The sequence below is a fragment of the Gorilla gorilla genome, chromosome 17 (genome assembly GCF_029281585.2).
Source record: "Gorilla gorilla gorilla isolate KB3781 chromosome 17, NHGRI_mGorGor1-v2.1_pri, whole genome shotgun sequence".
Taxonomy (NCBI): Eukaryota; Metazoa; Chordata; class Mammalia; order Primates; family Hominidae; genus Gorilla; species Gorilla gorilla.
Window position 1 is genome coordinate 4,776,134 of NC_073241.2, and position 144,179 is coordinate 4,920,312.

The window sequence follows — 144,179 nt, forward strand, 5'->3', positions numbered from 1 at the left end:
ATTCCATTCCATTCCATTCCATTCCATTCCATTCCATTCCATTCCATTCTATTCCATTCCATTCTACTCCATTCAATTCCATTCGATTCCATTCGATTCCATTCCATTCCATTCCATTCCAATCCATTCCATTCTACTCGGGTTGATTCCATTCCATTCCATTGCATTCCATTCCATTCCATTGCATTCCATTCCATTCCATTCCATTCCATTCCATTCCATTCCTTTGCATTCTATTCCATTGAATTCCATTCCATTCCATTACATTCCATTCCATTACTTTCCATTCCATTCCATTCCAATCCATTCCATTCTACTCGGGTTGACTCCATTCCATTCCATTCCACTCCATTCCATTCCGTTATATTCCATTCTATTCCATTCGATCCCGTTCGATTCCATTCCATTCCATTCCATTCTATTCCATTCCATTCGATTCCATTCCATTCCATTCCATTCCATTCCATTCCATTCCATTCCATTCCATTCCAATCCATTCCATTCTACTCGGGTTGATTCCATTCCATTCCATTCCATTCCAATCCATTCCATTCCATTCCATTCCATTCCATTCCATTCCATTCCATTCCATTCCTTTCTATTCCATTCCATTCCATTCCATTCCATTCCATTCCATTCCGTTCTACTCGGGTTGATTCCACTCCATTCCATTCCCTTCCATTCCATTCCATTCCATTCCATTCCATTGCATTCCATTCCAACCCATTCTTTTCTACTCGGGTTGACTCCATTCCATTCCATTCCATTCCATTCCATTCCATTCCATTCCATTCGATTCCATTCCATTCCATTTCATTCCAAACCGTTCCATTCTACTCGGGTTCATCATTCCATTCCATTCCATTCCATTCCATTCCACTCGGGTTCATTCCATTCCATTCCATTCCATTCCATTCCATTCCATTCCATTCCGTTCTACTCAGGTTGATTTCCATTCCATTCCATTCCATTCCATTCCATTCCATTCCATTCCATTCCATTCCACTCGGGTTGAGCATTCCATTCGATTCCATTCCATTCCATTCCATTCCATTCCATTCCATTCCATTCCAATCCACTCGGGCTCATTCCATTCCATTCCATTCCATTCCATTCCATTCCATTCCATTCAATTCCATTCCATTCCGTTCTACTCGGGTTGATTTCCATTCCATTCCATTCCATTCCATTCCACTCCATTCCATTCCATTCCATTCCATTCCATTCCATTCCATTCCTTTCCATTTATTCCATTCCGTTCTACTCGGGTTGATTCCATTGAGTTTGGTTCCGTTCCGTTCCGTCCCGTCCCGTCCCGTCCCGTCCCGTTCCGTTTTACTCGGGTTGATTCCTTTGCATTCCGTTCCGCTCGTTTCCATTCCGTTCCATTCCGTTCAACGCGGGTTGGTTCAATTCCATTCTATTCTATTCTATTCCTTTCCATTCCATTCCATTCTACTCGGGTTGATTCTATGCCGTTCCATTCCGTTCCATTCCGTCCCATTCCGACCCGTCCCATCCCGTCCCGTCCCGTCCCATCCCGTTCCGTTCCACATGGGTTGATTCAATTCCTTTCGGTTACATTGAATTCCATTCCATTCCATTCTACTCGGATTGATTCCATTCCATTCCATTCCATTCCATTCCATTCCATTCCATTCCATTCCAATCCATTCCATTCTACTCGGGTTGATTCCATTCCATTCCATTCCATTCCATTCCATTCCATTCCATTCCATTCCATTCCATTCCATTCCATTCAGTTTCATTCCATTCCATTCCATTCCATTCCATTCCATTCCATTCCATTCGATTCCATTCCATTCCATTCCATTCCGTTCTACTCGGGTTGATTCCATTCTATTCCATTCCATTCCGTTCGATTCCATTCGATTCCATTCGATTCCGTTCCATTCCATTCCATTCCCTTCCATTCCATTCTATTCCATTGAATTCCATTCCATTGCATTCCATTCCATTCCATTCCATTCCATTCCATTCCATTCCGTTCTACTCTGATTGACTCCATTCCACTCCATTCGATTCCATTCCATTCCATTCCATTCCATTCCAATACATTCCATTCTACACTGGTTGATTCCATTCCACTCTGGTTGATTCCATTCCATTCCATTCCATTCCATTCCATTCCATTCCATTCCATTCCATTCGTCTCCATTCGATTCCATTCGATTCCATTCCATTCTATTCCATTGAATTCCATTCCATTCCATTCCATTCCATTCCATTCTATTACATTCCATTCCATTCCATTCCGTTCTACTCGGGTTGATTCCATTCCATTCCATTCCATTCCATTCCATTCCACTCCATTCCATTCGATTCCATTCGATTCCATTCCATTCCATTCCATACCATTCCATTCCATTCCATTCCATTGAATTCCATTCGATTCCATTCGATTCCATTCCATTCGATTCCATTCGATATCATTCGATTCCATTCCTTCCCATTCCATTCCATTCCATTCCATTCCGTTCTACTCGGGTTGATTCCATTCCATTCCATTTCATTCCATTCCATTCCATTCCATTCCATTCCATTCCATTCCATTCGATTCCATTCCATTCCATTCCATTCCAATCCATTCCATTCTACTCGGGTTGATTCCATTCCATTCCATTCCATTCCATTCCATTCCATTCCATTCCATTCCATTCCATTCGATTCAACTCGATTCCATTCCATTCTTTCCATTCCATTCCAATCCATTCCATTCTACTTGGGAGGATTCCATTCCATTCCATTCCATTCCATTCCATTCCATTCCATTCCATTCCATTTGATTCCATTCCATTCCATTCCATTCCATTCCAATTCATTCCATTCCTTTCCATTCCATTCCGTTCTAGTCGGGTTGATTCCATTCTATTCCATTCCATTCCATTCCATTCCATTCCATTCCATTCCATTCTATTCCATTCCATTCTACTCCATTGAATTCCATTCCATTCCATTCTATTCCATTCCATTCCATTCCTTTCCATTCCATTTAGTTCTACTCTGGTTGATTCCATTCCATTCCATTCAATTCCATTCCATTCCATTCCATTCCATTCCATTCCATTCTATTCCTTTCGATTCCATTCCATTCCATTAAATTCCATTCCATTCCATTCCATTCCATTCCATTCCATTCCATTCCATTCCTTTCCATTCCATTCCATTCCGTTCTACTCGGGTTGATTCCACTCCATTCCATTCCATTCCATTCCATACCATTCCATTCGATTCCATTCCATTCCATTCCATTCCATTCCATTCCATTCCATTCCATTCTGTTCTACTCGGGTTGATTACACTCCATTCCATTCCATTCCATTCCATTCTATTCCATTTCATTCCATTCGATTCCATTCTATTCCATTCGATTCCATTCCATTCCATTTCATTTTATTCCATTCCATTCCATTCCATTCTATTCCATTGAATTCCATTCCATTCAATTCCATTCCATTTCATTTTATTGCATTCCATTCCATACCATTCTATTCCATTGAATTTCATTCCATTCCTTTCCATTCCAATCCATTCCATTCTACTCGGGTTGATTCCATTCCATTCCATTCCATTCCATTCCATTCGATTCCATTCCATTCCATTGCATTCCATTCCATTCCGTTCTACTCGGGTTGATTCCACTCCATTCCATTCCATTCCATTCCATTCCATTCCATTCCATTCCAATTCTTTCGTTTCCATTCCAACCAATTCCGTTCTACTCGGATTGATTCCATTCCATTCCATTCCATTCCATTCAATTCCATTCCATTCCATTCGATTCCATTCGATTCCATTCCATTCCATTCCATTCCATCCCATTTCATTCCAAACCATTCCATTCTACTCGGGTTCATCATTCCATTCCATTCCATTCCATTCCATTCCACTCGGGTTCTTTCCATTCCATTCCATTCCATTCCATTCCATTCCATTCCATTCCATTCCATTCCATTCCGTTCTACTCAGGTTGATTTCCATTCCATTCCATTCCATTCCATTCCATTCCATTCCATTCCATTCCATTCCGTTCCATTCCACTCCATTCCATTCTACTCGTGTTGATTCCATGCCGTTCCGTTCCGTTCCATTCCGTCCCATCCCGACGCATCCCGTCCCGTTCCGTCCCGCCAAATTCCGTTCCTTTCTGATCGGGTTGATTCCGTTCCATTCCGTTCCGTTCCTTTCCGTTCCATTCCATTCCGTTACACGCGGGTTGATTCAATTCCATTCTATTACATTGAATTCCATTCCATACCATTCCATTCCATTCTACTCGGATTGATTGAATTCCATTCCATTCCATTCCAGTCCATTCCAATCCATTCCATTCTACTCGGGTTGATTCCATTCCATTCCATTCCATTCCATTCCATTCCATTCCATTCCATTCCATTCAATTGCGTTCCATTCGATTCGATTCCATTCCATTCCATTCCATTCCATTCCAATCCATTCCATTCTACTTGGGTTGATTCCATTCCATTCCATTCCATTCCATTCCATTCCATTCGATTCCATTCGATTCCATTCCATTCCATTCCATTCCATTCCATTCCATTCCATTCCATTCCATTCCATTCTGTTCTACTCGGGTTGATTCCACTCCATTCCATTCCATTCCATTCCATTCTATTCCATTCCATTCCATTCGATTCCATTCCATTCCATTTCATTTTATTCCATTCCATTCCATTCCATTCTATTCCATGGAATTCCATTCCATTCTATTCCATTCCATTCCATTCAGTTTCATTCCATTCCATTCCATTCCATTCCATTCCATTCCATTCGATTCCATTCCATTCCATTCCATTCCATTCCATTCCATTCCATTCCGTTCTACTCGGGTTAATTCCATTCTATTCCATTCCATTCCATTCCATTCCATTCCATTCCATTCCATTCCATTCCATTCCATTCCATTCTATTCCATTGAATTCCATTCCATTCCATTCCATTCCATTCCATTCCATTCCATTCCATTCCGTTCTACTCTGATTGACTCCATTCCATTCCATTCCATTCCATTCCATTCCATTCCATTCCATTCCATTTCATTCCATTCCATTCCATTCCAATACATTCCATTCTACTCTGGTTGATTCCATTCCATTCCATTCCATTCCATTCCATTCCATTCCATTCGTCTCCATTCGATTCCATTCGATTCCATTCCATTCTATTCCATTGTATTCCATTCCATTCCATTCCATTCCATTCCATTCCATTCCATTCCATTCCATTCCATTCCTTTCCATTCCATTCCATTCCATTCCATTCGGTTCTACTCGGGTTGATTCCATTCCATTCCATTCCATTCCATTCCATTCCATTCCACTCCATTCCATTCGATTCCATTCGCTTCCATTCCATTCCATTCCATTCCATTCCAATCCATTCCATTCTACTCGGGTTGATGCCATTCCATTCCATTCCATTCCATTCCATTCCATTGCATTCCATTCGATTCCATTCGATTCCATTCCATTCGATTCCATTCGAGATCATTCGATTCCATTCCATCCCATTCCAATCCATTCCATTCCATTCCGTTCTACTCGGGTTGATTCCATTCCATTCCACTTCATTCCATTCCATTCCATTCCATTCCATTCGATTCCATTCGATTCCATTCCATTCCATTCCATTCCAATCCATTCCATTCTACTCGGGTTGATTCCATTCCATTCCATTCCATTCCATTCCATTCCATTCCATTCCATTCCATTCCATTCGATTCCACTCGATTCCATTCCATTCTTTCCATTCCATTCCAATCCATTCCATTCTACTCGGGTGGATTCCATTCCATTCCATTCCATTCCATTCCATTCCATTCCATTCCACTCCATTCGATTCCATTCCATTCCATTCCATTCCATTCCATTCCATTCCATTCCATTCCATTCCATTCCGTTCTAGTCGGGTTGATTCCATTCTATTCCATTCCATTCCATTCCATTCCACTCCATTCCATTCCATTCCATTCCATTCTATTCCATTCCGTTCTACTCCATTGAATTCCATTCCATTCCATTCCATTCCATTCCATTCCATTCCTTTCCATTCCATTTAGTTCTACTCGGGTTGATTCCATTCCATTCCATTCCATTCCATTCCATTCCATTCCATTCCATTACTTTCCATTCCATTCCATTCCAATCCATTCCATTCTACTCGGGTTGACTCCATTCCATTCCATTCCTTTCCATTCCATTCCGTTCCATTATAATCCATTCCATTCCATTCGATTCCGTTCGATTCCATTCCATTCCATTCCATTCCATTCCATTCAATTCCATTCGATTCCATTCGATTCGATTCCATTCCATTCCATTCCAATCCATTTCATTCTACTCGGGTTGATTCCATTCCATTCCATTCCATTCCATTCCATTCCATTCCATTCCATTCCATTCCATTCCATTCTATTCCTTTCGATTCCATTCCATTCCATTAAATTCCATTCCATTCCATTCCATTCCATTCCATTCCATTCCATTCCATTCCGTTCCATTGCATTCCGTTCTACTCGGGTTGATTCCACTCCATTCCATTCCATTCCATTCCATTATATACCATCCCATTCGATTCCATTCCATTCCATTCCATTCCATTCCATTCCATTCCATTCCATTCCATTCCATTCCATTCCATTCCGTTCTAGTCGGGTTGATTCCATTCTATTCCATTCCATTCCATTCCATTCCATTCCATTCCATTCGATTCCATTCCATTCCATTCCATTCTATTCCATTCCATTCTACTCCATTGAATTCCATTCCATTCCATTCAATTCCATTCCATTCCATCCCTTTCCATTCCATTTACTTCTACTCGGGTTGATTCCATTCCATTCCATTCCATTCCATTCCATTCCATTCCATTCAATTCCATTCCATTCCGTTACTTTCCATTCCATTCCGTTCCAATCCATTCCATTCTACTCGGGTTGACTCCATTCCATTCCATTCCTTTCCATTCCATTATATTCCATTCTAATCCATTCGATTCCGTTCGATTCCATTCCATTCCATTCCATTCCATTCCATTCCATTCCATTCCATTCCATTCCATTCGATTCCATTCCATTCCATTCCATGGCATTCCATTCCATTCCATTCCATTCCATTCCATTCCGTTCTAGTCTGGTTGATTCCATTCCATTCCATTGCATTCCATTCCATTCCATTGCATTCCATTCCATTCCATTCCATTCCATTCCATTCCATTCCATTCCATTCCATTCTATTCCATTCCATTCTACTCCATTCAATTCCATTCGATTCCATTCGATTCCATTCCATTCCATTCCATTCCAATCCATTCCATTCTACTCGGGTTGATTCCATTCCATTCCATTGCATTCCATTCCATTCCATTGCATTCCATTCCATTCCATTCCATTCCATTCCATTCCATTCCATTGCATTCTATTCCATTGAATTCCATTCCATTCCATTCCATTCCATTCCATTCCATTCCATTCCATTCCATTCCATTCCATTACTTTCCATTCCATTCCATTCCAATCCATTCCATTCTACTCGGGTTGACTCCATTCCATTCCATTCCACTCCATTCCATTCCGTTATATTCCATTCTATTCCATTCGATCCCGTTCGATTCCATTCCATTCCATTCCATTCTATTCCATTCCATTCGATTCCATTCCATTCCATTCCATTCCATTCCATTCCATTCCATTCCATTCCAATCCATTCCATTCTACTCGGGTTGATTCCATTCCATTCCATTCCATTCCAATCCATTCCATTCCATTCCATTCCATTCCATTCCATTCCATTCCATTCCATTCCATTCCTTTCTATTCCATTCCATTCCATTCCATTCCATTCCATTCCATTCCATTCCATTCCATTCCGTTCTACTCGGGTTGATTCCACTCCATTCCATTCCCTTCCATTCCATTCCATTCCATTCCATTGCATTCCATTCCAACCCATTCTTTTCTACTCGGGTTGATTCCATTCCATTCCATTCCATTCCATTCCATTCCATTCCATTCCATTCCATTCCATTCCATTCCATTCCATTCCATTCCATTTCATTCCAAACCGTTCCATTCTACTCGGGTTCATCATTCCATTCCATTCCATTCCATTCCGTTCCACTCGGGTTCATTCCATTCCATTCCATTCCATTCCATTCCATTCCATTCCATTCCATTCCGTTCTACTCAGGTTGATTTCCATTCCATTCCATTCCATTCCATTCCATTCCATTCCATTCCATTCCATTCCATTCCACTCGGGTTGAGCATTCCATTCGATTCCATTCCATTCCATTCCATTCCATTCCATTCCATTCCATTCCAATCCACTCGGGCTCATTCCATTCCATTCCATTCCATTCCATTCCATTCCATTCCATTCCATTCAATTCCATTCCATTCCGTTCTACTCGGGTTGATTTCCATTCCATTCCATTCCATTCCATTCCACTCCATTCCATTCCATTCCATTCCATTCCACTCCATTCCATTCCATTCCATTCCATTCCATTCCATTCCTTTCCATTTATTCCATTCCGTTCTACTCGGGTTGATTCCATTGAGTTTGGTTCCGTTCCGTTCCGTCCCGTCCCGTCCCGTCCCGTCCCGTTCCGTTTTACTCGGGTTGATTCCTTTGCATTCCGTTCCGCTCGTTTCCATTCTGTTCCATTCCGTTCAACGCGGGTTGGTTCAATTCCATTCTATTCTATTCTATTCCTTTCCATTCCATTCCATTCTACTCGGGTTGATTCTATGCCGTTCCATTCCATTCCATTCCGTCCCATTCCGACCCGTCCCATCCCGTCCCGTCCCGTCACATCCCGTTCCGTTCCACATGGGTTGATTCAATTCCTTTCGGTTACATTGAATTCCATTCCATTCCATTCTACTCGGATTGATTCCATTCCATTCCATTCCATTCCATTCCATTCCATTCCATTCCATTCCAATCCATTCCATTCTACTCGGGTTGATTCCATTCCATTCCATTCCATTCCATTCCATTCCATTCCATTCCATTCCATTCCATTCCATTCAGTTTCATTCCATTCCATTCCATTCCATTCCATTCCATTCCATTCCATTCCATTCCATTCGATTCCATTCCATTCCATTCCATTCCGTTCTACTCGGGTTGATTCCATTCTATTCCATTCCATTCCGTTCGATTCCATTCGATTCCATTCGATTCCGATCCATTCCATTCCATTCCCTTCCATTCCATTCTATTCCATTGAATTCCATTCCATTGCATTCCATTCCATTCCATTCCCTTCCATTCCATTCCATTCCATTCCGTTCTACTCTGATTGACTCCATTCCACTCCATTCGATTCCATTCCATTCCATTCCATTCCATTCCAATACATTCCATTCTACACTGGTTGATTCCATTCCACTCTGGTTGATTCCATTCCATTCCATTCCATTCCATTCCATTCCATTCCATTCCATTCCATTCGTCTCCATTCGATTCCATTCGATTCCATTCCATTCTATTCCATTGAATTCCATTCCATTCCATTCCATTCCATTCCATTCCATTCTATTACATTCCATTCCATTCCATTCCGTTCTACTCGGGTTGATTCCATTCCATTCCATTCCATTCCATTCCATTCCATTCCATTCCATTCCATTCCATTCCATTCCACTCCATTCCATTCGATTCCATTCGATTCCATTCCATTCCATTCCATTCCATTCCATTCCATTCCATTCCATTGAATTCCATTCGATTCCATTCGATTCCATTCCATTCGATTCCATTCGATATCATTCGATTCCATTCCTTCCCATTCCATTCCATTCCATTCCATTCCGTTCTACTCGGGTTGATTCCATTCCATTCCATTTCATTCCATTCCATTCCATTCCATTCCATTCCATTCCATTCCATTCCATTCGATTCCATTCCATTCCATTCCATTCCAATCCATTCCATTCTACTCGGGTTGATTCCATTCCATTCCATTCCATTCCATTCCATTCCATTCCATTCCATTCCATTCCATTCGATTCCACTCGATTCCATTCCATTCTTTCCATTCCATTCCAATCCATTCCATTCTACTTGGGAGGATTCCATTCCATTCCATTCCATTCCATTCCATTCCATTCCATTCCATTCCATTCCATTTGATTCCATTCCATTCCATTCCATTCCATTCAATTCCATTCCATTCCGTTACTTTCCATTCCATTCCGTTCCAATCCATTCCATTCTACTCGGGTTGACTCCATTCCATTCCATTCCTTTCCATTCCATTATATTCCATTCTAATCCATTCGATTCCGTTCGATTCCATTCCATTCCATTCCATTCCATTCCATTCCATTCCATTCCATTCCATTCGATTCCATTCCATTCCATTCCATGGCATTCCATTCCATTCCATTCCATTCCATTCCATTCCGTTCTAGTCTGGTTGATTCCATTCCATTCCATTGCATTCCATTCCATTCCATTGCATTCCATTCCATTCCATTCCATTCCATTCCATTCCATTCCATTCCATTCCATTCCATTCTATTCCATTCCATTCTACTCCATTCAATTCCATTCGATTCCATTCGATTCCATTCCATTCCATTCCATTCCAATCCATTCCATTCTACTCGGGTTGATTCCATTCCATTCCATTGCATTCCATTCCATTCCATTGCATTCCATTCCATTCCATTCCATTCCATTCCATTCCATTCCATTGCATTCTATTCCATTGAATTCCATTCCATTCCATTCCATTCCATTCCATTCCATTCCATTCCATTCCATTCCATTCCATTCCATTACTTTCCATTCCATTCCATTCCAATCCATTCCATTCTACTCGGGTTGACTCCATTCCATTCCATTCCACTCCATTCCATTCCGTTATATTCCATTCTATTCCATTCGATCCCGTTCGATTCCATTCCATTCCATTCCATTCTATTCCATTCCATTCGATTCCATTCCATTCCATTCCATTCCATTCCATTCCATTCCATTCCATTCCAATCCATTCCATTCTACTCGGGTTGATTCCATTCCATTCCATTCCATTCCAATCCATTCCATTCCATTCCATTCCATTCCATTCCATTCCATTCCATTCCATTCCATTCCTTTCTATTCCATTCCATTCCATTCCATTCCATTCCATTCCATTCCATTCCATTCCGTTCTACTCGGGTTGATTCCACTCCATTCCATTCCCTTCCATTCCATTCCATTCCATTCCATTGCATTCCATTCCAACCCATTCTTTTCTACTCGGGTTGATTCCATTCCATTCCATTCCATTCCATTCCATTCCATTCCATTCCATTCCATTCCATTCCATTCCATTCCATTCCATTTCATTCCAAACCGTTCCATTCTACTCGGGTTCATCATTCCATTCCATTCCATTCCATTCCGTTCCACTCGGGTTCATTCCATTCCATTCCATTCCATTCCATTCCATTCCATTCCATTCCATTCCGTTCTACTCAGGTTGATTTCCATTCCATTCCATTCCATTCCATTCCATTCCATTCCATTCCATTCCATTCCACTCGGGTTGAGCATTCCATTCGATTCCATTCCATTCCATTCCATTCCATTCCATTCCATTCCATTCCAATCCACTCGGGCTCATTCCATTCCATTCCATTCCATTCCATTCCATTCCATTCCATTCCATTCAATTCCATTCCATTCCGTTCTACTCGGGTTGATTTCCATTCCATTCCATTCCATTCCATTCCACTCCATTCCATTCCATTCCATTCCATTCCACTCCATTCCATTCCATTCCATTCCATTCCATTCCATTCCTTTCCATTTATTCCATTCCGTTCTACTCGGGTTGATTCCATTGAGTTTGGTTCCGTTCCGTTCCGTCCCGTCCCGTCCCGTCCCGTCCCGTTCCGTTTTACTCGGGTTGATTCCTTTGCATTCCGTTCCGCTCGTTTCCATTCTGTTCCATTCCGTTCAACGCGGGTTGGTTCAATTCCATTCTATTCTATTCTATTCCTTTCCATTCCATTCCATTCTACTCGGGTTGATTCTATGCCGTTCCATTCCGTTCCATTCCGTCCCATTCCGACCCGTCCCATCCCGTCCCGTCCCGTCACATCCCGTTCCGTTCCACATGGGTTGATTCAATTCCTTTCGGTTACATTGAAATCCATTCCATTCCATTCTACTCGGATTGATTCCATTCCATTCCATTCCATTCCATTCCATTCCATTCCATTCCATTCCAATCCATTCCATTCTACTCGGGTTGATTCCATTCCATTCCATTCCATTCCATTCCATTCCATTCCATTCCATTCCATTCCATTCCATTCAGTTTCATTCCATTCCATTCCATTCCATTCCATTCCATTCCATTCCATTCCATTCCATTCGATTCCATTCCATTCCATTCCATTCCGTTCTACTCGGGTTGATTCCATTCTATTCCATTCCATTCCGTTCGATTCCATTCGATTCCATTCGATTCCGTTCCATTCCATTCCATTCCCTTCCATTCCATTCTATTCCATTGAATTCCATTCCATTGCATTCCATTCCATTCCATTCCCTTCCATTCCATTCCATTCCATTCCGTTCTACTCTGATTGACTCCATTCCACTCCATTCGATTCCATTCCATTCCATTCCATTCCATTCCAATACATTCCATTCTACACTGGTTGATTCCATTCCACTCTGGTTGATTCCATTCCATTCCATTCCATTCCATTCCATTCCATTCCATTCCATTCCATTCGTCTCCATTCGATTCCATTCGATTCCATTCCATTCTATTCCATTGAATTCCATTCCATTCCATTCCATTCCATTCCATTCCATTCTATTACATTCCATTCCATTCCATTCCGTTCTACTCGGGTTGATTCCATTCCATTCCATTCCATTCCATTCCATTCCATTCCATTCCATTCCATTCCATTCCATTCCACTCCATTCCATTCGATTCCATTCGATTCCATTCCATTCCATTCCATTCCATTCCATTCCATTCCATTCCATTGAATTCCATTCGATTCCATTCGATTCCATTCCATTCGATTCCATTCGATATCATTCGATTCCATTCCTTCCCATTCCATTCCATTCCATTCCATTCCGTTCTACTCGGGTTGATTCCATTCCATTCCATTTCATTCCATTCCATTCCATTCCATTCCATTCCATTCCATTCCATTCCATTCGATTCCATTCCATTCCATTCCATTCCAATCCATTCCATTCTACTCGGGTTGATTCCATTCCATTCCATTCCATTCCATTCCATTCCATTCCATTCCATTCCATTCCATTCGATTCCACTCGATTCCATTCCATTCTTTCCATTCCATTCCAATCCATTCCATTCTACTTGGGAGGATTCCATTCCATTCCATTCCATTCCATTCCATTCCATTCCATTCCATTCCATTCCATTCCATTCCATTTGATTCCATTCCATTCCATTCCATTCCATTCCAATTCATTCCATTCCCTTCCATTCCATTCCGTTCTAGTCGGGTTGATTCCATTCTATTCCATTCCATTCCATTCCATTCCATTCCATTCCATTCCATTCTATTCCATTCCATTCTACTCCATTGAATTCCATTCCATTCCATTCTATTCCATTCCATTCCATTCCTTTCCATTCCATTTAGTTCTACTCTGGTTGATTCCATTCCATTCCATTCAATTCCATTCCATTCCATTCCATTACATTCCATTCCATTCTATTCCTTTCGATTCCATTCCATTCCATTAAATTCCATTCCATTCCATTCCATTCCATTCCATTCCATTCCATTCCTTTCCATTCCATTCCATTCCGTTCTACTCGGGTTGATTCCACTCCATTCCATTCCATTCCATTCCATACCATTCCATTCGATTCCATTCCATTCCATTCCATTCCATTCCATTCCATTCCATTCCATTCCATTCTGTTCTACTCGGGTTGATTACACTCCATTCCATTCCATTCCATTCCATTCTATTCCATTTCATTCCATTCGATTCCATTCTATTCCATTCGATTCCATTCCATTCCATTTCATTTTATTCCATTCCATTCCATTCCATTCTATTCCATTGAATTCCATTCCATTCAATTCCATTCCATTTCATTTTATTGCATTCCATTCCATACCATTCTATTCCATTGAATTTCATTCCATTCCTTTCCATTCCAATCCATTCCATTCTACTCGGGTTGATTCCATTCCATTCCATTCCATTCCATTCCATTCGATTCCATTCCATTCCATTGCATTCCATTCCATTCCGTTCTACTCGGGTTGATTCCACTCCATTCCATTCCATTCCATTCCATTCCATTCCATTCCATTCCAATTATTTCGTTTCCATTCCAACCAATTCCGTTCTACTCGGATTGATTCCATTCCATTCCATTCCATTCCATTCAATTCCATTCCATTCCATTCGATTCCATTCGATTCCATTCCATTCCATTCCATTCCATCCCATTTCATTCCAAACCATTCCATTCTACTCGGGTTCATCATTCCATTCCATTCCATTCCATTCCATTCCACTCGGGTTCTTTCCATTCCATTCCATTCCATTCCATTCCATTCCATTCCATTCCATTCCGTTCTACTCAGGTTGATTTCCATTCCATTCCATTCCATTCCATTCCATTCCATTCCATTCCATTCCATTCCATTCCGTTCCATTCCACTCCATTCCATTCTACTCGTGTTGATTCCATGCCGTTCCGTTCCGTTCCATTCCGTCCCATCCCGACGCATCCCGTCCCGTTCCGTCCCGCCAAATTCCGTTCCTTTCTGATCGGGTTGATTCCGTTCCATTCCGTTCCGTTCCTTTCCGTTCCATTCCATTCCGTTACACGCGGGTTGATTCAATTCCATTCTATTACATTGAATTCCATTCCATACCATTCCATTCCATTCTACTCGGATTGATTGAATTCCATTCCATTCCATTCCAGTCCATTCCAATCCATTCCATTCTACTCGGGTTGATTCCATTCCATTCCATTCCATTCCATTCCATTCCATTCCATTCCATTCAATTGCGTTCCATTCGATTCGATTCCATTCCATTCCATTCCATTCCATTCCAATCCATTCCATTCTACTTGGGTTGATTCCATTCCATTCCATTCCATTCCATTCCATTCCATTCGATTCCATTCGATTCCATTCCATTCCATTCCATTCCATTCCATTCCATTCCATTCCATTCCATTCTGTTCTACTCGGGTTGATTCCACTCCATTCCATTCCATTCCATTCCATTCTATTCCATTCCATTCCATTCGATTCCATTCCATTCCACTTCATTTTATTCCATTCCATTCCATTCCATTCTATTCCATTGAATTCCATTCCATTCTATTCCATTCCATTCCATTCAGTTTCATTCCATTCCATTCCATTCCATTCCATTCCATTCCATTCGATTCCATTCCATTCCATTCCATTCCATTCCATTCCATTCCATTCCGTTCTACTCGGGTTAATTCCATTCTATTCCATTCCATTCCATTCCATTCCATTCCATTCCATTCCATTCCATTCCATTCCATTCCATTCCATTCCTTTCCATTCCATTCCATTCCCTTCCATTCCATTCTATTCCATTGAATTCCATTCCATTCCATTCCATTCCATTCCATTCCATTCCATTCCATTCCATTCCATTCCGTTCTACTCTGATTGACTCCATTCCATTCCATTCCATTCCATTCCATTCCATTCCATTCCATTCCATTCCATTTCATTCCATTCCATTCCATTCCAATACATTCCATTCTACTCTGGTTGATTCCATTCCATTCCATTCCATTCCATTCCATTCCATTCCATTCCATTCGTCTCCATTCGATTCCATTCGATTCCATTCCATTCTATTCCATTGAATTCCATTCCATTCCATTCCATTCCATTCCATTCCATTCCATTCCATTCCATTCCATTCCTTTCCATTCCATTCCATTCCATTCCATTCCGTTCTACTCGGGTTGATTCCATTCCATTCCATTCCATTCCATTCCATTCCATTCCACTCCATTCCATTCGATTCCATTCGATTCCATTCCATTCCATTCCATTCCATTCCAATCCATTCCATTCTACTCGGGTTGATGCCATTCCATTCCATTCCATTCCATTCCATTCCATTGCATTCCATTCGATTCCATTCGATTCCATTCCATTCGATTCCATTCGAGATCATTCGATTCCATTCCATCCCATTCCAATCCATTCCATTCCATTCCGTTCTACTCGGGTTGATTCCATTCCATTCCATTTCATTCCATTCCATTCCATTCCATTCCATTCGATTCCATTCGATTCCATTCCATTCCATTCCATTCCAATCCATTCCATTCTACTCGGGTTGATTCCATTCCATTCCATTCCATTCCATTCCATTCCATTCCATTCCATTCCATTCCATTCCACTCGATTCCATTCCATTCTTTCCATTCCATTCCAATCCATTCCATTCTACTCGGGTGGATTCCATTCCATTCCATTCCATTCCATTCCATTCCATTCCATTCCACTCCATTCGATTCCATTCCATTCCATTCCATTCCATTCCATTCCATTCCATTCCATTCCATTCCGTTCTAGTCGGGTTGATTCCATTCTATTCCATTCCATTCCATTCCATTCCACTCCATTCCATTCCATTCCATTCCATTCTATTCCATTCCATTCTACTCCATTGAATTCCATTCCATTCCATTCTATTCCATTCCATTCCATTCCTTTCCATTCCATTTAGTTCTACTCGGGTTGATTCCATTCCATTCCATTCCATTCCATTCCATTCCATTCCATTCCATTCCATTCCATTCCATTACTTTCCATTCCATTCCATTCCAATCCATTCCATTCTACTCGGGTTGACTCCATTCCATTCCATTCCATTCCATTCCATTCCATTCCATTATAATCCATACCATTGCATTCGATTCCGTTCGATTCCATTCCATTCCATTCCATTCCATTCAATTCAATTCCATTCGATTCCATTCGATTCCATTCCATTCCATTCCATTCCAATCCATTCCATTCTACTCGGGTTGATTCCATTCCATTCCATTCCATTCCATTCCATTCCATTCCATTCCATTCTATTCCATTCTAGTCCTTTCGATTCCATTCCATTCCATTAAATTCCATTCCATTCCATTCCATTCCATTCCATTCCATTCCATTGCATTCCGTTCTACTCGGGTTGATTCCACTCCATTCCATTCCATTCCATTCCATTATATACCATCCCATTCGATTCCATTCGATTCCATTCCATTCCATTCCATTCCATTCCATTCCATTCCATTCCATTCCATTCCATTCCGTTCTAGTCGGGTTGATTCCATTCTATTCCATTCCATTCCATTCCATTCCATTCCATTCCATTCGATTCCATTCCATTCCATTCCATTCTATTCCATTCCATTCTACTCCATTGAATTCCATTCCATTCCATTCAATTCCATTCCATTCCATCCCTTTCCATTCCATTTACTTCTACTCGGGTTGATTCCATTCCATTCCATTCCATTCCATTCCATTCCATTCCATTCCGTTACTTTCCATTCCATTCCATTCCAATCCATTCCATTCTACTCGGGTTGACTCCATTCCATTCCATTCCTTTCCATTCCATTATATTCCATTCTAATCCATTCGATTCCGTTCGATTCCATTCCATTCCATTCCATTCCATTCCATTGCATTCCATTCCATTCCATTCCATTCCATTCCATTCCGTTCTACTCGGGTTGATTCCATTCCATTCCTTTCCATTCCATTCCATTCCATTCCATTCCATTCCATTCCATTCCATTCCATTCCATTCCCTTCCATTCCATTCCATTCCAATCCGTTCCATTCTACTCGGGTTGATTCCACTCCATTCCATTGCATTCGACTCCATTCGATTCCATTCGATTCCATTCCATTCCATTCCGTTCCATTCCATTCCATTCCATTCCATTCTATTCCATTGAATTCCATTCCATTCCATTCCATTCCATTCCATTCCATTCCATTCCATTCTATTCCATTCCATTCCGTTCTACTCGGGTTGATTCCATTCCATTCCATTCCATTCCATTCCATTCCATTCCATTCCATTCCAATCTATTCCATTCTATTCAATTCGATTCCATTCGATTCCATTCAATTCCATTCAATTCCATTCCATTCCATTCCAATCCATTCCATTCTACTCGGGTTGATTCCATTCCATTCCATTCCATTCCATTCCATTCCATTCCATTCCATTCCATTCCATTCGATTCCATTCGATTCCATTCCATTCCATTCCATTCCATTCCATTCCATTCCATTCCATTCCATTCCAATCTATTCCATTCGATTCCATTCCATTCCATTCCATTCCATTCCATTCCATTCCATTCCATTCCAATCCATTCCATTCTACTCGTGTTGATTCCCTTCCATTCCATTCCACTCCATTCCATTCCATTCCATTCCATTCCATTCCATTCCATTCCATTCCATTCCATTCCATTCCATTCCATTCCATTCCGTTCTACTCGGGTTGATTCCATTCTATTCCATTACATTCCATTCGATTCCATTCGATTCCATTCGATTCCTTTCCATTCCATTCCATTCCATTCCATTCCATTCCATTCTATTCCATTCCATTCCATTCCATTCCGTTAAATTCCATTCCATTCCAATCCATTCCCTTCCGTTCTATTCGGGTTGATTCCATTCCATTCCATTCCATTCCATTCCATTCCATTCCATTCCATTCCATTCCATTCCATTCCATTCCATTCCATTCCATTCTATTGCATTCCATTCGATTCCATTTGATTCCATTCCATTCCATTCCATTCCATTCCATTCCATTCCATTCCATTCCATTCTATTCCATTCCATTCCATTCTGTTCCATTCTATTCCATTCCATTCCATTCCGTTCCACTCGGGTTGATTCCATTCTATTCCATTCCATTCCATTCGATTCCATTCGATATCATTCGATTCCATTCCATTCCATTCCATTCCATTCCATTCCATTCCATTCTATTCCATTCCATTCCATTCCATTCCATTCCATTCTATTCCATTCCATTCCATTCCGTTCTACTCGGGTTGATTCCATTCCATTCCATTTCATTCCATTCCATTCCATTCCATTCCATTCGATTCCATTCGATTCCATTCCATTCCATTCCATTCCAATCCATTCCATTCTACTCGTTTTGATTCCATTCCATTCCATTCCATTCCATTCCATTCCATTCCATTCCATTCCACTCGATTCCATTCCATTCCATTCCATTCCATTCCAATCCATTCCATTCTACTCGGGTGGATTCCATTCCATTCCATTCTTTTCCATTCCATTCCATTCCATTCCATTACATTACATTCCATTCGGTTCCATTCCATTCCATTCCATTCCATTCCATTCCATTCCATTCCATTCCATTCCATTCCGTTCTAATCGGGTTGATTCCATTCTATTCCATTCCATTCCATTCCATTCCATTCAATTCCATTCCATTCCATTCCATTCCATTCCATTCTATTCCATTCCATTCTACTCCATTGAATTCCATTCCATTCCATTCTATTCCATTCCATTCCATTCCTTTCCATTCCATTTAGTTCTACTCGGGTTGATTCCGTTCCATTCCATTCCATTCCTTTCCATTCCATTCCAATCCATTCCATTCCATTACTTTCCATTCCATTCCATTCCAATCCATTCCATTCTACTCGGGTTGACTCCATTCCATTCCATTCCATTACATTACATTCCATTATATTCCATTCCATTCCATTCGATTCCGTTCGATTCCATTCCATTCCATTCCATTCCATTCCATTCCATTCCATTCCATTCCATTCCATTCGATTCCATTCCATTCCATTCCATTCCATTCCATTCCATTCCATTCCAATCCATTCCATTCTACTCGGGTTGATTCAATTCCATTCCATTCCATTCCATTCCATTACATTCCATTCCATTCCTTTCGATTCCATTCCTTTCCATTCCATTCCATTCCATTCCATTCCATTCCATTCCATTCCATTCCATTCCGTTCTACTCTGGTTGATTCCACTCCATTCCATTCCATTCCATTCGATTCCATTCCATTCCATTCCATTCCAATCCATTCCATTCTACTCGGGTTGATTCCATTCCATTCCATTCCATTCCATTCCATTCCATTCCATTCCATTCCATTCCATTCCATTCTATTCCTTTCGATTCCATTCCATTCCATTAAATTCCATTCCATTCCATTCCATTCCATTCCATTCCATTCCATTCCATTCCATTCCATTCCGTTCTACTCGGGTTGATTCCACTCCATTCCATTCCATTCCATTCCATTATATAACATCCCATTCGATTCCATTCCATTCCATTCCATTCCATTCCATTCCATTCCATTCCATTCCATTCCATTCCATTACTTTCCATTCCATTCCATTCCAATCCATTCCATTCTACTCGGGTTGACTCCATTCCATTCCATTCCACTCCATTCCATTCCGTTATATTCCATTCTATTCCATTCGATCCCGTTCGATTCCATTCCATTCCATTCCATTCTATTCCATTCCATTCGATTCCATTCCATTCCATTCCATTCCATTCCATTCCATTCCATTCCATTCCAATCCATTCCATTCTACTCGGGTTGATTCCATTCCATTCCATTCCATTCCAATCCATTCCATTCCATTCCATTCCATTCCATTCCATTCCATTCCTTTCTATTCCATTCCATTCCATTCCATTCCATTCCATTCCATTCCATTCCATTCCATTCCTTTCTATTCCATTCCATTCCATTCCATTCCATTCCATTCCATTCCATTCCATTCCATTCCGTTCTACTCGGGTTGATTCCACTCCATTCCATTCCCTTCCATTCCATTCCATTCCATTCCATTCCATTCCATTGCATTCCATTCCAACCCATTCTTTTCTACTCGGGTTGATTCCATTCCATTCCATTCCATTCCATTCCATTCCATTCCATTCCATTCCATTCCATTCCATTCCATTTCATTCCAAACCGTTCCATTCTACTCGGGTTCATCATTCCATTCCATTCCATTCCATTCCATTCCACTCGGGTTCATTCCATTCCATTCCATTCCATTCCATTCCATTCCATTCCATTCCATTCCATTCCATTCCGTTCTACTCAGGTTGATTTCCATTCCATTCCATTCCATTCCATTCCATTCCATTCCATTCCATTCCATTCCACTCGGGTTGAGCATTCCATTCGATTCCATTCCATTCCATTCCATTCCATTCCATTCCATTCCAATCCACTCGGGCTCATTCCATTCCATTCCATTCCATTCCATTCCCTTCCATTCCATTCCATTCAATTCCATTCCATTCCGTTCTACTCGGGTTGATTTCCATTCCATTCCATTCCATTCCATTCCACTCCATTCCATTCCATTCCATTCCATTCCACTCCATTCCATTCCATTCCATTCCATTCCATTCCATTCCTTTCCATTTATTCCATTCCGTTCTACTCGGGTTGATTCCATTGAGTTTGGTTCCGTTCCGTTCCGTCCCGTCCCGTCCCGTCCCGTTCCGTTTTACTCGGGTTGATTCCTTTGCATTCCGTTCCGCTCGTTTCCATTCCGTTCCATTCCGTTCAACGCGGGTTGGTTCAATTCCATTCTATTCTATTCTATTCCTTTCCATTCCATTCCATTCTACTCGGGTTGATTCTATGCCGTTCCATTCCGTTCCATTCCGTCCCATTCCGACCCGTCCCATCCCGTCCCGTCCCGTCCCATCCCGTTCCGTTCCACATGGGTTGATTCAATTCCTTTCGGTTACATTGAATTCCATTCCATTCCATTCTACTCGGTTTGATTCCATTCCATTCCATTCCATTCCATTCCATTCCATTCCATTCCAATCCATTCCATTCTACTCGGGTTGATTCCATTCCATTCCATTCCATTCCATTCCATTCCATTCCATTCCATTCCATTCCATTCCATTCAGTTTCATTCCACTCCATTCCATTCCATTCCATTCCATTCCATTCCATTCCATTCCATTCGATTCCATTCCATTCCATTCCATTCCGTTCTACTCGGGTTGATTCCATTCTATTCCATTCCATTCCGTTCGATTCCATTCGATTCCATTCGATTCCGTTCCATTCCATTCCATTCCCTTCCATTCCATTCTATTCCATTGAATTCCATTCCATTGCATTCCATTCCATTCCATTCCATTCCATTCCATTCCATTCCATTCCGTTCTACTCTGATTGACTCCATTCCACTCCATTCGATTCCATTCCATTCCATTCCATTCCATTCCAATACATTCCATTCTACACTGGTTGATTCCATTCCACTCTGGTTGATTCCATTCCATTCCATTCCATTCCATTCCATTCCATTCCATTCCATTCGTCTCCATTCGATTCCATTCGATTCCATTCCATTCTATTCCATTGAATTCCATTCCATTCCATTCCATTCCATTCCATTCTATTACATTCCATTCCATTCCATTCCGTTCTACTCGGGTTGATTCCATTCCATTCCATTCCATTCCATTCCATTCCACTCCATTCCATTCGATTCCATTCGATTCCATTCCATTCCATTCCATTCCATTCCATTCCATTCCATTCCATTGAATTCCATTCGATTCCATTCGATTCCATTCCATTCGATTCCATTCGATATCATTCGATTCCATTCCTTCCCATTCCATTCCATTCCATTCCATTCCGTTCTACTCGGGTTGATTCCATTCCATTCCATTTCATTCCATTCCATTCCATTCCATTCCATTCCATTCCATTCCATTCCATTCCATTCCATTCCATTCCATTCCAATCCATTCCATTCTACTCGGGTTGATTCAATTCCATTCCATTCCATTCCATTCCATTACATTCCATTCCATTCCTTTCGATTCCATTCCTTTCCATTCCATTCCATTCCATTCCATTCCATTCCATTCCATTCCATTCCATTCCATTCCGTTCTACTCTGGTTGATTCCACTCCATTCCATTCCATTCCATTCGATTCCATTCCATTCCATTCCATTCCAATCCATTCCATTCTACTCGGGTTGATTCCATTCCATTCCATTCCATTCCATTCCATTCCATTCCATTCCATTCCATTCCATTCTATTCCTTTCGATTCCATTCCATTCCATTAAATTCCATTCCATTCCATTCCATTCCATTCCATTCCATTCCATTCCATTCCATTCCATTCCGTTCTACTCGGGTTGATTCCACTCCATTCCATTCCATTCCATTCCATTATATAACATCCCATTCGATTCCATTCCATTCCATTCCATTCCATTCCATTCCATTCCATTCCATTCCATTCCATTCCATTCCATTACTTTCCATTCCATTCCATTCCAATCCATTCCATTCTACTCGGGTTGACTCCATTCCATTCCATTCCACTCCATTCCATTCCGTTATATTCCATTCTATTCCATTCGATCCCGTTCGATTCCATTCCATTCCATTCCATTCTATTCCATTCCATTCGATTCCATTCCATTCCATTCCATTCCATTCCATTCCATTCCATTCCATTCCAATCCATTCCATTCTACTCGGGTTGATTCCATTCCATTCCATTCCATTCCAATCCATTCCATTCCATTCCATTCCATTCCATTCCATTCCATTCCTTTCTATTCCATTCCATTCCATTCCATTCCATTCCATTCCATTCCATTCCATTCCATTCCTTTCTATTCCATTCCATTCCATTCCATTCCATTCCATTCCATTCCATTCCATTCCATTCCGTTCTACTCGGGTTGATTCCACTCCATTCCATTCCCTTCCATTCCATTCCATTCCATTCCATTCCATTCCATTGCATTCCATTCCAACCCATTCTTTTCTACTCGGGTTGATTCCATTCCATTCCATTCCATTCCATTCCATTCCATTCCATTCCATTCCATTCCATTCCATTCCATTCCATTTCATTCCAAACCGTTCCATTCTACTCGGGTTCATCATTCCATTCCATTCCATTCCATTCCATTCCACTCGGGTTCATTCCATTCCATTCCATTCCATTCCATTCCATTCCATTCCATTCCATTCCATTCCATTCCGTTCTACTCAGGTTGATTTCCATTCCATTCCATTCCATTCCATTCCATTCCATTCCATTCCATTCCATTCCACTCGGGTTGAGCATTCCATTCGATTCCATTCCATTCCATTCCATTCCATTCCATTCCATTCCAATCCACTCGGGCTCATTCCATTCCATTCCATTCCATTCCATTCCCTTCCATTCCATTCCATTCAATTCCATTCCATTCCGTTCTACTCGGGTTGATTTCCATTCCATTCCATTCCATTCCATTCCACTCCATTCCATTCCATTCCATTCCATTCCACTCCATTCCATTCCATTCCATTCCATTCCATTCCATTCCTTTCCATTTATTCCATTCCGTTCTACTCGGGTTGATTCCATTGAGTTTGGTTCCGTTCCGTTCCGTCCCGTCCCGTCCCGTCCCGTCCCGTTCCGTTTTACTCGGGTTGATTCCTTTGCATTCCGTTCCGCTCGTTTCCATTCCGTTCCATTCCGTTCAACGCGGGTTGGTTCAATTCCATTCTATTCTATTCTATTCCTTTCCATTCCATTCCATTCTACTCGGGTTGATTCTATGCCGTTCCATTCCGTTCCATTCCGTCCCATTCCGACCCGTCCCATCCCGTCCCGTCCCGTCCCATCCCGTTCCGTTCCACATGGGTTGATTCAATTCCTTTCGGTTACATTGAATTCCATTCCATTCCATTCTACTCGGTTTGATTCCATTCCATTCCATTCCATTCCATTCCATTCCATTCCATTCCAATCCATTCCATTCTACTCGGGTTGATTCCATTCCATTCCATTCCATTCCATTCCATTCCATTCCATTCCATTCCATTCCATTCCATTCAGTTTCATTCCACTCCATTCCATTCCATTCCATTCCATTCCATTCCATTCCATTCCATTCGATTCCATTCCATTCCATTCCATTCCGTTCTACTCGGGTTGATTCCATTCTATTCCATTCCATTCCGTTCGATTCCATTCGATTCCATTCGATTCCGTTCCATTCCATTCCATTCCCTTCCATTCCATTCTATTCCATTGAATTCCATTCCATTGCATTCCATTCCATTCCATTCCATTCCATTCCATTCCATTCCATTCCGTTCTACTCTGATTGACTCCATTCCACTCCATTCGATTCCATTCCATTCCATTCCATTCCATTCCAATACATTCCATTCTACACTGGTTGATTCCATTCCACTCTGGTTGATTCCATTCCATTCCATTCCATTCCATTCCATTCCATTCCATTCCATTCGTCTCCATTCGATTCCATTCGATTCCATTCCATTCTATTCCATTGAATTCCATTCCATTCCATTCCATTCCATTCCATTCCATTCTATTACATTCCATTCCATTCCATTCCGTTCTACTCGGGTTGATTCCATTCCATTCCATTCCATTCCATTCCATTCCACTCCATTCCATTCGATTCCATTCGATTCCATTCCATTCCATTCCATTCCATTCCATTCCATTCCATTCCATTGAATTCCATTCGATTCCATTCGATTCCATTCCATTCGATTCCATTCGATATCATTCGATTCCATTCCTTCCCATTCCATTCCATTCCATTCCATTCCGTTCTACTCGGGTTGATTCCATTCCATTCCATTTCATTCCATTCCATTCCATTCCATTCCATTCCATTCCATTCCATTCCATTCCATTCCATTCCAATCCATTCCATTCTACTCGGGTTGATTCCATTCCATTCCATTCCATTCCATTCCATTCCATTCCATTCCATTCCATTCGATTCCACTCGATTCCATTCCATTCTTTCCATTCCATTCCAATCCATTCCATTCTACTTGGGAGGATTCCATTCCATTCCATTCCATTCCATTCCATTCCATTCCATTCCATTCCATTCCATTCCATTTGATTCCATTCCATTCTACTCCATTGAATTCCATTCCATTCCATTCTATTCCATTCCATTCCATTCCTTTCCATTCCATTTAGTTCTACTCTGGTTGATTCCATTCCATTCCATTCAATTCCATTCCATTCCATTCCATTCCATTCCATTCCATTCCATTCTATTCCTTTCGATTCCATTCCATTCCATTAAATTCCATTCCATTCCATTCCATTCCATTCCATTCCATTCCATTCCTTTCCATTCCATTCCATTCCGTTCTACTCGGGTTGATTCCACTCCATTCCATTCCATTCCATTCCATACCATTCCATTCGATTCCATTCCATTCCATTCCATTCCATTCCATTCCATTCCATTCCATTCCATTCCATTCCATTCCATTCCATTCCATTCTATTCCATTTCATTCCATTCGATTCCATTCTATTCCATTCGATTCCATTCCATTCCATTTCATTTTATTCCATTCCATTCCATTCCATTCTATTCCATTGAATTCCATTCCATTCAATTCCATTCCATTTCATTTTATTGCATTCCATTCCATACCATTCTATTCCATTGAATTTCATTCCATTCCTTTCCATTCCAATCCATTCCATTCTACTCGGGTTGATTCCATTCCATTCCATTCCATTCCATTCCATTCGATTCCATTCCATTCCATTGCATTCCATTCCATTCCGTTCTACTCGGGTTGATTCCACTCCATTCCATTCCATTCCATTCCATTCCATTCCATTCCATTCCAATTCTTTCGTTTCCATTCCAACCAATTCCGTTCTACTCGGTTTGATTCCATTCCATTCCATTCCATTCCATTCAATTCCATTCCATTCCATTCGATTCCATTCGATTCCATTCCATTCCATTCCATTCCATCCCATTTCATTCCAAACCATTCCATTCTACTCGGGTTCATCATTCCATTCCATTCCATTCCATTCCATTCCACTCGGGTTCTTTCCATTCCATTCCATTCCATTCCATTCCATTCCATTCCATTCCGTTCTACTCAGGTTGATTTCCATTCCATTCCATTCCATTCCATTCCATTCCATTCCATTCCATTCCATTCCATTCCATTCCGTTCCATTCCACTCCATTCCATTCTACTCGTGTTGATTCCATGCCGTTCCGTTCCGTTCCATTCCGTCCCATCCCGACGCGTCCCGTCCCGTTCCGTCCCGCCAAATTCCGTTCCTTTCTGATCGGGTTGATTCCGTTCCATTCCGTTCCGTTCCTTTCCGTTCCATTCCATTCCGTTACACGCGGGTTGTTTCAATTCCATTCTATTACATTGAATTCCATTCCATACCATTCCATTCCATTCTACTCGGATTGATTGAATTCCATTCCATTCCATTCCAGTCCATTCCAATCCATTCCATTCTACTCGGGTTGATTCCATTCCATTCCATTCCATTCCATTCCATTCCATTCCATTCCATTCAATTGCGTTCCATTCGATTCGATTCCATTCCATTCCATTCCATTCCATTCCAATCCATTCCATTCTACTTGGGTTGATTCCATTCCATTCCATTCCATTCCATTCCATTCCATTCGATTCCATTCGATTCCATTCCATTCCATTCCATTCCATTCCATTCCATTCCATTCCATTCCATTCTGTTCTACTCGGGTTGATTCCACTCCATTCCATTCCATTCCATTCCATTCTATTCCATTCCATTCCATTCGATTCCATTCCATTCCACTTCATTTTATTCCATTCCATTCCATTCCATTCTATTCCATTGAATTCCATTCCATTCTATTCCATTCCATTCCATTCAGTTTCATTCCATTCCATTCCATTCCATTCCATTCCATTCCATTCCATTCGATTCCATTCCATTCCATTCCATTCCATTCCATTCCATTCCATTCCGTTCTACTCGGGTTAATTCCATTCTATTCCATTCCATTCCATTCCATTCCATTCCATTCCATTCCATTCCATTCCATTCCTTTCCATTCCATTCCATTCCCTTCCATTCCATTCTATTCCATTGAATTCCATTCCATTCCATTCCATTCCATTCCATTCCATTCCATTCCATTCCGTTCTACTCTGATTGACTCCATTCCATTCCATTCCATTCCATTCCATTCCATTCCATTCCATTCCATTCCATTTCATTCCATTCCATTCCATTCCAATACATTCCATTCTACTCTGGTTGATTCCATTCCATTCCATTCCATTCCATTCCATTCCATTCCATTCCATTCCATTCCATTCGTCTCCATTCGATTCCATTCGATTCCATTCCATTCTATTCCATTGAATTCCATTCCATTCCATTCCATTCCATTCCATTCCATTCCATTCCATTCCATTCCTTTCCATTCCATTCCATTCCATTCCATTCCGTTCTACTCGGGTTGATTCCATTCCATTCCATTCCATTCCATTCCATTCCATTCCACTCCATTCCATTCGATTCCATTCGATTCCATTCCATTCCATTCCATTCCATTCCAATCCATTCCATTCTACTCGGGTTGATGCCATTCCATTCCATTCCATTCCATTCCATTCCATTGCATTCCATTCGATTCCATTCGATTCCATTCCATTCGATTCCATTCGAGATCATTCGATTCCATTCCATCCCATTCCAATCCATTCCATTCCATTCCGTTCTACTCGGGTTGATTCCATTCCATTCCATTTCATTCCATTCCATTCCATTCCATTCCATTCGATTCCATTCGATTCCATTCCATTCCATTCCATTCCAATCCATTCCATTCTACTCGGGTTGATTCCATTCCATTCCATTCCATTCCATTCCATTCGATTCCATTCCACTCCATTGCATTCCATTCCATTCCGTTCTACTCGGGTTGATTCCACTCCATTCCATTCCATTCCATTCCATTCCATTCCATTCCATTCCAATTCTTTCGTTTCCATTCCAACCAATTCTGTTCTACTCGGATTGATTCCATTCCATTCCATTCCATTCCATTCAATTCCATTCCATTCCATTCGATTCCATTCGATTCCATTCCATTCCATTCCATTCCATCCCATTTCATTCCAAACCATTCCATTCTACTCGGGTTCATCATTCCATTCCATTCCATTCCATTCCATTCCACTCGGGTTCTTTCCATTCCATTCCATTCCATTCCATTCCATTCCATTCCATTCCATTCCATTCCATTCCATTCCGTTCTACTCAGGTTGATTTCCATTCCATTCCATTCCATTCCATTCCATTCCATTCCATTCCATTCCATTCCGTTGCATTCCACTCCATTCCATTCTACTCGTGTTGATTCCATGCCGTTCCGTTCCGTTCCATTCCGTCCCATCCCGACGCGTCCCGTCCCGTTCCGTCCCGCCAAATTCCGTTCCTTTCTGATCGGGTTGATTCCGTTCCATTCCGTTCCGTTCCTTTCCGTTCCATTCCATTCCGTTACACGCGGGTTGTTTCAATTCCATTCTATTACATTGAATTCCATTCCATACCATTCCATTCCATTCTACTCGGATTGATTGAATTCCATTCCATTCCATTCCAGTCCATTCCAATCCATTCCATTCTACTCGGGTTGATTCCATTCCATTCCATTCCATTCCATTCCATTCCATTCCATTCCATTCAATTGCGTTCCATTCGATTCGATTCCATTCCATTCCATTCCATTCCATTCCAATCCATTCCATTCTACTTGGGTTGATTCCATTCCATTCGATTCCATTCCATTCCATTCCATTCGATTCCATTCGATTCCATTCCATTCCATTCCATTCCATTCCATTCCATTCCATTCCATTCCATTCTGTTCTACTCGGGTTGATTCCACTCCATTCCATTCCATTCCATTCCATTCTATTCCATTCCATTCCATTCGATTCCATTCCATTCCACTTCATTTTATTCCATTCCATTCCATTCCATTCTATTCCATTGAATTCCATTCCATTCTATTCCATTCCATTCCATTCAGTTTCATTCCATTCCATTCCATTCCATTCCATTCCATTCCATTCCATTCGATTCCATTCCATTCCATTCCATTCCATTCCATTCCATTCCATTCCGTTCTACTCGGGTTAATTCCATTCTATTCCATTCCATTCCATTCCATTCCATTCCATTCCATTCCATTCCATTCCATTCCTTTCCATTCCATTCCATTCCCTTCCATTCCATTCTATTCCATTGAATTCCATTCCATTCCATTCCATTCCATTCCATTCCATTCCATTCCATTCCATTCCATTCCGTTCTACTCTGATTGACTCCATTCCATTCCATTCCATTCCATTCCATTCCATTCCATTCCATTCCATTCCATTCCATTTCATTCCATTCCATTCCATTCCAATACATTCCATTCTACTCTGGTTGATTCCATTCCATTCCATTCCATTCCATTCCATTCCATTCCATTCCATTCCATTCGTCTCCATTCGATTCCATTCGATTCCATTCCATTCTATTCCATTGAATTCCATTCCATTCCATTCCATTCCATTCCATTCCATTCCATTCCATTCCATTCCATTCCTTACCATTCCATTCCATTCCATTCCATTCCGTTCTACTCGGGTTGATTCCATTCCATTCCATTCCATTCCATTCCATTCCATTCCACTCCATTCCATTCGATTCCATTCGATTCCATTCCATTCCATTCCATTCCATTCCAATCCATTCCATTCTACTCGGGTTGATGCCATTCCATTCCATTCCATTCCATTCCATTCCATTGCATTCCATTCGATTCCATTCGATTCCATTCCATTCGATTCCATTCGAGATCATTCGATTCCATTCCATCCCATTCCAATCCATTCCATTCCATTCCGTTCTACTCGGGTTGATTCCATTCCATTCCATTTCATTCCATTCCATTCCATTCCATTCCATTCGATTCCATTCGATTCCATTCCATTCCATTCCATTCCAATCCATTCCATTCTACTCGGGTTGATTCCATTCCATTCCATTCCATTCCATTCCATTCCATTCCATTCCATTCCATTCCATTCCACTCGATTCCATTCCATTCTTTCCATTCCATTCCAATCCATTCCATTCTACTCGGGTGGATTCCATTCCATTCCATTCCATTCCATTCCATTCCATTCCATTCCACTCCATTCGATTCCATTCCATTCCATTCCATTCCATTCCATTCCATTCCATTCCATTCCATTCCGTTCTAGTCGGGTTGATTCCATTCTATTCCATTCCATTCCATTCCATTCCACTCCATTCCATTCTATTCCATTCCATTCTACTCCATTGAATTCCATTCCATTCCATTCTATTCCATTCCATTCCATTCCTTTCCATTCCATTTAGTTCTACTCGGGTTGATTCCATTCCATTCCATTCCATTCCATTCCATTCCATTCCATTCCATTCCATTCCATTCCATTCCATTACTTTCCATTCCATTCCATTCCAATCCATTCCATTCTACTCGGGTTGACTCCATTCCATTCCATTCCATTCCATTCCATTCCATTCCATTCCATTCCATTATAATCCATTCCATTCCATTCGATTCCGTTCGATTCCATTCCATTCCATTCCATTCCATTCCATTCAATTCCATTCGATTCCATTCGATTCCATTCCATTCCATTCCATTCCAATCCATTCCATTCTACTCGGGTTGATTCCATTCCATTCCATTCCATTCCATTCCATTCCATTCCATTCTATTCCTTTCGATTCCATTCCATTCCATTAAATTCCATTCCATTCCATTCCATTCCATTCCATTCCATTCCATTCCATTCCATTCCATTGCATTCCGTTCTACTCGGGTTGATTCCACTCCATTCCATTCCATTCCATTCCATTATATACCATCCCATTCGATTCCATTCCATTCCATTCCATTCCATTCCATTCCATTCCATTCCATTCCATTCCATTCCATTCCGTTCTAGTCGGGTTGATTCCATTCTATTCCATTCCATTCCATTCCATTCCATTCCATTCCATTCGATTCCATTCCATTCCATTCCATTCTATTCCATTCCATTCTACTCCATTGAATTCCATTCCATTCCATTCAATTCCATTCCATTCCATCCCTTTCCATTCCATTTACTTCTACTCGGGTTGATTCCATTCCATTCCATTCCATTCCATTCCATTCCATTCCATTCAATTCCATTCCATTCCGTTACTTTCCATTCCATTCCATTCCAATCCATTCCATTCTACTCGGGTTGACTCCATTCCATTCCATTCCTTTCCATTCCATTATATTCCATTCTAATCCATTCGATTCCGTTCGATTCCATTCCATTCCATTCCATTCCATTCCATTGCATTCCATTCCATTCCATTCCATTCCATTCCGTTCTACTCGGGTTGATTCCATTCCATTCCTTTCCATTCCATTCCATTCCATTCCATTCCATTCCATTCCATTCCATTCCATTCCATTCCATTCCAATCCGTTCCATTCTACTCGGGTTGATTCCACTCCATTCCATTGCATTCGACTCCATTCGATTCCATTCGATTCCATTCCATTCCATTCCGTTCCATTCCATTCCATTCCATTCCATTCTATTCCATTGAATTCCATTCCATTCCATTCCATTCCATTCCATTCCATTCCATTCCATTCCATTCCATTCCATTCCGTTCTACTCGGGTTGATTCCATTCCATTCCATTCCATTCCATTCCATTCCATTCCATTCCATTCCATTCCAATCTATTCCATTCTATTCAATTCGATTCCATTCGATTCCATTCAATTCCATTCAATTCCATTCCATTCCATTCCAATCCATTCCATTCTACTCGGGTTGATTCCATTCCATTCCATTCCATTCCATTCCATTCCATTCCATTCCATTCCATTCGATTCCATTCGATTCCATTCCATTCCATTCCATTCCATTCCATTCCATTCCATTCCAATCTATTCCATTCGATTCCATTCCATTCCATTCCATTCCATTCCATTCCATTCCATTCCAATCCATTCCATTCTACTCGTGTTGATTCCCTTCCATTCCATTCCACTCCATTCCATTCCATTCCATTCCATTCCATTCCATTCCATTCCATTCCATTCCATTCCATTCCATTCCGTTCTACTCGGGTTGATTCCATTCTATTCCATTACATTCCATTCGATTCCATTCGATTCCATTCGATTCCTTTCCATTCCATTCCATTCCATTCCATTCCATTCCATTCTATTCCATTCCATTCCATTCCATTCCATTCCATTCCATTCCAATCCATTCCCTTCCGTTCTATTCGGGTTGATTCCATTCCATTCCATTCCATTCCATTCCATTCCATTCCATTCCATTCCATTCCATTCCATTCCATTCTATTGCATTCCATTCGATTCCATTTGATTCCATTCCATTCCATTCCATTCCATTCCATTCCATTCCATTCCATTCCATTCCATTCTATTCCATTCCATTCCATTCTGTTCCATTCTATTCCATTCCATTCCATTCCGTTCCACTCGGGTTGATTCCATTCTATTCCATTCCATTCCATTCGATTCCATTCGATATCATTCGATTCCATTCCATTCCATTCCATTCCATTCCATTCCATTCCATTCTATTCCATTCCATTCCATTCCATTCCATTCCATTCCATTCTATTCCATTCCATTCCATTCCGTTCTACTCGGGTTGATTCCATTCCATTCCATTTCATTCCATTCCATTCCATTCCATTCCATTCGATTCCATTCGATTCCATTCCATTCCATTCCATTCCAATCCATTCCATTCTACTCGTTTTGATTCCATTCCATTCCATTCCATTCCATTCCATTCCATTCCATTCCATTCCATTCCATTCCACTCGATTCCATTCCATTCCATTCCATTCCATTCCAATCCATTCCATTCTACTCGGGTGGATTCCATTCCATTCCATTCTTTTCCATTCCATTCCATTCCATTCCATTCCATTACATTCCATTCGGTTCCATTCCATTCCATTCCATTCCATTCCATTCCATTCCATTCCATTCCATTCCATTCCATTCCGTTCTAATCGGGTTGATTCCATTCTATTCCATTCCATTCCATTCCATTCCATTCAATTCCATTCCATTCCATTCCATTCCATTCCATTCTATTCCATTCCATTCTACTCCATTGAATTCCATTCCATTCCATTCTATTCCATTCCATTCCATTCCTTTCCATTCCATTTAGTTCTACTCGGGTTGATTCCGTTCCATTCCATTCCATTCCTTTCCATTCCATTCCAATCCATTCCATTCCATTACTTTCCATTCCATTCCATTCCAATCCATTCCATTCTACTCGGGTTGACTCCATTCCATTCCATTCCATTACATTACATTCCATTATATTCCATTCCATTCCATTCGATTCCGTTCGATTCCATTCCATTCCATTCCATTCCATTCCATTCCATTCCATTCCATTCCATTCGATTCCATTCCATTCCATTCGATTCCATTCCATTCCATTCGATTCCATTCCATTCCATTCCATTCCATTCCATTCCATTCCAATCCATTCCATTCTACTCGGGTTGATTCAATTCCATTCCATTCCATTCCATTCCATTCCATTCCATTCCATTCCTTTCGATTCCATTCCTTTCCATTCCATTCCATTCCATTCCATTCCATTCCATTCCATTCCATTCCGTTCTACTCTGGTTGATTCCACTCCATTCCATTCCATTCCATTCGATTCCATTCCATTCCATTCCATTCCAATCCATTCCATTCTACTCGGGTTGATTCCATTCCATTCCATTCCATTCCATTCCATTCCATTCCATTCCATTCCATTCCATTCCATTCCATTCTATTCCTTTCGATTCCATTCCATTCCATTAAATTCCATTCCATTCCATTCCATTCCATTCCATTCCATTCCATTCCATTCCATTCCATTCCATTCCGTTCTACTCGGGTTGATTCCACTCCATTCCATTCCATTCCATTCCATTATATAACATCCCATTCGATTCCATTCCATTCGATTCCATTCCATTCCATTCCATTCCATTCCATTCCATTCCATTCCATTCCATTCCGTTCTAGTCGGGTTGATTCCATTCTATTCCATTCCATTCCATTCCATTCCATTCCATTCCATTCGATTCCATTCCATTCCATTCCATTCTATTCCATTCCATTCTACTCCATTGAATTCCATTCCATTCCATTCAATTCCATTCCATTCCATCCCTTTCCATTCCATTTAGTTCTACTCGGGTTGATTCCATTCCATTCCGTTCCATTCCATTCCATTCCATTCCGTTCAATTCCATTCCATTCCGTTACTTTCCATTCCATTCCATTCAAATCCATTCCATTCTACTCGGGTTGACTCCATTCCATTCCATTCCTTTCCATTCCATTATATTCCATTCTAATCCATTCGATTCCGTTCGATTCCATTCCATTCCATTCCATTCCATTCCATTGCATTCCATTCCATTCCATTCCATTCCATTCCGTTCTACTCGGGTTGATTCCATTCCATTCCTTTCCATTCCATTCCATTCCATTCCATTCCATTCCATTCCATTCCATTCCATTCCATTCCCTTCCATTCCATTCCATTCCAATCCATTCCATTCTACTCGGGTTGATTCCATTCCATTCCATTGCATTCGACTCCATTCGATTCCATTCGATTCCATTCCATTCCATTCCGTTCCATTCCATTCCATTCCATTCCATTCTATTCCATTGAATTCCATTCCATTCCATTCCATTCCATTCCATTCCATTCCATTCCATTCCATTCCATTCCATTCCATTCCGTTCCATACCGTTCTACTCGGGTTGATTCCATTCCATTCCATTCCATTCCATTCCATTCCATTCCATTCCATTCCATTCCATTCCATTCCATTCCAATCTATTCCATTCTATTCAATTCGATTCCATTCGATTCCATTCAATTCCATTCAATTCCATTCAATTCCATTCCAATCCATTCCATTCTACTCGGGTTGATTCCATTCCATTCCATTCCATTCCATTCCATTCCATTCCATTCCATTCCGTTCCATTCCGTTCTACTCGGGTTGATTCCATTCCATTCCATTCCATTCCATTCCATTCCATTCCATTCCATTCCATTCCATTCCAATCTATTCCATTCGATTCCATTCCATTCCATTCCATTCCATTCCATTCCAATCCATTCCATTCTACTCGTGTTGATTCCCTTCCATTCCATTCCACTCCATTCCATTCCATTCCATTCCATTCCATTCCATTCCATTCCATTCCATTCCATTCCATTCCATTCCATTCCATTCCGTTCTACTCGGGTTGATTCCATTCCATTCCATTCCATTCCATTCCATTCCATTCCATTCCATTCCATTCCATTCCATTCCATTCCATTCCATTCCATTCCATTCCATTCCGTTCTACTCGGGTTGATTCCATTCCATTCCATTCCATTCCATTCCATTCCATTCCATTCCATTCCATTCCATTCCAATCTATTCCATTGTATTCAATTCGATTCCATTCGATTCCATTCAATTCCATTCCATTCCATTCCATTCCATTCCAATCCATTCCATTCTACTCGGGTTGATTCCATTCCATTCCATTCCATTCCATTCCATTCCATTCCATTCATTCCATTCCATTCCATTACATTCGATTCCATTCGATTCCATTCCATTCCATTCCATTCCATTCCATTCCATTCCATTCCATTCCATTCCGTTCTACTCGGGTTGATTCCATTCTATTCCATTACATTCCATTCGATTCCATTCGATTCCATTCGATTCCTTTCCATTCCATTCCATTCCATTCCATTCCTTTCCATTCTATTCCATTCCATTCCATTCCATTCCATTCCATTCCAATCCATTCCCTTCCGTTCTATTCGGGTTGATTCCATTCCATTCCATTCCATTCCATTCCATTCCATTCCATTCCATTCCATTCCATTCCATTCCATTCTATTGCATTCCATTCGATTCCATTCGATTCCATTCCATTCCATTCCATTCCATTCCATTCCATTCCATTCCATTCCATTCCATTCCATTCTATTCCATTCCATTCCATTCTGTTCCATTCTATTCCATTCCATTCCATTCCGTTCCACTCGGGTTGATTCCATTCTATTCCATTCCATTCCATTCGATTCCATTCGATATCATTCGATTCCTTTCCATTCCATTCCATTCCATTCCATTCCATTCCATTCCATTCTATTCCATTCCATTCCATTCCATTCCATTCCATTCTATTCCATTCCATTCCATTCCGTTCTACTCGGGTTGATTCCATTCCATTCCATTTCATTCCATTCCATTCCATTCCATTCCATTCCATTCCATTCCATTCGATTCCATTAAATTCCATTCCATTCCAATCCATTCCATTCTACTCGGGTTGATTCCATTCCATTCCATTCCATTCCATTCCATTCCATTCCATTCCATTCGATTCCATTCCATTCCACTCGATTCCATTCCATTCCATTCCATTCCATTCCAATCCATTCCATTCTACTCGGGTGGATTCCATTCCATTCCATTCTTTTCCATTCCATTCCATTCCATTCCATTCCATTCCATTACATTCCATTCGGTTCCATTCCATTCCATTCCATTCCATTCCATTCCATTCCATTCCATTCCATTCCGTTCTAATCGGGTTGATTCCATTCTATTCCATTCCATTCCATTCCATTCCATTCAATTCCATTCCATTCCATTCCATTCCATTCCATTCCATTCCATTCTATTCCATTCCATTCTACTCCATTGAATTCCATTCCATTCCATTCTATTCCATTCCATTCCATTCCTTTCCATTCCATTGAGTTATACTCGGGTTGATTCCATTCCATTCCATTCCATTCCTTTCCATTCCATTCCAATCCATTCCATTCCATTACTTTCCATTCCATTCCATTCCAATCCATTCCATTCTACTCGGGTTGACTCCATTCCATTCCATTCCATTACATTACATTCCATTATATTCCATTCCATTCCATTCGATTCCGTTCGATTCCATTCCATTCCATTCCATTCCATTCCATTCCATTCCATTCCATTCCATTCCATTCGATTCCATTCCATTCCATTCCATTCCATTCCATTCCATTCCATTCCAATCCATTCCATTCTACTCAGGTTGATTCAATTCCATTCCATTCTATTCCATTCCATTCCATTCCATTCCATTCCTTTCGATTCCATTCCTTTCCATTCCATTCCATTCCATTCCATTCCATTCCATTCCATTCCATTCCATTCCGTTCTACTCGGGTTGATTCCACTCCATTCCATTCCATTCCATTCCATTCCATTCCATTGCATTCCATTCCATTCCATGCCTTTCCATTCCAACGCATTCCGTTCTACTCGGGTTGATTCCATTCCATTCCATTGAATTCCATTCCTTTCCATTCCATTCCATTCCATTCCATTCCATTCCATTCCATTCCATTCGATTCCATTCCATTCCATTCCATTCCAAACCATTCCATTCTACTCGGGTTCATCATTCCATTCCATTCCATTCCATTCCATTCCACTCGGGTTCATTCCATTCCATTCCATTCCAATCCATTCCATTCCATTCCATTCCACTCGGGTGCATTCCATTCCATTCCATTCCATTCCATTCCATTCCGTTCTGCTCAGGTTGATTTCCATTCCATTCCATTCCATTCCATTCCATTCCATTCCATTCCATTCCATTCCATTCCATTCCATTCCATTCCATTCCGTTCTACTCGGCTTGAATCCATTGAGTTCCGTTCCGTTCCTTTCCGTCCCGACACGTCCCGTCCCGTCCCGTCCCGTCCCGTCCCGTCCCGTGCCGTTTTACTCGGGTTGATTCCTTTCCATTCCGTTCCGCTCGTTTCCGTTACGTTCCATTCCGTTCCACGCGGGTTGGTTCAATTCCATTCTATTCTATTCTATTCCTTTCCCTTCCATTCCATTCCATTCCATTCCATTCTACTCGGGTTGATTCCATGCCATTCCGTTCCGCTCCATTCCGTTCCACGCGGGTTGGTTCAATTCCATTCTATTCTATTCTATTCCTTTCCCTTCCATTCCATTCCATTCCATTCCATTCTACTCGGGTTGATTCCATGCCATTCCGTTCCGTTCCATTCCGTCCCATCCCGACCCGTCCCATCCCGTCCCATCCCGTCCCATCCCGTTCCGTTCCACATGGGTTGATTCAATTCCTTTCGGTTACATTGAATTCCATTCCATTCCATTCTACTCGGATTGATTCCATTCCATTCCATTCCATTCCATTCCATTCCATTCCATTCCATTCCATTCCATTCCATTGCGTTCCATTCGATTCGATTCCATTCCATTCCTTTCCATTCCATTCCAATCCATTCCATTCTACTTGGGTTGATTCCATTCCATTCCATTCCATTCCATTCGATTCCATTCAATTCCATTCCATTCCATTCCATTCCATTCCATTCCATTCCATTCCATTCCATTCCATTCCATTCCATTCCATTCCATTCCACTCGATTCCATTCCATTCCATTCCATTCCATTCCAATCTATTCCATTCGATTCCATTCCATTCCATTCCATTCCATTCCATTCCATTCCATTCCACTCGATTCCATTCCATTCCATTCCATTCCATTCCAATCTATTCCATTCGATTCCATTCCATTCCATTCCATTCCATTCCATCCCATTCCATTCCATTCCAATCTATTCCATTCGATTCCATTCCATTCCATTCCATTCCATTCCATTCCATTCCATTCCAATCCATTCCATTCTACTCGTGTTGATTCCCTTCCATTCCATTCCACTCCATTCCATTCCATTCCATTCCATTCCATTCCATTCCATTCCATTCCATTCCATTCCATTCCATTCCATTCCATTCCATTCCGTTCTACTCGGGTTGATTCCATTCTATTCCATTACATTCCATTCGATTCCATTCGATTCCATTCGATTCCTTTCCATTCCATTCCATTCCATTCCATTCCATTCCATTCTATTCCATTCCATTCCATTCCATTCCATTCCATTCCATTCCAATCCATTCCCTTCCGTTCTATTCGGGTTGATTCCATTCCATTCCATTCCATTCCATTCCATTCCATTCCATTCCATTCCATTCCATTCCATTCCATTCTATTGCATTCCATTCGATTCCATTCGATTCCATTCCATTCCATTCCATTCCATTCCATTCCATTCCATTCCATTCCATTCCATTCTATTCCATTCCATTCCATTCTGTTCCATTCTATTCCATTCCATTCCATTCCGTTCCACTCGGGTTGATTCCATTCTATTCCATTCCATTCCATTCGATTCCATTCGATATCATTCGATTCCATTCCATTCCATTCCATTCCATTCCATTCCATTCCATTCCATTCTATTCCATTCCATTCCATTCCATTCCATTCCATTCTATTCCATTCCATTCCATTCCGTTCTACTCGGGTTGATTCCATTCCATTCCATTTCATTCCATTCCATTCCATTCCATTCCATTCGATTCCATTCGATTCCATTCCATTCCATTCCATTCCAATCCATTCCATTCTACTCGGGTTGATTCCATTCCATTCCATTCCATTCCATTCCATTCCATTCCATTCCATTCCATTCCATTCCACTCGATTCCATTCCATTCCATTCCATTCCATTGCAATCCATTCCATTCTACTCGTGTGGATTCCATTCCATTCCATTCTTTTCCATTCCATTCCATTCCATTCCATTCCATTACATTCCATTCGGTTCCATTCCATTCCATTCCATTCCATTCCATTCCATTACATTCCATTCCATTCCATTCCATTCCATTCCGTTCTAATCGGGTTGATTCCATTCTATTCCATTCCATTCCATTCCATTCCATTCAATTCCATTCCATTCCATTCCATTCCATTCCATTCTATTCCATTCCATTCTACTCCATTGAATTCCATTCCATTCCATTCTATTCCATTCCATTCCATTCCTTTCCATTCCATTTAGTTCTACTCGGGTTGATTCCATTCCATTCCATTCCATTCCTTTCCATTCCATTCCAATCCATTCCATTCCATTACTTTCCATTCCATTCCATTCCAATCCATTCCATTCTAGTCGGGTTGACTCCATTCCATTCCATTCCATTACATTACATTCCATTATATTCCATTCCATTCCATTCGATTCCGTTCGATTCCATTCCATTCCATTCCATTCCATTCCATTCCATTCCATTCCATTCGATTCCATTCCATTCCATTCGATTCCATTCCATTCCATTCCATTCCATTCCATTCCATTCCAATCCATTCCATTCTACTCGGGTTGATTCAATTCCATTCCATTCCATTCCATTCCATTCCATTCCATTCCATTCCATTCCATTCCTTTCGATTCCATTCCTTTCCATTCCATTCCATTCCATTCCATTCCATTCCATTCCATTCCATTCCGTTCTACTCGGGTTGATTCCATTCCATTCCATTCCATTCCATTCCATTCCATTCCACTCCATTCCATTCGATTCCATTCGATTCCATTCCATTCCATTCCATTCCATTCCAATCCATTCCATTCTACTCGGGTTGATGCCATTCCATTCCATTCCATTCCATTCCATTCCATTGCATTCCATTCGATTCCATTCGATTCCATTCCATTCGATTCCATTCGAGATCATTCGATTCCATTCCATCCCATTCCAATCCATTCCATTCCATTCCGTTCTACTCGGGTTGATTCCATTCCATTCCATTTCATTCCATTCCATTCCATTCCATTCCATTCGATTCCATTCGATTCCATTCCATTCCATTCCATTCCAATCCATTCCATTCTACTCGGGTTGATTCCATTCCATTCCATTCCATTCCATTCCATTCCATTCCATTCCATTCCATTCGATTCCACTCGATTCCGTTCCATTCTTTCCATTCCATTCCAATCCATTCCATTCTACTCGGGTGGATTCCATTCCATTCCATTCCATTCCATTCCATTCCATTCCATTCCATTCCACTCCATTCGATTCCATTCCATTCCATTCCATTCCATTCCATTCCATTCCATTCCATTCCATTCCATTCCATTCCGTTCTAGTCGGGTTGATTCCATTCTATTCCATTCCATTCCATTCCATTCCACTCCATTCCATTCCATTCCATTCCATTCTATTCCATTCCATTCTACTCCATTGAATTCCATTCCATTCCATTCTATTCCATTCCATTCCATTCCTTTCCATTCCATTTAGTTCTACTCGGGTTGATTCCATTCCATTCCATTCCATTCCATTCCATTCCATTCCATTCCATTCCATTCCATTCCATTCCATTACTTTCCATTCCATTCCATTCCAATCCATTCCATTCTACTCGGGTTGACTCCATTCCATTCCATTCCATTCCATTCCATTCCATTCCATTCCATTATAATCCATTCCATTCCATTCGATTCCGTTCGATTCCATTCCATTCCATTCCATTCCATTCCATTCAATTCCATTCGATTCCATTCGATTCCATTCCATTCCATTCCATTCCAATCCATTCCATTCTACTCGGGTTGATTCCATTCCATTCCATTCCATTCCATTCCATTCCATTCCATTCCATTCCATTCCATTCCATTCCATTCTATTCCTTTCGATTCCATTCCATTCCATTAAATTCCATTCCATTCCATTCCATTCCATTCCATTCCATTCCATTCCATTCCATTGCATTCCGTTCTACTCGGGTTGATTCCACTCCATTCCATTCCATTCCATTCCATTATATACCATCCCATTCGATTCCATTCCATTCCATTCCATTCCATTCCATTCCATTCCATTCCATTATATACCATCCCATTCGATTCCATTCCATTCCATTCCATTCCATTCCATTCCAATCCATTCCATTCTACTCGGGTTGACTCCATTCCATTCCATTCCTTTCCATTCCATTATATTCCATTCTAATCCATTCGATTCCGTTCGATTCCATTCCATTCCATTCCATTCCATTCCATTGCATTCCATTCCATTCCATTCCATTCCATTCCGTTCTACTCGGGTTGATTCCATTCCATTCCTTTCCATTCCATTCCATTCCATTCCATTCCATTCCATTCCATTCTACTCGGGTTGATTCCATTCCATTCCATTGCATTCGACTCCATTCGATTCCATTCGATTCCATTCCATTCCATTCCGTTCCATTCCATTCCATTCCATTCCATTCTATTCCATTGAATTCCATTCCATTCCATTCCATTCCATTCCATTCCATTCCATTCCATTCCATTCCATTCCATTCCATTCCATTCCTTTCCATTCCATTCCGTTCTACTCGGGTTGATTCCATTCCATTCCATTCCATTCCATTCCATTCCATTCCATTCCAATCTATTCCATTCTATTCAATTCGATTCCATTCGATTCCATTCAATTCCATTCAATTCCATTCCATTCCATTCCAATCCATTCCATTCTACTCGGGTTGATTCCATTCCATTCCATTCCATTCCATTCCATTCCATTCCATTCCATTCCATTCCATTCCATTCCATTCGATTCCATTCGATTCCATTCCATTCCATTCCATTCCATTCCATTCCATTCCATTCCATTCCATTCCAATCTATTCCATTCGATTCCATTCCATTCCATTCCATTCCATTCCATTCCATTCCATTCCAATCCATTCCATTCTACTCGTGTTGATTCCCTTCCATTCCATTCCACTCCATTCCATTCCATGCCATTCCATTCCATTCCATTCCATTCCATTCCATTCCATTCCATTCCATTCCATTCCATTCCGTTCTACTCGGGTTGATTCCATTCTATTCCATTACATTCCATTCGATTCCATTCGATTTCATTCGATTCCTTTCCATTCCATTCCATTCCATTCCATTCCATTCCGTTCTATTCCATTCCATTCCATTCCATTCCATTCCATTCCATTCCATTCCAATCCATTCCCTTCCGTTCTATTCGGGTTGATTCCATTCCATTCCATTCCATTCCATTCCATTCCATTCCATTCCATTCCATTCCATTCCATTCCATTCCATTCCATTCTATTGCATTCCATTCGATTCCATTTGATTCCATTCCATTCCATTCCATTCCATTCCATTCCATTCCATTCCATTCCATTCTATTCCATTCCATTCCATTCTGTTCCATTCTATTCCATTCCATTCCATTCCGTTCCACTCGGGTTGATTCCATTCTATTCCATTCCATTCCATTCGATTCCATTCGATATCATTCAATTCCATTTCATTCCATTCCATTCCATTCCATTCCATTCCATTCCATTCTATTCCATTCCATTCCATTCCATTCCATTCCATTCTATTCCATTCCATTCCATTCCGTTCTACTCGGGTTGATTCCATTCCATTCCATTTCATTCCATTCCATTCCATTCCATTCGATTCCATTCCATTCCATTCCATTCTATTCCATTCCATTCTACTCCATTGAATTCCATTCCATTCCATTCAATTCCATTCCATTCCATCCCTTTCCATTCCATTTACTTCTACTCGGGTTGATTCCATTCCATTCCATTCCATTCCATTCCATTCCATTCCATTCCATTCCATTCAATTCCATTCCATTCCGTTACTTTCCATTCCATTCCATTCCAATCCATTCCATTCTACTCGGGTTGACTCCATTCCATTCCATTCCTTTCCATTCCATTATATTCCATTCTAATCCATTCGATTCCGTTCGATTCCATTCCATTCCATTCCATTCCATTCCATTGCATTCCATTCCATTCCATTCCATTCCATTCCGTTCTACTCGGGTTGATTCCATTCCATTCCTTTCCATTCCATTCCATTCCATTCCATTCCATTCCATTCCATTCTACTCGGGTTGATTCCATTCCATTCCATTGCATTCGACTCCATTCGATTCCATTCGATTCCATTCCATTCCATTCCGTTCCATTCCATTCCATTCCATTCCATTCTATTCCATTGAATTCCATTCCATTCCATTCCATTCCATTCCATTCCATTCCATTCCATTCCATTCCATTCCATTCCATTCCATTCCGTTCTACTCGGGTTGATTCCATTCCATTCCATTCCATTCCATTCCATTCCATTCCATTCCATTCCATTCCAATCTATTCCATTCTATTCAATTCGATTCCATTCGATTCCATTCAATTCCATTCAATTCCATTCCATTCCATTCCAATCCATTCCATTCTACTCGGGTTGATTCCATTCCATTCCATTCCATTCCATTCCATTCCATTCCATTCCATTCCATTCCATTCCATTCCATTCCATTCCATTCGATTCCATTCGATTCCATTCCATTCCATTCCATTCCATTCCATTCCATTCCATTCCATTCCATTCCATTCCATTCCAATCTATTCCATTCGATTCCATTCCATTCCATTCCATTCCATTCCATTCCATTCCATTCCAATCCATTCCATTCTACTCGTGTTGATTCCCTTCCATTCCATTACACTCCATTCCATTCCATTCCATTCCATTCCATTCCATTCCATTCCATTCCATTCCATTCCATTCCATTCCATTCCGTTCTACTCGGGTTGATTCCATTCTATTCCATTACATTCCATTCGATTCCATTCGATTTCATTCGATTCCTTTCCATTCCATTCCATTCCATTCCATTCCATTCCGTTCTATTCCATTCCATTCCATTCCATTCCATTCCATTCCATTCCAATCCATTCCCTTCCGTTCTATTCGGGTTGATTCCATTCCATTCCATTCCATTCCATTCCATTCCATTCCATTCCATTCCATTCCATTCTATTGCATTCCATTCGATTCCATTCGATTCCATTCCATTCCATTCCATTCCATTCCATTCCATTCCATTCCATTCCATTCCATTCCATTCTATTCCATTCCATTCCATTCTGTTCCATTCTATTCCATTCCATTCCATTCCGTTCCACTCGGGTTGATTCCATTCTATTCCATTCCATTCCATTCGATTCCATTCGATATCATTCGATTCCATTCCATTCCATTCCATTCCATTCCATTCCATTCCATTCCATTCTATTCCATTCCATTCCATTCCATTCCATTCCATTCTATTCCATTCCATTCCATTCCGTTCTACTCGGGTTGATTCCATTCCATTCCATTTCATTCCATTCCATTCCATTCCATTCCATTCGATTCCATTCGATTCCATTCCATTCCATTCCATTCCAATCCATTCCATTCTACTCGGGTTGATTCCATTCCATTCCATTCCATTCCATTCCATTCCATTCCATTCCATTCCATTCCATTCCATTCCACTCGATTCCATTCCATTCCATTCCATTCCATTCCAATCCATTCCATTCTACTCGGGTGGATTCCATTCCATTCCATTCTTTTCCATTCCATTCCATTCCATTCCATTCCATTACATTCCATTCGGTTCCATTCCATTCCATTCCATTCCATTCCATTCCATTCCATTCCATTCCATTCCATTCCATTCCATTCCGTTCTAATCGGGTTGATTCCATTCTATTCCATTCCATTCCATTCCATTCCATTCAATTCCATTCCATTCCATTCCATTCCATTCCATTCTATTCCATTCCATTCTACTCCATTGAATTCCATTCCATTCCATTCTATTCCATTCCATTCCATTCCTTTCCATTCCATTTAGTTCTACTCGGGTTGATTCCATTCCATTCCATTCCATTCCTTTCCATTCCATTCCAATCCATTCCATTCCATTACTTTCCATTCCATTCCATTCCAATCCATTCCATTCTACTCGGGTTGACTCCATTCCATTCCATTCCATTACATTACATTCCATTATATTCCATTCCATTCCATTCGATTCCGTTCGATTCCATTCCATTCCATTCCATTCCATTCCATTCCATTCCATTCCATTCGATTCCATTCCATTCCATTCGATTCCATTCCATTCCATTCCATTCCATTCCATTCCATTCCAATCCATTCCATTCTACTCGGGTTGATTCAATTCCATTCCATTCCATTCCATTCCATTCCATTCCATTCCATTCCTTTCGATTCCATTCCTTTCCATTCCATTCCATTCCATTCCATTCCATTCCATTCCATTCCATTCCATTCCGTTCTACTCGGGTTGATTCCATTCCATTCCATTCCATTCCATTCCATTCCATTCCATTCCATTCCATTCCATTCTATTGCATTCCATTCGATTCCATTCGATTCCATTCCATTCCATTCCATTCCATTCCATTCCATTCCATTCCATTCCATTCCATTCCATTCTATTCCATTCCATTCCATTCTGTTCCATTCTATTCCATTCCATTCCATTCCGTTCCACTCGGGTTGATTCCATTCTATTCCATTCCATTCCATTCGATTCCATTCGATATCATTCGATTCCATTCCATTCCATTCCATTCCATTCCATTCCATTCCATTCCATTCTATTCCATTCCATTCCATTCCATTCCATTCCATTCTATTCCATTCCATTCCATTCCGTTCTACTCGGGTTGATTCCATTCCATTCCATTTCATTCCATTCCATTCCATTCCATTCCATTCGATTCCATTCGATTCCATTCCATTCCATTCCATTCCAATCCATTCCATTCTACTCGGGTTGATTCCATTCCATTCCATTCCATTCCATTCCATTCCATTCCATTCCATTCCATTCCATTCCATTCCACTCGATTCCATTCCATTCCATTCCATTCCATTCCAATCCATTCCATTCTACTCGGGTGGATTCCATTCCATTCCATTCTTTTCCATTCCATTCCATTCCATTCCATTCCATTACATTCCATTCGGTTCCATTCCATTCCATTCCATTCCATTCCATTCCATTCCATTCCATTCCATTCCATTCCATTCCATTCCGTTCTAATCGGGTTGATTCCATTCTATTCCATTCCATTCCATTCCATTCCATTCAATTCCATTCCATTCCATTCCATTCCATTCCATTCTATTCCATTCCATTCTACTCCATTGAATTCCATTCCATTCCATTCTATTCCATTCCATTCCATTCCTTTCCATTCCATTTAGTTCTACTCGGGTTGATTCCATTCCATTCCATTCCATTCCTTTCCATTCCATTCCAATCCATTCCATTCCATTACTTTCCATTCCATTCCATTCCAATCCATTCCATTCTACTCGGGTTGACTCCATTCCATTCCATTCCATTACATTACATTCCATTATATTCCATTCCATTCCATTCGATTCCGTTCGATTCCATTCCATTCCATTCCATTCCATTCCATTCCATTCCATTCCATTCGATTCCATTCCATTCCATTCGATTCCATTCCATTCCATTCCATTCCATTCCATTCCATTCCAATCCATTCCATTCTACTCGGGTTGATTCAATTCCATTCCATTCCATTCCATTCCATTCCATTCCATTCCATTCCTTTCGATTCCATTCCTTTCCATTCCATTCCATTCCATTCCATTCCATTCCATTCCATTCCATTCCATTCCGTTCTACTCGGGTTGATTCCATTCCATTCCATTCCATTCCATTCCATTCCATTCCATTCCATTCCACTCCATTCCATTCGATTCCATTCGATTCCATTCCATTCCATTCCATTCCATTCCAATCCATTCCATTCTACTCGGGTTGATGCCATTCCATTCCATTCCATTCCATTCCATTCCATTGCATTCCATTCGATTCCATTCGATTCCATTCCATTCGATTCCATTCGAGATCATTCGATTCCATTCCATCCCATTCCAATCCATTCCATTCCATTCCGTTCTACTCGGGTTGATTCCATTCCATTCCATTTCATTCCATTCCATTCCATTCCATTCCATTCGATTCCATTCGATTCCATTCCATTCCATTCCATTCCAATCCATTCCATTCTACTCGGGTTGATTCCATTCCATTCCATTCCATTCCATTCCATTCCATTCCATTCCATTCCATTCGATTCCACTCGATTCCATTCCATTCTTTCCATTCCATTCCAATCCATTCCATTCTACTCGGGTGGATTCCATTCCATTCCATTCCATTCCATTCCATTCCATTCCATTCCATTCCATTCCACTCCATTCGATTCCATTCCATTCCATTCCATTCCATTCCATTCCATTCCATTCCATTCCATTCCATTCCGTTCTAGTCGGGTTGATTCCATTCTATTCCATTCCATTCCATTCCATTCCACTCCATTCCATTCCATTCCATTCCATTCTATTCCATTCCATTCTACTCCATTGAATTCCATTCCATTCCATTCTATTCCATTCCATTCCATTCCTTTCCATTCCATTTAGTTCTACTCGGGTTGATTCCATTCCATTCCATTCCATTCCATTCCATTCCATTCCATTCCATTCCATTCCATTCCATTCCATTACTTTCCATTCCATTCCATTCCAATCCATTCCATTCTACTCGGGTTGACTCCATTCCATTCCATTCCATTCCATTCCATTCCATTCCATTCCATTATAATCCATTCCATTCCATTCGATTCCGTTCGATTCCATTCCATTCCATTCCATTCCATTCCATTCAATTCCATTCGATTCCATTCGATTCCATTCCATTCCATTCCATTCCAATCCATTCCATTCTACTCGGGTTGATTCCATTCCATTCCATTCCATTCCATTCCATTCCATTCCATTCCATTACATTCCATTCCATTCCATTCTATTCCTTTCGATTCCATTCCATTCCATTAAATTCCATTCCATTCCATTCCATTCCATTCCATTCCATTCCATTCCATTCCATTCCATTCCATTGCATTCCGTTCTACTCGGGTTGATTCCACTCCATTCCATTCCATTCCATTCCATTATATACCATCCCATTCGATTCCATTCCATTCCATTCCATTCCATTCCATTCCATTCCATTCCATTATATACCATCCCATTCGATTCCATTCCATTCCATTCCATTCCATTCCATTCCAATCCATTCCATTCTACTCGGGTTGACTCCATTCCATTCCATTCCTTTCCATTCCATTATATTCCATTCTAATCCATTCGATTCCGTTCAATTCCATTCCATTCCATTCCATTCCATTCCATTGCATTCCATTCCATTCCATTCCATTCCATTCCGTTCTACTCGGGTTGATTCCATTCCATTCCTTTCCATTCCATTCCATTCCATTCCATTCCATTCCATTCCATTCTACTCGGGTTGATTCCATTCCATTCCATTGCATTCGACTCCATTCGATTCCATTCGATTCCATTCCATTCCATTCCGTTCCATTCCATTCCATTCCATTCCATTCTATTCCATTGAATTCCATTCCATTCCATTCCATTCCATTCCATTCCATTCCATTCCATTCCATTCCATTCCATTCCATTCCATTCCATTCCTTTCCATTCCATTCCGTTCTACTCGGGTTGATTCCATTCCATTCCATTCCATTCCATTCCATTCCATTCCATTCCATTCCAATCTATTCCATTCTATTCAATTCGATTCCATTCGATTCCATTCAATTCCATTCAATTCCATTCCATTCCATTCCAATCCATTCCATTCTACTCGGGTTGATTCCATTCCATTCCATTCCATTCCATTCCATTCCATTCCATTCCATTCCATTCCATTCCATTCCATTCGATTCCATTCGATTCCATTCCATTCCATTCCATTCCATTCCATTCCATTCCATTCCATTCCATTCCATTCCATTCCAATCTATTCCATTCCATTCCATTCCATTCCATTCCATTCCATTCCATTCCAATCCATTCCATTCTACTCGTGTTGATTCCCTTCCATTCCATTCCACTCCATTCCATTCCATTCCATTCCATTCCATTCCATTCCATTCCATTCCATTCCATTCCATTCCATTCCATTCCATTCCGTTCTACTCGTGTTGATTCCCTTCCATTCCATTCCACTCCATTCCATTCCATTCCATTCCATTCCATTCCACTCCATTCCATTCCATTCCATTCCATTCCATTCCATTCCATTCCTTTCCATTCCATTCCATTCCATTCCATTCCATTCCGTTCTATTCCATTCCATTCCATTCCATTCCATTCCATTCCATTCCAATCCATTCCCTTCCGTTCTATTCGGGTTGATTCCATTCCATTCCATTCCATTCCATTCCATTCCATTCCATTCCATTCCATTCCATTCCATTCTATTGCATTCCATTCGATTCCATTTGATTCCATTCCATTCCATTCCATTCCATTCCATTCCATTCCATTCCATTCCATTCCATTCTATTCCATTCCATTCCATTCTGTTCCATTCTATTCCATTCCATTCCATTCCGTTCCACTCGGGTTGATTCCATTCTATTCCATTCCATTCCATTCGATTCCATTCGACATCATTCAATTCCATTCCATTCCATTCCATTCCATTCCATTCCATTCCATTCTATTCCATTCCATTCCATTCCATTCCATTCCATTCTATTCCATTCCATTCCATTCCGTTCTACTCGGGTTGATTCCATTCCATTCCATTTCATTCCATTCCATTCCATTCCATTCGATTCCATTCCATTCCATTCCATTCTATTCCATTCCATTCTACTCCATTGAATTCCATTCCATTCCATTCAATTCCATTCCATTCCATCCCTTTCCATTCCATTTACTTCTACTCGGGTTGATTCCATTCCATTCCATTCCATTCCATTCCATTCCATTCCATTCCATTCAATTCCATTCCATTCCGTTACTTTCCATTCCATTCCATTCCAATCCATTCCATTCTACTCGGGTTGACTCCATTCCATTCCATTCCTTTCCATTCCATTATATTCCATTCTAATCCATTCGATTCCGTTCGATTCCATTCCATTCCATTCCATTCCATTCCATTGCATTCCATTCCATTCCATTCCATTCCATTCCGTTCTACTCGGGTTGATTCCATTCCATTCCTTTCCATTCCATTCCATTCCATTCCATTCCATTCCATTCCATTCCATTCTACTCGGGTTGATTCCATTCCATTCCATTGCATTCGACTCCATTCGATTCCATTCGATTCCATTCCATTCCATTCCGTTCCATTCCATTCCATTCCATTCCATTCTATTCCATTGAATTCCATTCCATTCCATTCCATTCCATTCCATTCCATTCCATTCCATTCCATTCCATTCCATTCCATTCCATTCCATTCCATTCCATTCCATTCCATTCCATTCCATTCCATTCCAATCTATTCCATTCTATTCAATTCGATTCCATTCGATTCCATTCAATTCCATTCAATTCCATTCCATTCCATTCCAATCCATTCCATTCTACTCGGGTTGATTCCATTCCATTCCATTCCATTCCATTCCATTCCATTCCATTCCATTCCATTCCATTCCATTCGATTCCATTCTATTCCATTCCATTCCATTCCATTCCATTCCATTCCATTCCATTCCATTCCATTCCAATCTATTCCATTCGATTCCATTCCATTCCATTCCATTCCATTCCATTCCATTCCAATCCATTCCATTCTACTCGTGTTGATTCCCTTCCATTCCATTACACTCCATTCCATTCCATTCCATTCCATTCCATTCCATTCCATTCCATTCCATTCCATTCCATTCCATTCCATTCCGTTCTACTCGGGTTGATTCCATTCTATTCCATTACATTCCATTCGATTCCATTCGATTTCATTCGATTCCTTTCCATTCCATTCCATTCCATTCCATTCCATTCCGTTCTATTCCATTCCATTCCATTCCATTCCATTCCATTCCATTCCATTCCAATCCATTCCCTTCCGTTCTATTCGGGTTGATTCCATTCCATTCCATTCCATTCCATTCCATTCCATTCCATTCCATTCCATTCCATTCTATTGCATTCCATTCGATTCCATTTGATTCCATTCCATTCCATTCCATTCCATTCCATTCCATTCCATTCCATTCTATTCCATTCCATTCCATTCTGTTCCATTCTATTCCATTCCATTCCATTCCGTTCCACTCGGGTTGATTCCATTCTATTCCATTCCATTCCATTCGATTCCATTCGATATCATTCAATTCCATTCCATTCCATTCCATTCCATTCCATTCCATTCCATTCTATTCCATTCCATTCCATTCCATTCCATTCCATTCTATTCCATTCCATTCCATTCCGTTCTACTCGGGTTGATTCCATTCCATTGCATTTCATTCCATTCCATTCCATTCCATTCCATTCGATTCCATTCGATTCGATTCCATTCCATTCTATTCCAATCCATTCCATTCTACTCGGGTTGATTCCATTCCATTCCATTCCATTCCATTCCATTCCATTCCATTCCATTCCACTCGATTCCATTCCATTCCATTCCATTCCATTCCCATCCATTCCATTCTACTCGGGTGGATTCCATTCCATTCCATTCTTTTCCATTCCATTCCATTCCATTCCATTCCATTCCATTCCATTCCATTCCGTTCTAATCGGGTTGATTCCATTCCATTCCATTCCATTCCATTCCATTCCATTCAATTCCATTCCATTCCATTCCATTCCATTCCATTCTATTCCATTCCATTCTACTCCATTGAATTCCATTCCATTCCATTCTATTCCATTCCATTCCATTCCTTTCCATTCCATTTAGTTCTACTCGGGTTGATTCCGTTCCATTCCATTCCATTCCTTTCCATTCCATTCCAATCCATTCCATTCCATTACTTTCCATTCCATTCCATTCCAATCCATTCCATTCTACTCGGGTTGACTCCATTCCATTCCATTCCATTCCATTACATTCCATTATATTCCATTCCATTCCATTCGATTCCGTTCGATTCCATTCCATTCCATTCCATTCCATTCCATTCCATTCGATTCCATTCCATTCCATTCGATTCCATTCCATTCCATTCCATTCCATTCCATTCCATTCCAATCCATTCCATTCTACTCGGGTTGATTCCATTCCATTCCATTCCATTCCATTCCATTCCATTCCATTCCATTCCTTTCGATTCCATTCCTTTCCATTCCATTCCATTCCATTCCATTCCATTCCATTCCATTCCATTCCGTTCTACTCGGGTTGATTCCACTCCATTCCATTCCATTCCATTCGATTCCATTCCATTCCATTCCATTCCAATCCATTCCATTCTACTCGGGTTGATTCCATTCCATTCCATTCCATTCCATTCCATTCCATTCCATTCCATTCCATTCCATTCCATTCTATTCCTTTCGATTCCATTCCATTCCATTAAATTCCATTCCATTCCATTCCATTCCATTCCATTCCATTCCATTCCATTCCATTCCATTCCATTCCGTTCTACTCGGGTTGATTCCACTCCATTCCATTCCATTCCATTCCATTATATACCATCCCATTCGATTCCATTCCATTCCATTCCATTCCATTCCATTCCATTCCATTCCATTCCATTCCATTCCATTCCATTCCGTTCTAGTCGGGTTGATTACATTCTATTCCATTCCATTCCATTCCATTCCATTCCATTCCATTCGATTCCATTCCATTCCATTCCATTCTATTCCATTCCATTCTACTCCATTGAATTCCATTCCATTCCATTCAATTCCATTCCATTCCATCCCTTTCCATTCCATTTAGTTCTACTCGGGTTGATTCCATTCCATTCCGTTCCATTCCATTCCATTCCATTCCATTCCATTCCATTCCATTCCGTTACTTTCCATTCCATTCCATTCAAATCCATTCCATTCTACTCGGGTTGACTCCATTCCATTCCATTCCTTTCCATTCCATTATATTCCATTCTAATCCATTCGATTCCGTTCGATTCCATTCCATTCCATTCCATTCCATTCCATTGCATTCCATTCCATTCCATTCCATTCCATTCCGTTCTACTCGGGTTGATTCCATTCCATTCCTTTCCATTCCATTCCATTCCATTCCATTCCATTCCATTCCATTCCATTCCATTCCCTTCCATTCCCTTCCATTCCATTCCATTCCAATCCATTCCATTCTACTCGGGTTGATTCCATTCCATTCCATTGCATTCGACTCCATTCGATTCCATTCGATTCCATTCCATTCCATTCCGTTCCATTCCATTCCATTCCATTCCATTCTATTCCATTGAATTCCATTCCATTCCATTCCATTCCATTCCATTCCATTCCATTCCATTCCATTCCATTCCATTCCATTCCATTCCGTTCTACTCGGGTTGATTCCATTCCATTCCATTCCATTCCATTCCATTCCATTCCATTCCATTCCATTCCAATCTATTCCATTCTATTCAATTCGATTCCATTCCATTCCATTCCATTCCATTCCATTCCATTCCATTCCATTCCATTCCATTCCATTCTATTCCATTCCATTCCATTCTGTTCTATTCTATTCCATTCCATTCCATTCCGTTCTACTCGGGTTGATTCCATTCCATTCCATTGCATTCGACTCCATTCGATTCCATTCGATTCCATTCTATTCCATTCCGTTCCATTCCATTCCATTCCATTCCATTCTATTCCATTGAATTCCATTCCATTCCATTCCATTCCATTCCATTCCATTCCATTCCATTCCATTCCATTCCATTCCATTCCATTCCGTTCTACTCGGGTTGATTCCATTCCATTCCATTCCATTCCATTCCATTCCATTCCATTCCATTCCATTCTATTGCATTCCATTCGATTCCATTCGATTCCATTCCATTCCATTCCATTCCATTCCATTCCATTCCATTCCATTCCATTCCATTCCATTCCATTCCATTCCATTCCATTCTATTCCATTCCATTCCATTCTGTTCCATTCTATTCCATTCCATTCCATTCCGTTCCACTCGGGTTGATTCCATTCTATTCCATTCCATTCCATTCGATTCCATTCGATATCATTCGATTCCTTTCCATTCCATTCCATTCCATTCCATTCCATTCCATTCCATTCCATTCCATTCTATTCCATTCCATTCCATTCCATTCCATTCCATTCTATTCCATTCCATTCCATTCCGTTCTACTCGGGTTGATTCCATTCCATTCCATTTCATTCCATTCCATTCCATTCCATTCCATTCGATTCCATTCGATTCCATTAAATTCCATTCCATTCCAATCCATTCCATTCTACTCGGGTTGATTCCATTCCATTCCATTCCATTCCATTCCATTCCATTCCATTCCATTCCATTCCATTCCATTCCACTCGATTCCATTCCATTCCATTCCATTCCATTCCATTCCAATCCATTCCATTCTACTCGGGTGGATTCCATTCCATTCCATTCTTTTCCATTCCATTCCATTCCATTCCATTCCATTACATTCCATTCGGTTCCATTCCATTCCATTCCATTCCATTCCATTCCATTCCATTCCATTCCATTCCATTCCATTCCATTCCGTTCTAATCGGGTTGATTCCATTCTATTCCATTCCATTCCATTCCATTCCATTCAATTCCATTCCATTCCATTCCATTCCATTCCATTCTATTCCATTCCATTCTACTCCATTGAATTCCATTCCATTCCATTCTATTCCATTCCATTCCATTCCTTTCCATTCCATTTAGTTCTACTCGGGTTGATTCCATTCCATTCCATTCCATTCCTTTCCATTCCATTCCAATCCATTCCATTCCATTACTTTCCATTCCATTCCATTCCAATCCATTCCATTCTACTCGGGTTGACTCCATTCGATTCCATTCGATTCCATTAAATTCCATTCCATTCCAATCCATTCCATTCTACTCGGGTTGATTCCATTCCATTCCATTCCATTCCATTCCATTCCATTCCATTCCATTCGATTCCATTCCATTCCATTCGATTCCATTCCATTCCATTCCATTCCATTCCATTCCATTCCAATCCATTCCATTCTACTCGGGTTGATTCAATTCCATTCCATTCCATTCCATTCCATTCCATTCCATTCCATTCCTTTCGATTCCATTCCTTTCCATTCCATTCCATTCCATTCCATTCCATTCCATTCCATTCCGTTCTACTCGGGTTGATTCCACTCCATTCCATTCCATTCCATTCCATTCCATTCCATTCCATTCCATTCCATTCCTTTCCATTCCAACCCATTCCGTTCTACTCGGGTTGATTCCATTCCATTCCATTGAATTCCATTCCATTCCATTCCATTCCATTCCATTCCATTCCATTCCATTCCATTCCATTCGATTCGATTCCATTCCATTCCATTCCAAACCATTCCATTCTACTCGGGTTCATCATTCCATTCCATTCCATTCCATTCCATTCCACTCGGGTTCATTCCATTCCATTCCATTCCATTCCATTCCATTCCATTCCATTCCACTCGGGTGCATTCCATTCCATTCCATTCCATTCCATTCCATTCCATTCCATTCCATTCCGTTCTGCTCAGGTTGATTTCCATTCCATTCCATTCCATTCCATTCCATTCCATTCCATTCCATTCCATTCCATTCCATTCCATTCCATTCCATTCCATTCCGTTCTACTCGGCTTGAATCCATTGAGTTCCGTTCCGTTCCTTTCCGTCCCGACACGTCCCGTCCCGTCCCGTCCCGTCCCGTCCCGTCCCGTGCCGTTTTACTCGGGTTGATTCCTTTCCATTCCGTTCCGCTCGTTTCCGTTACGTTCCATTCCGTTCCACGCGGGTTGGTTCAATTCCATTCTATTCTATTCTATTCCTTTCCCTTCCATTCCATTCCATTCCATTCCATTCTACTCGGGTTGATTCCATGCCATTCCGTTCCGCTCCATTCCGTTCCACGCGGGTTGGTTCAATTCCATTCTATTCTATTCTATTCCTTTCCCTTCCATTCCATTCCATTCCATTCCATTCTACTCGGGTTGATTCCATGCCATTCCGTTCCGTTCCATTCCGTCCCATCCCGACCCGTCCCATCCCGTCCCGTCCCGTCCCATCCCGTTCCGTTCCACATGGGTTGATTCAATTCCTTTCGGTTACATTGAATTCCATTCCATTCCATTCTACTCGGATTGATTCCATTCCATTCCATTCCATTCCATTCCATACAATTCCATTCCATTCCATTTCATTGCATTCCATTCCATTCCATTTCTTTCGATTCCATTCGTTTCCATTCCATTCCATTCCATTCCAATCCATTCCATTCTACTCGGGTTGATTCCATTCCATTCCATTCCATTCCATTCCATTCCATTCCATTCCATTCCATTCCATTCCATTCCACTCGATTCCATTCCATTCCTTTCCATTCCATTCCAATCCATTCCATTCTACTCGGGTGGATTCCATTCCATTCCATTCCATTCCATTCCATTCCATTCCATTCCATTCCATTCCATTCGATTCCATTCCATTCCATTCCATTCCATTCCGTTCTAGTCGGGTTGATTCCATTCTATTCCATTCCATTCCATTCCATTCCATTCCATTCCATTCCATTCCATTCCATGCCATTCCATTCTATTCCATTCCATTCTACTCCATTGAATTCCATTCCATTCCATTCAATTCCATTCCATTCCATTCCTTTCCATTCCATTTAGTTCTACTCGGGTTGATTCCATTCCATTCCATTCCATTCCATTCCATTCCATTCCATTCCATTCCATTCCATTACTTTCCATTCCATTCCATTCCAATCCATTCCATTCTACTCGGGTTGGCTCCATTCCATTCCATTCCATTCCATTCCATTCCATTCCATTCGATTCCATTCCATTCCATTCGATTCCATTCCATTCCATTCCATTCCATTCCATTCCATTCCAATCCATTCCATTCTACTCGGGTTGATTCAATTCCATTCCATTCCATTCCATTCCATTCCATTCCATTCCATTCCTTTCGATTCCATTCCTTTCCATTCCATTCCATTCCATTCCATTCCATTCCATTCCATTCCATTCCGTTCTACTCGGGTTGATTCCACTCCATTCCATTCCATTCCATTCGATTCCATTCCATTCCATTCCATTCCAATCCATTCCATTCTACTCGGGTTGATTCTATTCCATTCCAATCCATTCCATTCCATTCCATTCCATTCCATTCCATTCCATTCCATTCCATTCTATTCCTTTCGATTCCATTCCATTCCATTAAATTCCATTCCATTCCATTCCATTCCATTCCATTCCATTCCATTCCATTCCATTCCGTTCTACTCGGGTTGATTCCACTCCATTCCATTCCATTCCATTCCATTATATACCATCCCATTCGATTCCATTCCATTCCATTCCATTCCATTCCATTCCATTCCATTCCATTCCATTCCATTCCATTCCATTCCATTCCATTCCGTTCTAGTCGGGTTGATTCCATTCTATTCCATTCCATTCCATTCCATTCCATTCCATTCCATTCGATTCCATTCCATTCCATTCCATTCTATTCCATTCCATTCTACTCCATTGAATTCCATTCCATTCCATTCAATTCCATTCCATTCCATCCCTTTCCATTCCATTTAGTTCTACTCGGGTTGATTCCATTCCATTCCGTTCCATTCCATTCCATTCCATTCCATTCCATTCTATTCCATTCCATTCCATTCCCTTCCATTCCATTCCATTCCAATCCATTCCATTCTACTCGGGTTGATTCCATTCCATTCCATTGCATTCGACTCCATTCGATTCCATTCGATTCCATTCCATTCCATTCCGTTCCATTCCATTCCATTCCATTCCATTCTATTCCATTGAATTCCATTCCATTCCATTCCATTCCATTCCATTCCATTCCATTCCATTCCATTCCATTCCATTCCATTCCATTCCGTTCTACTCGGGTTGATTCCATTCCTTTCCATTCCATTCCATTCCATTCCATTCCATTCCATTCCATTCCAATCTATTCCATTCTATTCAATTCGATTCCATTCGATTCCATTCAATTCCATTCAATTCCATTCCATTCCATTCCAATCCATTCCATTCTACTCGGGTTGATTCCATTCCATTCCATTCCATTCCATTCCATTCCATTCCATTCCATTCCATTCCATTCCATTCCATTCCATTCGATTCCATTCGATTCCATTCCATTCCATTCCATTCCATTCCATTCCATTCCATTCCATTCCATTCCATTCCATTCCATTCCATTCCCTTCCATTCCATTCCATTCCAATCCATTCCATTCTACTCGGGTTGATTCCATTCCATTCCATTGCATTCGACTCCATTCGATTCCATTCGATTCCATTCCATTCCATTCCGTTCCATTCCATTCCATTCCATTCCATTCTATTCCATTGAATTCCATTCCATTCCATTCCATTCCATTCCATTCCATTCCATTCCATTCCATTCCATTCCATTCCATTCCATTCCATTCCATTCCGTTCTACTCGGGTTGATTCCATTCCTTTCCATTCCATTCCATTCCATTCCATTCCATTCCATTCCATTCCAATCTATTCCATTCTATTCAATTCGATTCCATTCGATTCCATTCAATTCCATTCAATTCCATTCCATTCCATTCCAATCCATTCCATTCTACTCGGGTTGATTCCATTCCATTCCATTCCATTCCATTCCATTCCATTCCATTCCATTCCATTCCATTCCATTCCATTCGATTCCATTCGATTCCATTCCATTCCATTCCATTCCATTCCATTCCATTCCATTCCATTCCATTCCATTCCAATCTATTCCATTCCATTCCATTCCATTCCATTCCATTCCATTCCATTCCATTCCATTCCATTCCATTCCAATCCATTCCATTCTACTCGTGTTGATTCCCTTCCATTCCATTCCACTCCATTCCATTCCATTCCATTCCATTCCATTCCATTCCATTCCATTCCATTCCATTCCATTCCATTCCATTCCGTTCTACTCGGGTTGATTCCATTCTATTCCATTACATTCCATTCGATTCCATTCGATTCCATTCGATTCCTTTCCATTCCATTCCATTCCATTCCATTCCATTCCATTCCAATCCATTCCATTCTACTCGTCTTGATTCCCTTCCATTCCATTCCACTCCATTCCATTCCATTCCATTCCATTCCATTCCATTCCATTCCATTCCATTCCATTCCATTCCGTTCTACTCGGGTTGATTCCATTCTATTCCATTACATTCCATTCGATTCCATTCGATTCCATTCGATTCCTTTCCATTCCATTCCATTCCATTCCATTCCATTCCATTCTATTCCATTCCATTCCATTCCATTCCATTCCATTCCATTCCAATCCATTCCCTTCCGTTCTATTCGGGTTGATTCCATTCCATTCCATTCCATTCCATTCCATTCCATTCCATTCCATTCCATTCCATTCCATTCCATTCTATTGCATTCCATTCCATTCCATTCGATTCCATTCCATTCCATTCCATTCCATTCCATTCCATTCCATTCCATTCCATTCCATTCCATTCTATTCCATTCCATTCCATTCTGTTCCATTCTATTACATTCCATTCCATTCTGTTCCACTCGGGTTGATTCCATTCTATTCCATTCCATTCCATTCGATTCCATTCGATATCATTCGATTCCATTCCATTCCATTCCATTCCATTCCATTCCATTCCATTCCATTCTATTCCATTCCATTCCATTCCATTCCATTCCATTCTATTCCATTCCATTCCATTCCGTTCTACTCGGGTTGATTCCATTCCATTCCATTTCATTCCATTCCATTCCATTCGATTCCATTCGATTCCATTCCATTCCATTCCATTCCAATCCATTCCATTCTACTCGGGTTGATTCCATTCCATTCCATTCCATTCCATTCCATTCCATTCCATTCCATTCCACTCGATTCCATTCCATTCCATTCCATTCCATTCCAATCCATTCCATTCTACTCGGGTGGATTCCATTCCATTCCATTCTTTTCCATTCCATTCCATTCCATTCCATTCCATTACATTCCATTCGGTTCCATTCCATTCCATTCCATTCCATTCCATTCCATTCCATTCCATTCCATTCCGTTCTAATCGGGTTGATTCCATTCTATTCCATTCCATTCCATTCCATTCCATTCAATTCCATTCCATTCCATTCCATTCCATTCCATTCTATTCCATTCCATTCTACTCCATTGAATTCCATTCCATTCCATTCTATTCCATTCCATTCCATTCCTTTCCATTCCATTTAGTTCTACTCGGGTTGATTCCATTCCATTCCATTCCATTCCTTTCCATTCCATTCCAATCCATTCCATTCCATTACTTTCCATTCCATTCCATTCCAATCCATTCCATTCTACTCGAGTTGACTCCATTCCATTCCATTCCATTACATTACATTCCATTATATTCCATTCCATTCCATTCGATTCCGTTCGATTCCATTCCATTCCATTCCATTCCATTCCATTCCATTCCATTCGATTCCATTCCATTCCATTCGATTCCATTCCATTCCATTCCATTCCATTCCATTCCATTCCAATCCATTCCATTCTACTCGGGTTGATTCAATTCCATTCCATTCCATTCCATTCCATTCCATTCCATTCCATTCCTTTCGATTCCATTCCTTTCCATTCCATTCCATTCCATTCCATTCCATTCCATTCCATTCCATTCCGTTCTACTCGGGTTGATTCCACTCCATTCCATTCCATTCCATTCGATTCCATTCCATTCCATTCCATTCCAATCCATTCCATTCTACTCGGGTTGATTCTATTCCATTCCAATCCATTCCATTCCATTCCATTCCATTCCATTCCATTCCATTCCATTCCATTCTATTCCTTTCGATTCCATTCCATTCCATTAAATTCCATTCCATTCCATTCCATTCCATTCCATTCCATTCCATTCCATTCCATTCCATTCCGTTCTACTCGGGTTGATTCCACTCCATTCCATTCCATTCCATTCCATTATATACCATCCCATTCGATTCCATTCCATTCCATTCCATTCCATTCCATTCCATTCCATTCCATTCCATTCCATTCCATTCCGTTCTAGTCGGGTTGATTCCATTCTATTCCATTCCATTCCATTCCATTCCATTCCATTCCATTCGATTCCATTCCATTCCATTCCATTCTATTCCATTCCATTCTACTCCATTGAATTCCATTCCATTCCATTCAATTCCATTCCATTCCATCCCTTTCCATTCCATTTAGTTCTACTCGGGTTGATTCCATTCCATTCCGTTCCATTCCATTCCATTCCATTCCATTCAATTCCATTCCATTCCGTTACTTTCCATTCCATTCCATTCAAATCCATTCCATTCTACTCGGGTTGACTCCATTCCATTCCATTCCTTTCCATTCCATTATATTCCATTCTAATCCATTCGATTCCGTTCGATTCCATTCCATTCCATTCCATTCCATTCCATTGCATTCCATTCCATTCCATTCCATTCCATTCCGTTCTACTCGGGTTGATTCCATTCCATTCCTTTCCATTCCATTCCATTCCATTCCATTCCATTCCATTCCATTCCATTCCATTCCATTCCATTCCAATCCATTCCATTCTACTCGGGTTGATTCCATTCCATTCCATTGCATTCGACTCCATTCGATTCCATTCGATTCCATTCCATTCCATTCCGTTCCATTCCATTCCATTCCATTCCATTCTATTCCATTGAATTCCATTCCATTCCATTCCATTCCATTCCTTTCCATTCCATTCCATTCCATTCCATTCCATTCCATTCCATTCCAATCTATTCCATTCTATTCAATTCGATTCCATTCGATTCCATTCAATTCCATTCCATTCCATTCCATTCCATTCCATTCCATTCCATTCCATTCCATTCTATTCCATTCCATTCCATTCTGTTCCATTCTATTCCATTCCATTCCATTCCGTTCTACTCGGGTTGATTCCATTCCATTCCATTGCATTCGACTCCATTCGATTCCATTCGATTCCATTCTATTCCATTCCGTTCCATTCCATTCCATTCCATTCCATTCTATTCCATTGAATTCCATTCCATTCCATTCCATTCCATTCCATTCCATTCCATTCCATTCCATTCCATTCCATTCCATTCCATTCCGTTCTACTCGGGTTGATTCCATTCCATTCCATTCCATTCCATTCCATTCCATTCCATTCCATTCCATTCCATTCTATTGCATTCCATTCGATTCCATTCGATTCCATTCCATTCCATTCCATTCCATTCCATTCCATTCCATTCCATTCCATTCCATTCCATTCTATTCCATTCCATTCCATTCCGTTCTACTCGGGTTGATTCCATTCCATTCCATTTCATTCCATTCCATTCCATTCCATTCCATTCGATTCCATTCGATTCCATTAAATTCCATTCCATTCCAATCCATTCCATTCTACTCGGGTTGATTCCATTCCATTCCATTCCATTCCATTCCATTCCATTCCATTCCATTCCATTCCATTCCATTCCACTCGATTCCATTCCATTCCATTCCATTCCATTCCATTCCAATCCATTCCATTCTACTCGGGTGGATTCCATTCCATTCCATTCTTTTCCATTCCATTCCATTCCATTCCATTCCATTACATTCCATTCGGTTCCTTTCCATTCCATTCCATTCCATTCCATTCCATTCCATTCCATTCCATTCCATTCCGTTCTAATCGGGTTGATTCCATTCTATTCCATTCCATTCCATTCCATTCCATTCAATTCCATTCCATTCCATTCCATTCCATTCCATTCTATTCCATTCCATTCTACTCCATTGAATTCCATTCCATTCCATTCTATTCCATTCCATTCCATTCCTTTCCATTCCATTTAGTTCTACTCGGGTTGATTCCATTCCATTCCATTCCATTCCTTTCCATTCCATTCCAATCCATTCCATTCCATTACTTTCCATTCCATTCCATTCCAATCCATTCCATTCTACTCGGGTTGACTCCATTCCATTCCATTCCATTACATTACATTCTATTATACTCCATTCCATTCCATTCGATTCCGTTCGATTCCATTCCATTCCATTCCATTCCATTCCATTCCATTCCATTCGATTCCATTCCATTCCATTCGATTCCATTCCATTCCATTCCATTCCATTCCATTCCATTCCAATCCATTCCATTCTACTCGGGTTGATTCAATTCCATTCCATTCCATTCCATTCCATTCCATTCCATTCCATTCCATTCCATTCCTTTCGATTCCATTCCTTTCCATTCCATTCCATTCCATTCCATTCCATTCCATTCCATTCCGTTCTACTCGGGTTGATTCCACTCCATTCCATTCCATTCCATTCCATTCCATTCCATTCCATTCCATTCCATTCCTTTCCATTCCAACCCATTCCGTTCTACTCGGGTTGATTCCACTCCATTCCATTCCATTCCATTCCATTCCATTCCATTCCATTCCATTCCATTCCATTCCATTCCATTCCATTCCGTTCTACTCGGGTTGATTCCACTCCATTCCATTCCATTCCATTCCATTCCATTCCATTCCATTCCATTCCATTCCATTCCATTCCATTCCATTCCGTTCTACTCGGCTTGAATCCATTGAGTTCCGTTCCGTTCCGTTCCGTCCCGACACGTCCCGTCCCGTCCCGTCCCGTCCCGTCCCGTCCCGTGCCGTTTTACTCGGGTTGATTCCTTTCCATTCCGTTCCGCTCGTTTCCGTTACGTTCCATTCCGTTCCACGCGGGTTGGTTCAATTCCATTCTATTCTATTCTATTCCTTTCCCTTCCATTCCATTCCGTTCCATTCCATTCTACTCGGGTTGATTCCATGCCATTCCGTTCCGCTCCATTCCGTTCCACGCGGGTTGGTTCAATTCCATTCTATTCTATTCTATTCCTTTCCCTTCCATTCCATTCCATTCCATTCCATTCTACTCGGGTTGATTCCATGCCATTCCGTTCCGTTCCATTCCGTCCCATCCCGACCCGTCCCATCCCGTCCCGTCCCGTCCCAACCCGTTCCGTTCCACATGGGTTGATTCAATTCCTTTCGGTTACATTGAATTCCATTCCATTCCATTCTACTCGGATTGATTCCATTCCATTCCATTCCATTCCATTCCATTCCATTCCATTCCATTCAATTCCATTCCATTGCGTTCCATTCGATTCGATTCCATTCCATTACTTTCCATTCCATTCCAATCCATTCCATTCTACTTGGGTTGATTCCATTCCATTCCATTCCATTCCATTCCATTCCATTCAATTCCATTCCATTCCATTCCATTCCATTCCATTCCATTCCATTCCATTCCATTCCATTCCACTCGATTCCATTCCATTCCATTCCATTCCATTCCAATCCATTCCATTCTACTCGGGTGGATTCCATTCCATTCCATTCCTTTCCATTCCATTCCATTCCATTCCATTCCATTCCATTCCATTCCATTCTATTCCATTCCATTCCATTCCATTCCATTCCATTCCATTCCAATCCATTCCCTTCCGTTCTATTCGGGTTGATTCCATTCCATTCCATTCCATTCCATTCCATTCCATTCCATTCCATTCCATTCCATTCTATTGCATTCCATTCGATTCCATTCGATTCCATTCCATTCCATTCCATTCCATTCCATTCCATTCCATTCCATTCCATTCTATTCCATTCCATTCCATTCTGTTCCATTCTATTCCATTCCATTCCATTCCGTTCCACTCGGGTTGATTCCATTCTATTCCATTCCATTCCATTCGATTCCATTCGATATCATTCGATTCCTTTCCATTCCATTCCATTCCATTCCATTCCATTCCATTCCATTCTATTCCATTCCATTCCATTCCATTCCATTCCATTCTATTCCATTCCATTCCATTCCGTTCTACTCGGGTTGATTCCATTCCATTCCATTTCATTCCATTCCATTCCATTCCATTCCATTCGATTACATTCGATTCCATTCCATTCCATTCGATTCCAATCCATTCCATTCTACTCGGGTTGATTCCATTCCATTCCATTCCATTCCATTCCATTCCATTCCATTCCATTCCACTCGATTCCATTCCATTCCATTCCATTCCATTCCAATCCATTCCATTCTACTCGGGTGGATTCCATTCCATTCCATTCTTTTCCATTCCATTCCATTCCATTCCATTCCATTACATTCCATTCGGTTCCATTCCATTCCATTCCATTCCATTCCATTCCATTCCATTCCATTCCATTCCATTCCATTCCATTCCATTCCGTTCTAATCGGGTTGATTCCATTCTATTCCATTCCATTCCATTCCATTCCATTCAATTCCATTCCATTCCATTCCATTCCATTCCATTCTATTCCATTCCATTCTACTCCATTGAATTCCATTCCATTCCATTCTATTCCATTCCATTCCATTCCTTTCCATTCCATTTAGTTCTACTCGGGTTGATTCCATTCCATTCCATTCCATTCCTTTCCATTCCATTCCAATCCATTCCATTCCATTACTTTCCATTCCATTCCATTCCAATCCATTCCATTCTACTCGGGTTGACTCCATTCCATTCCATTCCATTACATTACATTCCATTATATTCCATTCCATTCCATTCGATTCCGTTCGATTCCATTCCATTCCATTCCATTCCATTCCATTCCATTCCATTCCATTCCATTCCATTCGATTCCATTCCATTCCATTCGATTCCATTCCATTCCATTCCATTCCATTCCATTCCATTCCAATCCATTCCATTCTACTCGGGTTGATTCAATTCCATTCTATTCCATTCCATTCCATTCCATTCCATTCCTTTCGATTCCATTCCTTTCCATTCCATTCCATTCCATTCCATTCCATTCCATTCCATTCCATTCCATTCCATTCCATTCCATTCCATTCCGTTCTACTCGGGTTGATTCCACTCCATTCCATTCCATTCCATTCCATTCCATTCCATTCCATTCCATTCCAACCCATTCCGTTCTACTCGGGTTGATTCCATTCCATTCCATTGAATTCCATTCCATTCCATTCCATTCCATTCCATTCCATTCCATTCCATTCCATTCCATTCGATTCCATTCCATTCCATTCCTTTCCAAACCATTCCATTCTACTCGGGTTCATCATTCCATTCCATTCCATTCCATTCCATTCCACTCGGGTTCATTCCATTCCATTCCATTCCATTCCATTCCATTCCACTCGGGTGCATTCCATTCCATTCCATTCCATTCCATTCCATTCCATTCCATTCCGTTCTGCTCAGGTTGATTTCCATTCCATTCCATTCCATTCCATTCCATTCCATTCCATTCCATTCCATTCCATTCCATTCCATTCCATTCCATTCCATTCCATTCCGTTCTACTCGGCTTGAATCCATTGAGTTCCGTTCCGTTCCTTTCCGTCCCGACACGTCCCGTCCCGTCCCGTCCCGTCCCGTCCCGTCCCGTGCCGTTTTACTCGGGTTGATTCCTTTCCATTCCGTTCCGCTCGTTTCCGTTACGTTCCATTCCGTTCCACGCGGGTTGGTTCAATTCCATTCTATTCTATTCTATTCCTTTCCCTTCCATTCCATTCCATTCCATTCCATTCTACTCGGGTTGATTCCATGCCATTCCGTTCCGCTCCATTCCGTTCCACGCGGGTTGGTTCAATTCCATTCTATTCTATTCTATTCCTTTCCCTTCCATTCCATTCCATTCCATTCCATTCTACTCGGGTTGATTCCATGCCATTCCGTTCCGTTCCATTCCGTCCCATCCCGACCCGTCCCATCCCGTCCCGTCCCGTCCCATCCCGTTCCGTTCCACATGGGTTGATTCAATTCCTTTCGGTTACATTGAATTCCATTCCATTCCATTCTACTCGGATTGATTCCATTCCATTCCATTCCATTCCATTCCATTCCATTCCATTCCATTCCATTCCATTCCATTGCGTTCCATTCGATTCGATTCCATTCCATTACTTTCCATTCCATTCCAATCCATTCCATTCTACTTGGGTTGATTCCATTCCATTCCATTCCATTCCATTCCATTCCATTCAATTCCATTCCATTCCATTCCATTCCATTCCATTCCATTCCATTCCATTCCATTCCATTCCATTCCACTCGATTCCATTCCATTCCATTCCATTCCATTCCAATCCATTCCATTCTACTCGGGTGGATTCCATTCCATTCCATTCCTTTCCATTCCATTCCATTCCATTCCATTACATTCCATTCGGTTCCATTCCATTCCATTCCATTCCATTCCATTCCATTCCATTCCGTTCTAATCGGGTTGATTCCATTCTATTCCATTCCATTCCATTCCATTCCATTCAATTCCATTCCATTCCATTCCATTCCATTCCATTCTATTCCATTCCATTCTACTCCATTGAATTCCATTCCATTCCATTCTATTCCATTCCATTCCATTCCTTTCCATTCCATTTAGGTCTACTCGGGTTGATTCCATTCCATTCCATTCCATTCCTTTCCATTCCATTCCAATCCATTCCATTCCATTACTTTCCATTCCATTCCATTCCAATCCATTCCATTCTACTCGGGTTGACTCCATTCCATTCCATTCCATTACATTACATTCCATTATATTCCATTCCATTCCATTCGATTCCGTTCGATTCCACTCCATTCCATTCCATTCCATTCCATTCCATTCCATTCCATTCCATTCCATTCGATTCCATTCCATTCCATTCGATTCCATTCCATTCCATTCCATTCCATTCCATTCCATTCCAATCCATTCCATTCTACTCGGGTTGATTCAATTCCATTCCATTCCATTCCATTCCATTCCATTCCATTCCATTCCTTTCGATTCCATTCCACTCCATTCCATTCCATTCCATTCCATTCCACTCCATTCCATTCCATTCCATTCCATTCCATTCCGTTCTACTCGGGTTGATTCCATTCCATTCCATTCCATTCCATTCCATTCCATTCCATTCCAACCCATTCCGTTCTACTCGGGTTGATTCCATTCCATTCCATTGAATTCCATTCCATTCCATTCCATTCCATTCCATTCCATTCGATTCCATTCCATTCCATTCCATTCCAAACCATTCCATTCTACTCGGGTTCATCATTCCATTCCATTCCATCCCATTCCATTCCACTCGGGTTCATTCCATTCCATTCCATTCCATTCCATTCCATTCCATTCCATTCCATTCCACTCGGGTGCGTTCCATTCCATTCCATTCCATTCCATTCCATTCCATTCCATTCCATTCCATTCCATTCCATTCCGTTCTGCTCAGGTTGATTTCCATTCCATTCTATTCCATTCCATTCCATTCCATTCCATTCCATTCCATTCCATTCCATTCCATTCCATTCCATTCCATTCCGTTCTACTCGGCTTGAATCCATTGAGTTCCGTTCCGTTCCGTTCCGTCCCGACACGTCCCGTCCCGTCCCGTCCCGTCCCGTCCCGTCCCGTCCCGTCCCGTTTTACTCGGGTTGATTCCTTTCCATTCCGTTCCGCTCGTTTCCGTTACGTTCCATTCCATTCCACGCGGGTTGGTTCAATTCCATTCTATTCTATTCTATTCCTTTCCCTTCCATTCCATTCCATTCCATTCCATTCTACTCGGGTTGATTCCATGCCATTCCGTTCCGCTCCATTCCGTTCCACGCGGGTTGGTTCAATTCCATTCTATTCTATTCTATTCCTTTCCCTTCCATTCCATTCCATTCCATTCCATTCTACTCGGGTTGATTCCATGCCATTCCGTTCCGCTCCATTCCGTTCCACGCGGGTTGGTTCAATTCCATTCTATTCTATTCTATTCCTTTCCCTTCCATTCCATTCCATTCCATTCCATTCTACTCAGGTTGATTCCATGCCATTCCGTTCCGTTCCATTCCGTCCCATCCCGACCCGTCCCATCCCGTCCCGTCCCGTCCCATCCCGTTCCGTTCCACATGGGTTGATTCAATTCCTTTCGGTTACATTGAATTCCATTCCATTCCATTCTACTCGGATTGATTCCATTCCATTCCATTCCATTCCATTCCATACCATTCCATTCCATTCCATTTCATTCCATTCCATTCCATTCCATTTCTTTCGATTCCATTCGTTTCCATTCCATTCCATTCCATTCCATTCTATTCCTTTCGATTCCATTCCATTCCATTAAATTCCATTCCATTCCATTCCATTCCATTCCATTCCATTCCATTCCATTCCATTCCATTCCATTCCGTTCTACTCGGGTTGATTCCACTCCATTCCATTCCATTCCATTCCATTATATACCATCCCATTCGATTCCATTCCATTCCATTCCATTCCATTCCATTCCATTCCATTCCATTCCATTCCATTCCATTCCATTCCATTCCGTTCTAGTCGGGTTGATTCCATTCTATTCCATTCCATTCCATTCCATTCCATTCCATTCCATTCGATTCCATTCCATTCCATTCCATTCTATTCCATTCCATTCTACTCCATTGAATTCCATTCCATTCCATTCAGTTCCATTCCATTCCATCCCTTTCCATTCCATTTAGTTCTACTCGGGTTGATTCCATTCCATTCCATTCCATTCCATTCCATTCCATTCCATTCAATTCCATTCCATTCCGTTACTTTCCATTCCATTCCATTCCAATCCATTCCATTCTACTCGGGTTGACTCCATTCCATTCCATTCCTTTCCATTCCATTATATTCCATTCTAATCCATTCGATTCCGTTCGATTCCATTCCATTCCATTCCATTCCATTCCATTGCATTCCATTCCATTCCATTCCATTCCATTCCGTTCTACTCGGGTTGATTCCATTCCATTCCTTTCCATTCCATTCCATTCCATTCCATTCCATTCCATTCCATTCCATTCCATTCCATTCCATTCCATTCCATTCCCTTCCATTCCATTCCATTCCAATCCATTCCATTCTACTCGGGTTGATTCCATTCCATTCCATTGCATTCGACTCCATTCGATTCCATTCGATTCCATTCCATTCCATTCCGTTCCATTCCATTCCATTCCATTCCATTCTATTCCATTGAATTCCATTCCATTCCATTCCATTCCATTCCATTCCATTCCATTCCATTCCATTCCATTCCGTTCTACTCGGGTTGATTCCATTCCATTCCATTCCATTCCATTCCATTCCATTCCATTCCATTCCAATCTATTCCATTCTATTCAATTCGATTCCATTCGATTCCATTCAACTCCATTCAATTCCATTCCATTCCATTCCAATCCATTCCATTCTACTCAGGTTGATTCCATTCCATTCCATTCCATTCCATTCCATTCCATTCCATTCCATTCCATTCCATTCCATTCCATTCCATTCGATTCCATTCCATTCCATTCCATTCCATTCCATTCCATTCCATTCCATTCCAATCTATTCCATTCGATTCCATTCCATTCCATTCCATTCCATTCCATTCCATTCCATTCCATTCCATTACAATCCATTCCATTCTACTCGTGTTGATTCCCTTCCATTCCATTCAACTCCATTCCATTCCATTCCATTCCATTCCATTCCATTCCATTCTATTCCATTCCATTCCATTCCATTCCATTCCGTTCTACTCGGGTTGATTCCATTCTATTCCATTACATTCCATTCGATTCCATTCGATTCCATTCGATTCCTTTCCATTCCATTCCATTCCATTCCATTCCATTCCATTCTATTCCATTCCATTCCATTCCATTCCATTCCATTCCATTCCAATCCATTCCCTTCCGTTCTATTCGGGTTGATTCCATTCCATTCCATTCCATTCCATTCCATTCCATTCCATTCCATTCCATTCTATTGCATTCCATTCGATTCCATTCGATTCCATTCCATTCCATTCCATTCCATTCCATTCCATTCCATTCCATTCCATTCTATTCCATTCCATTCCATTCTGTTCCATTCTATTCCATTCCATTCCATTCCGTTCCACTCGGGTTGATTCCATTCTATTCCATTCCATTCCATTCGATTCCATTCGATATCATTCGATTCCATTCCATTCCATTCCATTCCATTCCATTCCATTCCATTCTATTCCATTCCATTCCATTCCATTCCATTCCATTCTATTCCATTCCATTCCATTCCGTTCTACTCGGGTTGATTCCATTCCATTCCATTTCATTCCATTCCATTCCATTCCATTCCATTCGATTCCATTCGATTCCATTCCATTCCATTCCATTCCAATCCATTCCATTCTACTCGTGTTGATTCCATTCCATTCCATTCCATTCCATTCCATTCCATTCCATTCCATTCCATTCCATTCCATTCCATTCCATTCCATTCCACTCGATTCCATTCCATTCCATTCCATTCCATTCCAATCCATTCCATTCTACTCGGGTGGATTCCATTCCATTCCATTCTTTTCCATTCCATTCCATTCCATTCCATTCCATTACATTCCATTCGGTTCCATTCCATTCCATTCCATTCCATTCCATTCCATTCCATTCCATTCCATTCCATTCCATTCCATTCCATTCCATTCCGTTCTAATCGGGTTGAGTCCATTCTATTCCATTCCATTCCATTCCATTCCATTCAATTCCATTCCATTCCATTCCATTCCATTCCATTCTATTCCATTCCATTCTACTCCATTGAATTCCATTCCATTCCATTCTATTCCATTCCATTCCATTCCTTTCCATTCCATTTAGTTCTACTCGGGTTGATTCCATTCCATTCCATTCCATTCCTTTCCATTCCATTCCAATCCATTCCATTCCATTACTTTCCATTCCATTCCATTCCAATCCATTCCATTCTACTCGGGTTGACTCCATTCCATTCCATTCCATTACATTACATTCCATTATATTCCATTCCATTCCATTCGATTCCGTTCGATTCCATTCCATTCCATTCCATTCCATTCCATTCCATTCCATTCCATTCCATTCGATTCCATTCCATTCCATTCGATTCCATTCCTTTCCATTCCATTCCATTCCATTCCATTCCATTCCAATCCATTCCATTCTACTCGGGTTGATTCAATTCCATTCCATTCCATTCCATTCCATTCCATTCCATTCCATTCCATTCCTTTCGATTCCATTCCTTTCCATTCCATTCCATTCCATTCCATTCCATTCCATTCCATTCCATTCCATTCCGTTCTACTCGGGTTGATTCCACTCCATTCCATTCCATTCCATTTGATTCCATTCCATTCCATTCCATTCCATTCCAATCCATTCCATTCTACTCGGGTTGATTCCATTCCATTCCATTCCATTCCATTCCATTCCATTCCATTCCATTCCATTCCATTCCATTCCATTCTATTCCTTTCGATTCCATTCCATTCCATTAAATTCCATTCCATTCCATTCCATTCCATTCCATTCCATTCCATTCCATTCCATTCCATTCCGTTCTACTCGGGTTGATTCCACTCCATTCCATTCCATTCCATTCCATTATATACCATCCCATTCGATTCCATTCCATTCCATTCCATTCCATTCCATTCCATTCCATTCCATTCCATTCCATTCCATTCCATTCCATTCCATTCCATTCCATTCCGTTCTAGTCGGGTTGAATCCATTCTATTCCATTCCATTCCATTCCATTCCATTCCATTCCATTCGATTCCATTCCATTCCATTCCATTCTATTCCATTCCATTCTACTCCATTGAATTCCATTCCATTCCATTCAATTCCATTCCATTCCATCCCTTTCCATTCCATTTAGTTCTACTCGGGTTGATTCCATTCCATTCCATTCCATTCCATTCCATTCCATTCCATTCCATTCAATTCCATTCCATTCCGTTACTTTCCATTCCATTCCATTCCAATCCATTCCATTCTACTCGGGTTGACTCCATTCCATTCCATTCCTTTCCATTCCATTATATTCCATTCTAATCCATTCGATTCCGTTCGATTCCATTCCATTCCATTCCATTCCATTCCATTGCATTCCATTCCATTCCATTCCATTCCATTCCGTTCTACTCGGGTTGATTCCATTCCATTCCTTTCCATTCCATTCCATTCCATTCCATTCCATTCCATTCCATTCCATTCCATTCCCTTCCATTCCATTCCATTCCAATCCATTCCATTCTACTCGGGTTGATTCCATTCCATTCCATTGCATTCGACTCCATTCGATTCCATTCGATTCCATTCCATTCCGTTCCGTTCCATTCCATTCCATTCCATTCCATTCTATTCCATTGAATTCCATTCCATTCCATTCCATTCCATTCCATTCCATTCCATTCCATTCCATTCCGTTCTACTCGGGTTGATTCCATTCCATTCCATTCCATTCCATTCCATTCCATTCCATTCCATTCCATTCCAATCTATTCCATTCTATTCAATTCGATTCCATTCGATTCCATTCAATTCCATTCAATTCCATTCCATTCCATTCCAATCCATTCCATTCTACTCGGGTTGATTCCATTCCATTCCATTCCATTCCATTCCATTCCATTCCATTCCATTCCATTCCATTCCATTCGATTCCATTCGATTCCATTCCATTCCATTCCATTCCATTCCATTCCATTCCATTCCATTCCAATCTATTCCATTCGATTCCATTCCATTCCATTCCATTCCATTCCATTCCATTCCATTCCATTCCAATCCATTCCATTCTACTCGTGTTGATTCCCTTCCATTCCATTCCACTCCATTCCATTCCATTCCATTCCATTCCATTCCATTCCATTCCATTCCATTCCATTCCATTCCATTCCATTCCGTTCTACTCGGGTTGATTCCATTCTATTCCATTACATTCCATTCGATTCCATTCGATTCCATTCGGTTCCTTTCCATTCCATTCCATTCCATTCCATTCCATTCCATTCTATTCCATTCCATTCCATTCCATTCCATTCCATTCCATTCCAATCCATTCCCTTCCGTTCTATTCGGGTTGATTCCATTCCATTCCATTCCATTCCATTCCATTCCATTCCATTCCATTCCATTCCATTCCATTCTATTGCATTCCATTCGATTCCATTCGATTCCATTCCATTCCATTCCATTCCATTCCATTCCATTCCATTCCATTCCATTCCATTCTATTCCATTCCATTCCATTCTGTTCCATTCTATTCCATTCCATTCCATTCCGTTCCACTCGGGTTGATTCCATTCTATTCCATTCCATTCCATTCGATTCCATTCGGTATCATTCGATTCCATTCCATTCCATTCCATTCCATTCCATTCCATTCCATTCCATTCTATTCCATTCCATTCCATTCCATTCCATTCCATTCTATTCCATTCCATTCCATTCCGTTCTACTCGGGTTGATTCCATTCCATTCCATTTCATTCCATTCCATTCCATTCCATTCCATTCGATTCCATTCGATTCGATTCCATTCCATTCCATTCCAATCCATTCCATTCTACTCGGGTTGATTCCATTCCATTCCATTCCATTCCATTCCATTCCATTCCATTCCATTCCATTCCATTCCATTCCACTCGATTCCATTCCATTCCATTCCATTCCATTCCAATCCATTCCATTCTACTCGGGTGGATTCCATTCCATTCCATTCTTTTCCATTCCATTCCATTCCATTCCATTCCATTACATTCCATTCGGTTCCATTCCATTCCATTCCATTCCATTCCATTCCATTCCATTCCATTCCAATCCATTCCATTCTACTCGGGTTGATTCAATTCCATTCCATTCCATTCCATTCCATTCCATTCCATTCCATTCCTTTCGATTCCATTCCTTTCCATTCCATTCCATTCCATTCCATTCCATTCCATTCCATTCCGTTCTACTCGGGTTGATTCCACTCCATTCCATTCCATTCCATTTGATTCCATTCCATTCCATTCCATTCCAATCCATTCCATTCTACTCGGGTTGATTCCATTCCATTCCATTCCATTCCATTCCATTCCATTCCATTCCATTCCATTCCATTCCATTCCATTCCATTCTATTCCTTTCGATTCCATTCCATTCCATTAAATTCCATTCCATTCCATTCCATTCCATTCCATTCCATTCCATTCCATTCCATTCCATTCCGTTCTACTCGGGTTGATTCCACTCCATTCCATTCCATTCCATTCCATTATATACCATCCCATTCGATTCCATTCCATTCCATTCCATTCCATTCCATTCCATTCCATTCCATTCCATTCCATTCCATTCCGTTCTAGTCGGGTTGATTCCATTCTATTCCATTCCATTCCATTCCATTCCATTCGATTCCATTCCATTCCATTCCATTCTATTCCATTCCATTCTACTCCATTGAATTCCATTCCATTCCATTCAATTCCATTCCATTCCATCCCTTTCCATTCCATTTAGTTCTACTCGGGTTGATTCCATTCCATTCCATTCCATTCCATTCCATTCCATTCCATTCAATTCCATTCCATTCCGTTACTTTCCATTCCATTCCATTCCAATCCATTCCATTCTACTCGGGTTGACTCCATTCCATTCCATTCCTTTCCATTCCATTATATTCCATTCTAATCCATTCGATTCCGTTCGATTCCATTCCATTCCATTCCATTCCATTCCATTGCATTCCATTCCATTCCATTCCATTCCATTCCGTTCTACTCGGGTTGATTCCATTCCATTCCTTTCCATTCCATTCCATTCCATTCCATTCCATTCCATTCCATTCCATTCCATTCCCTTCCATTCCATTCCATTCCAATCCATTCCATTCTACTCGGGTTGATTCCATTCCATTCCATTGCATTCGACTCCATTCGATTCCATTCGATTCCATTCCATTCCATTCCGTTCCATTCCATTCCATTCCATTCCATTCTATTCCATTGAATTCCATTCCATTCCATTCCATTCCATTCCATTCCATTCCATTCCATTCCATTCCATTCCATTCCATTCCATTCCGTTCTACTCGGGTTGATTCCATTCCATTCCATTCCATTCCATTCCATTCCATTCCATTCCAATCTATTCCATTCTATTCAATTCGATTCCATTCGATTCCATTCAATTCCATTCAATTCCATTCCATTCCATTCCAATCCATTCCATTCTACTCGGGTTGATTCCATTCCATTCCATTCCATTCCATTCCATTCCATTCCATTCCATTCCATTCCATTCCATTCCATTCGATTCCATTCGATTCCATTCCATTCCATTCCATTCCATTCCATTCCATTCCATTCCATTCCAATCTATTCCATTCGATTCCATTCCATTCCATTCCATTCCATTCCATTCCATTCCATTCCAATCCATTCCATTCTACTCGTGTTGATTCCCTTCCATTCCATTCCACTCCATTCCATTCCATTCCATTCCATTCCATTCCATTCCATTCCATTCCATTCCATTCCATTCCGTTCTACTCGGGTTGATTCCATTCTATTCCATTACATTCCATTCGATTCCATTCGATTCCATTCGATTCCTTTCCATTCCATTCCATTCCATTCCATTCCATTCCATTCTATTCCATTCCATTCCATTCCATTCCATTCCATTCCAATACATTCCCTTCCGTTCTATTCGGGTTGATTCCATTCCATTCCATTCCATTCCATTCCATTCCATTCCATTCCATTCCATTCCATTCCATTCCATTCTATTGCATTCCATTCGATTCCATTCGATTCCATTCCATTCCATTCCATTCCATTCCATTCCATTCCATTCCATTCTATTCCATTCCATTCCATTCTGTTCCATTCTATTCCATTCCATTCCATTCCGTTCCACTCGGGTTGATTCCATTCTATTCCATTCCATTCCATTCGATTCCATTCGATATCATTCCATTCCATTCCATTCCATTCCATTCCATTCCATTCCATTCCATTCCATTCCATTCCATTCCATTCCATTCTATTCCATTCCATTCCATTCCGTTCTACTCGGGTTGATTCCATTCCATTCCATTTCATTCCATTCCATTCCATTCCATTCCATTCGATTCCATTCGATTCGATTCCATTCCATTCCATTCCAATCCATTCCATTCTACTCGGGTTGATTCCATTCCATTCCATTCCATTCCATTCCATTCCATTCCATTCCATTCCATTCCATTCCACTCGATTCCATTCCATTCCATTCCATTCCATTCCATTCCAATCCATTCCATTCTACTCGGGTGGATTCCATTCCATTCCATTCTTTTCCATTCCATTCCATTCCATTCCATTCCATTACATTCCATTCGGTTCCATTCCATTCCATTCCATTCCATTCCATTCCATTCCATTCCATTCCATTCCATTCCGTTCTAATCGGGTTGATTCCATTCTATTCCATTCCATTCCATTCCATTCCATTCCATTCCATTCCATTCCATTCCATTCCATTCCATTCTATTCCATTCCATTCTACTCCATTGAATTCCATTCCATTCCATTCTATTCCATTCCATTCCATTCCTTTCCATTCCATTTAGTTCTACTCGGGTTGATTCCATTCCATTCCATTCCATTCCTTTCCATTCCATTCCAATCCATTCCATTCCATTACTTTCCATTCCATTCCATTCCAATCCATTCCATTCTACTCGGGTTGACTCCATTCCATTCCATTCCATTACATTACATTCCATTATATTCCATTCCATTCCATTCGATTCCGTTCGATTCCATTCCATTCCATTCCATTCCATTCCATTCCATTCCATTCCATTCCATTCCATTCCATTCGATTCCATTCCATTCCATTCCATTCCATTCCATTCCATTCCATTCCATTCCAATCCATTCCATTCTACTCGGGTTGATTCCATTCCATTCCATTCCATTCCATTCCATTCCATTCCATTCCATTCCATTCCTTTCGATTCCATTCCTTTCCATTCCATTCCATTCCATTCCATTCCATTCCGTTCCATTCCATTCCATTCCATTCCGTTCTACTCGGGTTGATTCCACTCCATTCCATTCCATTCCATTCCATTCCATTCCATTCCATTCCATTCCATTCCATTCCTTTCCATTCCAACCCATTCCGTTCTACTCGGGTTGATTCCATTCCATTCCATTGAATTCCATTCCATTCCATTCCATTCCATTCCATTCCATTCCATTCCATTCCATTCGATTCCATTCCATTCCATTCCATTCCAAACCATTCCATTCTACTCGGGTTCATCATTCCATTCCATTCCATTCCATTCCATTCCACTCAGGTTCATTCCATTCCATTCCATTCCATTCCATTCCATTCCATTCCATTCCACTCGGGTGCATTCCATTCCATTCCATTCCATTCCATTCCATTCCATTCCATTCCGTTCTGCTCAGGTTGATTTCCATTCCATTCCATTCCATTCCATTCCATTCCATTCCATTCCATTCCATTCCATTCCATTCCATTCCATTCTATTCCATTCCGTTCTACTCGGCTTGAATCCATTGAGTTCCGTTCCGTTCCTTTCCGTCCCGACACGTCCCGTCCCGTCCCGTCCCGTCCCATCCCGTCCCGTGTCGTTTTACTCGGGTTGATTCCTTTCCATTCCGTTCCGCTCGTTTCCGTTACGTTCCATTCCGTTCCACGCGTGTTGGTTCAATTCCATTCTATTCTATTCTATTCCTTTCCCTTCCATTCCATTCCATTCCATTCCATTCTACTCGGGTTGATTCCATGCCATTCCGTTCCGCTCCATTCCGTTCCATGCGGGTTGGTTCAATTCCATTCTATTCTATTCTATTCTTTCCATTCCATTCCATTCTACTCGGGTTGATTCCATGCCGTTCCATTCCGTTCCATTCCGTCCCATCCCGACCCGTCCCATCCCGTCCCGTCCCGTCCCATCCCGTTCCGTTCCACATGGGTTGATTCAATTCCTTTCGGTTACATTGAATTCCATTCCATTCCATTCCATTCCATTCCGTTCTAATCGGGTTGATTCCATTCAATTCCATTCCATTCCATTCCATTCCATTCCATTCCATTCTATTCCATTCCATTCTACTCCATTGAATTCCATTCCATTCCATTCTATTCCATTCCATTCCATTCCTTTCCATTCCATTTAGTTCTACTCGGGTTGATTCCATTCCATTCCATTCCATTCCTTTCCATTCCATTCCAATCCATTCCATTCCATTACTTTCCATTCCATTCCATTCCAATCCATTCCATTCTACTCGGGTTGACTCCATTCCATTCCATTCCATTACATTACATTCCATTATATTCCATTCCATTCCATTCGATTCTGTTCGATTCCACTCCATTCCATTCCATTCCATTCCATTCCATTCCATTCCATTCCATTCCATTCGATTCCATTCCATTCCATTCGATTCCATTCCATTCCATTCCATTCCATTCCATTCCAATCCATTCCATTCTACTCGGGTTGATTCAATTCCATTCCATTCCATTCCATTCCATTCCATTCCATTCCATTCCATTCCATTCCTTTCGATTCCATTCCATTCCATTCCATTCCATTCCATTCCATTCCATTCCATAACATTCCAATCCGTTCTACTCGGGTTGATTCCATTCCATTCCATTCCATTCCATTCCATTCCATTCCATTCCATTCCATTCCAACCCATTCCGTTCTACTCGGGTTGATTCCATTCCATTCCATTGAATTCCATTCCATTCCATTCCATTCCATTCCATTCGATTCCATTCCATTCCATTCCATTCCAAACCATTCCATTCTACTCGGGTTCATCATTCCATTCCATTCCATTCCATTCCATTCCACTCGGGTTCGTTCCATTCCATTCCATTCCATTCCATTCCATTCCATTCCATTCCATTCCACTCGGGTGCATTCCATTCCATTCCATTCCATTCTATTCCATTCCATTCCGTTCTGCTCAGGTTGATTTCCATTCCATTCTATTCCATTCCATTCCATTCCATTCCATTCCATTCCATTCCATTCCATTCCATTCCATTCCATTCCATTCCATTCCATTCCATTCCATTCCGTTCTACTCGGCTTGAATCCATTGAGTTCCGTTCCGTTCCGTTCCGTCCCGACACGTCCCGTCCCGTCCCGTCCCGTCCCGTCCCGTCCCGTGCCGTTTTACTCGGGTTGATTCCTTTCCATTCCGTTCCGCTCGTTTCCGTTACGTTCCATTCCGTTCCACGCGGGTTGGTTCAATTCCATTCTATTCTATTCTATTCCTTTCCCTTCCATTCCATTCCATTCCATTCCATTCTACTCGGGTTGATTCCATGCCATTCCGTTCCGCTCCATTCCGTTCCACGCGGGTTGGTTCAATTCCATTCTATTCTATTCTATTCCTTTCCCTTCCATTCCATTCCATTCCATTCCATTCTACTCGGGTTGATTCCATGCCATTCCGTTCCGTTCCATTCCGTCCCATCCCGACCCGTCCCATCCCGTCCCGTCCCGTCCCATCCCGTTCCGTTCCACATGGGTTGATTCAATTCCTTTCGGTTACATTGAATTCCATTCCATTCCATTCTACTCGGATTGATTCCATTCCATTCCATTCCATTCCATTCCATACCATTCCATTCCATTCCATTTCATTCCATTCCATTCCATTCCATTTCTTTCGATTCCATTCGTTTCCATTCCATTCCATTCCATTCCAATCCATTCCATTCTACTCGGGTGGATTCCATTCCATTCCATTCCATTCCATTCCATTCCATTCCATTCCATTCCATTCCATTCCATTCGATTCCATTCCATTCCATTCCATTCCATTCCATTCCATTCCGTTCTAGTCGGGTTGATTCCATTCTATTCCATTCCATTCCATTCCATTCCATTCCATTCCATTCCATTCCATTCCATTCCATTCCATTCTATTCCATTCCATTCTACTCCATTGAATTCCATTCCATTCCATTCAATTCCATCCATTCCATTCCTTTCCATTCCATTTAGTTCTACTCGGGTTGATTCCATTCCATTCCATTCCATTCCATTCCATTCCATTCCATTCCATTCCATTCCATTCCATTACTTTCCATTCCATTCCATTCCAATCCATTCCATTCTACTCGGGTTGACTCCATTCCATTCCATTCCATTCCTTTCCATTCCATTCCATTCCATTCCATTCCATTCCATTCCATTCCATTCGATTCCGTTCTATTCCATTCGATTCCGTTCGATTCCATTCCATTCCATTCCATTCCATTCGATTCCATTCCATTCCATTCGATTCCATTCCATTCCATTCGATTCCATTCCATTCCATTCCATTCCATTCCATTCCATTCCATTCCATTCCATTCCATTCCATTCCATTCCATTCGATTCCATTCCATTCCATTCCATTCCATTCCATTCCATTCCATTCCATTCCATTCCATTCCGTTCTACTCGGGTTGATTCCATTCTATTCCATTCCATTCCGTTCGATTCCATTTGATTCCATTCGATTCCATTCCATTCCATTCCATTCCCTTCCATTCCATTCTATTCCATTGAATTCCATTCCATTCCATTCCATTCCATTCCATTCCCTTCCATTCCATTCCATTCCATTCCATTCCATTCCATTCCATTCCATTCCATTCCAATACATTCCATTCTACTCTGGTTGATTCCATTCGATTCCATTCCATTCCATTCCATTCGTCTCCATTCGATTCCATTCCATTCCATTCCATTCTATTCCATTGAATTCCATTGAATTCCATTCCATTCCATTCCATTCCATTCCATTCCATTCGATTCCATTCCATTCCATTCCATTCCATTCGATTCCATTCCATTCCATTCCATTCCATTCCATTCCATTCCATTCCATTCCATTCCATTCCGTTCTACTCGGGTTGATTCCATTCTATTCCATTCCATTCCGTTCGATTCCATTTGATTCCATTCGATTCCATTCCATTCCATTCCATTCCCTTCCATTCCATTCTATTCCATTGAATTCCATTCCATTCCATTCCATTCCAATCCATTCCATTCCATTCCATTCCGTTCTACTCTGATTGATTCCATTCCATTCCATTCCATTCCATTCCATTCAATTCCATTCGATTCCATTCGATTCCATTCCATTCCATTCCATTCCAATCCATTCCATTCTACTCGGGTTGATTCCATTCCATTCCATTCCATTCCATTCCATTCCATTCCATTCCATTCCATTCCATTCTATTCCTTTCGATTCCATTCCATTCCATTAAATTCCATTCCATTCCATTCCATTCCATTCCATTCCATTCCATTCCATTCCATTCCATTCCGTTCTACTCGGGTTGATTCCACTCCATTCCATTCCATTCCATTCCATTCCATACCATTCCATTCGATTCCATTCCATTCCATTCCATTCCATTCCATTCCATTCCATTCCATTCCATTCCGTTCTAGTCGGGTTGATTCCATTCTTTTCCATTCCATTCCATTCCATTCCATTCCATTCCATTCGATTCCATTCCATTCCATTCCATTCTATTCCATTCCATTCTACTCCATTGAATTCCATTCCATTCCATTCAATTCCATTCCATTCCATTCCATTCCATTCCATTCTATTCCATTCCATTCTACTCCATTGAATTCCATTCCATTCCATTCTATTCCATTCCATTCCACTCCTTTCCATTCCATTTAGTTCTACTCGGGTTGATTCCATTCCATTCCATTCCATTCCTTTCCATTCCATTCCAATCCATTCCATTCCATTACTTTCCATTCCATTCCATTCCAATCCATTCCATTCTACTCGGGTTGACTCCATTCCATTCCATTCCATTACATTACATTCCATTATATTCCATTCCATTCCATTCGATTCCGTTCGATTCCACTCCATTCCATTCCATTCCATTCCATTCCATTCCATTCCATTCCATTCCATTCCATTCCATTCGATTCCATTCCATTCCATTCCATTCCATTCCATTCCATTCCATTCCATTCCAATCCATTCCATTCTACTCGGGTTGATTCAATTCCATTCCATTCCATTCCATTCCATTCCATTCCATTCCATTCCATTCCATTCCATTCCATTCCTTTCGATTCCATTCCATTCCATTCCATTCCATTCCATTCCATTCCATTCCTTTCCATTCCATTCCATTCCATTCCGTTCTACTCGGGTTGATTCCATTCCATTCCATTCCATTCCATTCCATTCCATTCCAACCCATTCCGTTCTACTCGGGTTGATTCCATTCCATTCCATTGAATTCCATTCCATTCCATTCCATTCCATTCCATTCCATTCGATTCCATTCCATTCCATTCCATTCCAAACCATTCCATTCTACTCGGGTTCATCATTCCATTCCATTCCATTCCATTCCATTCCATTCCACTCGGGTTCATTCCATTCCATTCCATTCCATTCCATTCCATTCCATTCCATTCCATTCCATTCCATTCCGTTCTACTCGGCTTGAATCCATTGAGTTCCGTTCCGTTCCGTTCCGTCCCGACACGTCCCGTCCCGTCCCGTCCGGTCCCGTCCCGTCCCGTGCCGTTTTACTCGGGTTGATTCCTTTCCATTCCGTTCCGCTCGTTTCCGTTACGTTCCATTCCGTTCCACGCGGGTTGGTTCAATTCCATTCTATTCTATTCTATTCCTTTCCCTTCCATTCCATTCCATTCCATTCCATTCTACTCGGGTTGATTCCATGCCATTCCGTTCCGCTCCATTCCGTTCCACGCGGGTTGGTTCAATTCCATTCTATTCTATTCTATTCCTTTCCCTTCCATTCCATTCCATTCCATTCCATTCTACTCGGGTTGATTCCATGCCATTCCGTTCCGTTCCATTCCGTCCCATCCCGACCCGTCCCATCCCGTCCCGTCCCGTCCCATCCCGTTCCGTTCCACATGGGTTGATTCAATTCCTTTCGGTTACATTGAATTCCATTCCATTCCATTCTACTCGGATTGATTCCATTCCATTCCATTCCATTCCATTCCATACCATTCCATTCCATACCATTTCATTCCATTCCATTCCATTCCATTTCTTTCGATTCCATTCGTTTCCATTCCATTCCATTCCATTCCAATCCATTCCATTCTACTCGGGTTGATTCCATTCCATTCCATTCCATTCCATTCCATTCCATTCCATTCCACTCGATTCCATTCCATTCCTTTCCATTCCATTCCAATCCATTCCATTCTACTCGGGTGGATTCCATTCCATTCCATTCCATTCCATTCCATTCCATTCCATTCCATTCCATTCCATTCCATTCCGTTCTAGTCGGGTTGATTCCATTCTATTCCATTCCATTCCATTCCATTCCATTCCATTCCATTCCATTCCATTCTATTCCATTCCATTCTACTCCATTGAATTCCATTCCATTCCATTCAATTCCATTCCATTCCATTCCATTCCTTTCCATTCCATTTAGTTCTACTCGGGTTGATTCCATTCCATTCCATTCCATTCCATTCCATTCCATTCCATTCCATTCCATTCCATTCCATTCCATTCCATTCCATTCCTTTCCATTCCATTCCATTCCAATCCATTCCATTCTACTCGGGTTGACTCCATTCCATTCCATTCCATTCCATTCCATTCCATTCCATTCCATTCCATTATATTCCATTCTATTCCATTCGATTCCGTTCGATTCCATTCCATTCCATTCCATTCCATTCCAATCCATTCCATTCGATTACATTCCATTCCATTCGATTCCATTCCATTCCATTCCATTCCATTCCATTCCATTCCATTCCATTCCATTCCATTTACTCCATTCCGTTCTACTCGGGTTGATTCCATTGAGTTTGGTTCCGTCCCGTCCCGTCCCGTCCCGTCCCGTGCCGTTTTACTCAGGTTGATTCCTTTCCATTCCGTTCCGCTCGTTTCCTTTACTTTCCATTCCGTTCCACGCGGGTTGGTTCAATTCCATTCTATTCTATTCTATTCCTTTCCCTTCCATTCCATTCCATTCCATTCCATTCTACTCGGGTTGATTCCATGCCATTCCGTTCCGTTCCATTCCGTCCCATCCCGATCCGTCCCATCACGTCCCGTCCCGTCCCGTCCCATCCCGTTGCATTCCACATGGGTTGATTCAATTCCTTTCGGTTAGATTGAACTCCATTCCATTCCATTCTACTCGGATTGACTCCATTCCATTCCATTCCATTCCATTCCATTCCATTCCATTCCATTCCATTCCATTCCATTCCATTCCATTACATTCCATTTCATTCCATTCCATTCCATTCCATTCCATTTCATTCCATTCCATTCCATTCCATTCCATTCCATTCCATTCCATTCGATTCCATTCCATTCCATTCCATTCCATTCCATTCCACTCCATTCCATTCCATTCCATTCCGTTCTACTCGGGTTGATTCCAGTCTATTCCATTCCATTCCGTTCGATTCCATTTGATTCCATTCGATTCCATTCCATTCCATTCCATTCCCTTCCATTCCATTCTATTCCATTGAATTCCATTCCATTCCATTCCATTCCATTCCATTCCATTCCATTCCATTCCATTCTATTCCATTCCATTCCATTCCATTCCAATGCATTCCATTCCATTCCATTCCATTCCATTCCATTCCATTCCGTTCTACTCGGGTTGATTCCATTCTATTCCATTCCATTCCGTTCGATTCCATTTGATTCCATTCGATTCCATTCCATTCCATTCCATTCCCTTCCATTCCATTCTATTCCATTGAATTCCATTCCATTCCATTCCATTCCACTCCATTCCATTCCGTTCTACTCTGATTGATTCCATTCCATTCCATTCCATTCCATTCCATTCAGTTCCATTCGATTCCATTTGATTCCATTCCATTCCATTCCATTCCAATCCATTCCATTCTACTCGGGTTGATTCCATTCCATTCCATTCCATTCCATTCCATTCCATTCCATTCCATTCCATTCCATTCCATTCTATTCCTTTCGATTCCATTCCATTCCATTAAATTCCATTCCATTCCATTCCATTCCATTCCATTCCATTCCATTCCATTCCATTCCATTCCATTCCATTCCGTTCTACTTGGGTTGATTCCACTCCATTCCATTCCATTCCATTCCATTCCATACCATTCCATTCGATTCCATTCCATTCCATTCCATTCCATTCCATTCCATTCCATTCCATTCCGTTCTAGTCGGGTTGATTCCATTCTATTCCATTCCATTCCATTCCATTCCATTCCATTCCATTCGATTCCATTCCATTCCATTCCATTCTATTCCATTCCATTCTACTCCATTGAATTCCATTCCATTCCATTCAATTCCATTCCATTCCATCCCTTTCCATTCCATTTAGTTCTACTCGGGTTGATTCCATTCCATTCCATTCCATTCCATTCCATTCCATTCCATTCAATTCCATTCCATTCCGTTACTTTCCATTCCATTCCATTCCAATCCATTCCATTCTACTCGGGTTGACTCCATTCCATTCCATTCCTTTCCATTCCATTATATTCCATTCTATTCCATTCGATTCCGTTCGATTCCATTCCATTCCATTCCATTCCATTCCATTGCATTCCATTCCATTCCATTCCATTCCATTCCTTTCTACTCGGGTTGATTCCATTCCATTCCTTTCCATTCCATTCCATTCCATTCCATTCCATTCCATTCCATTCCATTCCATTCCATTCCATTCCATTCCATTCCATTCCATTCCATTCCATTCCCTTCCATTCCATTCCATTCCAATCCATTCCATTCTACTCGGGTTGATTCCATTCCATTCCATTGCATTCGACTCCATTCGATTCCATTCGATTCCATTCCATTCCATTCCGTTCCATTCCATTCCATTCCATTCCATTCTATTCCATTGAATTCCATTCCATTCCATTCCATTCCATTCCATTCCATTCCATTCCATTCCATTCCATTCCATTCCATTCCATTCCATTCCGTTCTACTCGGGTTGATTCCATTCCATTCCATTCCATTCCATTCCATTCCATTCCATTCCATTCCAATCTATTCCATTCTATTCAATTCGATTCCATTCGATTCCATTCAATTCCATTCAATTCCATTCCATTCCATTCCAATCCATTCCATTCTACTCGGGTTGATTCCATTCCATTCCATTCCATTCCATTCCATTCCATTCCATTCCATTCCATTCCATTCCATTCGATTCCATTCGATTCCATTCCATTCCATTCCATTCCATTCCATTCCATTCCATTCCATTCCATTCCAATCTATTCCATTCGATTCCATTCCATTCCATTCCATTCCATTCCATTCCATTCCAATCCATTCCATTCTACTCGTGTTGATTCCCTTCCATTCCATTCCACTCCATTCCATTCCATTCCATTCCATTGCATTCCATTCCATTCCATTCCATTCCATTCCATTCCATTCCATTCCATTCCATTCCATTCCGTTCTACTCGGGTTGATTCCATTCTATTCCATTACATTCCATTCGATTCCATTCGATTCCATTCGATTCCTTTCCATTCCATTCCATTCCATTCCATTCCATTCCATTCCATTCTATTCCATTCCATTCCATTCCATTCCATTCCATTCCATTCCAATCCATTCCCTTCCGTTCTATTCGGGTTGATTCCATTCCATTCCATTCCATTCCATTCCATTCCATTCCATTCCATTCCATTCCATTGCATTCCATTCGATTCCATTCGATTCCATTCCATTCCATTCCATTCCATTCCATTGCATTCCATTCCATTCCATTCCATTCTATTCCATTCCATTCCATTCTGTTCCATTCTATATCATTCCATTCCATTCCGTTCCACTCGGGTTGATTCCATTCTATTCCATTCCATTCCATTCGATTCCATTCGATATCATTCGATTCCATTCCATTCCATTCCATTCCATTCCATTCCATTCCATTCCATTCCATTCCATTCTATTCCATTCCATTCCATTCCATTCCATTCTATTCCATTCCATTCCATTCCATTCCATTCCATTCTATTCCATTCCATTCCATTCCGTTCTACTCGGGTTGATTCCATTCCATTCCATTTCATTCCATTCCTTTCCATTCCATTCCATTCGATTCCATTCGATTCCATTCCATTCCATTCCATTCCAATCCATTCCATTCTACTCGGGTTGATTCCATTCCATTCCATTCCATTCCATTCCATTCCATTCCATTCCATTCCATTCCATTCCATTCCATTCCACTCGATTGCATTCCATTCCATTCCATTCCATTCCAATCCATTCCATTCTACTCGGGTGGATTCCATTCCATTCCATTCTTTTCCATTCCATTCCATTCCATTCCATTCCATTACATTCCATTCGGTTCCATTCCATTCCATTCCATTCCATTCCATTCCATTCCATTCCATTCCATTCCGTTCTAATCGGGTTGATTCCATTCTATTCCATTCCATTCCATTCCATTCCATTCCATTCAATTCCATTCCATTCCATTCCATTCCATTCCATTCTATTCCATTCCATTCTACTCCATTGAATTCCATTCCATTCCATTCTATTCCATTCCATTCCATTCCTTTCCATTCCATTTAGTTCTACTCGGGTTGATTCCATTCCATTCCATTCCATTCCTTTCCATTCCATTCCAATCCATTCCATTCCATTACTTTCCATTCCATTCCATTCCAATCCATTCCATTCTACTCGGGTTGACTCCATTCCATTCCACTCCATTACATTACATTCCATTATATTCCATTCCATTCCATTCGATTCCGTTCGATTCCATTCCATTCCATTCCATTCCATTCCATTCCATTCCATTCCATTCCATTCCATTCCATTCCATTCCATTCCAATCCATTCCATTCTACTCGGGTTGATTCAATTCCATTCCATTCCATTCCATTCCATTCCATTCCATTCCATTCCTTTCGATTCCATTCCTTTCCATTCCATTCCAATCCATTCCATTCCATTCCATTCCGTTCTACTCGGGTTGATTCCACTCCATTCCATTCCATTCCATTCCATTCCATTCCATTCCATTCCATTCCATTCCTTTCCATTCCAACCCATTCCGTTCTACTCGGGTTGATTCCATTCCATTCCATGGAATTCCATTCCATTCCATTCCATTCCATTCGATTCCATTCCATTCCATTCCATTCCATTCCAATCCATTCCATTCCACTCGGGTTCATTCCATTCCATTCCATTCCATTCCATTCCATTCCATTCCATTCCATTCCACTCGGGTGCATTCCATTCCATTCCATTCCATTCCATTCCATTCCGTTCTGCTCAGGTTGATTTCCATTCCATTCCATTCCATTCCATTCCATTCCATTCCATTCCATTCCATTCCATTCCATTCCATTCCATTCCATTCCATTCCGTTCTACTCGGCTTGAATCCATTGAGTTCCGTTCCGTTCCGTTCCGTCCCGACACGTCCCGTCCCGTCCCGTCCCGTCCCGTCCCGTCCCGTGCCGTTTTACTCGGGTTGATTCCTTTCCATTCCGTTCCGCTCGTTTCCGTTACGTTCCATTCCGTTCCACGCGGGTTGGTTCAATTCCATTCTATTCTATTCTATTCCTTTCCCTTCCATTCCATTCCATTCCATTCCATTCTACTCGGGTTGATTCCATGCCATTCCGTTCCGCTCCATTCCGTTCCACGCGGGTTGGTTCAATTCCATTCTATTCTATTCTATTCCTTTCCCTTCCATTCCATTCCATTCCATTCCATTCTACTCGGGTTGATTCCATGCCATTCCGTTCCGTTCCATTCCGTCCCATCCCGACCCGTCCCATCCCGTCCCGTCCCGTCCCATCCCGTTCCGTTCCACATGGGTTGATTCAATTCCTTTTGGTTACATTGAATTCCATTCCATTCCATTCTACTCGGATTGATTCCATTCCATTCCATTCCATTCCATTCCATTCCATTCCATTCCATTCCATTCCATTTCATTCCATTCCATTCCATTCCATTGCGTTCCATTCGATTCGATTCAATTCCATTCCTTTCCATTCCATTCCAATCCATTCCATTCTACTTGGGTTGATTCCATTCCATTCCATTCCATTCCATTCCATTCCATTCCATTCCATTCCATTCCATTCCACTCGATTCCATTCCATTCCATTCCATTCCATTCCATTCCAATCCATTCCATTCTACTCGGGTGGATTCCATTCCATTCCATTCCTTTCCATTCCATTCCATTCCATTCCATTCCATTACATTCCATTCGGTTCCATTCCATTCCATTCCATTCCATTCCATTCCATTCCATTCCATTCCGTTCTAATCGGGTTGATTCCATTCTATTCCATTCCATTCCATTCCATTCCATTCAATTCCATTCCATTCCATTCCATTCCATTCCATTCTATTCCATTCCATTCTACTCCATTGAATTCCATTCCATTCCATTCTATTCCATTCCATTCCATTCCTTTCCATTCCATTTAGTTCTACTCGGGTTGATTCCATTCCATTCCATTCCATTCGTCTCCATTCGATTCCATTCCATTCCATTCCATTCTATTCCATTGAATTCCATTGAATTCCATTCCATTCCATTCCATTCCATTCCATTCCATTCGATTCCATTCCATTCCATTCCATTCCATTCGATTCCATTCCATTCCATTCCATTCCATTCCATTCCATTCCATTCCATTCCATTCCATTCCATTCCGTTCTACTCGGGTTGATTCCATTCTATTCCATTCCATTCCGTTCGATTCCATTTGATTCCATTCGATTCCATTCCATTCCATTCCATTCCCTTCCATTCCATTCTATTCCATTGAATTCCATTCCATTCCATTCCATTCCAATCCATTCCATTCCATTCCATTCCGTTCTACTCTGATTGATTCCATTCCATTCCATTCCATTCCATTCCATTCAATTCCATTCGATTCCATTCGATTCCATTCCATTCCATTCCATTCCAATCCATTCCATTCTACTCGGGTTGATTCCATTCCATTCCATTCCATTCCATTCCATTCCATTCCATTCCATTCCATTCCATTCTATTCCTTTCGATTCCATTCCATTCCATTAAATTCCATTCCATTCCATCCATTCCATTCCATTCCATTCCATTCCATTCCATTCCATTCCATTCCGTTCTACTCGGGTTGATTCCACTCCATTCCATTCCATTCCATTCCATTCCATACCATTCCATTCGATTCCATTCCATTCCATTCCATTCCATTCCATTCCATTCCATTCCATTCCATTCCATTCCGTTCTAGTCGGGTTGATTCCATTCTATTCCATTCCATTCCATTCCATTCCATTCCATTCCATTCGATTCCATTCCATTCCATTCCATTCTATTCCATGCCATTCTACTCCATTGAATTCCATTCCATTCCATTCAATTCCATTCCATTCCATTCCATTCCATTCCATTCTATTCCATTCCATTCTACTCCATTGAATTCCATTCCATTCCATTCTATTCCATTCCATTCCACTCCTTTCCATTCCATTTAGTTCTACTCGGGTTGATTCCATTCCATTCCATTCCATTCCTTTCCATTCCATTCCAATCCATTCCATTCCATTACTTTCCATTCCATTCCATTCCAATCCATTCCATTCTACTCGGGTTGACTCCATTCCATTCCATTCCATTACATTACATTCCATTATATTCCATTCCATTCCATTCGATTCCGTTCGATTCCACTCCATTCCATTCCATTCCATTCCATTCCATTCCATTCCATTCCATTCCATTCCATTCGATTCCATTCCATTCCATTCCATTCCATTCCATTCCATTCCATTCCATTCCAATCCATTCCATTCTACTCGGGTTGATTCAATTCCATTCCATTCCATTCCATTCCATTCCATTCCATTCCATTCCATTCCATTCCATTCCTTTCGATTCCATTCCATTCCATTCCATTCCATTCCATTCCATTCCATTCCATTCCATTCCATTCCATTCCATTCCGTTCTACTCGGGTTGATTCCATTCCATTCCATTCCATTCCATTCCATTCCATTCCATTCCATTCCAACCCATTCCGTTCTACTCGGGTTGATTCCATTCCATTCCATTGAATTCCATTCCATTCCATTCCATTCCATTCCATTCCATTCGATTCCATTCCATTCCATTCCATTCCAAACCATTCCATTCTACTCGGGTTCATCATTCCATTCCATTCCATTCCATTCCATTCCACTCGGGTTCATTCCATTCCATTCCATTCCATTCCATTCCATTCCATTCCATTCCATTCCATTCCATTCCATTCCGTTCTACTCGGCTTGAATCCATTGAGTTCCGTTCCGTTCCGTTCCGTCCCGACACGTCCCGTCCCGTCCCGTCCGGTCCCGTCCCGTCCCGTGCCGTTTTACTCGGGTTGATTCCTTTCCATTCCGTTCCGCTCGTTTCCGTTACGTTCCATTCCGTTCCACGCGGGTTGGTTCAATTCCATTCTATTCTATTCTATTCCTTTCCCTTCCATTCCATTCCATTCCATTCCATTCTACTCGGGTTGATTCCATGCCATTCCGTTCCGCTCCATTCCGTTCCACGCGGGTTGGTTCAATTCCATTCTATTCTATTCTATTCCTTTCCCTTCCATTCCATTCCATTCCATTCCATTCTACTCGGGTTGATTCCATGCCATTCCGTTCCGTTCCATTCCGTCCCATCCCGACCCGTCCCATCCCGTCCCGTCCCGTCCCATCCCGTTCCGTTCCACATGGGTTGATTCAATTCCTTTCGGTTACATTGAATTCCATTCCATTCCATTCTACTCGGATTGATTCCATTCCATTCCATTCCATTCCATTCCATACCATTCCATTCCATACCATTTCATTCCATTCCATTCCATTCCATTTCTTTCGATTCCATTCGTTTCCATTCCATTCCATTCCATTCCAATCCATTCCATTCTACTCGGGTTGATTCCATTCCATTCCATTCCATTCCATTCCATTGCATTCCATTCCATTCCACTCGATTCCATTCCATTCCTTTCCATTCCATTCCAATCCATTCCATTCTACTCGGGTGGATTCCATTCCATTCCATTCCATTCCATTCCATTCCATTCCATTCCATTCCATTCCATTCCATTCCGTTCTAGTCGGGTTGATTCCATTCTATTCCATTCCATTCCATTCCATTCCATTCCATTCCATTCCATTCCATTCTATTCCATTCCATTCTACTCCATTGAATTCCATTCCATTCCATTCAATTCCATTCCATTCCATTCCTTTCCATTCCATTTAGTTCTACTCGGGTTGATTCCATTCCATTCCATTCCATTCCATTCCATTCCATTCCATTCCATTCCATTCCATTCCATTCCTTTCCATTCCATTCCATTCCAATCCATTCCATTCTACTCGGGTTGACTCCATTCCATTCCATTCCATTCCATTCCATTCCATTCCATTCCATTCCATTATATTCCATTCTATTCCATTCGATTCCGTTCGATTCCATTCCATTCCATTCCATTCCATTCCAATCCATTCCATTCGATTACATTCCATTCCATTCGATTCCATTCCATTCCATTCCATTCCATTCCATTCCATTCCATTCCATTTACTCCATTCCGTTCTACTCGGGTTGATTCCATTGAGTTTGGTTCCGTCCCGTCCCGTCCCGTCCCGTCCCGTGCCGTTTTACTCAGGTTGATTCCTTTCCATTCCGTTCCGCTCGTTTCCTTTACTTTCCATTCCGTTCCACGCGGGTTGGTTCAATTCCATTCTATTCTATTCTATTCCTTTCCCTTCCATTCCATTCCATTCCATTCCATTCTACTCGGGTTGATTCCATGCCATTCCGTTCCGTTCCATTCCGTCCCATCCCGATCCGTCCCATCACGTCCCGTCCCGTCCCGTCCCATCCCGTTCCATTCCACATGGGTTGATTCAATTCCTTTCGGTTAGATTGAACTCCATTCCATTCCATTCTACTCGGATTGACTCCATTCCATTCCATTCCATTCCATTCCATTCCATTCCATTCCATTCCATTCCATTCCATTCCATTCCATTCCATTCCATTACATTCCATTTCATTCCATTCCATTCCATTCCATTCCATTTCATTCCATTCCATTCCATTCCATTCCATTCCATTCCATTCCATTCGATTCCATTCCATTCCATTCCATTCCATTCCATTCCATTCCATTCCATTCCATTCCGTTCTACTCGGGTTGATTCCATTCTATTCCATTCCATTCCGTTCGATTCCATTTGATTCCATTCGATTCCATTCCATTCCATTCCATTCCCTTCCATTCCATTCTATTCCATTGAATTCCATTCCATTCCATTCCATTCCATTCCATTCCATTCCATTCCATTCCATTCCATTCCATTCCATTCCAATGCATTCCATTCTACTCTGGTTGATTCCATTCCATTCCATTCCATTCCATTCCATTCGTCTCCATTCGATTCCATTCCATTCCATTCCATTCTATTCCATTGAATTCCATTGAATTCCATTCCATTCCATTCCATTCCATTCCATTCCATTCGATTCCATTCCATTCCATTCCATTCCATTCCATTCCATTCCATTCCATTCCATTCCATTCCATTCCATTCCATTCCATTCCATTCCATTCCGTTCTACTCGGGTTGATTCCATTCTATTCCATTCCATTCCGTTCGATTCCATTTGATTCCATTCGATTCCATTCCATTCCATTCCATTCCCTTCCATTCCATTCTATTCCATTGAATTCCATTCCATTCCATTCCATTCCACTCCATTCCATTCCGTTCTACTCTGATTGATTCCATTCCATTCCATTCCATTCCATTCCATTCAGTTCCATTCGATTCCATTTGATTCCATTCCATTCCATTCCATTCCAATCCATTCCATTCTACTCGGGTTGATTCCATTCCATTCCATTCCATTCCATTCCATTCCATTCCATTCCATTCCATTCCATTCCATTCTATTCCTTTCGATTCCATTCCATTCCATTAAATTCCATTCCATTCCATTCCATTCCATTCCATTCCATTCCATTCCATTCCATTCCATTCCATTCCGTTCTACTCGGGTTGATTCCACTCCATTCCATTCCATTCCATTCCATTCCATACCATTCCATTCGATTCCATTCCATTCCATTCCATTCCATTCCATTCCATTCCATTCCATTCCGTTCTAGTCGGGTTGATTCCATTCTATTCCATTCCATTCCATTCCATTCCATTCCATTCCATTCGATTCCATTCCATTCCATTCCATTCTATTCCATTCCATTCTACTCCATTGAATTCCATTCCATTCCATTCAATTCCATTCCATTCCATCCCTTTCCATTCCATTTAGTTCTACTCGGGTTGATTCCATTCCATTCCATTCCATTCCATTCCATTCCATTCCATTCAATTCCATTCCATTCCGTTACTTTCCATTCCATTCCATTCCAATCCATTCCATTCTACTCGGGTTGACTCCATTCCATTCCATTCCTTTCCATTCCATTATATTCCATTCTATTCCATTCGATTCCGTTCGATTCCATTCCATTCCATTACATTCCATTCCATTGCATTCCATTCCATTCCATTCCATTCCATTGCATTCCATTCCATTCCATTCCATTCCATTCCTTTCTACTCGGGTTGATTCCATTCCATTCCTTTCCATTCCATTCCATTCCATTCCATTCCATTCCATTCCATTCCATTCCATTCCATTCCATTCCCTTCCATTCCATTCCATTCCAATCCATTCCATTCTACTCGGGTTGATTCCATTCCATTCCATTGCATTCGACTCCATTCGATTCCATTCGATTCCATTCCATTCCATTCCGTTCCATTCCATTCCATTCCATTCCATTCTATTCCATTGAATTCCATTCCATTCCATTCCATTCCATTCCATTCCATTCCATTCCATTCCATTCCATTCCATTCCATTCCATTCCATTCCATTCCGTTCTACTCGGGTTGATTCCATTCCATTCCATTCCATTCCATTCCGTTCCATTCCATTCCATTCCAATCTATTCCATTCTATTCAATTCGATTCCATTCGATTCCATTCAATTCCATTCAATTCCATTCCATTCCATTCCAATCCATTCCATTCTACTCGGGTTGATTCCATTCCATTCCATTCCATTCCATTCCATTCCATTCCATTCCATTCCATTCCATTCCATTCGATTCCATTCGATTCCATTCCATTCCATTCCATTCCATTCCATTCCATTCCATTCCATTCCAATCTATTCCATTCGATTCCATTCCATTCCATTCCATTCCATTCCATTCCATTCCATTCCAATCCATTCCATTCTACTCGTGTTGATTCCCTTCCATTCCATTCCACTCCATTCCATTCCATTCCATTCCATTCCATTCCATTCCATTCCATTCCATTCCATTCCATTCCATTCCATTCCATTCCATTCCATTCCGTTCTACTCGGGTTGATTCCATTCTATTCCATTACATTCCATTCGATTCCATTCGATTCCATTCGATTCCTTTCCATTCCATTCCATTCCATTCCATTCCATTCCATTCCATTCTATTCCATTCCATTCCATTCCATTCCATTCCATTCCATTCCAATCCATTCCCTTCCGTTCTATTCGGGTTGATTCCATTCCATTCCATTCCATTCCATTCCATTCCATTCCATTCCATTCCATTCCATTGCATTCCATTCGATTCCATTCGATTCCATTCCATTCCATTCCATTCCATTCCATTGCATTCCATTCCATTCCATTCCATTCTATTCCATTCCATTCCATTCTGTTCCATTCTATATCATTCCATTCCATTCCGTTCCACTCGGGTTGATTCCATTCTATTCCATTCCATTCCATTCGATTCCATTCGATATCATTCGATTCCATTCCATTCCATTCCATTCCATTCCATTCCATTCCATTCCATTCCATTCTATTCCATTCCATTCCATTCCATTCCATTCTATTCCATTCCATTCCATTCCATTCCATTCCATTCTATTCCATTCCATTCCATTCCGTTCTACTCGGGTTGATTCCATTCCATTCCATTTCATTCCATTCCTTTCCATTCCATTCCATTCGATTCCATTCGATTCCATTCCATTCCATTCCATTCCAATCCATTCCATTCTACTCGGGTTGATTCCATTCCATTCCATTCCATTCCATTCCATTCCATTCCATTCCATTCCATTCCATTCCATTCCATTCCACTCGATTGCATTCCATTCCATTCCATTCCATTCCAATCCATTCCATTCTACTCGGGTGGATTCCATTCCATTCCATTCTTTTCCATTCCATTCCATTCCATTCCATTCCATTACATTCCATTCGGTTCCATTCCATTCCATTCCATTCCATTCCATTCCATTCCATTCCATTCCATTCCGTTCTAATCGGGTTGATTCCATTCTATTCCATTCCATTCCATTCCATTCCATTCCATTCAATTCCATTCCATTCCATTCCATTCCATTCCATTCTATTCCATTCCATTCTACTCCATTGAATTCCATTCCATTCCATTCTATTCCATTCCATTCCATTCCTTTCCATTCCATTTAGTTCTACTCGGGTTGATTCCATTCCATTCCATTCCATTCCTTTCCATTCCATTCCAATCCATTCCATTCCATTACTTTCCATTCCATTCCATTCCAATCCATTCCATTCTACTCGGGTTGACTCCATTCCATTCCACTCCATTACATTACATTCCATTATATTCCATTCCATTCCATTCGATTCCGTTCGATTCCATTCCATTCCATTCCATTCCATTCCATTCCATTCCATTCCATTCCATTCCATTCCATTCCATTCCAATCCATTCCATTCTACTCGGGTTGATTCAATTCCATTCCATTCCATTCCATTCCATTCCATTCCATTCCATTCCTTTCGATTCCATTCCTTTCCATTCCATTCCATTCCATTCCATTCCATTCCATTCCGTTCTACTCGGGTTGATTCCACTCCATTCCATTCCATTCCATTCCATTCCATTCCATTCCATTCCATTCCATTCCATTCCTTTCCATTCCAACCCATTCCGTTCTACTCGGGTTGATTCCATTCCATTCCATGGAATTCCATTCCATTCCATTCCATTCCATTCGATTCCATTCCATTCCATTCCATTCCATTCCAATCCATTCCATTCCACTCGGGTTCATTCCATTCCATTCCATTCCATTCCATTCCATTCCATTCCATTCCATTCCACTCGGGTGCATTCCATTCCATTCCATTCCATTCCATTCCATTCCATTCCATTCCATTCCGTTCTGCTCAGGTTGATTTCCATTCCATTCCATTCCATTCCATTCCATTCCATTCCATTCCATTCCATTCCATTCCATTCCATTCCATTCCATTCCATTCCGTTCTACTCGGCTTGAATCCATTGAGTTCCGTTCCGTTCCGTTCCGTCCCGACACGTCCCGTCCCGTCCCGTCCCGTCCCGTCCCGTCCCGTGCCGTTTTACTCGGGTTGATTCCTTTCCATTCCGTTCCGCTCGTTTCCGTTACGTTCCATTCCGTTCCACGCGGGTTGGTTCAATTCCATTCTATTCTATTCTATTCCTTTCCCTTCCATTCCATTCCATTCCATTCCATTCTACTCGGGTTGATTCCATTCCATTCCGTTCCGCTCCATTCCGTTCCACGCGGGTTGGTTCAATTCCATTCTATTCTATTCTATTCCTTTCCCTTCCATTCCATTCCATTCCATTCCATTCTACTCGGGTTGATTCCATGCCATTCCGTTCCGTTCCATTCCGTCCCATCCCGACCCGTCCCATCCCGTCCCGTCCCGTCCCATCCCGTTCCGTTCCACATGGGTTGATTCAATTCCTTTCGGTTACATTGAATTCCATTCCATTCCATTCTACTCGGATTGATTCCATTCCATTCCATTCCATTCCATTCCATTCCATTCCATTCCATTCCATTTCATTCCATTCCATTCCATTCCATTGCGTTCCATTCGATTCGATTCCATTCCATTCCTTTCCATTCCATTCCAATCCATTCCATTCTACTTGGGTTGATTCCATTCCATTCCATTCCATTCCATTCCATTCCATTCCATTCCATTCCATTCCACTCGATTCCATTCCATTCCATTCCATTCCATTCCATTCCAATCCATTCCATTCTACTCGGGTGGATTCCATTCCATTCCATTCCTTTCCAATCCATTCCATTCCATTCCATTCCATTACATTCCATTCGGTTCCATTCCATTCCATTCCATTCCATTCCATTCCATTCCATTCCATTCCGTTCTAATCGGGTTGATTCCATTCTATTCCATTCCATTCCATTCCATTCCATTCAATTCCATTCCATTCCATTCCATTCCATTCCATTCTATTCCATTCCATTCTACTCCATTGAATTCCATTCCATTCCATTCTATTCCATTCCATTCCATTCCTTTCCATTCCATTTAGTTCTACTCGGGTTGATTCCATTCCATTCCATTCCATTCCTTTCCATTCCATTCCAATCAATTCCATTCCATTCCTTTCCATTCCATTCCATTCCAATCCATTCCATTCTACTCGGGTTGACTCCATTCCATTCCATTCCATTACATTACATTCCATTGTATTCCATTCCATTCCATTCGATTCCGTTCGATACCACTCCATTCCATTCCATTCCATTCCATTCCATTCCATTAAATTCCATTCGATTCCATTCCATTCCATTCTATTCCATTCCATTCCATTCCATTCCATTCCATTCCAATCCATTCCATTCTACTCGGGTTGATTCAATTCCATTCCATTCCATTCCATTCCATTCCATTCCATTCCATTCCATTCCATTCCATTCCATTCCATTCCATTCCTTTCGATTCCATTCCATTCCATTCCATTCCATTCCATTCCATTCCATTCCATTCCATTCCATTCCATTCCATTCCATTCCGTTCTACTCGGGTTGATTCCATTCCATTCCATTCCATTCCATTCCATTCCATTCCAACCCTTTCCGTTCTACTCGGGTTGATTCCATTCCATTCCATTGAATTCCATTCCATTCCATTCCATTCCTTTCCATTCCATTCGATTCCATTCCATTCTACTCCATTGAATTCCATTCCATTAAATTCTATTCCATTCCATTCCATTCCTTTCCATTCCCTTTAGTTCTACTCGGGTTGATTCCATTCCTTTCCATTCCATTCCTTTCCATTCCATTCCAATCCATTCCATTCCATTCCTTTCCATTCCATTCCATTCCAATCCATTCCATTCTACTCGGGTTGACTCCATTCCATTCCATTCCATTACATTACATTCCATTATATTCCATTCCATTCCATTCGATTCCGTTCGATTCCACTCCATTCCATTCCATTCCATTCCATTCCATTCCATTCCATTCCATTCCATTCGATTCCATTCCATTCCATTCGATTCCATTCCATTCCATTCCATTCCATTCCATTCCATTCCATTCCATTCCAATCCATTCCATTCTACTCGGGTTGATTCAATTCCATTCCATTCCATTCCATTCCATTCCATTCCATTCCATTCCATTCCATTCCTTTCGATTCCATTCCATTCCATTCCATTCCATTCCATTCCATTCCATTCCATTCCATTCCATTCCATTCCATTCCATTCCGTTCTACTCGGGTTGATTCCATTCCATTCCATTCCATTCCATTCCATTCCATTCCATTCCATTCCATTCCATTCCATTCCATTCCTTTCCATTCCAACCCATTCCGTTCTACTCGGGTTGATTCCATTCCATTCCATTGAATTCCATTCCATTCCATTCCATTCCGTTCCATTCCATTCGATTCCATTCCATTCCATTCCATTCCAAACCATTCCATTCTACTCGGGTTCATTCCATTCCATTCCATTCCATTCCATTCCATTCCATTCCATTCCACTCGGGTGCATTCCATTCCATTCCATTCCATTCCATTCCATTCCATTCCATTCCATTCCATTCCGTTCTGCTCAGGTTGATTTCCATTCCATTCTATTCCATTCCATTCCATTCCATTCCATTCCATTCCATTCCATTCCATTCCATTCCATTCCATTCCATTCCATTCCGTTCTACTCGGCTTGAATCTATTGAGTTCCGTTCCGTTCCGTTCCGTCCCGACACGTCCCGTCCAGTCCCGTCCCGTGCCGTTTTACTCGGATTGATTCCTTTGCATTCCGTTCCGCTCGTTTCCGTTACGTTCCATTCCGTTCCACGCGGGTTGGTTCAATTCCATTCTATTCTATTCTATTCCTTTCCCTTCCATTCCATTCCATTCCATTCCATTCTACTCGGGTTGATTCCATGCCATTCCGTTCCGCTCCATTCCGTTCCACGCGGGTTGGTTCAATTCCATTCTATTCTATTCTATTCCTTTCTCTTCCATTCCATTCCATTCCATTCCATTCTACTCGGGTTGATTCCATGCCATTCCGTTCCGTTCCATTCCGTCCCATCCCGACCCGTCCCATCCCGTCCCGTCCCGTCCCATCCCGTTCCGTTCCACATGGGTTGATTCAATTCCTTTCGGTTACATTGAATTCCATTCCATTCCATTCTACTCGGATTGATTCCATTCCATTCCATTCCATTCCATTCCATACAATTCCATTCCATTCCATTTCATTGCATTCCATTCCATTCCATTTCTTTCGATTCCATTCGTTTCCATTCCATTCCATTCCATTCCAATCCATTCCATTCTACTCGGGTTGATTCCATTCCATTCCATTCCATTCCATTCCATTCCATTCCATTCCATTCCATTCCATTCCATTCCATTCCACTCGATTCCATTCCATTCCTTTCCATTCCATTCCAATCCATTCCATTCTACTCGGGTGGATTCCATTCCATTCCATTCCATTCCATTCCATTCCATTCCATTCCATTCCATTCCATTCGATTCCATTCCATTCCATTCCATTCCATTCCGTTCTAGTCGGGTTGATTCCATTCTATTCCATTCCATTCCATTCCATTCCATTCCATTCCATTCCATTCCATTCCATGCCATTCCATTCTATTCCATTCCATTCTACTCCATTGAATTCCATTCCATTCCATTCCATTCCATTCCATTCCATTCCATTCCTTTCCATTCCATTTAGTTCTACTCGGGTTGATTCCATTCCATTCCATTCCATTCCATTCCATTCCATTCCATTCCATTCCATTCCATTACTTTCCATTCCATTCCATTCCAATCCATTCCATTCTACTCGGGTTGACTCCATTCCATTCCATTCCATTCCATTCCATTCCATTCCATTCCATTCCATTCCATTCGATTCCATTCCATTCCATTCGATTCCATTCCATTCCATTGCATTCCATTCCATTCCATTCCATTCCAATCCATTCCTTTCTACTCGGGTTGATTCCATTCCATTCCATTCCATTCCATTCCATTCCATTCCATTCCATTCCGTTCTACTCGGGTTGATTCCACTCCATTCCATTCCATTCCATTCCATTCCATTCCATTCCATTCCATTCCATTCCTTTCCATTCCAACCCATTCCGTTCTACTCGGGTTGATTCCATTCCATTCCATTCCATTCCGTTCCATTCCATTCCATTCCATTCCATTCCATTCCATTCCATTCGATTCCATTCCATTCCATTCCATTCCAAACCATTCCATTCTACACGGGTTCATCATTCCATTCCATTCCATTCCATTCCATTCCATTCCACTTGGGTTCATTCCATTCCATTCCATTCCATTGCATTCCATTCCATTCCATTCCACTCGGGTGCATTCCATTCCATTCCATTCCATTCCATTCCATTCCATTCCATTCCATTCCATTCCATTCCATTCGATTCCATTCCATTCCATTCCATTCCATTCCATTCCATTCCATTCCGTTCTACTCGGCTTGAGTCCATTGAGTTCCGTTCCGTTCCGTTCCGTCCCGACACGTCCCGTCCCGTCCCGTCCCGTGCCGTTTTACTCGGGTTGATTCCTTTCCATTCCGTTCCGCTCGTTTCCGTTACGTTCCATTCCGTTCCACGCGGGTTGGTTCAATTCCATTCTATTCTATTCTATTCCTTTCCCTTCCATTCCATTCCATTCCATTCCATTCTACTCGGGTTGATTCCATGCCATTCCGTTCCGCTCCATTCCGTTCCACGCGGGTTGGTTCAATTCCATTCTATTCTATTCTATTCCTTTCCCTTCCATTCCATTCCATTCCATTCCATTCTACTCGGGTTGATTCCATGCCATTCCGTTCCGTTCCATTCCGTCCCATACCGACCCGTCCCATCCCGTCCCGTCCCGTCCCATCCCGTTCTGTTCCACATGGGTTGATTCAATTCCTTTCGGTTACATTGAATTCCATTCCATTCCATTCTACTCGGATTGATTCCATTCCATTCCATTCCATTCCATTCCATTCCATTCGATTCCATTCCATTCCATTCCATTCCATTCCATTCGATTCCATTCCATTCCATTCCATTCCATGCCATTCCATTCCATTCCATTCCATTCCATTCCATTCCGTTCTAGTCGGTTTGATTCCATTCTATTCCATTCCATTCCATTCCATTCCATTCCATTCCATTCCATTCCATTCCATTCCATTCTATTCCATTCCGTTCTACTCCATTGAATTCCATTCCATTCCATTCTATTCCATTCCATTCCATTCCTTTCCATTCCATTTAGTTCTACTCGGGTTGATTCCACTTCATTCCATTCCATTCCATTCCATTCCATTCCATTCCATTCCATTCCATTCCATTCCATTCGTCTCCATTCGATTCCATTCGATTCCATTCCATTCTATTCCATTGAATTCCATTCCATTCCATTCCATTCCGTTCCATTCCATTCCATTCCATTCCATTCCATTCCATTCCATTCCATTCCATTCCATTCCATTCCGTTCGATTCCATTACATTCCATTCCAATCCAATCCATTCCATTCTACTCGGGTTGATTCCATTCCATTCCATTCCATTCCATTCGATTCCATTCCATTCTATTCCATTGAATTCCATTCCATTCCATTCCATTCCGTTCCATTCCATTCCATTCCATTCCATTCCATTCCATTCCATTCCATTCCATTCCATTCCGTTCTACTCGGGTTGATTCCATTCCATTCCATTCCATTCCAATCCATTCCATTCCATTCCGTTCTACTCGGGTTGATTCCATTCCATTCCATTTCATTCCATTCCATTCCATTCCATTCCATTCCATTCCATTCCATTCCATTCGATTCCATTCGATTCCATTCCATTCCATTCCATTGCAATCCATTCCATTCTACTCGGGTTGATTCCATTCCATCCCATTCCATTCCATTCCATTCCATTCCATTCCATTCCATTCCATTCCATTCGATTCCACTCGATTCCATTCCATTCTTTCCATTCCATTCCAATGCATTCCATTCTACTCGGGTGGATTCCATTCCGTTCCATTCCATTCCATTCCATTCCATTCCATTCCATTCCATTCCACTCCATTCGATTCCATTCCATTCCATTCCATTCCATTCCATTCCATTCCATTCCATTCCATTCCATTCCGTTCTAGTCGGGTTGATTCCATTCTATTCCATTCCATTCCATTCCATTCCATTCCATTCCATTCCATTCCATTCCATTCCATTCTATTCCATTCCATTCTACTCCATTGAATTCCATTCCATTCCATTCTATTCCATTCCATTCCATTGCTTTCCATTCCATTTAGTTCTACTCGGGTTTCCATTCCATTCCATTCCATTCCATTCCATTCTATTCCATTCCATTCTACTCCATTGAATTCCATTCCATTCCATTCTATTCCATTCCATTCCATTGCTTTCCATTCCATTTAGTTCTACTCGGGTTGATTCCATTCCATTCCATTCCATTCCATTCCATTCCATTCCATTCCATTCCATTCCATTCCATTCCATTCGTCTCCATTCGATTCCATTCCATTCCATTCCATTCCATTCCATTCCATTCCATTCCATTCCATTCCGTTCTACTCGGGTTGATTCCACTCCATTCCATTCCATTCCATTCCATTCCATTCCATTCCATTCCATTCCATTCCATTCGTCTCCATTCGATTCCATTCGATTCCATTCCATTCTATTCCATTGAATTCCATTCCATTGAATTCCATTCCGTTCCATTCCATTCCATTCCATTCCATTCCATTCCATTCCATTCCATTCCATTCCATTCCATTCCGTTCGATTCCATTACATTCCATTCCAATCCAATCCATTCCATTCTACTCGGGTTGATTCCATTCCATTCCATTCCATTCCATTCGATTCCATTCCATTCTATTCCATTGAATTCCATTCCATTCCATTCCATTCCGTTCCATTCCATTCCATTCCATTCCATTCCATTCCATTCCATTCCATTCCATTCCGTTGTACTCGGGTTGATTCCATTCCATTCCATTCCATTCCAATCCATTCCATTCCATTCCGTTCTACTCGGGTTGATTCCATTCCATTCCATTTCATTCCATTCCATTCCATTCCATTCCATTCGATTCCATTCGATTCCATTCCATTCCATTCCATTCCAATACATTCCATTCTACTCGGGTTGATTCCATTCCATTCCATTCCATTCCATTCCATTCCATTCCATTCCATACCATTCGATTCCACTCGATTCCATTCCATTCTTTCCATTCCATTCCAATGCATTCCATTCTACTCGGGTGGATTCCATTCCGTTCCATTCCATTCCATTCCATTCCATTCCATTCCATTCCATTCCATTCCATTCCACTCCATTCGATTCCATTCCATTCCATTCCATTCCATTCCATTCCATTCCATTCCATTCTATTCCATTCCATTCTACTCCATTGAATTCCATTCCATTCCATTCTATTCCATTCCATTCCATTCCTTTCCATTCCATTTAGTTCTACTCGCGTTGATTCCATTCCATTCCATTCCATTCCATTCCATTCCATTCCATTCCATTCCATTCCATTCCATTCCATTCCATTCCATTCCATTCCGTTCTACTCGGCTTGAATCCATTGAGTTCCGTTCCGTTCCGTTCCGTCCCGACACGTCCCGTCCAGTCCCGTCCCGTGCCGTTTTACTCGGGTTGATTCCTTTGCATTCCGTTCCGCTCGTTTCCGTTACGTTCCATTCCGTTCCTCGCGGGTTGGTTCAATTCCATTCTATTCTATTCTATTCCTTTCCCTTCCATTCCATTCCATTCCATTCCATTCTACTCGGGTTGATTCCATGCCATTCCGTTCCGCTCCATTCCGTTCCACGCGGGTTGGTTCAATTCCATTCTATTCTATTCTATTCCTTTCCCTTCCATTCCATTCCATTCCATTCCATTCTACTCGGGTTGATTCCATGCCATTCCGTTCCGTTCCATTCCGTCCCATCCCGACCCGTCCCATCCCGTCCCGTCCCGTCCCATCCCGTTCCGTTCCACATGGGTTGATTCAATTCCTTTCGGTTACATTGAATTCCATTCAATTCCATTCTACTCGGATTGATTCCATTCCATTCCATTCCATTCCATTCCATACAATTCCATTCCATTCCATTTCATTGCATTCCATTCCATTCCATTTCTTTCGATTCCATTCGTTTCCATTCCATTCCATTCCATTCCAATCCATTCCATTCTACTCGGGTTGATTCCATTCCATTCCATTCCATTCCATTCCATTCCATTCCATTCCATTCCATTCCATTAAATTCCACTCGATTCCATTCCATTCCTTTCCATTCCATTCCAATCCATTCCATTCTACTCGGGTGGATTCCATTCCATTCCATTCCATTCCATTCCATTCCATTCCATTCCATTCGATTCCATTCCATTCCATTCCATTCCATTCCATTCCATTCCGTTCTAGTCGGGTTGATTCCATTCTATTCCATTCCATTCCATTCCATTCCATTCCATTCCATTCCATTCCATGCCATTCCATTCTATTCCATTCCATTCTACTCCATTGAATTCCATTCCATTCCATTCAATTCCATTCCATTCCATTCCTTTCCATTCCATTTAGTTCTACTCGGGTTGATTCCATTCCATTCCATTCCATTCCATTCCATTCCATTCCATTCCATTCCATTCCATTACTTTCCATTCCATTCCATTCCAATCAATTCCATTCTACTCGGGTTGACTCCATTCCATTCCATTCCATTCCATTCCATTCCATTCCATTCCATTCCATTCCATTCGATTCCATTCCATTCCATTCGATTCCATTCCATTCCATTGCATTCCATTCCATTCCATTCCATTCCAATCCATTCCTTTCTACTCGGGTTGATTCCATTCCATTCCATTCCATTCCATTCCATTCCATTCCATTCCATTCCATTCCGTTCTACTCGGGTTGATTCCACTCCATTCCATTCCATTCCATTCCATTCCATTCCATTCCATTCCATTCCATTCCTTTCCATTCCAACCCATTCCGTTCTACTCGGGTTGATTCCATTCCATTCCATTCCATTCCGTTCCATTCCATTCCATTCCATTCCATTCCATTCCATTCCATTCGATTCCATTCGATTCCATTCCATTCCATTCCATTCCATTCCATTCCATTCCATTCCATTCCATTCCATTCCATTCCGTTCTACTCGGCTTGAGTCCATTGAGTTCCGTTCCGTTCCTTTCCGTCCCGACACGTCCCGTCCCGTCCCGTCCCGTGCCGTTTTACTCGGGTTGATTCCTTTCCATTCCGTTCCGCTCGTTTCCGTTACGTTCCATTCCGTTCCACGCAGGTTGGTTCAATTCCATTCTATTCTATTCTATTCCTTTCCCTTCCATTCCATTCCATTCCATTCCATTCTACTCGGGTTGATTCCATGCCATTCCGTTCCGCTCCATTCCGTTCCACGCGGGTTGGTTCAATTCCATTCTATTCTATTCTATTCCTTTCCCTTCCATTCCATTCCATTCCATTCCATTCTACTCGGGTTGATTCCATGCCATTCCGTTCCGTTCCATTCCGTCCCATCCCGACCCGTCCCATCCCGTCCCGTCCCGTCCCATCCCGTTCCGTTCCACATGGGTTGATTCAATTCCTTTCGGTTACATTGAATTCCATTCCATTCCATTCTACTCGGATTGATTCCATTCCATTCCATTCCATTCCATTCCATTCCATTCGATTCCATTCCATTCCATTCCATTCCATTCCATTCCATTCCATTGCGTTCCATTCAATTCGATTCCATTCCATTCCATTCCATTCCATTCCAATCCATTCCATTCTACTTGGGTTGATTCCATTCCATTCCATTCCATTCCATTCGATTCCATTCAATTCCATTCCATTCCATTCCATTCCATTCCATTCCATTCCATTCCATTCCATTCCATTCCATTCCATTCTGTTCTACTCGGGTTGATTCCACTCCATTCCATTCCATTCTAATCCATTCGATTCCATTCCATTCCATTTCATTTTATTCCATTCCATTCCATTCCATTCTATTCCATTGAATTCCATTCCATTCCATTCCATTCCATTCCATTCCATTCCATTCCATTCCATTCCATTCCATTCCATTCCATTCCGTTCTACTCGGGTTGATTCCACTCCATTCCATTCCATTCCATTCCATTCCATTCCATTCCATTCCATTCCATTCCATTCCACTCGGGTTGATCATTCCATTCCATTCCATTCAATTCCATTCCATTCCATTCCATTCCATTCCATTCCACTCGGGCTCATTCCATTCCATTCCATTCAATTCCATTCCATTCCATTCCATTCCATTCCGTTCCATTCCATTCCGTTCTACTCGGTTTGATTTCCATTCCATTCCATTCCATTCCATTCCATTCCATTCCATTCCATTCCATTCCATTCCATTCCATTCCTTTCCATTTACTCCATTCCGTTCTACTCGGGTTGATTCCATTGAGTTTGGTTCCGTTCCGTTCCGTCCCATCCCGTCCCGTCCCGTCCCGTCCCGTGCCGTTTTACTCGGGTTGATTCCTTTCCATTCCGTTCCGCTCGTTTCCGTTGCGTTCCATTCCGTTCCACGCGGGTTGGTTCAATTCCATTCTATTCTATTCTATTCCTTTCCATTCCATTCCATTCCATTCCATTCCATTCTACTCGGGTTGATTCCATGCCATTCTGTTCCGTTCCATTCCGTCCCATCTCGACCCGTCCCATCACGTCCCGTCCCGTCCGATCCCGTTCCGTTCCACATGGGTTGATTCAATTCCTTTCGGTTACATTGAATTCCATTCCATTCCATTCTACTCGGATTGATTCCATTCCATTCCATTCCATTCCATTCCATTCCATTCCATTCCATTCCATTCGATTCCATTCCATTCCTTTCCATTCCAATCCATTCCATTCTACTCGGGTTGATTCCATTCTATTCCATTCCATTCCATTCCATTCCATTCCATTCCATTCCATTCCATTCCATTCCATTCCATTCCATTCCATTCCATTCCATTCCATTCTACTCGGGTTGATTCCATTCTATTCCATTCCATTCCGTTCGATTCCATTTGATTCCATTCGATTCCATTCCATTCCATTCCATTCCCTTCCATTCCATTCTATTCCATTGAATTCCATTCCATTCCATTCCATTCCATTCCATTCCATTCCATTCCGTTCTACTCTGATTGATTCCATTAAATTCCATTCCATTCCATTCCATTCCATTCCATTCCATTCCATTCCATTCCATTCCATTCCATTCCATTCCAATACATTCCATTCTACTCTGGTTGATTCCATTCCATTCCATTCCATTCCATTCCATTCCATTCGTCTCCATTCGATTCCATTCGATTCCATTCCATTCCATTCCATGGAATTCCATTCCATTCCATTCCATTCCATTCCATTCCATTCCATTCCATTCCATTCCATTCCATTCCATTCCATTCAGTTCTACTCGGGTTGATTCCATTCCATTCCTTTCCATTCCATTCCATTCCATTCCATTCCATTCCACTCCATTCCATTCGATTCCATTCGATTCCATTCCATTCCATTCCATTCCATTCCATTCCATTCCAATCCATTCCATTCTACTCGGGTTGATTCCATTCCATTCCATTCCATTCCATTCCATTCCATTCCATTCCATTCCATTCCATTGCATTCCATTCGATTCCATTAGATTCCATTCCATTCCATTCCATTCCATTCCATTCCATTCCATTCCATTCCATTCCGTTCCACTCGGGTTTATTCCATTCTATTCCATTCCATTCCATTCTATTCCGTTCGATATCATTCGAATCCATTCCATCCCATTCCATTCCATTCCATTCCATTCCGTTCTACTCGGGTTGATTCCATTCCATTCCATTTCATTCCATTCCATTCCATTCCATTCCATTCCATTCCATTCGATTCCATTCCATTCCATTCCATTCCATTCCGTTCTAGTCGGGTTGATTCCATTCTATTCCATTCCATTCCATTCCATTCCATTCCATTCCATTCCATTCCATTCTACTCCATTGAATTCCATTCCATTCCACTCAATTCCATTCCATTCCATTCCTTTCCATTCCATTTAGTTCTACTCGGGTTGATTCCATTCCATTCCATTCCATTCCATTCCATTCCATTCCATTCCATTCCATTCCATTCCATTACTTTCCATTCCATTGCATTCCAATCCATTCCATTCTACTCGGGTTGACTCCATTCCATTCCATTCCATTCCATTCCATTCCATTCCATTCCATTCCATTATATTCCATTCTTTTCCATGCGATTCCGTTCGATTCCATTCCATTCCATTCCATTCCATTCCATTCCATTCCATTCCATTCGATTCCATTCCATTCCATTCGATTCCATTCCATTCCATTCGATTCCATTCCATTCCATTCCATTCCATTCCATTCCATTCCATTCCATTCCATTTACTCCATTCCGTTCTACTCGGGTTGATTCCATTGAGTTTGGTTCCGTCCCGTCCCGTCCCGTCCCGTCCCGTCCCGTCCCGTCCCGTGCCGTTTTACTCAGGTTGATTCCTTTCCATTCCGTTCCGCTCGTTTCAGTTACGTTCCATTCCGTTCCACGCGGGTTGGTTCAGTTCCATTCTATTCTATTCTATTCCTTTCCCTTCCATTCAATTCCATTCCATTCCATTATACTCGGGTTGATTCCATGCCATTCCGTTCCGTTCCATTCCGTCCCATTCCGACCCGTCCCATCCCGTCCCGACCCGTCCCATCCCGTTCCAATCCACATGGGTTGATTCAATTCCTTTCGGTTACATTGAACTCCATTCCATTCCATTCTTCTCGGATTGATTCCATTCCATTCCATTCCATTCCATTCCATTCCATTCCATTCCAATCCATTCCATTCTACTCGGGTTGATTCCATTCTATGCCATTCCATTCCATTCCATTCCATTCCATTCCATTCCATTCCATTCCATTTCATTCCATTCCATTCCATTCCATTCCATTCCATTCCATTCCATTCGATTCCATTCCATTCCATTCCATTCCATTCCGTTCTACTCGGGTTGATTCCATTCTATTCCATTCCATTCCGTTCGATTCCATTTGATTCCATTCGATTCCATTCCATTCCATTCCATTCCCTTCCATTCCATTCTATTCCATTGAATTCCATTCCATTCCATTCCATTCCATTCCATTCCATTCCATTCCGTTCTACTCTGATTGATTCCATTCCATTCCATTCCATTCCATTCCATTCCATTCCATTCCATTCCATTCCATTCCATTCCATTCCAATACATTCCATTCTACTCTGGTTGATTCCATTCCATTCCATTCCATTCCATTCCATTCGTCTCCATTCGATTCCATTCCATTCCATTCCATTCCATTCCATTCCATTCCATTCCATTCCATTCCGTTCTACTCGGGTTGATTCCACTCCATTCCATTCCATTCCATTCCATTCCATTCCATTCCATTCCATTCCATTCCATTCGTCTCCATTCGATTCCATTCGATTCCATTCCATTCTATTCCATTGAATTCCATTCCATTCCATTCCATTCCGTTCCATTCCATTCCATTCCATTCCATTCCATTCCATTCCATTCCATTCCATTCCATTCCGTTCGATTCCATTACATTCCATTCCAATCCAATCCATTCCATTCTACTCGGGTTGATTCCATTCCATTCCATTCCATTCCATTCCATTCCATTCCATTCTATTCCATTGAATTCCATTCCATTCCATTCCATTCCGTTCCATTCCATTCCATTCCATTCCATTCCATTCCATTCCATTCCATTCCATTCCATTCCATTCCATTCCGTTCTACTCGGGTTGATTCCATTCCATTCCATTCCATTCCAATCCATTCCATTCCATTCCGTTCTACTCGGGTTGATTCCATTCCATTCCATTTCATTCCATTCCATTCCATTCCATTCCATTCGATTCCATTCGATTCCATTCCATTCCATTCCATTCCAATCCATTCCATTCTACTCGGGTTGATTCCATTCCATTCCATTCCATTCCATTCCATTCCATTCCATTCCATTCGATTCCACTCGATTCAATTCCATTCTTTCCATTCCATTCCAATGCATTCCATTCTACTCGGGTGGATTCCATTCCGTTCCATTCCATTCCATTCCATTCCATTCCATTCCATTCCATTCCACTCCATTCGATTCCATTCCATTCCATTCCATTCCATTCCATTCCATTCCATTCCATTCCATTCCGTTCTAGTCGGGTTGATTCCATTCTATTCCATTCCATTCCATTTCATTCCATTCCATTCCATTCCATTCCATTCCATTCCATTCTATTCCATTCCATTCTACTCCATTGAATTCCATTCCATTCCATTCTATTCCATTCCATTCCATTCCTTTCCATTCCATTTAGTTCTACTCGGGTTGATTCCATTCCATTCCATTCCATTCCATTCCATTCCATTCCATTCCATTCCATTCCATTCCATTACTTTCCATTCCATTCCATTCCAATCCATTCCATTCTACTCGGGTTGACTCCATTCCATTCCGTTCCATTCCATTCCATTCCATTCCATTCCATTCCATTCCATTATAATCCATTCCATTCCATTCGATTCCCTTCGATTCCATTCCATTCCATTCCATTCCATTCCATTCCAATCCATTCCATTCTACTCGGGTTGATTCCATTCCATTCCATTCCATTCCATTCCATTCCATTCCATTCCATTCCATTCTATCCCTTTCGATTCCATTCCATTCCATTAAATTCCATTCCATTCCATTCCATTCCATTCCATTCCATTCCATTCCCTTCCATTGCATTCCATTCCGTTCTACTCGGGTTGATTCCACTCAATTCCATTCCATTCCATCCCATACCATTCCATTCCATTCCATTCCATTCCATTCCATTCCATTCCATTCCATTCCATTCCATTCCATTCCGTTCTAATCGGGTTGATTCCATTCTATTCCATTCCATTCCATTCCATTCCATTCCATTCCATTCCATTCCATTCCATTTTATTCCATTCCATTCTACTCCATTGAATTCCATTCCATTCCATTCTATTCCATTCCATTCCATTCCTTTCCATTCCATTTAGTTCTACTCGGGTTGATTCCATTCCATTCCATTCCATTCCTTTCCGTTCCATTCCAATCCATTCCATTCCATTACTTTCCATTCCATTCCATTCCAATCCATTCCATTCTACTCGGGTTGACTCCATTCCATTCCATTCCATTACATTACATTCCATTATATTCCATTCCATTCCATTCGATTCCGTTCGATTCCATTCCATTCCATTCCATTCCATTCCATTCCATTCCATTCCATTCGATTCCATTCCATTCCATTCGATTCCATTCCATTCCATTCCATTCCATTCCATTCCATTCCAATCCATTCCATTCTACTCGGGTTGATTCCATTCCATTCCATTCCATTCCATTCCATTCCATTCCATTCCATTCCATTCCGTTCTACTCGGGTTGATTCCACTCCATTCCATTCCATTCCATTCCATTCCATTCCATTCCATTCCATTCCATTCCAACCCATTCCTTTCTACTCGGGTTGATTCCATTCTATTCCATTCCATTCCATTCCATTCCATTCCATTCCATTCCATTCCATTCCATTCCATTCCATTCCATTCTATTCCATTCCATTCTACTCCATTGAATTCCATTCCATTCCATTCTATTCCATTCCATTCCATTCCTTTCCATTCCATTTAGTTCTACTCGGGTTGATTCCATTCCATTCCATTCCATTCCATTCCATTCCATTCCATTCCATTCCATTCCATTACTTTCCATTCCATTCCATTCCAATCCATTCCATTCTACTCGGGTTGACTCCATTCCATTCCGTTCCATTCCATTCCATTCCATTATAATCCGTTCCATTCCATTCGATTCCGTTCGATTCCATTCCATTCCATTCCATTCCATTCCATTCAATTCCATTCGATTCCATTCGATTCCATTCCATTCCATTCCATTCCAATCCATTCCATTCTACTCGGGTTGATTCCATTCCATTCCATTCCATTCCATTCCATTCCATTCCATTCCATTCCATTCCATTCTATCCCTTTCGATTCCATTCCATTCCATTAAATTCCATTCCATTCCATTCCATTCCATTCCATTCCATTGCATTCCATTCCGTTCTACTCGGGTTGATTCCACTCCATTCCATTCCATTCCATTCCATACCATTCCATTCCATTCCATTCCATTCCATTCCATTCCATTCCATTCCATTCCATTCCATTCCATTCCGTCCTAGTCGGGTTGATTCCATTCTATTCCATTCCATTCCATTCCATTCCATTCCATTCCATTCCATTCCATTCCATTCCATTCCATTCCATTCCATTCTATTCCATTCCATTCAACTCCATTGAATTCCAATCCATTCCATTCAATTCCATTCCATTCCATCCCTTTCCATTCCATTTAGTTCTACTCGGGTTGATTCCATTCCATTCCATTCCATTCCATTCCATTCCATTCCATTCAATTCCATTCCATTCCGTTACGTTCCATTCCATTCCATTCCAATCCATTCCATTCTACTCGGGTTGACTCCATTCCATTCCATTCCTTTCCATTCCATTATATTCCATTCTATTCCATTCGATTCCGTTCGATTCCATTCCATTCCATTCCATTCCATTCCATTCCATTGCATTCCATTCCATTCCATTCCGTTCTACTCGGGTTGATTCCCTTCCATTCCTTTCCATTCCATTCCATTCCATTCCATTCCATTCCATTCCCTTCCATTCCATTCCATTCCAATCCATTCCATTCTACTCGGGTTGATTCCACTCCATTCCATTGCATTCGACTCCATTCGATTCCATTCGATTCCATTCCATTCCTTTCCGTTCCATTCCATTCCATTCCATTCCATTCTATTCCATTGAATTCCATTCCATTCCATTCCATTCCACTCCATTCCATTCCATTCCATTCCATTCCATTCCATTCCATTCCATTCCGTTCTACTCGGGTTGATTCCATTCCATTCCATTCCATTCCATTCCATTCCATTCCATTCCATACCATTCCATTCCATTCCATTCCATTCCAATCTATTCCATTCTATTCAATTCGATTCCATTCGATTCCATTCAATTCCATTCAATTCCATTCCATTCCATTCCAATCCATTCCATTCTACTCGGGTTGATTCCATTCCATTCCATTCCATTCCATTCCATTCCATTCCATTCCATTCCATTCCATTCCATTCCATTCGATTCCATTCCATTCCATTCCATTCTTTCCATTCCATTCCATTCCATTCCAATCTATTCCATTCGATTCCATTCCATTCCATTCCATTCCATTCCATTCCAATCCATTCCATTCTACTCGTGTTGATTCCATTCCATTCCATTCCATTCCATTCCATTCCATTCCATTCCATTCCATTCCATTCCATTCCATTCCATTCCATTCCATTCCATTCCGTTCTACTCGGGTTGATTCCATTCTATTCCATTCCATTCCATTCGATTCCATTCGATTCCATTCGATTCCATTCGATTCCATTCCATTCCATTCCATTCCATTCCATTCCATTCCATTCTATTCCATTCCATTCCATTCCATTCCATTCCATTCCATTCCATTCCATTCCAATCCATTCCCTTCCGTTCTATTCGGGTTGATTCCATTCCATTCCATTCCATTCCATTCCATTCCATTCCATTCCATTCCATTCCATTCCGTTCTACTCGGGTTGATTCCATTGAATTCCATTCCATTCCATTCCATTCCATTCCATTCCATTCCATTCCATTCCATTCCATTGCATTCCATTCGATTCCATTCGATTCCATTCCATTCCATTCCATTCCATTCCATTCCATTCCATTCCATTCTATTCCATTCCATTCCATTCCATTTCATTCTATTCCATTCCATTCCATTCCGTTCTACTCGGGTTGATTCCATTCCATTCCATTTCATTCCATTCCATTCCATTCCACTCCATTCGATTCCATTCGATTCCATTCCATTCCATTCCATTCCAATCCATTCCATTCTACTCGGGTTGATTCCATTCCATTCCATTCCATTCCATTCCATTCCATTCCATTCCATTCCATTCCATTCCACTCGATTCCATTCCTTTCCATTCCATTCCATTCCAATCCATTGCATTCTACTCGGGTGGATTCCATTCCATTCCATTCCTTTCCATTCCATTCCATTCCATTCCATTCCATTACATTACATTCTGTTCCATTCCATTCCATTCCATTCCATTCCATTCCATTCCATTCCATTCCATTCCGTTCTAATCAGGTTGATTCCATTCTATTCCATTCCATTCCATTCCATTCCATTCCATTCCATTCCATTCCATTCCATTCCATTCTATTCCATTCAATTCTACTCCATTGAATTCCATTACATTCCATTCAATTCCATTCCATTCCATTCCTTTCCATTCCATTTAGTTCTATTCGGGTTGATTCCATTCCATTCCATTCCATTCCTTTCCATTCCATTCCAATCCATTCCATTCCATTACTTACCATTCCATTCCATTCCAATCCATTCCATTCTACTCGGGTTGACTCCATTCCATTCCATTCCATTCCATTACATTCCATTATATTCCATTCCATTCCATTCGATTCCGTTCGATTCCATTCCATTCCATTCCATTCCATTCCATTCCAATCCATTCCATTCTACTCGGGTTGATTCCATTCCATTCCATTCCATTCCATCCCATTCCAATCCATTCCATTCCATTCCGTTCTACTCGGGTTGATTCCATTCCATTCCATTTCATTCCATTCCATTCCATTCCATTCCATTCGATTCCATTCGATTCCATTCCATTCCATTCCATTCCAATCCATTCCATTCTACTCGGGTTGATTCCATTCCATTCCATTCCATTCCATTCCATTCCATTCCATTCCATTCCATTCCATTCCATTCCACTCGATTCCATTCCATTCTTTCCATTCCATTCCAATCCATTCCATTCTACTCGGGTGGATTCCATTCCGTTCCATTCCATTCCATTCCATTCCATTCCATTCCATTCCATTCCACTCCATTCGATTCCATTCCATTCCATTCCATTCCATTCCATTAAATTCCATTCCATTCCATTCCATTCCATTCCATTCCATTCCGTTCTAGTCGGGTTGATTCCATTCTATTCCATTCCATTCCATTCCATTCCATTCCATTCCATTCCATTCCATTCCATTCTATTCCATTCCATTCTACTCCATTGAATTCCATTCCATTCCATTCTATTCCATTCCATTCCATTCCTTTCCATTCCATTTAGTTCTACTCGGGTTGATTCCATTCCATTCCATTCCATTCCATTCCATTCCGTTCCATTCCATTCCATTCCATTCCATTACTTTCCATTCCATTCCATTCCAATCCATTCCATTCTACTCGGGTTGACTCCATTCCATTCCGTTCCATTCCATTCCATTCCATTCCATTCCATTCCATTATAATCCATTCCATACCATTCGATTCCGTTCGATTCCATTCCATTCCATTCCATTCCATTCCATTCCATTCAATTCCATTCGATTCCATTCGATTCCATTCCATTCCATTCCATTCCAATCCATTCCATTCTACTCGGGTTGATTCCATTCCATTCCATTCCATTCCATTCCATTCCATTCCATTCCATTCCATTCCATTCCATTCTATCCCTTTCGATTCCATTCCATTCCACTAAATTCCATTCCATTCCATTCCATTCCATTCCATTCCATTCCATTCCATTCCATTCCATTGCATTCCATTCCGTTCTACTCGGGTTGATTCCACTCCATTCCATTACATTCCATTCCATACCATTCCATTCGATTCCATTCCATTCCATTCCATTCCATTCCATTCCATTCCATTCCATTCCATTCCGTTCTAGTCGGGTTGATTCCATTCTATTCCATTCCATTCCATTCCATTTCTTTCCATTCTATTCCATTCCATTCTACTCCATTGAATTCCATTCCATTCCATTCAATTCCATTCCATTCCATCCCTTTCCATTCCATTTAGTTCTACTCGGGTTGATTCCATTCCATTCCATTCCATTCCATTCCATTCCATTCCATTCAATTCCATTCCATTCCGTTACTTTCCATTCCATTCCATTCCAATCCATTCCATTCTACTCGGGTTGACTCCATTCCATTCCATTCCTTTCCATTCCATTATATTCCATTCTATTCCATTCGATTCCGTTCGATTCCATTCCATTCCATTCCATTCCATTCCATTCCATTCCATTCCATTCCATTCCATTCTATTCCATTCCATTCCATTCCATTCCATTCTATTCCATTCCATTCCATTCCGTTCCACTCGGGTTGATTCCATTCTATTCCAGTCCATTCCATTCGATTCCATTCGATATCATTCGATTCCATTCCATTCCATTCCATTCCATTCCATTCCATTCCATTCCATTCTATTCCATTCCATTCCATTCCATTCCATTCTATTCCATTCTATTCCATTCCGTTCTACTCGGGATCATTCCATTCCATTCCATTTCATTCCATTCCATTCCATTCCATTCCATTCCATTCCATTCCATTCCATTCCATTCGATTCCATTCCATTCCATTCCATTCCAATCCATTCCATTCTACTCGGGTTGATTCCATTCCATTCCATTCCATTCCATTCCATTCCATTCCATTCCATTCCACTCGATTCCATTCCTTTCCATTCCATTCCATTCCAATCCGTTGCATTCTACTCGGGTGGATTCCATTCCATTCCATTCCTTTCCATTCCATTCCATTCCATTCCATTACTTTCCATTCTGTTCCATTCCATTCCATTCCATTCCATTCCATTCCATTCCATTCCATTCCGTTCTAATCGGGTTGATTCCATTCTATTCCATTCCATTCCATTCCATTCCATTCCATTCCATTCCATTCCATTCCATTCCATTCTATTCCATTCCATTCTACTCCATTGAATTCCATTCCATTCCATTCTATTCCATTCCATTCCATTCCTTTCCATTCCATTTAGTTCTACTCGGGTTGATTACATTCCATTCCATTCCATTCCTTTCCGTTCCATTCCAATCCATTCCATTCCATTACTTTCCATTCCATTCCATTCCAATCCATTCCATTCTACTCGGGTTGACTCCATTCCATTCCATTCCATTCCATTACATTCCATTATATTCCATTCCATTCCATTCGATTCCGTTCGATTCCATTCCATTCCATTCCATTCCATTTCATTCCATTCCATTCCATTCGATTCCATTCCATTCCATTCGATTCCATTCCATTCCATTCCATTCCATTCCATTCCATTCCATTCCAATCCATTCCATTCTACTCGGGTTGATTCCATTCCATTCCATTCCATTCCATTCCATTCCATTCCATTCCATTCCATTCCATTCCATTCCATTCCATTCCGTTCTACTCGGGTTGATTCCACTCCTTTCCATTCCATTCCATTCCATTCCATTCCATTCCATTCCAACCCATTCCGTTCTACTCGGGTTGATTCCATTCTATTCCATTCCATTCCATTCCATTCCATTCCATTCCATTCCATTCCATTCCATTCCATTCCATTCCATTCCATTCTACTCCATTGAATTCCATTCCATTCCATTCTATTCCATTCCATTCCATTCCTTTCCATTCCATTTATTTCTACTCGGGTTGATTCCATTCCATTCCATTCCATTCCATTCCATTCCATTCCATTCCATTCCATTCCATTCCATTCCATTACTTTCCATTCCATTCCAATCCAATCCATTCCATTCTACTCGGGTTGACTCCATTCCATTCCGTTCCATTCCATTCCATTCCATTCCAATCCATTCCATTCTACTCGGGTTGACTCCATTCCATTCCACTCCATTACATTACATTCCATTATATTCCATTCCATTCCATTCGATTCCGTTCGATTCCATTCCATTCCATTCCATTCCATTCCATTCCATTCCATTCCATTCCATTCCATTCCATTCCATTCCATTCCAATCCATTCCATTCTACTCGGGTTGATTCAATTCCATTCCATTCCATTCCATTCCATTCCATTCCATTCCATTCCTTTCGATTCCATTCCTTTCCATTCCATTCCATTCCATTCCATTCCATTCCATTCCGTTCTACTCGGGTTGATTCCACTCCATTCCATTCCATTCCATTCCATTCCATTCCATTCCATTCCATTCCATTCCTTTCCATTCCAACCCATTCCGTTCTACTCGGGTTGATTCCATTCCATTCCATGGAATTCCATTCCATTCCATTCCATTCCATTCGATTCCATTCCATTCCATTCCATTCCATTCCAATCCATTCCATTCCACTCGGGTTCATTCCATTCCATTCCATTCCATTCCATTCCATTCCATTCCATTCCATTCCACTCGGGTGCATTCCATTCCATTCCATTCCATTCCATTCCATTCCGTTCTGCTCAGGTTGATTTCCATTCCATTCCATTCCATTCCATTCCATTCCATTCCATTCCATTCCATTCCATTCCATTCCATTCCATTCCATTCCATTCCATTCCGTTCTACTCGGCTTGAATCCATTGAGTTCCGTTCCGTTCCGTTCCGTCCCGACACGTCCCGTCCCGTCCCGTCCCGTCCCGTCCCGTCCCGTGCCGTTTTACTCGGGTTGATTCCTTTCCATTCCGTTCCGCTCGTTTCCGTTACGTTCCATTCCGTTCCACGCGGGTTGGTTCAATTCCATTCTATTCTATTCTATTCCTTTCCCTTCCATTCCATTCCATTCCATTCCATTCTACTCGGGTTGATTCCATGCCATTCCGTTCCGCTCCATTCCGTTCCACGCGGGTTGGTTCAATTCCATTCTATTCTATTCTATTCCTTTCCCTTCCATTCCATTCCATTCCATTCCATTCTACTCGGGTTGATTCCATGCCATTCCGTTCCGTTCCATTCCGTCCCATCCCGACCCGTCCCATCCCGTCCCGTCCCGTCCCATCCCGTTCCGTTCCACATGGGTTGATTCAATTCCTTTTGGTTACATTGAATTCCATTCCATTCCATTCTACTCGGATTGATTCCATTCCATTCCATTCCATTCCATTCCATTCCATTCCATTCCATTCCATTTCATTCCATTCCATTCCATTCCATTGCGTTCCATTCGATTCGATTCAATTCCATTCCTTTCCATTCCATTCCAATCCATTCCATTCTACTTGGGTTGATTCCATTCCATTCCATTCCATTCCATTCCATTCCATTCCATTCCATTCCATTCCACTCGATTCCATTCCATTCCATTCCATTCCATTCCATTCCAATCCATTCCATTCTACTCGGGTGGATTCCATTCCATTCCATTCCTTTCCATTCCATTCCATTCCATTCCATTCCATTACATTCCATTCGGTTCCATTCCATTCCATTCCATTCCATTCCATTCCATTCCATTCCATTCCGTTCTAATCGGGTTGATTCCATTCTATTCCATTCCATTCCATTCCATTCCATTCAATTCCATTCCATTCCATTCCATTCCATTCCATTCTATTCCATTCCATTCTACTCCATTGAATTCCATTCCATTCCATTCTATTCCATTCCATTCCATTCCTTTCCATTCCATTTAGTTCTACTCGGGTTGATTCCATTCCATTCCATTCCATTCGTCTCCATTCGATTCCATTCCATTCCATTCCATTCTATTCCATTGAATTCCATTGAATTCCATTCCATTCCATTCCATTCCATTCCATTCCATTCGATTCCATTCCATTCCATTCCATTCCATTCGATTCCATTCCATTCCATTCCATTCCATTCCATTCCATTCCATTCCATTCCATTCCATTCCATTCCGTTCTACTCGGGTTGATTCCATTCTATTCCATTCCATTCCGTTCGATTCCATTTGATTCCATTCGATTCCATTCCATTCCATTCCATTCCCTTCCATTCCATTCTATTCCATTGAATTCCATTCCATTCCATTCCATTCCAATCCATTCCATTCCATTCCATTCCGTTCTACTCTGATTGATTCCATTCCATTCCATTCCATTCCATTCCATTCAATTCCATTCGATTCCATTCGATTCCATTCCATTCCATTCCATTCCAATCCATTCCATTCTACTCGGGTTGATTCCATTCCATTCCATTCCATTCCATTCCATTCCATTCCATTCCATTCCATTCCATTCTATTCCTTTCGATTCCATTCCATTCCATTAAATTCCATTCCATTCCATTCCATTCCATTCCATTCCATTCCATTCCATTCCATTCCATTCCGTTCTACTCGGGTTGATTCCACTCCATTCCATTCCATTCCATTCCATTCCATACCATTCCATTCGATTCCATTCCATTCCATTCCATTCCATTCCATTCCATTCCATTCCATTCCATTCCGTTCTAGTCGGGTTGATTCCATTCTATTCCATTCCATTCCATTCCATTCCATTCCATTCCATTCGATTCCATTCCATTCCATTCCATTCTATTCCATGCCATTCTACTCCATTGAATTCCATTCCATTCCATTCAATTCCATTCCATTCCATTCCATTCCATTCCATTCTATTCCATTCCATTCTACTCCATTGAATTCCATTCCATTCCATTCTATTCCATTCCATTCCACTCCTTTCCATTCCATTTAGTTCTACTCGGGTTGATTCCATTCCATTCCATTCCATTCCTTTCCATTCCATTCCAATCCATTCCATTCCATTACTTTCCATTCCATTCCATTCCAATCCATTCCATTCTACTCGGGTTGACTCCATTCCATTCCATTCCATTACATTACATTCCATTATATTCCATTCCATTCCATTCGATTCCGTTCGATTCCACTCCATTCCATTCCATTCCATTCCATTCCATTCCATTCCATTCCATTCCATTCCATTCCATTCCATTCGATTCCATTCCATTCCATTCCATTCCATTCCATTCCATTCCATTCCATTCCAATCCATTCCATTCTACTCGGGTTGATTCAATTCCATTCCATTCCATTCCATTCCATTCCATTCCATTCCATTCCATTCCATTCCATTCCATTCCTTTCGATTCCATTCCATTCCATTCCATTCCATTCCATTCCATTCCATTCCATTCCATTCCATTCCATTCCGTTCTACTCGGGTTGATTCCATTCCATTCCATTCCATTCCATTCCATTCCATTCCATTCCATTCCAACCCATTCCGTTCTACTCGGGTTGATTCCATTCCATTCCATTGAATTCCATTCCATTCCATTCCATTCCATTCCATTCCATTCGATTCCATTCCATTCCATTCCATTCCAAACCATTCCATTCTACTCGGGTTCATCATTCCATTCCATTCCATTCCATTCCATTCCACTCGGGTTCATTCCATTCCATTCCATTCCATTCCATTCCATTCCATTCCATTCCATTCCATTCCATTCCATTCCGTTCTACTCGGCTTGAATCCATTGAGTTCCGTTCCGTTCCGTTCCGTCCCGACACGTCCCGTCCCGTCCCGTCCGGTCCCGTCCCGTCCCGTGCCGTTTTACTCGGGTTGATTCCTTTCCATTCCGTTCCGCTCGTTTCCGTTACGTTCCATTCCGTTCCACGCGGGTTGGTTCAATTCCATTCTATTCTATTCTATTCCTTTCCCTTCCATTCCATTCCATTCCATTCCATTCTACTCGGGTTGATTCCATGCCATTCCGTTCCGCTCCATTCCGTTCCACGCGGGTTGGTTCAATTCCATTCTATTCTATTCTATTCCTTTCCCTTCCATTCCATTCCATTCCATTCCATTCTACTCGGGTTGATTCCATGCCATTCCGTTCCGTTCCATTCCGTCCCATCCCGACCCGTCCCATCCCGTCCCGTCCCGTCCCATCCCGTTCCGTTCCACATGGGTTGATTCAATTCCTTTCGGTTACATTGAATTCCATTCCATTCCATTCTACTCGGATTGATTCCATTCCATTCCATTCCATTCCATTCCATACCATTCCATTCCATACCATTTCATTCCATTCCATTCCATTCCATTTCTTTCGATTCCATTCGTTTCCATTCCATTCCATTCCATTCCAATCCATTCCATTCTACTCGGGTTGATTCCATTCCATTCCATTCCATTCCATTCCATTCCATTCCATTCCATTCCACTCGATTCCATTCCATTCCTTTCCATTCCATTCCAATCCATTCCATTCTACTCGGGTGGATTCCATTCCATTCCATTCCATTCCATTCCATTCCATTCCATTCCATTCCATTCCATTCCATTCCGTTCTAGTCGGGTTGATTCCATTCTATTCCATTCCATTCCATTCCATTCCATTCCATTCCATTCCATTCCATTCTATTCCATTCCATTCTACTCCATTGAATTCCATTCCATTCCATTCAATTCCATTCCATTCCATTCCTTTCCATTCCATTTAGTTCTACTCGGGTTGATTCCATTCCATTCCATTCCATTCCATTCCATTCCATTCCATTCCATTCCATTCCATTCCATTCCATTCCTTTCCATTCCATTCCATTCCAATCCATTCCATTCTACTCGGGTTGACTCCATTCCATTCCATTCCATTCCATTCCATTCCATTCCATTCCATTCCATTATATTCCATTCTATTCCATTCGATTCCGTTCGATTCCATTCCATTCCATTCCATTCCATTCCAATCCATTCCATTCGATTACATTCCATTCCATTCGATTCCATTCCATTCCATTCCATTCCATTCCATTCCATTCCATTCCATTTACTCCATTCCGTTCTACTCGGGTTGATTCCATTGAGTTTGGTTCCGTCCCGTCCCGTCCCGTCCCGTCCCGTGCCGTTTTACTCAGGTTGATTCCTTTCCATTCCGTTCCGCTCGTTTCCTTTACTTTCCATTCCGTTCCACGCGGGTTGGTTCAATTCCATTCTATTCTATTCTATTCCTTTCCCTTCCATTCCATTCCATTCCATTCCATTCTACTCGGGTTGATTCCATGCCATTCCGTTCCGTTCCATTCCGTCCCATCCCGATCCGTCCCATCACGTCCCGTCCCGTCCCGTCCCATCCCGTTCCATTCCACATGGGTTGATTCAATTCCTTTCGGTTAGATTGAACTCCATTCCATTCCATTCTACTCGGATTGACTCCATTCCATTCCATTCCATTCCATTCCATTCCATTCCATTCCATTCCATTCCATTCCATTCCATTCCATTCCATTACATTCCATTTCATTCCATTCCATTCCATTCCATTCCATTTCATTCCATTCCATTCCATTCCATTCCATTCCATTCCATTCCATTCGATTCCATTCCATTCCATTCCATTCCATTCCATTCCATTCCATTCCATTCCGTTCTACTCGGGTTGATTCCATTCTATTCCATTCCATTCCGTTCGATTCCATTTGATTCCATTCGATTCCATTCCATTCCATTCCATTCCCTTCCATTCCATTCTATTCCATTGAATTCCATTCCATTCCATTCCATTCCATTCCATTCCATTCCATTCCATTCCATTCCATTCCATTCCATTCCAATGCATTCCATTCTACTCTGGTTGATTCCATTCCATTCCATTCCATTCCATTCCATTCGTCTCCATTCGATTCCATTCCATTCCATTCCATTCTATTCCATTGAATTCCATTGAATTCCATTCCATTCCATTCCATTCCATTCCATTCCATTCGATTCCATTCCATTCCATTCCATTCCATTCCATTCCATTCCATTCCATTCCATTCCATTCCATTCCATTCCATTCCATTCCATTCCATTCCGTTCTACTCGGGTTGATTCCATTCTATTCCATTCCATTCCGTTCGATTCCATTTGATTCCATTCGATTCCATTCCATTCCATTCCATTCCCTTCCATTCCATTCTATTCCATTGAATTCCATTCCATTCCATTCCATTCCACTCCATTCCATTCCGTTCTACTCTGATTGATTCCATTCCATTCCATTCCATTCCATTCCATTCAGTTCCATTCGATTCCATTTGATTCCATTCCATTCCATTCCATTCCAATCCATTCCATTCTACTCGGGTTGATTCCATTCCATTCCATTCCATTCCATTCCATTCCATTCCATTCCATTCCATTCCATTCCATTCTATTCCTTTCGATTCCATTCCATTCCATTAAATTCCATTCCATTCCATTCCATTCCATTCCATTCCATTCCATTCCATTCCATTCCGTTCTACTCGGGTTGATTCCACTCCATTCCATTCCATTCCATTCCATTCCATACCATTCCATTCGATTCCATTCCATTCCATTCCATTCCATTCCATTCCATTCCATTCCATTCCGTTCTAGTCGGGTTGATTCCATTCTATTCCATTCCATTCCATTCCATTCCATTCCATTCCATTCGATTCCATTCCATTCCATTCCATTCTATTCCATTCCATTCTACTCCATTGAATTCCATTCCATTCCATTCAATTCCATTCCATTCCATCCCTTTCCATTCCATTTAGTTCTACTCGGGTTGATTCCATTCCTTTCCATTCCATTCCATTCCATTCCATTCCATTCAATTCCATTCCATTCCGTTACTTTCCATTCCATTCCATTCCAATCCATTCCATTCTACTCGGGTTGACTCCATTCCATTCCATTCCTTTCCATTCCATTATATTCCATTCTATTCCATTCGATTCCGTTCGATTCCATTCCATTCCATTCCATTCCATTCCATTGCATTCCATTCCATTCCATTCCATTCCATTCCTTTCTACTCGGGTTGATTCCATTCCATTCCTTTCCATTCCATTCCATTCCATTCCATTCCATTCCATTCCATTCCATTCCATTCCATTCCATTCCCTTCCATTCCATTCCATTCCAATCCATTCCATTCTACTCGGGTTGATTCCATTCCATTCCATTGCATTCGACTCCATTCGATTCCATTCGATTCCATTCCATTCCATTCCGTTCCATTCCATTCCATTCCATTCCATTCTATTCCATTGAATTCCATTCCATTCCATTCCATTCCATTCCATTCCATTCCATTCCATTCCATTCCATTCCATTCCATTCCATTCCATTCCATTCCGTTCTACTCGGGTTGATTCCATTCCATTCCATTCCATTCCATTCCATTCCATTCCATTCCATTCCATTCCAATCTATTCCATTCTATTCAATTCGATTCCATTCGATTCCATTCAATTCCATTCAATTCCATTCCATTCCATTCCAATCCATTCCATTCTACTCGGGTTGATTCCATTCCATTCCATTCCATTCCATTCCATTCCATTCCATTCCATTCCATTCCATTCCATTCGATTCCATTCGATTCCATTCCATTCCATTCCATTCCATTCCATTCCATTCCATTCCATTCCAATCTATTCCATTCGATTCCATTCCATTCCATTCCATTCCATTCCATTCCATTCCATTCCAATCCATTCCATTCTACTCGTGTTGATTCCCTTCCATTCCATTCCACTCCATTCCATTCCATTCCATTCCATTCCATTCCATTCCATTCCATTCCATTCCATTCCATTCCATTCCATTCCATTCCATTCCATTCCATTCCGTTCTACTCGGGTTGATTCCATTCTATTCCATTACATTCCATTCGATTCCATTCGATTCCATTCGATTCCTTTCCATTCCATTCCATTCCATTCCATTCCATTCCATTCCATTCTATTCCATTCCATTCCATTCCATTCCATTCCATTCCATTCCAATCCATTCCCTTCCGTTCTATTCGGGTTGATTCCATTCCATTCCATTCCATTCCATTCCATTCCATTCCATTCCATTCCATTCCATTGCATTCCATTCGATTCCATTCGATTCCATTCCATTCCATTCCATTCCATTCCATTGCATTCCATTCCATTCCATTCCATTCTATTCCATTCCATTCCATTCTGTTCCATTCTATATCATTCCATTCCATTCCGTTCCACTCGGGTTGATTCCATTCTATTCCATTCCATTCCATTCGATTCCATTCGATATCATTCGATTCCATTCCATTCCATTCCATTCCATTCCATTCCATTCCATTCCATTCCATTCTATTCCATTCCATTCCATTCCATTCCATTCTATTCCATTCCATTCCATTCCATTCCATTCCATTCTATTCCATTCCATTCCATTCCGTTCTACTCGGGTTGATTCCATTCCATTCCATTTCATTCCATTCCTTTCCATTCCATTCCATTCGATTCCATTCGATTCCATTCCATTCCATTCCATTCCAATCCATTCCATTCTACTCGGGTTGATTCCATTCCATTCCATTCCATTCCATTCCATTCCATTCCATTCCATTCCATTCCATTCCATTCCACTCGATTGCATTCCATTCCATTCCATTCCATTCCAATCCATTCCATTCTACTCGGGTGGATTCCATTCCATTCCATTCTTTTCCATTCCATTCCATTCCATTCCATTCCATTACATTCCATTCGGTTCCATTCCATTCCATTCCATTCCATTCCATTCCATTCCATTCCATTCCATTCCGTTCTAATCGGGTTGATTCCATTCTATTCCATTCCATTCCATTCCATTCCATTCCATTCAATTCCATTCCATTCCATTCCATTCCATTCCATTCTATTCCATTCCATTCTACTCCATTGAATTCCATTCCATTCCATTCTATTCCATTCCATTCCATTCCTTTCCATTCCATTTAGTTCTACTCGGGTTGATTCCATTCCATTCCATTCCATTCCTTTCCATTCCATTCCAATCCATTCCATTCCATTACTTTCCATTCCATTCCATTCCAATCCATTCCATTCTACTCGGGTTGACTCCATTCCATTCCACTCCATTACATTACATTCCATTATATTCCATTCCATTCCATTCGATTCCGTTCGATTCCATTCCATTCCATTCCATTCCATTCCATTCCATTCCATTCCATTCCATTCCATTCCATTCCATTCCAATCCATTCCATTCTACTCGGGTTGATTCAATTCCATTCCATTCCATTCCATTCCATTCCATTCCATTCCATTCCTTTCGATTCCATTCCTTTCCATTCCATTCCATTCCATTCCATTCCATTCCATTCCGTTCTACTCGGGTTGATTCCACTCCATTCCATTCCATTCCATTCCATTCCATTCCATTCCATTCCATTCCATTCCATTCCTTTCCATTCCAACCCATTCCGTTCTACTCGGGTTGATTCCATTCCATTCCATGGAATTCCATTCTATTCCATTCCATTCCATTCGATTCCATTCCATTCCATTCCATTCCATTCCAATCCATTCCATTCCACTCGGGTTCATTCCATTCCATTCCATTCCATTCCATTCCATTCCATTCCATTCCATTCCACTCGGGTGCATTCCATTCCATTCCATTCCATTCCATTCCATTCCATTCCATTCCATTCCGTTCTGCTCAGGTTGATTTCCATTCCATTCCATTCCATTCCATTCCATTCCATTCCATTCCATTCCATTCCATTCCATTCCATTCCATTCCGTTCTACTCGGCTTGAATCCATTGAGTTCCGTTCCGTTCCGTTCCGTCCCGACACGTCCCGTCCCGTCCCGTCCCGTCCCGTCCCGTCCCGTGCCGTTTTACTCGGGTTGATTCCTTTCCATTCCGTTCCGCTCGTTTCCGTTACGTTCCATTCCGTTCCACGCGGGTTGGTTCAATTCCATTCTATTCTATTCTATTCCTTTCCCTTCCATTCCATTCCAATCCATTCCATTCTACTCGGGTTGATTCCATGCCATTCCGTTCCGCTCCATTCCGTTCCACGCGGGTTGGTTCAATTCCATTCTATTCTATTCTATTCCTTTCCCTTCCATTCCATTCCATTCCATTCCATTCTACTCGGGTTGATTCCATGCCATTCCGTTCCGTTCCATTCCGTCCCATCCCGACCCGTCCCATCCCGTCCCGTCCCGTCCCATCCCGTTCCGTTCCACATGGGTTGATTCAATTCCTTTCGGTTACATTGAATTCCATTCCATTCCATTCTACTCGGATTGATTCCATTCCATTCCATTCCATTCCATTCCATTCCATTCCATTCCATTCCATTTCATTCCATTCCATTCCATTCCATTGCGTTCCATTCGATTCGATTCCATTCCATTCCTTTCCATTCCATTCCAATCCATTCCATTCTACTTGGGTTGATTCCATTCCATTCCATTCCATTCCATTCCATTCCATTCCATTCCATTCCATTCCACTCGATTCCATTCCATTCCATTCCATTCCATTCCATTCCAATCCATTCCATTCTACTCGGGTGGATTCCATTCCATTCCATTCCTTTCCAATCCATTCCATTCCATTCCATTCCATTACATTCCATTCGGTTCCATTCCATTCCATTCCATTCCATTCCATTCCATTCCATTCCATTCCGTTCTAATCGGGTTGATTCCATTCTATTCCATTCCATTCCATTCCATTCCATTCAATTCCATTCCATTCCATTCCATTCCATTCCATTCTATTCCATTCCATTCTACTCCATTGAATTCCATTCCATTCCATTCTATTCCATTCCATTCCATTCCTTTCCATGCCATTTAGTTCTACTCGGGTTGATTCCATTCCATTCCATTCCATTCCTTTCCATTCCATTCCAATCAATTCCATTCCATTCCTTTCCATTCCATTCCATTCCAATCCATTCCATTCTACTCGGGTTGACTCCATTCCATTCCATTCCATTACATTACATTCCATTGTATTCCATTCCATTCCATTCGATTCCGTTCGATACCACTCCATTCCATTCCATTCCATTCCATTCCATTAAATTCCATTCGATTCCATTCCATTCCATTCTATTCCATTCCATTCCATTCCATTCCATTCCATTCCAATCCATTCCATTCTACTCGGGTTGATTCAATTCCATTCCATTCCATTCCATTCCATTCCATTCCATTCCATTCCATTCCATTCCATTCCATTCCATTCCATTCCTTTCGATTCCATTCCATTCCATTCCATTCCATTCCATTCCATTCCATTCCATTCCATTCCATTCCATTCCATTCCGTTCTACTCGGGTTGATTCCATTCCATTCCATTCCATTCCATTCCATTCCATTCCAACCCATTCCGTTCTACTCGGGTTGATTCCATTCCATTCCATTGAATTCCATTCCATTCCATTCCATTCCTTTCCATTCCATTCGAATCCATTCCATTCTACTCCATTGAATTCCATTCCATTAAATTCTATTCCATTCCATTCCATTCCTTTCCATTCCCTTTAGTTCTACTCGGGTTGATTCCATTCCTTTCCATTCCATTCCTTTCCATTCCATTCCAATCCATTCCATTCCATTCCTTTCCATTCCATTCCATTCCAATCCATTCCATTCTACTCGGGTTGACTCCATTCCATTCCATTCCATTACATTACATTCCATTATATTCCATTCCATTCCATTCGATTCCGTTCGATTCCACTCCATTCCATTCCATTCCATTCCATTCCATTCCATTCCATTCCATTCGATTCCATTCCATTCCATTCGATTCCATTCCATTCCATTCCATTCCATTCCATTCCATTCCAATCCATTCCATTCTACTCGGGTTGATTCAATTCCATTCCATTCCATTCCATTCCATTCCATTCCATTCCATTCCATTCCATTCCTTTCGATTCCATTCCATTCCATTCCATTCCATTCCATTCCATTCCATTCCATTCCATTCCATTCCATTCCATTCCGTTCTACTCGGGTTGATTCCATTCCATTCCATTCCATTCCATTCCATTCCATTCCATTCCATTCCATTCCATTCCATTCCTTTCCATTCCAACCCATTCCGTTCTACTCGGGTTGATTCCATTCCATTCCATTGAATTCCATTCCATTCCATTCCATTCCGTTCCATTCCATTCGATTCCATTCCATTCCATTCCATTCCAAACCATTCCATTCTACTCGGGTTCATTCCATTCCATTCCATTCCATTCCATTCCATTCCATTCCATTCCATTCCACTCGGGTGCATTCCATTCCATTCCATTCCATTCCATTCCATTCCATTCCATTCCATTCCATTCCGTTCTGCTCAGGTTGATTTCCATTCCATTCTATTCCATTCCATTCCATTCCATTCCATTCCATTCCATTCCATTCCATTCCATTCCATTCCATTCCATTCCGTTCTACTCGGCTTGAATCTATTGAGTTCCGTTCCGTTCCGTTCCGTCCCGACACGTCCCGTCCAGTCCCGTCCCGTGCCGTTTTACTCGGATTGATTCCTTTGCATTCCGTTCCGCTCGTTTCCGTTACGTTCCATTCCGTTCCACGCGGGTTGGTTCAATTCCATTCTATTCTATTCTATTCCTTTCCCTTCCATTCCATTCCATTCCATTCCATTCTACTCGGGTTGATTCCATGCCATTCCGTTCCGCTCCATTCCGTTCCACGCGGGTTGGTTCAATTCCATTCTATTCTATTCTATTCCTTTCTCTTCCATTCCATTCCATTCCATTCCATTCTACTCGGGTTGATTCCATGCCATTCCGTTCCGTTCCATTCCGTCCCATCCCGACCCGTCCCATCCCGTCCCGTCCCGTCCCATCCCGTTCCGTTCCACATGGGTTGATTCAATTCCTTTCGGTTACATTGAATTCCATTCCATTCCATTCTACTCGGATTGATTCCATTCCATTCCATTCCATTCCATTCCATACAATTCCATTCCATTCCATTTCATTGCATTCCATTCCATTCCATTTCTTTCGATTCCATTCGTTTCCATTCCATTCCATTCCATTCCAATCCATTCCATTCTACTCGGGTTGATTCCATTCCATTCCATTCCATTCCATTCCATTCCATTCCATTCCATTCCATTCCATTCCATTCCACTCGATTCCATTCCATTCCTTTCCATTCCATTCCAATCCATTCCATTCTACTCGGGTGGATTCCATTCCATTCCATTCCATTCCATTCCATTCCATTCCATTCCATTCCATTCCATTCGATTCCATTCCATTCCATTCCATTCCATTCCGTTCTAGTCGGGTTGATTCCATTCTATTCCATTCCATTCCATTCCATTCCATTCCATTCCATTCCATTCCATGCCATTCCATTCTATTCCATTCCATTCTACTCCATTGAATTCCATTCCATTCCATTCCATTCCATTCCATTCCATTCCATTCCTTTCCATTCCATTTAGTTCTACTCGGGTTGATTCCATTCCATTCCATTCCATTCCATTCCATTCCATTCCATTCCATTCCATTCCATTACTTTCCATTCCATTCCATTCCAATCCATTCCATTCTACTCGGGTTGACTCCATTCCATTCCATTCCATTCCATTCCATTCCATTCCATTCCATTCCATTCCATTCGATTCCATTCCATTCCATTCGATTCCATTCCATTCCATTGCATTCCATTCCATTCCATTCCATTCCAATCCATTCCTTTCTACTCGGGTTGATTCCATTCCATTCCATTCCATTCCATTCCATTCCATTCCATTCCATTCCGTTCTACTCGGGTTGATTCCACTCCATTCCATTCCATTCCATTCCATTCCATTCCATTCCATTCCATTCCATTCCATTCCTTTCCATTCCAACCCATTCCGTTCTACTCGGGTTGATTCCATTCCATTCCATTCCATTCCGTTCCATTCCATTCCATTCCATTCCATTCCATTCCATTCCATTCGATTCCATTCCATTCCATTCCATTCCAAACCATTCCATTCTACACGGGTTCATCATTCCATTCCATTCCATTCCATTCCATTCCATTCCACTTGGGTTCATTCCATTCCATTCCATTCCATTGCATTCCATTCCATTCCATTCCACTCGGGTGCATTCCATTCCATTCCATTCCATTCCATTCCATTCCATTCCATTCCATTCCATTCCATTCCATTCCATTCGATTCCATTCCATTCCATTCCATTCCATTCCATTCCATTCCATTCCGTTCTACTCGGCTTGAGTCCATTGAGTTCCGTTCCGTTCCGTTCCGTCCCGACACGTCCCGTCCCGTCCCGTCCCGTGCCGTTTTACTCGGGTTGATTCCTTTCCATTCCGTTCCGCTCGTTTCCGTTACGTTCCATTCCGTTCCACGCGGGTTGGTTCAATTCCATTCTATTCTATTCTATTCCTTTCCCTTCCATTCCATTCCATTCCATTCCATTCTACTCGGGTTGATTCCATGCCATTCCGTTCCGCTCCATTCCGTTCCACGCGGGTTGGTTCAATTCCATTCTATTCTATTCTATTCCTTTCCCTTCCATTCCATTCCATTCCATTCCATTCTACTCGGGTTGATTCCATGCCATTCCGTTCCGTTCCATTCCGTCCCATACCGACCCGTCCCATCCCGTCCCGTCCCGTCCCATCCCGTTCTGTTCCACATGGGTTGATTCAATTCCTTTCGGTTACATTGAATTCCATTCCATTCCATTCTACTCGGATTGATTCCATTCCATTCCATTCCATTCCATTCCATTCCATTCGATTCCATTCCATTCCATTCCATTCCATTCCATTCGATTCCATTCCATTCCATTCCATTCCATGCCATTCCATTCCATTCCATTCCATTCCATTCCATTCCGTTCTAGTCGGTTTGATTCCATTCTATTCCATTCCATTCCATTCCATTCCATTCCATTCCATTCCATTCCATTCCATTCTATTCCATTCCGTTCTACTCCATTGAATTCCATTCCATTCCATTCTATTCCATTCCATTCCATTCCTTTCCATTCCATTTAGTTCTACTCGGGTTGATTCCACTCCATTCCATTCCATTCCATTCCATTCCATTCCATTCCATTCCATTCCATTCCATTCCATTCGTCTCCATTCGATTCCATTCGATTCCATTCCATTCTATTCCATTGAATTCCATTCCATTCCATTCCATTCCGTTCCATTCCATTCCATTCCATTCCATTCCATTCCATTCCATTCCATTCCATTCCATTCCATTCCGTTCGATTCCATTACATTCCATTCCAATCCAATCCATTCCATTCTACTCGGGTTGATTCCATTCCATTCCATTCCATTCCATTCGATTCCATTCCATTCTATTCCATTGAATTCCATTCCATTCCATTCCATTCCGTTCCATTCCATTCCATTCCATTCCATTCCATTCCATTCCATTCCATTCCATTCCATTCCATTCCGTTCTACTCGGGTTGATTCCATTCCATTCCATTCCATTCCAATCCATTCCATTCCATTCCGTTCTACTCGGGTTGATTCCATTCCATTCCATTTCATTCCATTCCATTCCATTCCATTCCATTCCATTCCATTCCATTCCATTCGATTCCATTCGATTCCATTCCATTCCATTCCATTCCAATCCATTCCATTCTACTCGGGTTGATTCCATTCCATCCCATTCCATTCCATTCCATTCCATTCCATTCCATTCCATTCCATTCCATTCCATTCGATTCCACTCGATTCCATTCCATTCTTTCCATTCCATTCCAATGCATTCCATTCTACTCGGGTGGATTCCATTCCGTTCCATTCCATTCCATTCCATTCCATTCCATTCCATTCCATTCCACTCCATTCGATTCCATTCCATTCCATTCCATTCCATTCCATTCCATTCCATTCCATTCCATTCCGTTCTAGTCGGGTTGATTCCATTCTATTCCATTCCATTCCATTCCATTCCATTCCATTCCATTCCATTCCATTCCATTCCATTCCATTCTATTCCATTCCATTCTACTCCATTGAATTCCATTCCATTCCATTCTATTCCATTCCATTCCATTTCTTTCCATTCCATTTAGTTCTACTCGGGTTTCCATTCCATTCCATTCCATTCCATTCCATTCTATTCCATTCCATTCTACTCCATTGAATTCCATTCCATTCCATTCTATTCCATTCCATTCCATTGCTTTCCATTCCATTTAGTTCTACTCGGGTTGATTCCATTCCATTCCATTCCATTCCATTCCATTCCATTCCATTCCATTCCATTCCATTCCATTCCATTCGTCTCCATTCGATTCCATTCCATTCCATTCCATTCCATTCCATTCCATTCCATTCCATTCCATTCCGTTCTACTCGGGTTGATTCCACTCCATTCCATTCCATTCCATTCCATTCCATTCCATTCCATTCCATTCCATTCCATTCGTCTCCATTCGATTCCATTCGATTCCATTCCATTCTATTCCATTGAATTCCATTCCATTGAATTCCATTCCGTTCCATTCCATTCCATTCCATTCCATTCCATTCCATTCCATTCCATTCCATTCCATTCCATTCCATTCCGTTCGATTCCATTACATTCCATTCCAATCCAATCCATTCCATTCTACTCGGGTTGATTCCATTCCATTCCATTCCATTCCATTCGATTCCATTCCATTCTATTCCATTGAATTCCATTCCATTCCATTCCATTCCGTTCCATTCCATTCCATTCCATTCCATTCCATTCCATTCCATTCCATTCCATTCCGTTGTACTCGGGTTGATTCCATTCCATTCCATTCCATTCCAATCCATTCCATTCCATTCCGTTCTACTCGGGTTGATTCCATTCCATTCCATTTCATTCCATTCCATTCCATTCCATTCCATTCGATTCCATTCGATTCCATTCCATTCCATTCCATTCCAATACATTCCATTCTACTCGGGTTGATTCCATTCCATTCCATTCCATTCCATTCCATTCCATTCCATTCCATACCATTCGATTCCACTCGATTCCATTCCATTCTTTCCATTCCATTCCAATGCATTCCATTCTACTCGGGTGGATTCCATTCCGTTCCATTCCATTCCATTCCATTCCATTCCATTCCATTCCATTCCATTCCACTCCATTCGATTCCATTCCATTCCATTCCATTCCATTCCATTCCATTCCATTCCATTCTATTCCATTCCATTCTACTCCATTGAATTCCATTCCATTCCATTCTATTCCATTCCATTCCATTCCTTTCCATTCCATTTAGTTCTACTCGGGTTGATTCCATTCCATTCCATTCCATTCCATTCCATTCCATTCCATTCCATTCCATTCCATTCCATTCCATTCCATTCCATTCCATTCCGTTCTACTCGGCTTGAATCCATTGAGTTCCGTTCCGTTCCGTTCCGTCCCGACACGTCCCGTCCAGTCCCGTCCCGTGCCGTTTTACTCGGGTTGATTCCTTTGCATTCCGTTCCGCTCGTTTCCGTTACGTTCCATTCCGTTCCTCGCGGGTTGGTTCAATTCCATTCTATTCTATTCTATTCCTTTCCCTTCCATTCCATTCCATTCCATTCCATTCTACTCGGGTTGATTCCATGCCATTCCGTTCCGCTCCATTCCGTTCCACGCGGGTTGGTTCAATTCCATTCTATTCTATTCTATTCCTTTCCCTTCCATTCCATTCCATTCCATTCCATTCTACTCGGGTTGATTCCATGCCATTCCGTTCCGTTCCATTCCGTCCCATCCCGACCCGTCCCATCCCGTCCCGTCCCGTCCCATCCCGTTCCGTTCCACATGGGTTGATTCAATTCCTTTCGGTTACATTGAATTCCATTCAATTCCATTCTACTCGGATTGATTCCATTCCATTCCATTCCATTCCATTCCATACAATTCCATTCCATTCCATTTCATTGCATTCCATTCCATTCCATTTCTTTCGATTCCATTCGTTTCCATTCCATTCCATTCCATTCCAATCCATTCCATTCTACTCGGGTTGATTCCATTCCATTCCATTCCATTCCATTCCATTCCATTCCATTCCATTCCATTCCATTCCATTAAATTCCACTCGATTCCATTCCATTCCTTTCCATTCCATTCCAATCCATTCCATTCTACTCGGGTGGATTCCATTCCATTCCATTCCATTCCATTCCATTCCATTCCATTCCATTCGATTCCATTCCATTCCATTCCATTCCATTCCATTCCATTCCGTTCTAGTCGGGTTGATTCCATTCTATTCCATTCCATTCCATTCCATTCCATTCCATTCCATTCCATTCCATGCCATTCCATTCTATTCCATTCCATTCTACTCCATTGAATTCCATTCCATTCCATTCAATTCCATTCCATTCCATTCCTTTCCATTCCATTTAGTTCTACTCGGGTTGATTCCATTCCATTCCATTCCATTCCATTCCATTCCATTCCATTCCATTCCATTCCATTACTTTCCATTCCATTCCATTCCAATCAATTCCATTCTACTCGGGTTGACTCCATTCCATTCCATTCCATTCCATTCCATTCCATTCCATTCCATTCCATTCCATTCGATTCCATTCCATTCCATTCGATTCCATTCCATTCCATTGCATTCCATTCCATTCCATTCCATTCCAATCCATTCCTTTCTACTCGGGTTGATTCCATTCCATTCCATTCCATTCCATTCCATTCCATTCCATTCCGTTCTACTCGGGTTGATTCCACTCCATTCCATTCCATTCCATTCCATTCCATTCCATTCCATTCCATTCCATTCCTTTCCATTCCAACCCATTCCGTTCTACTCGGGTTGATTCCATTCCATTCCATTCCATTCCGTTCCATTCCATTCCATTCCATTCCATTCCATTCCATTCCATTCGATTCCATTCGATTCCATTCCATTCCATTCCATTCCATTCCATTCCATTCCATTCCATTCCATTCCATTCCATTCCGTTCTACTCGGCTTGAGTCCATTGAGTTCCGTTCCGTTCCTTTCCGTCCCGACACGTCCCGTCCCGTCCCGTCCCGTGCCGTTTTACTCGGGTTGATTCCTTTCCATTCCGTTCCGCTCGTTTCCGTTACGTTCCATTCCGTTCCACGCGGGTTGGTTCAATTCCATTCTATTCTATTCTATTCCTTTCCCTTCCATTCCATTCCATTCCATTCCATTCTACTCGGGTTGATTCCATGCCATTCCGTTCCGCTCCATTCCGTTCCACGCGGGTTGGTTCAATTCCATTCTATTCTATTCTATTCCTTTCCCTTCCATTCCATTCCATTCCATTCCATTCTACTCGGGTTGATTCCATGCCATTCCGTTCCGTTCCATTCCGTCCCATCCCGACCCGTCCCATCCCGTCCCGTCCCGTCCCATCCCGTTCCGTTCCACATGGGTTGATTCAATTCCTTTCGGTTACATTGAATTCCATTCCATTCCATTCTACTCGGATTGATTCCATTCCATTCCATTCCATTCCATTCCATTCCATTCGATTCCATTCCATTCCATTCCATTCCATTCCATTCCATTCCATTGCGTTCCATTCAATTCGATTCCATTCCATTCCATTCCATTCCATTCCAATCCATTCCATTCTACTTGGGTTGATTCCATTCCATTCCATTCCATTCCATTCGATTCCATTCGATTCCATTCAATTCCATTCCATTCCATTCCATTCCATTCCATTCCATTCCATTCCATTCCATTCCATTCCATTCCATTCTGTTCTACTCGGGTTGATTCCACTCCATTCCATTCCATTCTAATCCATTCGATTCCATTCCATTCCATTTCATTTTATTCCATTCCATTCCATTCCATTCTATTCCATTGAATTCCATTCCATTCCATTCCATTCCATTCCATTCCATTCCATTCCATTCCATTCCATTCCATTCCATTCCATTCCGTTCTACTCGGGTTGATTCCACTCCATTCCATTCCATTCCATTCCATTCCATTCCATTCCATTCCATTCCATTCCATTCCACTCGGGTTGATCATTCCATTCCATTCCATTCAATTCCATTCCATTCCATTCCATTCCACTCGGGCTCATTCCATTCCATTCCATTCAATTCCATTCCATTCCATTCCATTCCATTCCGTTCCATTCCATTCCGTTCTACTCGGTTTGATTTCCATTCCATTCCATTCCATTCCATTCCATTCCATTCCATTCCATTCCATTCCATTCCTTTCCATTCCTTTCCATTTACTCCATTCCGTTCTACTCGGGTTGATTCCATTGAGTTTGGTTCCGTTCCGTTCCGTCCCATCCCGTCCCGTCCCGTCCCGTCCCGTGCCGTTTTACTCGGGTTGATTCCTTTCCATTCCGTTCCGCTCGTTTCCGTTGCGTTCCATTCCGTTCCACGCGGGTTGGTTCAATTCCATTCTATTCTATTCTATTCCTTTCCATTCCATTCCATTCCATTCCATTCCATTCTACTCGGGTTGATTCCATGCCATTCCGTTCCGTTCCATTCCGTCCCATCTCGACCCGTCCCATCACGTCCCGTCCCGTCCGATCCCGTTCCGTTCCACATGGGTTGATTCAATTCCTTTCGGTTACATTGAATTCCATTCCATTCCATTCTACTCGGATTGATTCCATTCCATTCCATTCCATTCCATTCCATTCCATTCCATTCCATTCCATTCCATTCCATTCCATTCCATTCCGTTCTACTCTGATTGATTCCATTAAATTCCATTCCATTCCATTCCATTCCATTCCATTCCATTCCATTCCATTCCATTCCATTCCATTCCATTCCAATACATTCCATTCTACTCTGGTTGATTCCATTCCATTCCATTCCATTCCATTCCATTCCATTCGTCTCCATTCGATTCCATTCGATTCCATTCCATTCCATTCCATGGAATTCCATTCCATTCCATTCCATTCCATTCCATTCCATTCCATTCCATTCCATTCCATTCCATTCCATTCCATTCAGTTCTACTCGGGTTGATTCCATTCCATTCCTTTCCATTCCATTCCATTCCATTCCATTCCATTCCACTCCATTCCATTCGATTCCATTCGATTCCATTCCATTCCATTCCATTCCATTCCATTCCATTCCAATCCATTCCATTCTACTCGGGTTGATTCCATTCCATTCCATTCCATTCCATTCCATTCCATTCCATTCCATTCCATTCCATTGCATTCCATTCGATTCCATTAGATTCCATTCCATTCCATTCCATTCCATTCCATTCCATTCCATTCCATTCCGTTCCACTCGGGTTTATTCCATTCCATTTCATTCCATTCCATTCCATTCTATTCCGTTCGATCTCATTCGAATCCATTCCATCCCATTCCATTCCATTCCATTCCATTCCGTTCTACTCGGGTTGATTCCATTCCATTCCATTTCATTCCATTCCATTCCATTCCATTCCATTCCATTCCATTCGATTCCATTCCATTCCATTCCATTCCATTCCGTTCTAGTCGGGTTGATTCCATTCTATTCCATTCCATTCCATTCCATTCCATTCCATTCCATTCCATTCCATTCTACTCCATTGAATTCCATTCCATTCCACTCAATTCCATTCCATTCCATTCCTTTCCATTCCATTTAGTTCTACTCGGGTTGATTCCATTCCATTCCATTCCATTCCATTCCATTCCATTCCATTCCATTCCATTCCATTCCATTACTTTCCATTCCATTGCATTCCAATCCATTCCATTCTACTCGGGTTGACTCCATTCCATTCCATTCCATTCCATTCCATTCCATTCCATTCCATTCCATTCCATTATATTCCATTCTTTTCCATGCGATTCCGTTCGATTCCATTCCATTCCATTCCATTCCATTCCATTCCATTCCATTCCATTCGATTCCATTCCATTCCATTCGAT